Below are 101838 nucleotides of genomic sequence, written 5' to 3'. Positions count from 1 at the left end.
CTCCGGTGGTAGGAGTCAATCCTCCCTACTTAGGAAACTCCTTGGGAGATGCTTTATGACTGCCAAATCCGTTGAAGAGGCTCTGCTTTTAGGGAGATAAGGGGAGTCTTTGGGAAAAAGCCTCTTCACGGTGCTGTATTCTGGATCCTTCATTTCTGTTTCAACGGACAGAGGCTCTTTACTGTCTTGGGTACCCTCCCCAGGACAGCTCATCACCCCTGCAAACAGATGCCATCTTCACACAACACCGCTTTCCATCGCATACTTCTGCTCACAACACTTGAGTTGTGCTCTCTGACCCACTAAATCCAGTCCAAAACGCAACGGTTGGCCTTTTCTCTCCAAACACGCTGCGTCCACTTAAGTGATTCTCTCTACCCGAACTCCCTTGTTGTGCCCCTTATTCAATAATAAAAACAAGAGCTCACATTTAACAGACCACTACCATGTGCCAGGCACTCCTCTAAATGCTTTATACACATCAACGCTTCCTTTGGAGATAAGGAAATCGAGGCATCGAAAGGTGAAGTAACTTGCCTAAGCTCACAGGTGGGAAGGACAGGATCAGGATTGGAATCCAGGTTGCACGGCTCCAGGGTCTCATGTCTTCTCCACATAACTGCCTTGTCGGTACCGGTGGAACCAGCAAGAGGGAAACCGAGGCGCTGTTTTCCAGGCTCGATGCAAACCCCTTCTCTGTAGCCTTTCTCAGAAGTCACGTTACCTGACTGGTTATAGCCCTTTGCACGTGGTGGTACTTTGTAAACAGTTTAATTCTGTATAGAACCATTTTATCATTTGTCCTCATTGTAGTTTTTTCCCCTGACCTTTTTTTATTGTGGCCAAATACACACAACGTAATGCCAAATCTGGCGTCATGATGTTTTTCTCTCATTTTCTTCTGAGGGTTTTATAGCTGTAGCCCTTATGTTTTAAAAAGTCTTTCATTTTGAATTTATTTTTTGTATATGGTATAACAGTATGACTAATTTCATTCTTTTGCATATGGACACCCAATTTTCCCAGCACCATTTGTTGAAAACACTGTCCTTTTTGGCAGAGCATAAGGAAAATAGTCAATGATATTGTAATAGTGATGCAACAGGACAGATGGCAACTACACTTGGAGTGAACATAGCATAATGCATAAACTTGTCAAATCACTAAGTTGTAACACCTAAAACGAATGTAACACCGTGTCAACTATAATAAAAACATATAAAGTTTATTTTTGAGAGAGCGTGAACACAGGCGAGTGGGGGAGGAGCAGAGAGATAGGGAGAGAGAATCCCAAGCAGCCCCTCCCACCCCCCAATGAGAGGGAGACACAGAGTCCGAAGCAGACTCCAGGCTCTGAGCTGTCAGCACAGAGCCCTACGTGGGGCTCAAACCCACAAATCGGAGGATCATGACACAAGCTGAAACCAAGAGTCTGATAAACAAATGAGCCACCCAAGTTCCCCAACACTGTGTGCGCGTGCACACACGTGCACACACACACGTAATTTTTGTGTCATCTGCCCCCCCCCCCAAAAACTGTCCTTTTCCCAATGGTCTTAGCACTCCTGTAGAGTATCAGTTGACCATACATATGAGGGTTTATTTCCAGCTTCCTAATTTCTCCCCAACTTTTAATTGTGAAATACTTCAAACTCGAAGAAAAACCAAAATAGTACGTCAACACTTACATGCCCTTCACCTAGATTTAGTCATTATGAACATTTTGTCACATCTGCCTTCGTGCTACCACTCTTCACACTTTTTTGTTGAATCATTCTTAATTTCGAGATGTAACACTTCATCCCTAAATTCGTCATCATTTATCTCCTAATAAGGTTCTCTTAGTGAACTATGTCCCCAAGAAAACTAATGTTTAGGGGCATATGTGTGGCTCAGTCGGTTAAGTATCTGAATCTTGGTTTTTGGCTCAGATCATGATCTCATGGTTCATGAGTTCAAGCCCCTCCTTATGCTCCGGGCTGACAATGCAGAACCTGCTTAGGAGTCTCTCTCTCTGCCCCTCCCCCACTCATGCTTTCTCTCTCAAAATAAACTTAAAATTAAAAAAAAAAAAGTTTATGGGGTGCCTGGGTGGCTTGGTGGGTTAAGCGTCTGACTTCAACTCCGGTCACGATCTCACAATCTGAGTTCAAGCCCCCCGTCAGGTTCTGTGCTGACAGCTCAGAGCCTGGATCCTGCTTCAGATTCTGTGTCTCCCTCTCTCCTTCCCCCACTTACACTCTCACTCTGTCGTAAACAAACATTAAAATAAAAGTTTATTCAGGAATATAATCTACTCTACTTATTACAATGTGCCCAATTTAAAAAAAAAAAAAAAAAAGTCTTTTATGGATCTTAAATTTTCACTCCAGGACCCAACCAACCAAGGTTTCAATATTGGAGTCTCTCAAACCACACACAGAATTACCGTATGACCCAGCAATGCTCCTCTCAGGTTAATAACCAGAACTAAAAACAGTTTTTGTAAGCAAGCATTCAATGCAGCATCATTCACAATAGCCACCAAGTAGAAACAACCCAAGATAAATGGATATATAACAACATGTGGTATATATGCACGTGATGGAATATTGCTCAGCTGTAGAAGGAATGAAGTGCTGATACAAGCTGCAGTGTGGACAACCCCTGAACACATTAGGCTACATGACATCACCAAGTTTAAAAGCGCATAAATTACACGACACCACTTACATGAAATACCTAGAATAAATTCATAAAACAAGGTAGAATGGAGGTAACTGGGGCTGAGAAAGGGGAGAACGGGGAGTTACTTATTGCCTATGGTTATAGAACTTGTTTGGGATGACGAAAAGGTTCTGGAAATAGAGATGAGGGTTATACGTGCACTTAGTATCACTGAATTGCACGCTCAAAATCCACACACATTCAGTAGAAACCATACTTCCAATTTTGATCTTTTCCTGGGCTAGTGATACGCGGTCGGACTTTCTCGTGATGCTGGGCAGTGAGTGGCAGCCACGGCTTGTCAGTTCTGTGATCAGGAAGGTAAGCAACAGACACACTTAACCATTCCATTTCTCGCTGTCCATCTTCAATAAATGACACGAGCTCTTCAACACTTTATTATTATAAAATAGGTTTTGTGGGGGCACCTGGGTGGCTCAGTCAGTTAAGCATCTGACTTCGGCTCAGGTCATGATCTCACGGTTCATGAGTTCGAGCCCCACGTCAGGCTCAGAGCCAGGAACCTGCTGACAGCTCAGAGCCTGGAACCTGCTTCAGATTCTTTGTCTCCCTCTCTCCCTGCCCTTCCCTGCTCACACTCTCTCTCAAAAATAAACAAACATTAAAAAAATAAACAAAAAAGGTTAATATGAGGGACACTTGGGTGGCTCAGTTGGTTAAGCATACACACTCTTGACTGATTTCAGCTTAGGTCATGGTCTCATGGTTCATGGGATCGAGCCCCTTATAGGGCTCTGTGCTGACAATGTGGAGCCTGCTTGGGATTCTCTCTCTCTCTCTCTCTCTCTCTCTCTGCCCCTTCCTCATTCATGATGTACTTTCAAAATAAATATTAATTTTTTTTACATTTATTTATTTTTTGAGAGACATAGACAGAGCACAAGTTGGGGAGGGGCAGAGAGAGAAGGAGACACAGAATCCGAAGCAGGCTCCAGGCTCTGAGCACAGAGTCTGACGTGGGGCTCGAACTCACAAACCGTGAGATCATGACTCGAGCTGAAGTCAGACGCTTAGCCCATGGAGAGACCCAGGCACCCCTCTCTCAAAATAAATATTAAAAAAATATTTAAATATTTTATTTAAAATATTTATTTTAAATAAAACAGGTTTTGTGTGAGATGATTTTACTCAACTATAGGCTAATGTTAAGCATTCTGAGCACATTTAAAGTGGATTACGATCTCATGTCTGGTGCCTTAGGCAAATTAAATGCACTTTTGACATATTCTCAACTTATGATGGTTTATTGGGATATAACCACATAAGTCAAGATCTGTATATATATTTGACCACCACTTAAAAAAATTTATATATCTATCTCAAGTCCTACACTCCAGCAGAGGAAAGTGACAGAACTGTAACAGGGTTTCTCAACAGCAGCACTACTGACATTTTGAACCTGATGATTCTTTGTTGCACATGGCTGTCCTGTGCATTGCCGGACGGTCAGCAGCATCCTTGGCCTTGACTTGATGTCATCACAATCAAAGTATCTCCAGAAATTGCACAAAGTCCTCCGGGAGAGGGAGCCATACTCTCCCCCAGTGGTGAACCACTGGACTACACAAACTTTTTGCTGACTGACTGAATTTGCCTGAAGCTCTGCTAGGTCCCTCAGCAATGCCCACAGTAGTTTTTCCATTAAGAAGAGAATGTTAATGGCTTCTCCACATACCATATGGACAGTTTTCAAGTAAAGTGAATTTGTAAATGCAGTTTCCCACACTCTGCCCACAATAGAAGGACACAAAGTTCTGGAGGAGTCATTTCAACATGAAGCTTCCTTCTCCATGTTTTGAATAAGCCCAAGTACCACTGGTCTTGCATGGAATTGTGGCTAACCAAATAAAACATGTGTCTGACAATGTTTAACAAAATTCTTTAATAAAATTTATAAAAATGAATATTTAAGAATTCTCTCAGCTTGAATTGTTTTCCTTTTCCACTCCCAAAGAAAATACAAAATTATCAACACCCACACACATATATACTCAAAACTATAGTGACATTCTCTATACAGGACTACATTCGAGTTTAAATTGTTGAAAAATCAAGACAATTCCAAGATGTGATTGCAGGGATGATTTTTTTTTCTTCAAAAAACACCTGACAGACAGTAAAGCAATTTAGATAAGATTATTTTCCATGGTTGTCAAAAGGTTCTTGAAGTTCACATTTCAACTAAAAGAAGATCCAAATCAGAGTTCTCCCCACACTCCCCTTACTAACACATTTTAGGGCCATATTTTCTTCCTGCTCCTAAGGAAAATAAATTGGATTTCCTGATATTGTTTTCTATGCATGCTTGGAATTTCGGGCAGATGTTTCCAGATCAGCCAGCATATCCTGTGGACATCAACAACAGCAGGCACTTGGGGGGTTCTGGGCTGTCAGGAAGAAACTCTGGTAGCAGGATCCTGATTGGAGTCACATGTTAAGATTCTTCCATTCTTTCTCAGGACTAGAGGCAGAGCCACCTCAACCATCCTCAGCCTCAGTTTCCTAAATTGCCAGGCTCAACAACTTGTCTCCTGCCACCTTCAAACCCATTTTTCACATTGCTCTCCGCTGGGACAAACACCTTCTGTCTTTGGCTGCAGCACTCGAGGCACTACCGTAAGTGTTGGAATAGATCACTCTCTTGTTTGAGTGTTAGATGAACATTAGATGTGGAGTGGCACCTGAAAACTCACCACCCTTTCTGGTCAAGGCTTCCTGTTTAGAACCAGATCACCCCAGTAATGACATACACATAACAAACATTCTTATGCACAACGAGTAAGTGGATGGATACCTATTTCAAGTTATATACTCAGAAGATTAAAGGTCTTAAGAGTAAATAATACCCAGTCACACTATGGCCAGACTAAGACCACACTTATCCTGAAAGGGCCCCACAATTTCTGCATCAGAGAACCCCTGTCTGGGGCAATGTAGGTTCAGAAGGAGTAAGAGTGGATAGTAGAACAAGGGGTGCTGTGCAGTGATAGGAGGAAAAAAGTACACAAATTAAAAATAATTACACACACATACATACATACACACACAAAATAATAGGGCAGTTGACCCCTCCCTTCCCTTAAAAAATGAGACGAAAACCCTTAAGGAAATCTGCAAGTTGCTAGCAGAACCTTTTGAGGCTGAAGCTATTGTTCTGAAGTATTAACATATGGGGGTCTTTGGGACAGCATCACCACTTAAAGAGTGAGGAAAGAAAAAAAGATTCAAAAATTAGGGCGAAATCATTCGAACACACACAGATTAGATCTATAAAGTGGAAATCCCAACTATCCTAACTGCATCACCGAGCAGTCTCTCTTCCCCAGAAAGTCATCTCAAGTGAAGGGAGCTGAGAAACCATGAGCCCTGCATTTTCTGTCACACGATGTAGGGGCCCATCTCCTTCCCCATTTGTCTCGAGTCCCCTAGTCATCCTCACCACCTCCGTACATGTCTGCCAGCTTCTTGAAGCGATTGCCCCATTCATTCAGGTAGTCATAGTCCTGATCTCGGTCTGATTCCGAGGAGTTTAAGGAGCTCAGACTAGCAGCTTCAGAACCGCTTCCTTCATAGTCAAACACAAGCAGAGAGTCGTAAGGAGGAGCAGTGGGGTCACTGTCTGCTGCCTTCAGGTTCTAAAGAAGAAGGAAGACGATAGGATCTTTCAATGCAAGGAATCGCACACCTGTCATCTGAGGCAAGATGCCTCCTCTAGGTGCCTCGAGCAACGAGTCACACATGACCACGCAACCATCCTGCGACACCAATAAGGTAAATTTATACAAACAGTCAAGGAAGACAAATCTAATATATATTTCATGAAAAGAGAACATTACAGGTAAATTGCAGAATCTTTTCCTCTATACTAATGATAAGTTATGTGTAGGCAGGAGACAAACAAGCCCGTCAGGATGGACAGAGGCTGAAAACAGTCATATTGTAACATATAGAATAAACTCCTTACTTGGCAGTAACAGTTTGCTTGAATGAACATTTTTGGCTTCTACCCTACCCTTCCTACTTCTTCTTGACTGGAATACAGACCCAAGGCCTGGAAGTGTGGCAGCCATCTTGTGCTCATGAGGTAACAAGCACAAAAACAAGGTACCCTCTGTTATATCTGTTTAAGCTCCTGGAATTTAAAGCTGAATGCATTTCTGACATATACAAAGGGATGCTATTTTTCTGGCCCTTAGGTAGACTTATGATACACATTTAATATCACATCCCAACCAGGAGTGGGATGCAGGGGCAAAAAGACTCCTTAGTGAAACCAAACTGGATCTACTTTGAATTCCTTTAGCTTCATGTCTACTTTTACTAAATCCTTTCAAGTCATTCTTGGTTTTGCCATATGGACTTCGCAAATTCGCTAGGAACAATTTGAAGTGCTCTAAGTTCTGAAATTCAGATGAGACACAAATAAAAAATAGCAGTCAGGGATCAGACAAGGAGAAAACATAAAGCAAAGAATCTAAAGACTTTTTCCTGACTTTCAACACAACTGTTCCTGAGTTTAGAGATGAATGGCACCATGGCTTTTGATTTTGCTAACTTACTTCATCAATAAAGTTTCCAATTTCATCAGGATTGGCAGGGCGGGGCCGGTACTGGGGCATGCTCAGGAGGGTTGGTGCCACATCATTGCGAGTCACTTCAGGCCGAGCATCCAGGCCCCTGTGCAACTGGCTCAAGTCAAAGTCCTTTGGAGAAAAAGGTAAAAATAGACCCGAGTAAAAAGAAACAGTCACAAATAAGGGGATATATTTGGATTATAGATTCTGGTATCAGATAATACCCTGTCAACTGCATAATAGTTGCAAGCATTTGCCAGTGTAAACTAAAATGACAATTTTCAACCTAAGAGTTTTCACAATAGCCCTAGAAGGAAAGACATCAGGGGTGCCTGGGTGGCTCAGTCGGTTGAGCATCCGACTTCAGCTCAGGTCAGGATCTCGATGGTTTGTGAGTTCAAGTCTCACATCAGGCTCTGTGCTGACAGCTCAGAGCCTGGAACCTGCTTCGAATTCTGTGTCTCCCTCTCTCTCTGCTCCTACCCCACTCACACTCTGTCTCTTTCTCAAAAATAAACATTAAAAAAAAAAAAAAAAAGGAAAGACATCAAATGATCATGAGGAGCCCCTGTGGTAAGGATGTAGGCTGTTATACCTTATTAACTAAGTCCTAGCCAGTCCACAGATTCTTGTGAGCCTAGCTGCCATATACTCAATACCTGTGTCCTTCACAAAATTCATATGTTGAAACCTAATGCCCAAGGTGGTGGTATTTGAAGGTGGGACTTTTGGGAAGTGATTACGTCAGGAGGGTAGATGGAGCCGTCGGGAGGAGGACTGGTGCCCCAATAAAAGACACCCTAGAGATTCCTTTCTGCCGTGTGAGTACATTATGGCTGATTATGAAGGAGGAAGCAAGCCACCACCAAACACCACATCTGCTGGTGCCTTGATTTTAAACAACCCAGCCTCCAGAACTGTGAGAGATGAATTTCTGTGGTTTTTAAGCAATGTCTGTGGTATCTTGTTATAGCAGTCCACACAGACTAAGACAGTAGCTGAAACCAGCAGTTGTCCCACAAATGCCTGAAGGACATTTCTCTGTACCCCTTAATATGTTATGCAGAACAGGCATTGAAATTCTAATCAATGGCTATTCTTCCAGACCACATCGCTCAGCAAATGTGCTCATGCGTGGCGGGAGTCAAAAGCCGAACTCCGAGATGGGGCCCAAGGTTCCCTTTCTAGATAGAATACACTTTCAGAAACTCTCCAGAAAGGTGCCCGGCTGGCTCAGTCAGTAGGGCATGTGACTCTTGATCTCGGGTCCCTGAGTTTGAGCTTCACGTTGGGCATTAAGGTTACTTTAAAAAACAAAAACAAAACAAAACAAAAAAACTCCGGGGCAAGGTAAGATCATCTCCAAAATCAGGGAAAATAAAGAAGGCCTGAAGATTTAACATCTACAAAAAGAAAAGCAAAAGTTTAGCATACCTATAAACTCAAGGGACAGAATATCACAACAGATTAATTGCTTTATGTCTAAATAATTTGAAGTTCATGTCCTGAGAACAGCCATGAGGAGAACAGGCTTGAGTCAGACTACCTGGTTTGACTGCTTCCTACCTGTGTGACTTTGGGCAAGTTATTTAACTGCCCTTTGCATCTGTCCATTCATCTGGGTGCTGAACAGAACAACGGTATTTTAAATGCCTACCTTCTCCTAATCATTGCTTCTTCCAAATAGAGATCACCACATAGCTTTTTGCCACAGTTTTAAAAAGGTACCTGATCCTCTTCTCCACCTCCTTCTTCATCATAGTAATAAACATTGTCCCTGGTGTCATCTTCTGGGGGTAGTAAGGGCTCTTTGACCACCCCTCTCCTCCGAACAAACAGCAAAAGCAGCAGAATCAGGACTGGTGTGGGGAAGAGAGAACAAGGAGAGCCACAGGTCAGGAAGGCCATAAAAAGCAGCTATCACACAGCACCACTGCCTTGCCTACCAGACAGATGGCTGTCAGACAACCCACATGGCGATGCTCACATACCTGAAGTTAACGTATACAGTATAACATAGTGGACAATTACATGGGAATTCAAGCGTGTCTTCAACTGGACTATTTATCTTTTTTAATGTGTATTTAATTTTGGGAGAGATAGAGCATGAGTGGGGGAGGGGCAGAAAGAGAAGGAGACACAGAATCCGAAGCAGGCGCCAGGCTCTGAGTTGTCAGCACAGAGCTAGACTCAGGGCTCAAACTCACAAATTGGGAGATCATGACCTGAGACGAAATAGGATGCTTAATGGACTGAGCCACCCAGGGGCCCCTAACTGGACTTATTAAACCAGTCAGTCATTTCTCAGAATCTGAGTTAAAATGCTCCAGGCAGAGGAAATGGTAGTAAGGACAAAGGACCTGAGGCAGGAGCATGATTGGCATGATTAAGAAAAGTGAAGTCAGCACGGCCACAGCAGGGTGAGTGAGGGGGAAAGAAGCAAACAGAGGGGTGGCAGGGATATGTCGACTACTAGAAGGACTTTGGCTTTGATTCTGAGTTGGAACCATTAGAGGTTCGTGAACAGGGCTGAGTCACCCTAAATGTGATTGACAGGTGCACATTATTTTTAATCAGTTCTGAGGAATGGGACACAGACCATATAATCACCTGGTATATTCCCTTAAGATAAAAATCATGTGGGCAAGCTCTACGATCTGTTTAATTTCCAAAGTTTTCATCTGATCATGGGATGTTTCTAGGGTATATATGATTAACAGCTGTTAAAAACTTTTAAACTACTTATCGTGAATGAAAAAATGATGATTCAATGTGTTTTCTTCACAGATGCTTGTGCCCAAGTACCTCTAAAGGACACCCTACAGGGGGAGGGAGGAGGGAAAGGACATCCTACTGAAACAGTATTATTGGACTGAAACAGGAGGTTGCATAGACTTGGGGAAAAGATTTCTTAGAAGTACCCAAACTCCCTATTGTTTCTGAAATCAGCAAGTTTCCAAGACTTTATTCAGATAAGCAAACTTCCTTGATCACAATCCATAAACAGGAACAGTGAGCACTTGCTGGGTCGGCCTAGACGTGCCTTGGCACCGAGGACACGGCCCTGAAGACCATATAAGATGTCAACAGTCACCATCCACGTGGAGCGTAGAGCAAGTAAGAGCAAGGAGCAGGTTATCATCTCCAAGAAGATGTTACTGATCAAACGTTACTCAAATGTTATCCCTTTAGAAAAGTAACAACATATTTTTACTGCTTCAGGAAGTACCACCCTATACACTGTACCAAAACCTCAGTAACCCCAGTGGGATCCTCAAAAAGCCTGGCACAAAGCAAGCAATCGAATATTGAGGGATTACACGAACATCCACATGTCCCGGCATCTTTGTAGAATCACCTTTAGAAGGCTAAGTTCTACGCTTGCCCACAAGGAACAAGAAGCTAGAAGTGTGGATCCTGGCGTTGCTTCTGCTTTCGATGTTGTTCCACATTTAAGCTTTCTGCCATGTTGTCCTTGGCCTCTGTGTCTAATAAAATATACCCCAAACAAATTGAGGTAAGGCTATTACTAAAAAATCGGTATTTTAAGTGTAAACTCCAGTCTTGAACATTTTCCTCAAAATGAAAGTACTAGTTTGTAACTGCTGTCCCCAGAGCAGACTGGCCCGTTCAAATGTGATTGGAGTGGGAAGTAAGTGGGCAGGCAGGGCTTGTGCTGTCACACCTGTGCTGATGACACAGGAAGGTGAATTAACCTCATCCCACGGTGGCAATAAAGGCCACGTGAATTCTGAGGAACACAAGTCCAGAAAGCTCACTGAATTCTAAACAACACTCTCCTTCCTTCTGAGTTTTGAGACGACACAAGCAGCAAAGGGCAGGAGCAAATGAATCTGTTGAAGCAGCAAGCGGCAGGGGAAAGAACACCTGTGCTGAGTCGAACTTGAAACCCCAGAGGTGGCCCCACTGCTCCCTCTAAGAACTTTCTTCTACTCCAGCCACGTTGGTCTCCTCCCTGCCTCCCCTTCCTCTCTGTGCCTTCACTAGTGTGGGAACCGTCACGAATGCCCCTCTGTCCATCTGGATGCCACCAGTCCCTGTCCCGACCATCCTACATCTTCTACCAAACCTTCCTTGAGGCTCAATTAACAGCCCCCTCTTCTGAATGCAAAGGCATTCATGACCTGGACCGCCCTTTTCAGCCCCTAATTATACACGGTCTTTCCCCCACTCTGTCCTGATAGTCATTGATACTCACTATTCACCCTGCACTCCACCCCCACTCTCTGCCAAGTGTTAAATGGGCACATGGCCACTCAGTTAGGGTGGGACATTCTAGGTGTGGCTGTGTTTGAGCCATCGGAATGGGAGTGAAGGTGCACTTTCCAGATACATGCCTTCCACTTCCTCTCTCATCCCTTCTCCAGGACGGAAGGTGGGGGTGGTGAGCTGGTAGCTCCGACCATGCTGGTGAGAATAGTACCCTAAAGCCTTGCTGCTCCGGGTTGCTCTAAGAACCTCCAACATTTGCACCCCCGGGAGCTGGTGACAAAGGTGGAATGTGAGGTCCCACCCCAGATCAGAATTCTCATGCAGGCGATTTGTATGCACTGCCCTGAAGGATTCAAAGAACAACAAAATAGACGGACTGGGCTCCTGTTGATTTAATGGAACAGTGCTCCCTTCCAGTCCTGGCGAACTCAACTTTAAAATGCTCAGTAACAGATAAACCTCCCCCATTTTAGAAGCCAAAGACTGAAACGCTTGCCAGGCATACTTACTTAGTAAGGCGAGGATTCCTCCGAGAATGCCCAGAATGGCAGGAACTTGCAACCCCGCTTCAGCGTAAGGCATGGTCCTCTTGCAGTTGTTGACGACCCCTTCGCAGTCACAAACGTACACATCTAGGGTGGTCACCTGGTCCTTGTTCTGGTTATCCACGAGTTTGAGATTTATCTTGTAGTCGCCCAACTCTAAGGTTTTCTTTGGCTTCAAAATTAGAGATTCACGGGCTGGAGGCAGCAACAAAAATAAATGATGGGACCAGGAGAAAAAGAACAAACAAACAAAACAACCTCACTCTAGAATTATTAGGGTAAAGAAAATGGAGCTGCTTGGGTGGAAGATCACTGTGCAGTATGTTAGAGAGTCAGATACCAGGAAAGGAAAGGGACCTTTGGGGGAATGCCTCAAATGCAGATGGGGCAAACAAACAAGCATCAAACAAAAGAGGTGACATCTGAGAAGCTGAGAAGGGACTTTCAGAAGTGGGTGGGGGGCAGGAGCAGGGAAAAGCATGGGGTCAGAGTAAGTAAGACTCCAGTTCCCACCTTGGTCACTGTAGTCAATGGTCCAGTTGACACTTGCCCCGTGTGTTAGTTCTGCCGTGAAGGGAGATGTGTTGGGGGGAAGATCTGGATCAAAGATGTTGATGATATGAGGCTGTGGATTTTTCTGGCAGAAATCCATACTTCGAGGTTCTGGTATGGGGCCATTGTCATTCACATCAGAGAGGATAAGGAGAAGGGTTCCCGTTCCAGTAGCAAGTGGAGAACCTAAGAGAAAATATATAGGAAATACCACAGCTCAGGAACATTCATGAAGCTCTACTGCCTCGAATCAGACCAAAGGCCAATCCTGGCTTGGCTCTTCAGAGATTCATCACCAGGCCCCACCCTCCCCATCTCAGGGCATCTTCACTTCTGGTCAGGCAGCTCTCCAACACGCTATTCCTCACTTTAACAACAATTATTCAAGTTATTCCTCACACCAAGGACAGACTCCCTACTCTTTTGCACGTACCTTTATGCATCCATTAAACTTGAACCACTCCAAGAATTCCTCTTTGCTCCCCTACCAATTCTCCCTTTCCGAACTTCTCTGGCTTTAAGGTCATTATCAAAGGGTTGAGCTTTTGAAATTGCTACAAGTTGCAAGTTGATTTTCAAAGTACACTTGGGGAAAAAAAGACTTGGACACTTCCGTGTGCATTTCATTTACATTCTGACATATGTATTCTACCATTTTATGCTAGCATCTAGCATAACATGGTAGAAAGAGTAGACACTCAAGCATCATCATTAATATTAGTGGGTTTTTTTTTTTCTTAAGTAGGTTCCATGCCCACCATGGAGCCTAACGTGGGGCTCCAACTCACAACCCTGAGCTGAGACCAAGAGTTGGGCACTTAACCAAGTGAGCCACTTAGGTGCCCCAATATTAGTTTGTTATAGAAAAAAAAATGCAAAGGACTATTATCTCAAACCTATAATCATGCTTGGGTGGCAAGACGGTGATTATTTTTTCTTTTTACCCTTAAAAAAATTATGGCTTTAAAAAAAACCCCACATAGCATAAAATTTACCATGTTAACCATTTTAAAGTTCATTTTACATTTTAGGCTCAACAGTATAAGTATATTCACATTGATCTCCAGAACAGTGTCATCTTGCAAGACTGAAACTCTGTAGCCATTAAACAACTCCCTGCTTTCCTTCTCTCCCCAGCCCCCTCCCCGCCCCTTACCACCATTGTACTTTGTTTCTATGAATTTGACCTCTTTCACACCTTAAGTGAAACTATACAGTATTTATCTTTTTGTGACATGGCTTTTACTTAGCACAATGCCCCCAAGATTTATCCATGTTTTAATATTCCATTGTATACATATACCATATTTTATTTATGCATTCATCCATGGATGAATCCTTTTACCTTATGGGAGAGGAAAAAAAACAAAAACAAAAACCCAGAGGGGGGCCATTTAAAATTTTTTCTAATTAGGGGCACCTGGGTGGCTCAGTTGGTTAAGTATCCAACTTTGGCTCAGGTCATGATCTCACAGTTCGTGAGTTCAAGCCCCGCTTTGGGCTCTCTGTTGTCAGTGCAGAGCTCACTTCAGATCCTCTGTCCCCCTCTCTCTGTCCCTCCCCAGCTTGTGCGCTCTCTTGCGCTCTCTCGCGCGCTCTCTCTCTCTCTCTCAAAAATAAATGAACATGGGCTGCCTGGGTGGCTCAGTCAGTTAAGCGTCTGACTCTAGCTTAGGTCATGATCTCTCGGTTTGTGGGTTCCAGCTCCACGTCGGGCTCTGTGCTGACAGCTCAGAGCCTGGAGCCTGCTTCAGGCTGCAAATGGGACCCAGTCAAGGTCTAACTTGCCTTCCTCACTAACTCCCAAATTACAGCTCCAGGGACAGGCTTTAAATTCTAACAGGTTTATCTTTCCCCAGCACATTCACAATGTGATGGAGGCTGCATCATTCAACAGCCATCCGCCCAGCCCCATCATGGCCTTACTCGCTTTGCTGTGTTTTCTAGATTGTCAACTACTTCAGAAAGCTGGTAAGTTAGTGAGGGAAAGAGACTCATTCACAATGTCAGGAAGTGAGTAGGTTCTAACAATAATTCTATTTCTAAATATCTAGCCAGGGGAAATACTTGCACATAGAGGCATGTACAAGGATGTTTACGTATGAAAGTCTTGGAAATAATGACCAAGTAGAAACCATCCCAGTGTTCTTTAATGTGTGAATAATTAAATTAGGCTAGATCCAGGTAACAGTTTATTATTTTTTAATTTTTTTAATTTATTTTTGAGACAGAGAGAGAGAGAGCGAGAGCATGCGTGTACAGGAGAGGGGCAGAGAGAGAGAGAGAGAGAGAGAGAGAGAGAGAGAGAGAGAGAGAGAATCCCAAGCAGGGTCCACATTGTCAGGGCAGAGCTCATTGTGGGGCTCAAACTCACGAACCACGAGATCATGACCTGAGTCGAAATCAAGAGTTGGATGCTTAACATACTGAGCCACCCAGGCAGCCCTAGGTAACATTTCTTTATTACCAAGAGGTAAATCTATAAAGTGCCAAAGTAAATCTGTGTCTTAAAGACATATTGTAAATAATAATAAATTACATATCAAGTAAATGAAAAATTTAATAGAAATCAACATGTATAAAATAATGTTTTTACAATAAAACCAGGCTATAAACTAGATAGTGGCTTTATAATAAACTATAATTCATATGCAGAAAAATGAATTCAAACACACAGAAACAGCCCGGAGGGAGTCACATTTCACTAATAATGATGATGATAAAAATAATGATAGTCCTTATAGAGTAGTACTATGTAGCAGACACTCTTCTAGGCATGTTTACATGAATGAATTCATTAAAAATCTAGATGGGGTATTATCATTTTGTCAGAAAGAGGAACTGAGGGACATAGAAATAAGCTTGTAAGTCCAAAGTCACATAGGTATTATGTCCTAGGCTCTAGACCCAGGCAGTCTGGCTCCTGTGGGGAAGGAGTGGGTTCAGGTATAAAGAGGGAATGGTGAAAAGCACTTCTACTTGACCTGAATTATTTGTACCCTTGAAAATCATACGCTTTTTGTTTAAGGATAAAAGAGGAAGAATGAACTCTTGTCTCTAAAAGAAAGGTGGGGGGCAAAGAAGCAAACGAGCTGGGAGGGTGAGGTGGCCAAGGCCAAACCCTAAGGACATCCTTACCATTGTCGGTGGCGATAATGAGGGCCGTGTACGTGCTGTTCTTCACATGCTCAAAGTCCTCTCTGTCTAATTCAGCCCGAGTGAAAATGGCACCAGTGTCTGGATCAATCCTCAGCCAGTTGGCAGCATCCCTCCAAATCCGATACCTGAAAAGGCACAAGCTCTGGCTTAGAATACAAGAGTGAACGGCACATAGCTAAGAAGGCTAAGGTTCCTCTTTGTTCGTCGTTCACATCTACAGGAAAGTGTGACCATCCATGTCCCCTTCACCTGGATTCACCCATTGTTGAACCATTTGAGAAGAAGTTGAAGCCATCATGTTCTCTTACTCATAAATACTTTGGCGTATTATCCCCTCAGAACAGAGGCATTCTATTATATAATCACAATTGGATTTTTAATTTCAGGAAATGTAACATTTAATATATGGTACATATTTAAATTGTCAATTTCCCCAAAACTGTCCTCCGGAGCATCCCTGCCCTGATTCAGGATCCATCTACGCATGACATTTAGATGTCACGTTTCCTCAATTTGGAAACATTCCTTAGCCTTTCCTTTCTTTCTCAACACTGGTATTTTTGAGACGTGCAGGCCAATTGTTTTGGAGAAAGCTCCTCAATCTGGGCTGGTCTGATTATTCCCTTCTAAGTAAACTCAATTCATGTGAGGGAAAGGGAGGCAAGAGCACTGGATAAGTGATGACTGTCCTTCTCAGGAGGACATTAGGAGGCACATGACATCTGTTCTTTTCTTGGTTAACTTTGATCACTTGGATAAGGGATAGGGCACCTGATTTCTTCCCATTAAAGGTACTTTTTTCCTAAGGGGAAAAAAGACCATTAGTCTATGATCTGAGGGGAGAAAATGTGACAATATCCTGTTCACCAACTAACTTTCACCCAATAGATTTAGTATCTATGGGTAATTTTTGCCTGAAGCAAGGAGTACTATGAACTTTAAGGTTGTTTTTTTTTTAAGTTTATTTATTTATTTTGAGAGGGAGAAGCAGAATGTGCAGGGGAGGAGCAGAGAAAAAGGGAGAGACAGAATCCCAAGCAGGCTCTGGGCTTGATCCCACAAACCGTGACATCGTGACCTGAGCTGAAATCAAGAGTCGGACACAACCAACTGAACCACACAGGTGCCCCTCCTTATGTATTTTTAAAGCAGAGTCTTACAGGCCAGCTCCCCAAAGGGTACAGTACTCAAATGGTGGCAATATGCCACTCAAAACCCCCACCACGAACACTTGGAAACTCGTGTTGACACAGTGACTGGAGGATGCGCTGTAATACTGGCCTTTCATGGCAGGTGCCAGAGAAGCTCAAGTTCCTTCTGGCCTTACAAAGGAAGAGAAAAGTTTTATTCAAAATGCCAGAATGATTCGTTAAGCTATACCTACTTAGGAGTACCAGAAGCAGTCAATCAGAGAAAACAAAGGCATGAAAAAGAGAGATATACTGCCCAGCTATCTGCTAGGGTCATGGCAAGGCTCAGAAAAAGAAGCAAAAAAGCTAAGGATGCAAGAGCCCTGGATACCTCCAGGCATATCCCCACTTCCTTAGGAGTACAAAGCCATGAACTTAGCAAGTGGTCTTTGTTCCAGGAGTAAGGGCCTCTACACACAGACTTGGTCCCCGTACTTGCCCAAAGAGAAGCTTTAAATGACCCTTACGCTACTGCAAGCTAAGGCATCAACTGGCCTGGAAACCATACAGTCCAAGGCTTCATCATTCAACGAAAACCATACAAGAGGTCTTTGGTTTCCCACTATAGTTTTCAACCTTGATTAAAAACACTTCTTACTAGCCCTAAAAGTTTGGACCACCTAGAGGACTCCTTGGATTATGAGCAGTACATTGGATACATGTACAAATTCAACACATTTGAAGTATTTTAAGATTTTAAGTAATCTGTACACTTCACATAGGGCTTGACCTCGTGACCTCCAAGATGAAAAGTCATATGTTCTACTGACTGAGCCAACCAGGTGCCCTGAAATTAAGATTATTTTAAAGCAAATCTCAAATGTCAAAAGATTTTTCCTGTAAATATCTTAGCATATATCTTATATAGATAAGGTTTTAAAATTTTTTTTAATTTAATGTTTATTTTTGAGAGAGAGAGAGAGAGAACCAGTGGGAGAGGGGCAGAAAGGGATGGGGACAGAGGATCCAAAGCAAGTTCTGTACCAAGAGCAGAGAGATCCAATGCAGGAGTCTAACTCATGAACCATGAGATCATGACCTGAACTGAAGTCAGCCACTTACCCAACTGAGCCACCCAGGTGCCCCACATAAATAAGGAAATTAGAAAAAAATAAAACATAATCATAATGCCACCAACACATCTAATAAAAACAGTAATAATTACTTACTGTCATCTAATGCCACGTCCATGCTCAAATTTCTCTGACTGACTCAAAGGTATCTTTTATAGTTGGAGTGTTGAATCTATCTTCAAGTTGTAGTCTACATATTACAATTGGTTCATTTGCCTCTTAATACTCTTTTGATCTACAGCAGTCCTCCCTGCCCTTTTGCCACTTATTCCAGTGTCATTTGTCATATAGTTCCCACATTCTACATTTGGCCAGATTTGTGGCATTTGTTTCTTCATTCTCTGCATTTCTGCAAAATCAGATTCTAACACTTAACTAGGTTCTGCCTCAACTTTAGTTTACTCCAAAAAAAAAAAAAAAAAATTTTCCATAGTGACGTTGTGTGCATGCTACTGAATCATACATATCAAGTGGTACATTATGTTATATTGTCCTTACTTTTCTTTTTCTTTTTTAAGTAAATGTTAAGTACAATCAGAAGATTTGGGTGTTATCAGCCTGGTTCCTTCATTTAAAAATTCCCCATCACCCTTGACCTAATGACTCAGTGCTAGCAGCCTTTAAGATCTCTACCTGCACCTTTTATATAGCTCCTCCTATACAGGGCACATGTGTGGTCCAAAGGTATTCAGGAGCCCTTTCTTTCACTTAGGACAGAATCAGCACTTCCCAAACTAACCACTGAGGCTGAAATCACACTTAAACTCTGTTTGAACTTCAACTTGAACCAGTGAAAAGCACTGATGCTAAAACGCAAACACCCCACCAAACAAGAACACGCTCGATTACTATGCAAGACGCTATTCTGGATTTGTATGTTTTTCTCTAAATAGTTGAGAGCCTGGGGCACCTGGCTGGCTCAATTGAAAGACCATGTGACTCTTGATCTCCGAGTCATGAGTTCAAGATTGAGGGTAGAGATCACTTAAATAAACTTTAAAAGAAGATAGTTCAGGTGTCGTGACAGTTTCCCCTAAAGTACATGTTAACAGGTAGGAACCTCCCTCTCCAAGAAGAGGAAGTGGGCACATTGGCGGAGGCCCATTACTTCTTGGAAATCATGGTATTACTAACAAGACACATGTGTCCTCTTTGGATTTGTATTCTCATAGTTTTTTCCTAGTCACATCCAGCCCTCAAAAAATTAAGAACATTCTTTATCATACATGGTTGTGGGGTGTTGTTGTTGGTTGGCAGGTGTGGTTTCAACATCTGTGGGTGTGATTTAGATTATGGGGTGACTTCAAGTTTAAAAGGAGAAGAAATACTGAGCTACTTCTAACACAACATCATGTATGTAAATTAAAACCACATTCTTAGTACACTGCATGAACTTGCAAACAGGAAGCAAAAGTAAATCGGGAATGGCTGGCTATGGAGGGAACGGAACAAGTGTGGAGAATGAGAGTAAAATGGAATTAGAAAAAAACGGGGGGGGGGGACGACTTGCACAGACCGATGATGGTAAAATGCTATGAACAAAGTATTTTATACACACACATACACTCATACTCAATTGTTGCAAGTCTGTTAAAAAATCCTCACACTTACGTTATCCTCTGTTCCATAAACTGGTCCGGATCCTCAGCAGTGTAGGACGTGATTTCCAGGCCCACACCAAAGTCTTCAGGTATGTGCACTTCCTTTTGGAGAGGCACAAAGATGGGGGCTTCGTTCACATCCTCCACGTCCACGGTGACTGTGGCTGTGGAAGTGGAGAGAATGACCTCAAACGGGGACACATTCTCCACGGCCACATACAGAATGTATTGTCGCTTGGTCTCAAAATCCAAGCCCTAAGGAGCAAAAAAAAAAAAAAAGAAAAGAAAAGAAAAAGAAAAAGAAAAAAAAAAAGAGTTCAAAAATACATTTTATGTTACTTAAAAAAATAAATAAAATTAAGTCCTTAACTATTGCTTTTGGTTAGCAATATCCTAGGGGTTCTCAAATCTAGCTAATCTAGTTAATTAGGAAGAATTAACTTGAGAACTTTTGAAGAAAATGGAGGCCTGCACTCTAACCCAGTAAATAGCAGTCTCTGAGGGTGGGGCCCAGACATGCGTAGTTTTGAAAAGCTCCCAATGACTACCATGCAATCATAATAAAGATGAGAACCCTAGGAGAAGAATAAAAACAAACTACGGGACACGTCAAACAGCAAACCCCAGTGAACAAACACTAGCACATTAAGTCATTGATTATTCAAGGCCAGTAAGAATGTTCACATCCCATGTGACATGCCATCCATGTGACAGCAGATGGACAGAAGACCCTGCTTGTCCACCTCAATGACCTCAATTAAGTTTACTGTCAACATGCAGTTCAGATCAGTCAGCAACAAGGTCAAAGCCCAGCTGGGTCATATCCTAGCTGTGTGGTCCAGGCAACTTAACTTCTGGGTCTGTTTCTACATCTAAATATGTAGGAAAAGGAATACTTCATGGAGTTGCCGTAAGGAAAAAACTGGGAACTTTGATGAAGGACTTTGTGTATGGTGGGGACTCATTTTACTAGCTTCTTTCTTTTGTTGGTAGCATAGACAATGTTGACGTTGGATGGTTAGGGGGAGATAAGATTATGTAGTAAGTAATGCATAAAGTAATAATGCAGAATGGTCTGCTCACTTGCTCAAGAGGAAGTCAAAGCCTTGGGGCTGATTCAGGGATCCATTAACTCTGAGTAATCTCAACAAGTAAATCACCCAACTTCCTAAGTCTTCAGGTTTCCAAAACATTTCTCAAAAAGTCATTTGTCCCACTTCAAAAATAATCCAGCAAAATGGCAGAGACCAGTAAACTATTTTCCCTTTTATTTGCAAAATGGATATGGAGGGGAGGAGTAGATAAATGTTTAAGGGAGCAAGCCTTTTAAAACACACGGTATTTTCTTTCTCTTCAACCTCAAGGAGCTTCCTGAGTCTCACATGTGCTGGAATAGTCACTGCAAATCCCAAATGGTCCAACAAATCCTGGGAAAGCCTCCCAGCCTAACCCCACCAAAGCCATGCTACTTCTACTTCTGAGAAGACACCAGTGGACAGGGGAGTTTCCAAGAGGTCAGTTTCTGCATCTTGCCAGGCACCATACAAACCTTAGCTGTTTTCAAAATGCCATCGTTGGTTACTGGGTCTGTGGTGACAACAAATTGGTCATCCTTATTGTTCAATATGGTGTACACGGCCTGCCACGCTGGGGTATTTGGGACATCGGCGTCAGTCACTTTGAGTAAGGTGATTTCGACATTAGCTTCGTTCTCAGGCACCTGCCCCTGGTACTACAGAGCAAAGGAGAAAATGGACCACTTATGACATCCTGAGACCCAATAGATGCGCCAGGGCCTAGAGGGCTAAAGGAGTCCTTTCTGAGCCCAAGATTCAAGGAGAAGAGTCTTGGAGGAAATGCCCACTCCATCAGTAGAGCCTCTATTTCTTATTGGTGGAGCAGCCAATACTACTCAAGGAACATCATCCTTCATGACTACCTGAAGAAGCTTTTTAAGGACCTGGCTACCTGAGCCCCTCAGAGCACACTCTGACCCAGTTGATGACTATGGTCTTAATCAAATTCAAGACACTGTGGCTTATCCATTACTCTCCTCTCCCTATCATTCCCAGTGGTACCAATAATTTTCTTACAACAAAAGTCTGGTCAGTAGAGTCCTCTGCTTAAAACCTTTGATGACATTCCCTTGCACTCAGGATAAATTCTAACATTCTTACCTCAGTCTACAAGGTCGTGCAGGACCCAACCTCATTTAGTTCACTACACTGACTGGTTTTCAGTTCTTGCTATGCATCAAGTTTTTCAATGACTCAGAGCATGTTGCATATGCTGCTCCCTCTGCCTGGAGCACTCTTCCATTGTCCCCTGTCCCGCGTTGGCCAACCTCCTGTCAAATCTTACTATAAATGTTACTCACAATGCCTAGGTTAGGGTGGCAGACACTGCTAATTGAATACTAATATCCATTCACCCCTTCTTCGCGAAATATATTGTTGGAGGCAGCAAAGTGCCGAGACAATGTATTTTACTTCCAGTCATCCTCGAAGACTGCAGTTGCTAAGAGGTAAATGGAACTTGTATGGGTCTGCACAGAAATAAGAGGACTTCACTTAGCAGCAATGCCTTGTGCTCCCCGTGGCCTTGCTTCCTTCCTGAACGAAGCACAGACATAGCTGGAAGGCTAGCAGCCATTTGGGGCCATAAGGGGACACCGAGGATGGAAGCTATGCACCAAGGATGGTGGCAAAGTAAGGCAAAAGAGGTTTCATTGACAGCACAGATAATCTAGCTCTGGGCTTTCTGTGACACTAGAGAGTTTACCCTATTTATTTAGGACGTAAGAGTCAAGTCTCTGTTATTAACCACTGAGCTGATTTCTAATTAATGTATTAAGATTTAAGGTTCTGGGGTGCCTGGGTGGCTCAGTCAGTTAAGCATCCGACTTGGGCTCAGGTCATGATACTGTGGTTCATGAGTTCAAACCCCATGTCGGGCTTCTGTGCTGACAGCTCAGAGCCTGGAACCTGCTTTGGATTCTGTGTCTCCCTCTCTCTCTGCTCCTCCCCACTCGTACTCTCTCTCTCTCTCTCTCTCAAAAATAAATAAAGATTAAAAAAAGAAAAGAATAGAAAGAAAATATTTGTTCAATGAATAAACAAAACCTGGTAGGACTTGTGACCAAGATACCCAAAATGAAAACATGAATTCAACAGGTGCCCCCCCCCCCTTTTTTCTTTTTTAAAGTAATCTCTATACCCAACATGGGGATCAAACTCACAACACTCAGATCAAGAGTCACATGCTCTGTGGTGCCTGGGTGGCTGAGTCAGTTAAGCTTCCAACTTCGGCTCAGGTCATGATTTCACAGTGAAGTTCAAGCCCCACATGGGGCTCTGTGCTAACAGCTCAGGGCCTGGAGCCTGCTTTGGATTCTTTGTCTTCCTCTCTCTCTGCTCCCCACCAACGCCCCCCCCCCCCCCATGCTCTGTCATATCTCTCTCTCTCAAAAATAAATAAAAGCATCAAAAAAATATTTAAAAAATTATAAAAGAGTCACATTCTCCACTGACTGTGCCAGCCAGGCACCTCAGGTGCCATTTATAATTTCACAAACGTGTGCCAATAGGGCCCAGGCTGATGATGGCAGGGACAACTGCCACCCCAATCTGCTTGCTTTCTGAAGTTCAGTAGTCTAGGGAAAGCTGTCAAAGGCTTCACCCATGAGCACTGTGAAACAACAGAGGACATTTCTTTGAAAACCGAGGGGCTGCAAAATTACCGTGGTTGGTTCAAAGATGGGAGGGTTATCGTTGATGTCAGTGACCGTGATCACGGCTGTTGCGGTTGTACTTAAACCTTCGCCTTGCAGGTCAGCAGCCTGAACCACCAGGGTGTACATGGGGACACTCTGCAGAGATCAAACACATTGGAGTCAGGACCCAGAACCATATCAGGCCCAGCCCAGCCCAGAGCATCAAAACACTTTATCATTTGCTTGAATGCTAGCCTGCCTTCTAGGTATAAAATCTCTAGACAGATGTTTAGATGCAAAGCTCAGACCATAACATGCTACGTGGCAACTGGCCTCTGCCGAGTTTTGCACGGTCCACGTGATCTAGCTGATGTCTATTTGCCCTCAACCCCCTCTATATCCTCTTGACCCCTGACCTCCCGGTCCAGCCCGGTGGTGACCACACTGATGACTCCTGTGTCCCTATTGATGGTGAACATTGTGCTCTGAGGCAGCGGGGGCTCTTGGGAGAGGATGGTGTACGCGATGGCAGCATTGTAGGTATTCTCGTCGTCATCTGCATCTGTGGCCGTGACCTGCATCACAGAAGTTCCTGGAAGTGCCAAAGGAGAGGAAGATTCAGTTAAGCTGCACTTTGGATTTTGGTCAACATTGCTCAGCTCAATTCTGTCCAGAATGTTCCAGGAGGAGCCTAGGGTTGGTACCATGTCATGGCTCTCCATTTTCTAGTTTCCAAAATTCTTACCAGTGGGTGGGGGGGGGGGGGGGGGGGGGAGGTGACAGCATTCCACCAAATGAGCAGTGTTCCAAGGACTCAGCTTTTCCACAAGATACTTTGGATTGGGCTGGAGGGGAGGACTACGGGGAATAAGTAACCTTAAACTGAAACAGTGCCATTCTCTCAAACAGGGTGAATGAGGTAAAAACTAGGAAAAATCCCACAAATTTCCGACGTGGCTTATAAGTCACGGCTTCACCAGAGAGGATGGTCACTTGAGATCACTGCCTTCAAGGTAGAAGAGAATACTTACAGCACCTGTGACTGACAAAGGACTAGTGCTGATCACATCAAAAAAAATTCTTTAGGGATCACTAGGAAAAGGAAAAAAATAGCCCAAGGGGGAAAAAAAAGAGCAAAAGACGAAGAAAGAAGTCATAAGAAACCCAAAGGGCCGGCAAACACAGAAAATGCTTAGCCCATTAATAAAGCAGAGAAATGCAATTTAAAATTGTATGGAGATACCACCACACAGTCAACAGAGCTGAAAAGTCTAAAATTCCAGGATATATATGTTGCTGGTGGGAGTGTAAACTGGTTCAACCCCTTTGGAAAACAGTTTGTCAACAAGTAGTCACACTGAACAGGCACTTACAATACAACTGAGCCATCTACCATTACGGATTTATACCCTAGAGAAAGTCTTGCATGTTTCCATCAGGAGATATATGCAAAGAAATACTACATGACAATGAGAATGAATGGCCTTGGACTGCTATAGGCACCAACACAAAGAACCGTATGTACATAAAGCTAAACGAGAGAAGCATGTCACAGAAATACATGTAGAGTGTGGTTCCCTGTACATAAAGTTTGAAAACATGCAAAACAAACAAGAGCTTATATAGAGATAAATATACACACAGCGAAATAGACAAATGAAAGCAAAGGAATGATTACCACAAAAGTCAGGGCAGCGGTTACCTTTACAGGGGACAGAAAAGAATGTGGTCATGAATGGCATGCATCTGTTTCTTAATCAGGAAAGGTTCTTAAAATGCTCCTATTTTATAATACACATTTCTGTAGGAAGGATGTTTTATACACATGGTGCAAGCTTCTAAAGAAGTTCTATCGCTATGAAGGACCTGACCCCAAACACCAGCCCCAACACTCTTAAGTCCAAAGAATCTAAGTGTCTTTCTGGGAACTATGCGCCTTATGTATTGGCCATACCTGGAAGAGCACTTTCCATGACAGAACCTTCAAAAACCTGCTGGGTGAACTCCGGCTTGTTGTCATTCTGATCTGTCACCGTAATCACAATCTCCATTGGGTCTTCGACTGCATGCCCATTTGAAGACACAGCATGAGAGTACAGCTGAAACAGCCAAGTGAAGGTTACATGGGTCCCAACCAGGGGGAGGAAAGGGAAGGAGTCATGTGACCGGCCTCCATCCCCCTCCCACTCTCCAAGACCCAAGGAAGGACACCCTAGCAGAGAACTTTTCTCGGACATGTGCTGCTGCTTCAGTGGTGTCATGACAATGTTTGAGGTCATGATATGTAAAGATTCATGGGCTGGAGAACACAGCTACCAGGTCAGAGCTCCCATTTCCCATAGGAGGGGCTAGGGAGCCAGGCCTAGGAGAAAACAGTAGAACCCTAAAACACTCTGATTCGTTCCCAGCAGGCTAATGTTTGCTCTGACTGCTCCAGTCTAGTGTCTCCCCAGATTTTTCTACATTTGGCCTCAATGCATTACCCTTCAGCTCTCCAAGCTTACTCTGATACCAAGGTCTAAGAATGGCTTTTGCTCCCCAATGTCATCACTGGCCTCTTCCTCTGGGTCAGGGACTTTTGGCCCCAAGAGTAAGTTGCTACCTTGGGTCTTAACTCATGCATAAGGACTCTCCTCTCTTTATTCCTAACAAAGAAAATATTAATGCTCCCCTCCCCTTCCCCCCCCCCCCAATTTTTCCCCAGCTCTCCTGTCATCTCCCTTTATTAACAGGTACAGAGCTATCAAATTAAGCCTCACATGTCCAGAGCACCTCATCTAGGGATCCAACATGGGTCGACCAAAAAATTTTGGGAGGTTATGACCCCATTGTTAACAGGCTTCTGAGAGATACTCACAATGTACTTGGCAATTTGTTCTCTATCCAGAGGCTCCGTCACTTTCAGCCATCCTGTTTCTCTTTCAATAATAAACACACCAACAGGAGGTGTGTCAGCCCCTTGGCCAGTGATGCTGTAGAAAACCTTGATTTCTTTGTCCCTGTTAGATTTGATCTGAAGACCAAACAGAAAGAAACAGCATTATCCCTTTTTCTTCTTAGTCCTTCTCTGACAAATTGCTCCCAGAGAAGTAAAGAACTTCCTGCTCTCTACCTGAACCAGATTTTTAGGGAATGGGCCTTTCTCATTTTCTGGGCAGCTGATAGGAGGGATAACCCAGTCTCTCTTCTGTCTTCTAAGACCATGCTGGGAGTTGGGAAATGTGAGCACTTCTGTCTGGGTTTCGGAGAGAGTGTCCTAAAAGGAAAGGAGATGAAGAACAAAATCAGGTAATTCGGGAGAAATAATACAGGCCCAACAGTTCCACCTACCCAGCCAGCATCTCCAGCATTCTGAGGGCAGTCGATGATTTTAACTTAATAACAAAACACAACCCAATGAACCTCTCTGCCATATAATAAAGATGGCATTCTCTTTTGATCCTTCTCATGTCCAGAGTTCAAGTAATCAGTATGCATACACAACTATACATTTGAGAGTTTGATATTATTTTGCAAGTTATTTCAAGCCTATATATATTATACCTGTTGTTTTTAAAAGAACATTACACTCTGATGATGTAATATCAGAGCTTATTCAACAACTGGATATTCAAGTGTTTCAATTTTCTTTTATGTTTTTCCTTGGGGTATAGGCCTCCAAATTGGAGTTATCAGCCAAGATGAGGTAAGTTTTAGGAATTGGTGCTAAGAACTACTTTGTGATCAATACAAATTCTTTAACCTCATTGTGTTGTTTTATCTATTGAGTTTCCATTTGTTCTAACTAAAGCTGTTGGGATGGGAACCAAAAACGCCCTTTGAGACGCGTATTGAACAGTTTTCATGTGTGATAAAGATAGCTTTATGCACACACAGGGAAATAAGATAGTTGAAGATGGAAGGAAAGTTTCTTCCAAATTGTTTAAGTGCTTTAAAGTGATTAACCATAATACTGTAAAGGTTCCAGAGGACAATTCCATCTCCCACTCCCCACATACAAATGTGATTTAAGCACTATTTCCTGGCTTTTCAAATTTGTTTCAAAATGCACAAGACAGACATGAGATAAGAAATCCTTCCCAGTACTGCATTCCTGCATATTAGTTACTCACATACCCCATAACACACACACACTCTCTCTCTTTCCCTCCCTCCCTCCTTCTCTGCCCTGCCCCTGCTCACGCTGTCTCTCTCTCAAAGTAAATAAAACTTAAAAAAAAAAATGTTTCCCATTGAGTCTTCTCTTCCCCTCCCAAGACTCTCCCCACTAGAAACACAAAGAGTAAAATAAAATGATCAGAGGATTGATCTCCTGCTCATTCTCCCTCCAAGAAAAAGACAGTTAACAATTACTGAGTACTTACTGTATGTCTAGCACAGTTATATCGTTTCACATGTGTTAATTCAGGCACTCATTATTATCTGCATTTACAGATAAGGAATTTCAAGCACAGAGGGGTTAAGTAACTCTCCCATGTCTATTCAGGCAGTAAGTGGCAGGGCTATGATTCAGTCCCAGATAGTGTCCATGCTCTTACCCACTATTCTACGCTTCCCACAGAAAATACAGATATTCACACTGCGCCATCATTCTGGCTGATCCCTCCCCCCACCTACTCAAAAAAATTCCCAACGATTAGTTCAGTTAGACCAATGGTTCTCAACTAGAGGTGATTCTCCAACCCGGGGGGCATTGGCTGTCTGGAGACATTTTTGGTTATGACAGCTAGGGGCATGCTGCTGGTGGGCTACAGCCAGGGATGCTGCTAAACATCACAACAGAAAACCATCCAGCCCCAAATGTGAATGGTGCCAAGGCTAGGGAACCTGCATTAGCCAGAGGACTAAAACAATGGTGAACTTCCAAGAAACGCTCCAACGTACGTGATGGCGGCGGTGATGGCGCACTGCTGCCTTCAGCGTAACTGTGGTGGACAGCTTCCTGCGGCTGGAGTCCCAGGCGTGGACGAGAAAACTCATCTCTGGTTTATGAAGCTGCAGAGGCCGTCTGACGCTAACCACACCATCGCTGCCCACTTTGATTCGCGTGTCATCAGAAAAATAGGCTGTCCTTGGTCGACCGGTGCATCCTTCAAAACTCACTGCAGGGCACATGTCACAGCGATTAGGAAATGGGGCAGATTAAAGACATGAGTGTTCCTTCTCTAAAAAGCAAACGTGGTTCACCCACCAAAAGCCTGACTCACTCAAAACAAGCCATCGTCTGGAGACAGAACAGCAAAGATACCAAAGTAGTCAATATTATCATCATGTTCTTCACAATTACAGGAAGACTGTTCATTGTGGTCTGATTTTCTTTCTTTTTTTTCTAAAAATTTTTTTTTAACGTTTATTTATTTTTGAGACAGAGGGAGACAGAGCATGAATGCGGGAGGGTCAGAGAGAGGGAGACACAGAATCTGAAGCAGGCACAGGCTCCGAGCTGTCAGCACAGAGCCTGATGCGGGGCTCGAACTCACGGACTGCGAGATCATGACCTGAGCCGAAGTCGGCCGCCCAACCGACTGAGCCATCCAGGCGCCCCTGATTTTCTTTCTTATCTACTTGTAAACTACAAACAGTGACCTGTCTAGAAAGTAACTTCTTTTCAATAACAAAAGGGACCTCTCCTTCAGTTGGCTGTTGACAATATAAAAACAGACCGCTAAGATTACTGAGACAAAATGCTTGCTAAATCCAAAAGTTAGAGACTAGGGTACAGTGAGACATTGCAGAGTCTACATTTAAGTAGCAGGTGGGGTAAATGAGCCTGGGTGGCTCAGTTGGTTAAGCATCTGGTTAAGCATCTGACTCTTAACTTCAGCTCAGGTCATGCTCTCACAGTTCGTGGGATTGGGCCCTGAATTGGGCTCTGCACTGACAGCATGAAGGCTGCTTGGGATTCATTCGTTCTCATTCTCATTCTCTCATTCTCTCTCTCTCTCCACCCCCCTCAAAATAAATAAAATAAACATTTTAAATAAATACATAAATGTTGACATTTCAAAACCAGTGGCAGACAATGAGAGAGGGACATGGCATGATGATAACGAGTATGGACTCTGGGGGTGGCCCCCTGGGTGGCTCAGCTGGTCAAGCATCCCACTCTTAATTTTGACTCAGGTCGTGATCCCAGGGTCATGGCATCAAGCTCTGGGTCAGGCTCTGAGCTGTGCGTGGAGCCTGCTTGAGACTCTCCCTCCCTCTATCTCTATCCCTCTCCCTCTTTCACACTCACTCTCGCTAAAGAATATGGACTCTGGAACAGGCTACCTGGTTCAAGTCCCAGCTCTGCTTATTATTAGCTCTGTGACCTTGGGCAAATTAATCTCCCTGTGCCTCAGTCTACCCATCTGTAGAATGAAGGCAATAAAAGCAACTACCTACTAGGGTTGATTTAAGTTTGTTTTTTTAACGTTTGTTTATTTATTTATTTATTTATTTATGAGACAGAGAGAGACAGAGCATGAACGGGGGAGGGTCAGAGAGAGAGGGAGACACAGAATCCAAAGCAGGCTCCAGGCTCCAAGCACAGAGCCCAACGCGGGGCTCGAACTCACAGACCGCAAGATCACGACCTGAGCCGAAGTTGGACGCCCAACTGACTGAGCCACCCAGGTGCCCCTAGGGTTGACTTAAGTTACATCTCTATGTGCTTGGCACATAATAAGCACTATATTAATGTCTGTCCAATTAAGTTTTTGAAAACAAATGTGACTTTGGTTAATCATTTATTCAACCCTCATGAGTATCCCACAGAAGACATTGATAACTGTAAATAGTTGTTGAGTGCTAACTCTATTTTTATTACCTCAGGCATAGAGAGGTAATACCTGCTTTCAATCTGATGCAGAAGAGAAACTGATCATTGTCAGGGGAGATAATGAAAGTTGCACAGGAAAGTCTTCAACCTGATCATACAGGGCAGCAAGACAAATGCAAAAGACAGGGAAGGACTACTTGGGTGGGGGAATGTTATGACCAATGACTTCCAAACTCTACTTAAAACTTCATAGCTATTAAGGTATTAAAACTTAAAGACCACCAATACCCAAAGGTGGTGACGCTGGTGGTGAAAAATGTCCTAAAGGGCTCATTCTACAGGTTTCCACCAAGCTCTATGCCAGAAGCTGTGCTGAGCTCTAAGGACAAACTTGTAGACAAGACAGACAAGGCACTGCTCCTCACTGAGCTTACACTGTTGTGGAAAACATGGACAAATACAGAAATCAATCATCTCAGGAAGTGATAAATACTAGACAGAAAGGAATTAAAGAGAGCAATACAAGAGTGATCAGAGGAGAGGGGGATTCAGAAAGGTGTAACTATTACTGGATGATGAGAGCAAGCCTCTTGAGGTGGAGGTGGCTGAGCAGAGACCTGAAGGAGACAGTCTTGCCGAAACCTGTCTCAAGAGCCAGCTAGACACAGGGAACAGCTGATAAAGCAGCTCATTCTGGGAAATTCTCAAGGTGGCCTGTTTTCATCCCTTTCAAATACTCGCCCTTCATTTCTCTAGTGTAATTTTTACTTTGTCCAAATAGATCTTTTATAAAAACTCCTGCTCTTGAGCCTATTTTACAAGGCTAGACACCTCTACATTCATGAGGATCACGTCTCTGCCACAAAGTCCTAAGGCCACCCCTAATTCCTGGGCTGCAGTTTTCATTTTCTTCCACCAGGGGCCACCCTTGCAAATGTTTCTGAAGCCAATAGCCACACCCTTTCCAGAGAAAATAAGACCTGACTGGTGTGGGTGGGTGAACACCATGATCATTTCCATTTTGAAGATGAAGATATTCAGAAGATGAAGAAATCCAGGCTTGGAGAGCTTAAGAAAATTGTTTGACATCCTATACTTAGTGAAAGCAGAGCTGGGACTGGCCCTTACCCTGAGTTACTTAGTCTTATGACCGCGTTCCCTTGCCCTGAAGAGACTGTTAAGGCCCTGGTTTATTTTGCCCCCTAGCTAGAATCCAGGGATGACAGAAATCTGGGGCCACCTTGTACAAGTAACTGGGAGTCGCTATCCAGCCAAACAAAAAGATAGTTCACAGGAAGGGAACAGGGTCCTTCAAATAATCACCCACCCACCCCCCGTCCTCCAGGTTTATACAAAAAAAAATAATAATAATAAAAAAAAAAAAAAAAAATCACAGCCATGGTCCCACCTCTACCCTCGCCTTATAGGCTGGTTCTATATCTACTATCTGTGACCAGATAATAAACCCAGATTCCACCATGTTCTTGCTGAGTGGCCTTAAACAATATGCTTAACCCCCCTGGGCCTGTTTTCTCTACTGGGACATGAAGGATACCACCATCGATGGAGCCTACCTCTTCAGGGTTTTTGTGAATATTAACCAAGACAGCAAATGTGACCACATTTTGAAAGTGAAAGAGCAGTGCGAGCAGTAGATAATGATTATTTTTTCTGTGCATTTGGGTAGACAAGCTAGAAGTATTTGCTAGAAGCCAAGTATGTGCTACATGAACAGGGGAACCAAAAATGAGAAGAACAAAGGCAAAGTCCTTGAAGGATGGGCAGACACTGCCTTTTAAGTCTAAAATAGGATCTCCATCTCAAACTAGATGTTTTTCAAATAACCTCCCCCGAACCCATCCCTGCAGAAGTAATGGGGTGATCTGAGGGGGGGGGGGGAACCTGTCACAGAAACAAGGACAGGAGCTGCTCTGGTTTATGCATGGATTCAATTCCTTTCCCCAGCTGGCCCAAATCTGGGCAGTGAAAGTTGGGACAAGCAGGACTGGACTTGCCAAGGGCGGCAGCCTGAACATTTTTAAATGGTTCTGCAAATAACTTTGAGCCAGCTTAACCAGCTTGGGTCATCTTGTCTTAATGGTGGCTAAGCCCCACCCCTTGAGAAGTGACAAAGAAGTGTGCGCTGCTCCAACCTGAATTTCCAGGTGCTCATTAAGGCCCATTATCTTTCTGTGCAATCTGATCCTCTGGGCTGAGAAACCAGAAATTACAAGAAAGATGAGGGAATCTCCAGCTTCGGAAGGCTCCTTGCTTCAACCTTGACAAGGACCAGGCCATGTCTCAGAGCCACAGTGACCACTAATGGCAGCATGGGGGACTCAAACAAGAAAAAGAGAATCGGTCCGTGAGGACAGGGTATATTTGAACGTTTCCACGATAAAAAATTAAACAAAAATAAACATAAAGCCAGCAAGGGATTAAGTAAGTGTTCTTTAAGTCAGGATGACCTCCTTTCCTAAAACTGGTCATTTGGTCATTTGGTCTAGAAACCAAAATCCCAGTGACAAGAGCCAAGAACCCAGGTGGCCATCTCTAGGTGTGGACATCTTTTCACTGCAATAACATCATCCCCACCACCACCAAAAACCACAGCCTCGACTAATAGCTTCAACTACCTTTTATCTACTATTCTCTTAATATTTTTACACACTTGTAGAACACTAAGTGTCAGGCTCCATTCTAACCACTTTACAAATATTAACTCACTCCATTCCAGAACTCTGAGGGTGGTACTACCAGTGTTTCCTTTTCACATGTGGGGAACAAACCCAGGCAAGCTGTGAGGCCCAGAGCTGGGACTGGAACCCAGGCCGTCTGAGAGTTCTTGCTCCTAACCGCTCGGCCTCATGGTGTTCTCTACAAGCCAGACCCTTGCACTGTGCTCTTTGTGTTGTAATTCCTCCTCACCTTCTGCCACCCTTTGGGGTAGGGACCACTACCTCCGCTTTCTTTGTCCTCAATTATATGCTTGTGACTGGAGGGGCTGAGCTGTCTGGCTCCAAAGTGAGCATTCTTCACCACTGTTTCCATTTGCAAAATGGGGACATGCTTATCTAGCAATAATAAAAAGGAATATATATTAAGAAGAAAAAGTCTTTAAACATCCCCCAACAGTAGGCAACTCTACCCACCAGGAGCCTAATGGTAATTGTTGGATGGGAGGGGCAGATTCAAAGTGTGGTTGAAGTGGGGGCAGGGGGCGATTCTGATTTTTTTTTTAATGTTTATTCATTTTTGACAGGGAGAGAGACAGAGCATGAACAGGGGAAGGGCAGAGAGAGAGAGGGAGACACAGAATCTGAAACAGGCACAGGCTCCACGCTCTGAGCTGTCAGCACAGAGCCCGACACGGGGTTCGAGCTCACAGACTGCGAGATCACGACCTGAGCCGAAGTCGGATGCGCAACCGACCGAGCCACCCAGGAGCCCCGATTCTGGTTTTTTAAACATATTTTCCTTCTATATCTTTGTACATATTATATGGTGCATCAGAATTACAATGAATTCCTTTTAAAATGACGAAAAGAAAAGTGACTTTTAAAAAGCATTTTTAACACATTGTGACTTTTGCAGGCTATTTATCCTAAAAGTGCCCTATTTTCTAACTCACGTGGCACCAAGTAGTAGTTTTAATCAGAGGACCCTGGAAGAAGTGACTGAGGTTCAAATAAAAATTAAACCCAAGTTCATGAAAAGCTTCTGGTCCAGGGCAGGGCTATGAGCACTGAGCAACATTCTTTGCTTGGAATTGCCACTGTGGCTCAAACAGTCCTGCTTTAAGGATTCCGTTTCTTCTTCCATCCCCACCCAGCCCCACAGCTGGAATGTGAGTGGGTGGAACCAGACAGTCTCAGAAGCCTTCATGTATTTCTGGGAGATGTTGAGATGTAAGGACAGGGACCTACAATCAAAGCCAGCTAACCATAGTTGAGTTATTTGCTAACTAGTGGGATAACCCAATCTCTCAGCGGCAACTACTTGAAAGCAGTGTTTTCCCCACACTATACACAAAGGCATGCATTATGGATTGTTTCTCTCTCATTGGAACGCATTTCCCACAGCCAACATCATAGAACCCTGCATTTAGATGTATTTCAAGGACCATTTGAACTTGAGCACTCAGCCTGAGGAAGACAAAGTCACACACACAAGATCAAGAGCCTCCTGAGGCCCCTGGAGCTGCCGGGGAGGGGTCATGTTGCCATTGCATATCTCCAAACCAAGGACTCTGGTTTCTACCTTAAATATTGAAGATACAAGACAAAAAGTTTAACCTGATGGATGAAAGAAATCCTAGGGAGACAGACATATTACCACTTCACTAGGTAGGAGCCTCTTTTTGCTGGTTAGGCATGGTGTTTCTAACTCCAATCACAAAGCCGTAATTCTCCACGGACACCACAGCCTATAAAATTTCTTTCTAGGTTCCATTTTCTTTGATGCACTGGGTGATATTGGAACACTTTCCTTTGATGGGTGTCCATGAAATTACTCAACATTATGGGTTTACTAAGCACCCACGCTCAGCAAGAAAAAAAAAAATGCACGTTTAAAAAATGGGAAGAAGGGGCACCTGCGTGCCTCTGACGGTTGAGGGTCTGACTTCGGTTCAGGTCATGATCTCATGGTTTGTGGGTTCAAGCTCCATGTCAGGCTCTGTGCTGACAGCTCAGAGCCTGGAGCCCACTTTGGATTCTGTGTCTGGCTGTGTCTCCCTCAAAATTAAAGTAAATATTAAATAAATAAAAATAAAAATAAATAACGGGAAGGAAAGGACTATCAGGCCTCTATTTGCGATTCAAGTTGTACAAAGAAGACGATCTTCTTAGCCCCTAGACATCTCTGTATGTGTCCATTTGCTATAAAAGAACTAGCAACCCGATAGCCTTACTTGACATGCTGGCCATGGGTGGTAGGAATTTAGCAGCCTGGCTAATAAATGAGGAAACTGAAGTCTCAGTGGAGACACCTGGCTAAGCCACATAGCAGAAGAAGTGGTAGAACCTGTGGTCTGAGGCAGCTTCAGGACTTAACCACCTTAGTATCAGTAAGCTATGCGTCAACTAGTTCCTAGCTGAATGGAGAACAGCAAGTTCCCACAGGAGAACAGGACAGGTAGAGTAACAGTAATAACAGGAAAGTGTCCCCTGTCTCCATCTTCCCCTTATACACATATACTCCCTCTCTCTCCTTGAAGGAATGCTGTGCCTTGGAAATTCAGTCCCAGCACCACAGAAAAACATAGGGACAGTCAGACAGCCAAGTGAAAGAGGAAGTTTTAAATTTCAGATCCACGAATGTGCTGCTGTGGGTCACACCATTACAGAGCTAAAATAAGTCGAAGTTCCTCTCATCGGTTAGCTTACACCTCAAACATTTTTCTGGGGAAGATAAACAGCGTGGACTCCCGGTGCACCAGCATGACTTACAGCCTGTGCCCATAAAACCTGAGTGTCAATCCTCCAGGAGTGCTGTCGGCTGGGGTGCCTGCACCCGCCCAACCTCCCGTGCTAACAGGCAGCTCCCATGGAATCTCAGGGGTGGGAAGTGTACTTTCATGAAATCTACCACGTTCTTACTACCGGCCTCTCGACACGACCTTGCCTGGAACAAATTATAAGTAGTCTCAGATGTGGTGTGTGTACATGTACATACACACATGCAGACACGCGCACGCACACACACATATACGCACATACACACACATGCGTACACATACCGTGGAATATTACTCAGCCATCAAAAGAAATCTTGCCATTTGCAACGATGTGTATGGAGTTAGAGTGTATTATGCGAAGTAAGTCAGAGAAAGAAATACCGTGTGATTTAACTCATGTGGAATTTAAGAAATGAAACAGATGAACATAGGGGAAGGGAGAAAGAAAAAAGAGAGGAGGCAAACCACAAGAGACTGTCAATGATAGAGAAGTGAGGATTGATGGAGGGAGGTGGGTGAGGGGTGGGGATTAAGACGGGCACTTGTTTGGGGCGCCTGGGTGGCTCAGTCGGTTAAGCGTCTGACTTCAGCTCAGTTCATGATCTCACGGTCCGTGGGTTCGAGCCCCGCGTCAGGCTCTGTGCTGACAGCTCAGAGCCTGGAGCCCATTTCAGATTCTGTGTCTCCCTCTCTCTCTGCCCCTCCCCTGTTCATGCTCTGTCTCTCTCTGTCTCAAAAATAAATAAACGTTAAAAAAAAAATTAAAAAAAAAAAAAAAAAGAAGGGCACTTGTGGTGAGCACTGGGTGTTACACTTAAGTGATTAATCACTAAATTCTACTCCTAAAACCAGTATTACACTATATGTTAACTAACTACAATGTAAATAAAAACTTGAAACAAATACAAACTGTAAAACTAAGTAATAAATAAGTGGACTCTGTCTTTATTTATTTTTAAAGTGCAGGCTTAGGGGGGCGGGGGCACCTGGGTGGCTCAGTCGGTTAAGCCGCTGACTTCGGCTCAGGTCATGATCCCCCAGTCCATGGGTTCAAGCCCCATGTTGGGCTCTGTGCTGACAGCTCAGAACCTGAAGCCTGCTTCAGATTCTGTGTCTCCCTCTCTCTCCTCCCCTCCCCTGCTTGCATTCTGTCTCTGACAAATAAACAAACATTGAAAAAAATTTTTTTAATAAAGCGGTTTTTTTTTTAATGTTTATTTACCTATTTTTGAGAGAGAGAGAGAGAGAGAGAGAGCATGAACAGGGAAGGGGTAGAGAAAGAGGCAGAGAGAATCCCAAGCAGACTCCTTGCTGTCAGTGCAAAGCCTGATGCGGGGCTTAAACCCATGAACTGTGAGATCATGACCTGAGCAGAAGTCAGATGCTTAACCGACTGAGCCACCCAAGCACCCCTCTTATTTTTTATAAAATTTTGAAAGTTATTTATTTTGAGAGAGAGAGATAAAGGAAGAGACAGAGAGGATTCCAAGCTGCTCCACATGGCCAGTGAGGAGCCCAATGTGGGGCTCAAACTCACAAACTGAGAGATCATGACCTGAGCAAAAGTCAGATGCTTAACTGACTCAGCTGCCCAAGCGCCGACTGTGTCTTCATTTAACTAACACCCTAAAAACAGACGTCAACAATGATCCTGGCCTGGGTAGGAATTAAGGAGCAGGCTCCTTCACATCTGTTTCCATCAAAACATATTGAGGAATGGGGTGCCTGCCTGGTTCAGTCAGTCGAGTGTATGACTGTTATCTCAAAGTTGTAAGTTCACACTCCATACTGGGTATAGAGATTAAAAGTTAAATCTTAAAAATATAAAAACCATAAAACAGACTGAGGTGGAGAGCAGGGTATCATTGCACGGACAAAAAACAGTGAGGTTACAGATCAAGGAACAATTAGCCCAGGCCCCTCCTCTCCAAAGGGGAGCCGGCAAGGATAAAGGGGTGACCCAGCACCCCTGATTCCCCTGCTTTAAGGTTACTCATGCTGACTCGGTCACTCTGGTGGTGGATTTTTGCTTCCCAGTTGTGTTTCTTCATAGGCTAATGCCCTGTTCGTTCTCTGGAGAGCAAACACCAAGGATGCTGATCAGAATCAGCAGAATAAAAAAGTATCATCAATGGCACTTTTTTCTTTTTTTAAAACCAACTCCAACTGTGGAATCGGTAAAAACCAATTACACACAGTTTTATAGTTGTACATTGTGTGAAGGGGGTCAAACTGAGTCAGGTTCAAATCCCCACTTTGCTTCATATGTGCCACTGTAGGCAAGTTACTTTGACCCCCCCACCCCCACCCTTGAGCACCGGTTTTCCTGTTCTCTAAATGAAGTGTCCATCTATCTCCTTGGAGGGATTGTTTTAAGGATTCTTTGTTCAACAAGTATTTACTGAGCCCTTAATCTTTGCCTGGGAAATCTAAAGACTGGGAAATACACTCTAAAGACTGGGAAATACAGCAAGTAGACAAAGTAAGGCTCCTGCCCTCATGGGGCTTACATTCTGGTGGAGAACAGGTCATTAACAATTCAGTTAACAAATGTCATGAATGAAAAGTGTTGAGAGAGAAAAATAAGCAGGTAAGGGGGTTCCAAGGCTTCATGCAACAGCCAGGGTGGAGGGGACAATTTAATAAAGGGCATCTGGGAAGGCCTCCAGAAGGGGCATTTGAGAAGCTTCTCCCAGCTTCTGGCTGCATACCAAAGCAAGGTAGCGAGCCATCTGGCAGTGTGGGGGACAGTTCCAGGGCTACTCAAGCCCTGCACACCCACCAAACACCTACTGTTCTAGTACTGAAGACACAGCCATGAACACAACAGGGAAACAATCCCTGCCCTCCTGGGGCTGACTTTCCAGTGCAAAGAAAGTGACATTAGCATGTGGATCCCACACGGGCAGCAGTGGCTCCTGCTTCCTCCAGTCCAGAAGAGCCAGAGTGCCTCCCCATCCCCCTTGTCCTTTTGATATCAAGGCCAGAAAACAACTGCTTTAAATCCTTTGCCTTTCCAGGCCTCCACTGGACAGTTCAGAAACGAGCCAGCACCCACTGATAAAACCTCACACAGTTTAACCTCAATATTCCTGCCTTAGTGGGGCTGCAGTGGCTCAGCTTGAGAAGCCCGAGAAGCAGTGGCTCAGCTTCCATTTTCCAGGGCGGACACTACCAGGCAAAAAGGAATCCCATCTCAATTCATTTAAAAAAGGGAAGTGGGCAAACACTGAACTTCACTCTAACAGGAGCTGGCACCTTGCTTGTTGCAGAGGTGGAGCAGGGACTTCTTCCCTGACAGAGGGAGGGAAACTTGTTTGGTTTCCTCAAAAAGAACAAAGAGAATGGGGAGGCAGACCCTCTGGCTTCCACATTAAATTGGGAGCTTTACTGTCTCCTCTTCTGGCTGCATGTTAAGTACACAAACACCGACCGCCTGACTAAATACAGAGGCGATAATTGATCATTCCCACAGGCTGCAATCCAGGAAACATTCCTGTGGCCAGGTTGGGCAACTCCAGGAACTGTTTGCTTATTGATTAGAAAGAAAAGGCTCCCCCTCACACCACAGTTTCTGCCCACTTTTCCTTTCTTTTGGTTTGCCTGCGGCCAGGAAGGGCACTCTGTTCCAAATTCCAAGGCAGCTGAACCCCTCCTCCCTCCAGCTCCTGCGGAGGCCTCACAGGTAAAGGCAGCTCACAGGCCTGGGGTAGGGGACTAGATCCTGGCCGCTAATGCAACAGGAAGGGCTCAAGTATGCAATAAAGCACCTTGACCAAAATATCTCTAACATCATCTCCAACCAGGGTCTAACATGTTCTGCACATGGATTCTCTGGGATGCTTTTTAAAAATACCCAGGCCTGAGCATATTTTAAATCTGCCCCAGGTGCTTAGAGCACCCAGTGGGGTGGAGAATGGCTCTTCAAGGGCTCCCTTTGTGCAAGGCCAGAGGTAGAGTAAGTCCTTTATATTATCACAACCACTAAGGGAAGGATCACTCTCAATTTTATCAGTTAAGTGACTGATGTTAAGTGACTCTCCCAGGGTCACACACCAATGAACAGCAGGGCTGGAATTCTAATATAGGTCTAACTGAACCCCGAAATCCATAGTCTTAACCCTTACATACGCTATCTTCTCCACAGCCTGACTTCTTTTGGGACCCCCTCTTTTCTCCACCACTGTCTGGCAGTAAGATGAGCATACCCAGTGATTTCCCTTCCAATTTACCCTGGGCCAATGAATGCTAACACGATGGGAAAAACACACACCTCACATTTTCTGAGTCACTTTTTATGAGGGTGCTTTGTTACCCACACCAACTCCCTACCAAACCCTAGTTTTTTTGTTTTTAATTTCATAAAGCAGCACCGTGTATCCATCAAAGGAAAAATGTAAGAAAACATAGATGCATAGCAGCCAAAAAGCAGAAACTTAAGTGTCCCTCAACTGATAAATGAACAAAATGCAGTCTATCCATGTAAGAGATTATTATTCACCAATAAGAGGAAATTAATTGCTGATACATGCTAGACCATGCATGAATCTTTTTAAAAAAAAAAATTTTTTTTAATGTTTGTTTGTTTGTTTATTTATTTAAAGAGAAAGAGACAGAGCATGAGGTGGAGAGGGATGAGAGAGGGAGACACAGAGTCCAAAGCAGGCTCCAGGCTCTGAGCTGTCAGCACAGAGCCCGACGCAGGGCTCGAACTCACAGAACATGAGATCATGACCTGAGGTGAAGTTGGACGCTCAACCAACTGAGCCACCCAGGTGCCCCAGACCATGGATGAACCCTGAAAACATTTCCCTAAGTGAAAGAAGCCAATCATAAAAGATTGCTTTTTATGGTTCAATTTATATGAAATGTCCAGAATAGGTAAACCTACAGACAAAAAACCAATTAGTGGCTGTCTAAGACTGGTGGGGTTTGGGGTGGGGAGAGCTGAGGAGTGACAGCAATGGAGTGAGGGATTTCATTTTGGGATGATGAAAATGTTTTAAAATTGTCTGTGTTTGCACAACTGTAAATGTATTGAAAAGCCACTGACTCCGACACTTTATTTTTTCTTTGAATCCTACACTTTTAAGTTTATTTATTTACTTTTGAGAGAGAGAGGGAGAGAGGGAGAAAGAGAGAAAGACCAAGCAGGGAAGGGGCAGAAAGAGGAAGAGAGAATCCCAAGAAGACTCTGCTACAGCCCAACATGGGGCTCAATCCACAAACTGTGAGACCATGACCTGACCATGACCTGACCCAAAATCAAGAGTCTGACACTCAACTGACTGAGCCACCCAAGCGCCCATGAATCCTATACTTTAAATGGGTGAAATATCTGATGTGAGAAGCATATCTCAATATAAGCATTTAATTAACCAAAAATAAAAAATAAAAGAACAAGCCAAAAGCACAATGTCCTCAAGTTCCCATTCATGCAGAAAAGCCACTGTCTATGCCTGTAATTTGTTCCCTCAGATTTCTATAGCCCTCTCCTAATTCACTCATTTCCCCTGTCCTGCAATCCCTTGATAGCCTGTTTTTCTTTTTTTTCTTAAAGTTTATTTATTTTTGAGAGAGCACGAGCAGGGGAGGAGGGGCAGAGAGAGGGCAAGAAAGAGAGAATCTCAAGCAGGCTCTGCACTGTCAGCACGGAGCCTGATGCAGGGCTCGAATTCATGAACCGTGAGATCATGACCTGAGCCGAATCAAGAGTCCCACTGACTGAGCCACCCAAGATGCCCCTGATAGCCTGTTTTTCTAAAATTAGGGCATGGGGACACCTGGCTGGCTTAGTCATAAGAGCGTGTGACTCTCGATCTCAGGGTCATGAGTTGGAGCCCCACCTTGGGTGTAGAAATTACTTTAAAAAAAGGGGGGGGGGGTGCCTGGGTGGCTCAGTCGGTTAAGTGTCCAACTTCAACTCAGGTCATGATCTCATAGTCCATGAGTTTGAGCCCCACATGGGGCTCTGGGCTGACAGCTCAGAGCCTGGAGCCTGCTTCAGATTCTGTGTCTCCCCCTCTCTCTGCCCCTCCCCCACTCATGCTCTGTCTCTCTGTCTCAAAAATAAACAAACACATTAAAAAAAAAACCTTAAAAAAATAAAAATAAGATTAGGGTATGGACACTATAATACTCCTAAGAACCTTCTTTCCTAAGTTTCTTCTTTCTCTCCATTTACCCATTAAAAAACAAACTTAGGGATGCCTGGGTGACTTGGTTGGGCATCCAACTCTTGACTCTTGATTTGGGCTCAGGTCCTGATCTCACAGTGAGATTAAGTCTCGCTTAAGATTCTCTCTCTTGCTCTGCGCCGCCTGAGATTAAGTCTCGCTTAAGATTCTCTCTCTTGCTCTGCGCCGCCCCCAACTTACGTGAGTGTGCTCTCTTTCTCACAAAAAACAAAACAAAAACATTAACCCATGCAGTTATCAGGATAGATATAATATAACTAAACTACTCTGCAACAAAAGGAAACAACACACCGCTAAGGGCAATAGCACTGATGAACATTATGCTCAGTGGAAGAAAAGGACAAACACTGGAAAAGATTGCCAGCTCTGGAAGATCAGATTCAGTTAGTCTGGGGCATGGCCCAGGCTTGGTTATTTTATTTTATTTTATTTTATTTTATTTATTTATTTTTTTTTTTTACCAGTGCAGTAAAGAGTACCTTCTTATTTATGCAAAAATTCTAGAAAACTAGAGACAGAAAGCAGCAGCGGCAGGCTGAAGCTGGGGGTGGGGTGGGCATGAGGCTTGATTGCCAGTAGGCAGGAGGGGATTTGAGGAACGAAAGCATTCTAAAAGTGGATTGTGGGGATGCCACACAGCTGTGTACATTTATAAAAATTATCTCTCTGTATTCTTGCTGTGAGTAAATTGTGTGGTATGTAACTCACATCTGGATGAACCTGTAACAAAAATAAGTTACTTGGGTCTCCTCTGAGTCAAAGTCCCATGGTTCAGCAAAGATACAATCCATGCACCCCATAATGCCAAGGTTAGGGTGTTAAAGTGGGGAGGGAGAAGAGAGGCGATAAATAATTCCTAATTAACAGCAATTAGAAGAATAAATATCCAATATAAGGATACTCATTATGCGCAAGCTTTGTGCTGAGCACGTGAAAACCTGGACTCCCAAGCTGGTATAAAGCAGGTGGTGTTCTTTAAACCCTGGATGCTGATGAGCCAGAGGCCCAGAAAAGCCTAAGTCCTTTGCTCAAGGTCACAGAGCTAGTCGTTCTCTGAAGCAGAATTCACACCCAGGACCTGCCACCACAGGCTCTGACTTGAGGAAGGAGAGGGGCTCCAGGGAGAGGTAAGAGCAATGTGAAATGGAGGCAGACCCATCCTGGCCACAAAGATAGACCACCAAAGCCAGACCAATTCTCTATAAAGAACACAACCCAGATAGAAATATGCGCCAATCTGGGGGCAGCAGTTCCCAAGCCCTGGCTCACACAGAAATGTGCTGACGTTGGCTGCGGAAACACGGAAATCTGCTGCAGAGTTCGGAATTTGGAATCATTCAGTAAACTCAGGAACAAGGTCTGGAAACCTCTTTTGCGACACAAAGAAGGCTTGCACCTTTTCCAAGTGTGGGTTGTGCTGGAAAAGCTTGGGGCCTCCTGCCTCTGACATTTGCAACAAAACTCCTAAAACGGCTCCAAAGAACAGCTGGAAGCCAAGGCTGCAGAAGTGAGGCATTTCCCACAGAGTCTCTGGGTCACATGCATTTGCAGATGACTCCGAAACAAGTGCTCACTTGTCCAATAGAGCTTACAAGAGGAGGCTTTCTCTTCTTCAATAGATGCTAGCATCATTTTTCATTATCAAGAACAAATAAGCATTGATGCGAAAGTGAGTTGCTTCCAAGAGCGTTTGCTAAATCCACTCAGCTGGCTCTAAAGGTAAACCCTCAGACCCCACGTGTGTGCCCTTGCACAGGCTCCTGAGAAATGAACCCTGCAACCAATCCTACATCGCTCCAAGTACCAGGAAAAAGCAGAAATGTCTCAGATTAGGGTGCTCACTCCAAGAATTCCAAGTAGGATAAAAAAAAAAAAAATGACATGAAGACCAGGTCAAGGTTTGGAGACATGGACTGTGCCATATGCTGGGGCAGAGCCACAGGCCACGTGGCCACTGTTGCAAGATGCAACTGTATGTTTGCTGCCACCACAGTATCTGTGGCCCCTGTCCCAGCAGCAGCTCCCCAACTTCTCATTTTCCTGGTTTCAACTCTGACAAGACTCCACGGTCCTTTTACCCAGACTCTTACCATTTTCCCATGGGATCAAAACTGGAATATTGCACCATGCGAAATGAACTACGTACAACGTTATCCATGAAGGCAGTTTGTAGTAGCAAAATATGGGAGACAATTCAAGCATCTATCAAGAGAAGGTCAGGGGGCGCCTGAGTAGCTCAGTCGGTTAAGTGTCCTACTTCAGTTCAGGTCATGATCTCACAGTTCGTGAGTTCAAGCCCTGCGTCCGACTCTGGGCTGACATAGCCTGGAACCTGCTTCGGTTTCTATGTCTCCCTCTCTCTCTGCCCCTCCCTCGCTCGCTCTCTCTCAAAAATAAGCAAACACTTAAAAAAATGGGAAAAAAAAGACAGGTCAGTTATAAACTATGGAATTTCTTTAGTTTCAAAAAAAATACTATTGTGGCTACAAAACAAACGAGAAAGCTCTTTATGCACTACCATGGAACGAAACTTAAGACATACTGTCAAGTGGTAAAAGGCACAAAGCAGTACACAGGATAATATATATTCATACTTGCTTATGTTTGCATATACAAATTTGGAAGAAACCATTAAGCAAGATTACAGGGTGGGGGTAGGGCTGTTATTGGACCAAAAAAAGGACAGTGTGGGATTCAACTTTTCGTTGTGTATGCTGTTTGTACCGGTCACATTTTCAGCCATGTGAACATATTGCTCATTCCTAGGTTAGAAAAAAGAAAAAAAAGAATCGTAGGGGACCACATATAAGGTGTTTTCTGTTCATTCTACAGGAGAAGAATTTATATTTTTGCAAATGCTCAGAAGACTTGTCCCCAGGGGACCAGGACCCCTCTGAGAATCTCAGCAACCCAGGATGCAGGAGATCATAGGGAGGGGGTCCACATGGGTGGCATGAAGGAAGGGGATGATCCACACATGACCAGACAAGGAAGGGGTGCTGCTGGGGAGGACTCTAGTCTGCCGGTCTAGTAAGAAAAATGCTGGATGCCGAGTTAGGTGACCAGATTCTCTCAGGGGTTTGCCAGGAAGATGAGTAGTCAAGTCCTTCCATTATTCCTGGGTTAGTTTTCTCATCAATGACACACACCATCTGAACTGTATCAGCAAAGATGTGGGCTCAGGGGTCTTCTTGGACATCATGGCAAGTGGAACCAGTACACCTTTTTTGGACGGCATTCTGACCACATTTAGAGATTTTCCATTCTTACCACCTCTTGTCCAGCAAAGCCCACGTCTACAACCTCATCCCACAGCCAGACTCACACAGGTAAACGAGGATACGTATTTAAGGAGAGTCACTGCAGGTGTGGGGAAGTGGCAAAAGACAGAAACGGCATCGACCGAAGACTGGTTAAATAAAAAATAAGCATCCACTCAACAGAAAATAGTGCAGAAATTACAAAGAATGAAATGGTTGTGAAAAAGAATCACGTAGGGGCGTCTGGGTGGCTCAGTCGGTTAGGTGTCCGACTTCGGCTCGGGTCATGATCTCACGGTGTGTGGTGAGTTCGAGCCCCACATCAGTCTCTGTGCTGACAGCTAGGAGCCTGGAGACTGCTTTGGATTCTGTGACTCCCCACCCCCACCCCTCCCCCACTTGTGCTCTGTTTCTCTTTCTCAAAAATAAACATTAAAAAAAAAAAGATTCATTCTTTCTCTCTCTCTCTCTCCCCACACCCCACCCCTTCTCTGCTCACTCCCAGGCACCCTCTGTAAAATAAAATTAAAAAAAAAAAAATCAAGTAAATCTATGTGTAATAATATGGAGGAACTTGTCTTTAAATAAAATCAAAAAGCAAAATGGGATGAAGAACACACTTAGAATATCTTCAGAAAGAGGGGCACCTGGCTGGCTCAGTCGGTAGAGCAGGTGACCCTTGATCTCGGAGTTGAGTTTGAGCCCCACGTTGGGTGTAGAGATTGCTTAAATGAATAAATTAATCTTTAAAAAAACAACATTCAGAAAGATACAAGAGACTGGTAACTTGGGTTGTCTCTAGAGGCAAAGTGCTGATGGGAAAAGTGGGAGGGAGACTTGCTTTTATATCCTTTTGTACCATTTGAACTGGTTCATGTTTGCTTTCTATCTTCACATAAACTGACAGTTTTTTCTTTAATGACAGAGTTAAACTGAAGGAGGGATAGTGTTTAGCCAACTAATTTCAATAGGAAAGCCCTGCATTCAGGCTTCCAAAAACCCCTAACGCAGACGTCAGTTGCATTATCAGAAACAAGACACTCAGGATATGAGAGGCTATCTGGTCCTGTTCTATCCAATTCCATCTGTGGCTTGAGAAGTACATTCTCAGGGTCACAGTCTAATGAGCTAAAGGATGAATGCTTTTTTCTTTCCAAAAGTCATGCTTTAAGAGGGACACTGACCCCTGGAACTAGTCCAGAGGCAGAGGGGCAAGAATGGCACACTGCCCTCTACAGAATGAGGGACAGGCTGGGAGAAGAGACAGACTGTACAGGGCTGACGCCTAGAAACATTGGTAACGATGGCACCAGAGGGCAAGATAAAGGTCGGGGGGAGGGGGAAATCGAAATAGTGAGACCACTTGGGAAGGAAAGGAAATGTCTTATGCTAAGATCTACCCTCAAACGGAACTGTGCTGCCAGGCCTCCCCAACACCCCTCACTCGCTGGAGCACAGATGGCTTCAGCAGGTGTAGCCCCCATGCAGCTGAGCTGCATAAACTTGTAGGTGCATAAACTTGGGAGTCCAGATAGATCTGGATTCTAATCTCAACTATGCCTCTAACCAGCTGTATGATCAACATCAACCCTTAAGTCTCAGTTTCGTCCATTTTAGAAAGAATGGTCCCTACACACCATGGAAATCTGTTGGTAAGATAAGAATTCTCATCAAGCACTCAGCCAGAGCATCCCATGTGGCAGACCCTGTAAACTGTGCTGCAGTTACTGTCACATTATAGACATTCGGAACTGGAAACTTGTGCAATTGCCTCTGAGGCCACCCTGCAGGAGAGGCAGGGCCACGAAGGTGGTACAGGCTCTATGGCCCTCCAGTAGACTAAAATCCCATCAGTACCTCCCTCTGGACTCACCCATACCCCTCAGGACTTGCCACTCCTACTTTTGGGTGTGGTGGCCCCTTGCCTATGGGCAAGATCTAAATGTGAGGAAGTCAATGCTTTCCCACTTCTTCAGATCAAAGTGAAGGCAACACAGGGAACAGTGTCCTCCCTTCTCAGGCCACCTGGAAATAACTCCATGCCTGTGAAACGAAGTTTCCCATTACTCTTTTCCTTTTCTGTGTCCCTCCTGAGAACTTATTAGCAGTGAGAACCTCTGAACCAATTCAAGGTCTATGGGGAAGTCCATGGAATTACCAGTAAAGATGTAGACACTAGTAGGAAGCTCCATGGCCTTTGAGAATTTCCTGAAGGGGCCAGAGATTCCCAAAGCAGAGCTCTGGCCTAAGGACACACTGAGCGTGTGACTGCTGGGAGGGAGAATGAGAGAACGAAGGGGCTCAAATGATGCCACAAAGATTGGTTGTTTCCAATGCCACCCCAACCTTCGAGCACCAGCAAGCAGAGAAGTAACTCCAAACCTCCTGCTGGCGTGTTTTGAGGGCTATGAATAATAAAAAACAAAGCACAGGTAAGGGGTTGGGGCAGGGAAATGAAAACGGGAAGCGAAGAACATGGTGACAGTTAAGCACTCGACACTTATTTCCCCAGACCCACCCAACTCATCTCTTGATGCTCAGATCATTGCAGTAGCCTCCTGAAGGTCTTCCTAACCCTGCCCCAGGTCCCCTGAGCCTGGTACAACCAGTCAGATCAGGATCTGCCTGTGATCCACTCAAAGTCCTCCAAGGATCTCCATTTCTTCCCAAATAAATGCCCAACTCCCTATTGTCAGGCCCCAGCTACTTCTCTGACCTGTCACCAACCACCCCAACCTCACTCACTGTTGAAAACCAACATGCTAGAAATGCTCCTAAGTCATCCATATTTGTTGTTCCCTTTACCCAGAGGACCATGCTCTTCATGGCCCCTTCTCGCCTTTCCTCCACTCAAAGGTCAAGATGAATGTTACCTTCGATGCAGTTCCTGAACGTTCTAGTTAAAACGGCACCCCACTGTCTCTAGTATTCCCTCCTCATGCTTCTTCTGTTTTTTCTTTATGGCATTTGCCACCTCATTATAGATTTACCAGACCTATTTACTTATTATTTACCTACTATCCCTAAGTTCCAGGAGAGCAGAAGTTTTGCCGGTCCCTGAAATGTTGTGTTTATTACTATATATCCACAGCAGACTCAACACTGCCAAGCATTTAATAGGTACTCAATAAACATTTGTCAAGTGAATAAATGGTGCCTTTGTCTTCCCTAAACATTGGTAAGATATTATGGGCCAGACGGCCCCAAAGTCAATTCAAGAGCAAATAAACCCTGAACAAGTAGACCAACAGAGGTGAACATACTTTCCAGAGACCATGGTGGAGCCTGGAAATGGCCAGGAATTGAAGGCTCCAAATCCCCAGTTTTAGACACTGACTAAGGGACTTGGGGTCAGCCCCAACAGAAGGGGGACAAGGATACTCATGAGTCAGGAGTACCCATCTTACCTTCATGAGTCTTTTCAAACAGGCTATGTTATAATGATCTCACAGCTATGATTACTAGTTAAGTGTTCAAGTATTAACCATCACAAGCACCTTGCAGATTCTTAATTAATCCTCACAATCCTAGGAGGTAGGTACTGTGGTCCCATTTTACAGGTGAAGAAACCAAGACTGATAGAAGTGAAGTGACTTCCCCATGGTCACACAGCTAGCAAACATGCAGAGATGAAAACTGAACTCAGGCCAGCCTGACCCCAAAGCCTTTATAGTGTCCACTTTGCCCTACCTCTCTCATCTGTTCTGTCAACTCTCTTCCCTGATTCTATCATTTCACTCTTCCTGCACAAGATCACCAAATGGGAGTGTCAGGTTCCAGACAGGAGAGGTTTTTTTTTTCTCAGAGAAGCCACTGGGGCATTTCATTAAAGTTGGCACTCCAGGTAGAAAGCTAAGTGCTGATGGGGCAGCCAGTGTGTTGACATCTGACAAGGCCCATTTAGAGGAGATCTTTGGAGATTTTCAACAGCACAAGAACTAGCTCTAAGAGCTTTAAGTAAAGTTGGCTCAACACTTTGGCTGATACTGGACCTCACTGACCCTAGTGAACCCGGAGTGGCGACCTGACCATCCCCAAAGGCCTTACTTGCTTAGATAAGGGTGCAACTTTTGGGTGTTAATTCCCAGAGAACTTCCTGCCTTCTGACAAAGGAGGCATGCCAGAGGAGCCAGGGAGAGAAGGAAAACCTTCTGCCCATCAGTCAAATGGGAAAACAGTGCACTAACCAAACTCCATACAACAAGGCAAAGACCTGCCAACGATCCCAGTTTTAAATATTTTCCCCTCTTAGTCTCAATGTTCCATTTCTGCTGACTGAGCAGGAGTTCAGACCAGTCAGGATGCAATGTTCTCCTTTAATACACCCTTTTAAGCCATTAGCTTAGGCTCATCTGGAGAGCCTGCCTGCCTTTGCATTACACAATACATCAAACTTATCTTGGGTGTTCATTTTCTTCAGCAGGTAGGTGGCTGTGGTTTCCCAGAATCCCTTCAGGGTTCTTCAGGGAGTGGGGCTGCGCGGAATCACCTACATTTCAAGGTTGTTTCCTGAAAGCTCAGATAAAGCTCTACTACTCCAAACAGGAACTGTTTCACTAATAACGTATTTTCTAGCCCTTGGCATTTTTAAAAATCAAGACATAATTCACATAACATAAAATCCACCAATTCAAAGTGCATAATTTCAGTGATTTTTAAGTTATTCCCTATGTTGTGCAGCCATCACCACAATCCAATTCCAGAGAATTTCCATCACCCCAAAAAGAAAACCATACCCATCAGCAGCCCAATTCCTCTCCTTCCCTCTCCCCCCTCCCCCCCAGCAGTCACTCATCTGTTTCCTGTCCATATGGATTGGCTTATTCTGGACATTTCACATAAATGGAATTACACATTATGTGGCCTTTTGAGTCTGGCTTCTTTTGCTTAGCCTGTTTTCAAAGATACCCATGTTGTACCATGTATCAGCACCCTGTTCTTTTTAATGATTGAATCTCATCCCATTATATGGGCAGACCATATTTTGCTTACCCATTCATCAACTGATGAACACTTGGGTTGTTGGTTTTGTTTGTTCGGTTTTTGGCTAATAGAAATAACGCTGTGAACATTCACGTACAAGTGTTTATGTAGACATATGTTTTCAAGTCTCTTGGGTATATACCCAGGACTGGAATTGCTGGCCCACATAGCAATTACGCTCAACTTTTTGAGGAAATGCCAGACCGTTTTCCACATCTTTACATTCCCACCAGTAGCATATGAACAAACTCCTCCACATCCTTGCCAACAGTTGTCATTTTCTGTTTCTTTGGTTTTCAAAGATCTTATTTATTTAATGTTTATTTAGTTATTTATTTTGGAGAGAGAGCAAGAGAGCATGAACAGGGGAGGGACAGAGAGAGAGGGAGACAGAGAATCCGAAGCAGGCTCCGCACTGTCAGCATAGAGCCCAATGTGGGGATTCCACAAAACAGGAGATCATGGCCTAAGCCGAAGTCAGACACTTAACTGAATGAGACACCCAAGTGCTCCTGAAGACTTGATTTTTATTTACTTATTTCTTTTCTGAAGACTTTATTTTTTAAGTAACTTCTACACCCACTGTGGGGCTTGAACTTACAAACCCGAGATCAACACTCACACGCTCTACCCAGTGAGTCAGCCACTTGCCCCTCTGTTTTTCATATGACAGCCATCGCAGCGAGTGGGTGCGAAGTGCTATCTTATTGTGGCTTTGCTAATCATCTTTCAAGGAAACATGTCACCGCCCCTAGAAAATCACCACTTCAGACAGAGTTGCTTTGAAGGCAGCCCCGGCTGAAGCCTTTTGGTGGTGGTGATTACAACAACTACTATTTCTCCCACTGACCTTTTCTACGCACATACTATTATTGCCACTAACACTTTGTATAGCGCGTACTATGGGGCAGGCTCACGATATCAGACATCTGATCTTCACAGTAACTATAAGAAATGCTAGTATTATCTCCACTTCCCGGATGGGAAAACTGAGGTGCAGAGGAGTTGAGTAACTTGCTCAATGTCCCACAGCTTATAAGTTACTGACATGAAACTGGAATCTGAGCACAGGCTGTGTGGCCCCAGCGCTCTTGACCACTGTGCTTTCACAGATGGTTTCTGAGCACACGGAGTTTGTGGAGAAACCCTGGAGGTGGCACAGGAAGGTGACATACCTGAACACCACACTCTATAAGGCTTATCAACACCAATATCACATGTGTGACAGGGCTATCCACAGGAGGTGGGACCGCCTAGTAGTAATTAATCACACACACACAGACCTCCAGTTCAAGTTAACTCGTTTGTCCTCCGCCAGGCCTCAGTTTCCTCATCTGAGAGATGGGTCTAATGGCAACCTCTTAATCTGAGGACTGCGGAGACGATTAAATGAGAAAGTGCAGACAGAAAAAGACTCTAGCGGACCTACAAGTCCGTCACACTTGCATTTTACACACAGGTTGTTTTGCTAAAAATGGTGCGTAAATTGGGGCGCCTGGGTGGCTCAGTTGGTTATGAGCATCAGACTTCAGCTCAAGTCATGACCTCGTGGTTTGTGAGTTCGAGCCCAGGATCAGTCTCACTGCTGTCAGTGCTGAGCTGCTCTGGAACTTCTGTCTGCCCCCCGCTCTCCGCCCCTTCCCGGCTCGCTCACACACGCACACTCAAAAATAAACACTAAAGAAAAAAAGGACATGAAAAAATACTGCATAAATCAAAACGTGTTAAGTTTTCCTGTAAAAGTAGATGTGAAGGATTCCTATTCTTTAAAAGCTGCAAACAAGGGGCGCCTGGGTGACTCAGTCGCTTAAGCAGTTAAGTGTCCGACTTCAGCTCAGGTCATCATCTCACAGTTCATGAGTTTGAGCTTCCTGACAGCACAGAGCCCACTTCAGATCCTCTGTCCTCCCCCCCACCCCGCCCCTCCCGGTTGTACTCTTTCTGTCTCTCAAAATAAATAAATAAACTTAAAAAAAAAAAAAGGTTGCAAACAAAATGAGACTTCACTATGTAAAACATTTATAGACAAGTTCAAGTCTGAGTGAGTCAAATCCGCATGTGAGTACATGGTAGGGTGGCTAACACTGAACTCAGTGCACATCAGGCATAATACTAAGCACTTTTTGTGTTTGTAGAGAACATAATTATCCAAAATAGCAAAATTACAGGAACTGTCCTTGTTACCTGCTACTACATTAAAAGAAATCCAAAATAGCTGTCTTTGGGGACTTTATGACTTTCACTGCTAAATTTCCTCTCTTTGGGGAGTCTGTGGAATATAGATAAAAAGTGGAAATGGGGTATTCAGCTCACGCTGAACACCCAAGCATCGTAAGTCAGTGTTCTGGAAAATGCTTTACACCAGAGTTTATACTGTCTTGACCTTGAGGTCTAACTTCAGGGCCTATTAAATCATAACCTTTTATTCCTTTTGAAAGCAACATGCTGACTCCACCAGCTCTGTTTACTTCCCGAAGCTTCAGATCTAGAAGTCCCAGCTATGCTTTATTACAGGGGAAGGAAAGAGAAGAAGTCTTTTAAAATTACAAACTTGAATTCCATGTGCAGCTGATATGTACATGGATACAGCTTACATGAAACTCACGTGCTTACAAACACAAAAACAGAAACTTCCATCGCCTCCTTGCAACCAACAGATGCTCTAAATTCTATCCCCAAAACGGGAGAATAGAAGGAGGCCAGCGGCTCTGATCGGAAGGGAAGAATGCCACCACTTCTCATGTCCCCTACCGTCTACACGGTGATCAGAGAAGCCAACATTTTATAAATGGCTTGCAAGATTCTATAATCAATAAAAGACATTCCTGGGAGAGTTGGGGATATTTTAACATGGAATGGCTGTCAGAGGAGACTGTAAATTTTCTTTGTTGGGACAATGGTGATTTTTAGTTGTGATTCAAAAGGAGAATGCCTTTGCTCCTAAGCTACAGGCTAAAATATGTAGAGGTGATACATCCGCAACATGCTTTCAAATGGCTCACAGAGCAAACATAAATACACGGACGGTAAATCTGACGGTGTTGATTGTAAAATGAAAAGTATTCAAGTGTTCACGGGACTATTTCTTAACTTTATGTAAGTTCTAAGTTTTTCGTAATGAGAAGTTGTAGGAATGGGGGAAGAACTAACCAAACTAACCAACCACGCGCTTACTGAGGAGGCAGTGAGGACTGACATTCAGCTCAGCTTGGAGGCACGGACAGCTGCACCAATGGCTGATCCACTGAACAAGTCCCCTGTCAGCGGGTGAGCGGCCTCCTCCCGGAACCATGGGGTGATATGAGGTGGGGTGGGGTGGGGTGGGGTGGGGCGGGGCGGGGTGGGGCGGGGCAGGGTGGGGTGGGGAGGGCTTCCCCCATGCCCACAACCCTCCCCCCACCAGCTGCTGCTCAGGACCACAGGATCTGTTTGAGCACTTGATGCCAGGCATCCACACTTTGATTGCAAAGGGTCCATGCTAGACTGGACATTTTAATAACATCCACTCCTGAATATTGGTAACTCCTGGCCATTTGCCAAAACCCTTTCTTCTTAGGTATGTCCCAGAGTCTCTGCTCTTGGCCAGCTCTGCTAGCGTAACTTGCTTCCCCCGAATGAGAACAGGAAGAGCCCTGTGGCATTGAGCATTCAGGAGAACTTGAGTTTAAACCCTAGCTGTGCCATCTCCTAGCTGCATAAGCCTGGGCCAGTCACTTTGCTTCTCTAAGACTCAGTTTTACTTCACTGCAAGAATCAGATAATACAGTCAGTTCTATTATACTTCTTTCGAAAATGCAAATGTGTTCCAACATGAATGACTTATTAGGGAAAAATTTGAGCATAACTCCAATTTCAAGTTTGCTCATGTGTGTAATTTTGTCTGTGAGAAACATAGGTGAATACACAGCAGTATACTCTGAAGGGTAGGAATGCACAAAACACACAGACCTTCCAGCCACGCCCATCTGCATCTGGTGTTACCACTTTCCATCCGACTTCCGATTATCCTCCTTCCACAAGAACTCACAAGATGCAGCCCCATCACACCTACTCCCACAGGCAAAACTTTTTTTTAATGTATCACAATGAAGTATTTGAGTGCTGTGCCCCTAGCCATTTCCCTTTAAGTCCTGTGGTTTTTCTTGGGTGATTTTGCAGTGTGGTGATTTTTAGGAAGGCCTCTGTCCTGTTACAATGTAGTAGTAACAGTAGTTGCTACCTCACAGAGTGTGGGAAGATACATGCAAGGTACGTACATGCAGGGAGGCTGGCTCCGTGGGTGGAGCATGCGGCTCTCGAACTTGAGGTTGAGTTCGAGCCCCACGTTGGGTGTAGAGATTACTTAAATACATAAATAAACTTTCAAAAAGGGAAAAACTTAAAAAAAAAAAAGACACATGGAGGGAGAGGTGAGTCCAGTGCTGGGCACACTCTAAGTACTCAATAAACGTTGGCTAACATCGATCTCTCGCTCTGAATGCAGAGCCTGGCGCACAGAAGATGCTCTGAGAACGCTTATTGAACTTTCCCTGAAAGGTCTATGGTTTATTAACCTCAGTGGACTAATTAAAGAGACTTATCCTTCTCTCCCAAGAGGTTGGGAGGAGTAGTAACTGTCAAGCCATAAATTAGAGAGGAGGCATCACAGAACTAATGGAGCCCTTCCCTTCCATGCCTGGCCAGAGGACAAGAGTCATGAAGACAATGATCCTGTCTGCAAGGAGTCCAGGACATAAACTCTTGGCCATCATGTGGCAGTATGAGGTCGACTGTGAAACAAGTATCCTAGAGTCCTACAGGAAGCCCCACAGTATAGTATTAAGTGGTTAAGAGCCCATGTGAGAGGTCAAATGACTAAGTTCAAACCCTGGCTCCATCACTTAGCAACCACCTCCTCCCACGGTACTTTCCTTATCTGTAGAGCAAAGATCACAATGGTCCCTGTTTCCTCAAGGGGTGAGATGATTCAACAGGTTAATCCATGTAAAGCCCTTAGCGCAGGGTCAGACACAAGAGAAGTTCAGTGAACATTAGCTGCTATTTCAGGCCTGGAAGAGAAAACCACATGTTACCTGCAACAGAGCTGGAGCGGGAAACCGCATATGTCTACAGCAATCAGGGGAGGGTGGATCTAGCTGGAACCGAGAGACAGGATACAGGGGTAGGAGCTCATTTTCATCAACCGTCCACTCCAAATCCTCTGACACAGAGCCTCCACTTAGCTACCTATATTCATTGAATAAACTTCATGTTCTGGTTTCCTAAACAAACAGAAAGAACCGCCTCCAGTTGAGGGCAAAGGTGGTTCCCTGATTTACCAGAAGGATAAATCAGCTGAATGGAATGGTTCTATCATTTCATCAGGGTGGAAGCTGACACGGAGGTATTTACCTGTCTTTCAGAAAAGACTATCTTTACACAGCCATAAAAAAGCATGAAATCTTGGGGCACCTGGCTGGCTCAGTGGGAAGAGAGTGACTCCTGATCTTGAGGTTGTGAGTTCGAGGTTCATGTTGGGTATAGAGATTACTCAATTAAAAAAAAAAAAATCTTGCCATTTGCAACAACATGGAATTTAAATATCTGTATATAAATAAATATAAATATAAATATAAATATAAATATAAATATAAATATAAATATAAATATAAATATAAATATAAATATAAATATAAATATAAATGAAGGGACCATCTAACCCAGAGACAGGATCTGGCCTCTGCCTACCCCTTCAATGCAGTCTCCTACCTGTTACCACACCACATCCACCAGGCCCTTGCCACAAGGGCCTCTTCTTCCCCCCATACACTGTGCTCTTTGCTGTCTTGGGCTCTGGGTCTTGGCTTTTCTCTGCTTCTGACAGTTCTTTTTCTGGCATCCTCCCCTCCATCACTACACATAACACACACTCCCTCCTAAAACTTGCCTGACCCACTCTTCCCTACATGAGTCCCCTCCTCACTCCATTTACTCTCTACCCCATTTCTCTGCTTTATTCCCTTCATAGAATGTGCCACTCCCTGAAATCCTATTCATTTACATGTTAATGTCTATTCAGACACTAGAACGGAAGTTCCCTGAAGGCACGGGCCTGGCACGTTGCCCTTTCTGCAGTACCCTGGTGCCAGCAAAAGGCAGGACCGAAAAATATAGATTGACTGATGTCTGCTTGACAGAACATGAGTCATTCATCCATCCATAAACATTCCTTGAGTGCCTACTCAATGCCAAATTCTATGTATGGGGCTGGGGTCAGGGTAGGATAGAAAAGAGATCCAAGTCCTTACCTGTGGGATCCTTCCAGTCCCAGGGGGAGAATGGAGGCAGAAGGGACCTGGCCAGGGTTGGCATCCATGGGAAAGAGGCCTGAGTCCAGAAGGTGACATTTTGAGCATGTGAGGCAGAGCTCCCTGGAGCTCACACCAGGTGGTGGTGAGCAAGACTCTCAGGATGGCAGGTAGGAAGCTAAGCTTGACCATCTAGGCCAGAGAAAGGGGTGGAACAAGTGTCCTCCAGGAGCCCCTCCAACTACTGATTCTCAGACAAAGGTGAAGAAAACATAATAGTGGCGAAGACAGTCCTAAAATTTGTGTGGAACCACAAAAGAACCCAAATAGCCGAAGCAATCTTGAAAATGAAGAATAAAACTGGAGGTATCACAATGCCAGATTTTGAGATATACAGAAAGCAACAGTAATCAAAAAAGTACCAGCACAAAAACAGACATATAGCTCAATGGAACAGAATAGAGAGTCGGTTAAGCGTCTGACATCAGCTCAGGTCATGATCTCACAGTTGTTGAGTTCAACCCTCATGTTGGGCTCTGTGCTGACAGCTCAGAGCCTGGATCCTGCTTTGGATTCTGTGTCTCCCTCTCTCTCTTCCCTTTCCCCATTCATGCTTTGTCTCTCTGTGTCTCTCAAAAATGAATAAATGTTAAAAAAAACTTAAAAAAAAAAAAGAATATACAATGAGAAAAAGACAGTCTCTTCAACCAATGGCATTGGGAAAACTGAACTACTTTCTTACGCCATCTACAAAAATAAACTCAACACGGATTAAAGACCTGAAACCACAAAATTCCTGAAAGACAACACAGGCAGTAATCTCTTTGACATCATTTGTAGAAACACTTTTCTAGGTATGTCTCCTTTGGCAAGGTAAACAAAACTATTGAGACAACACCAAAATAAAAAGCTTTTACACAGAAGCACCTGGGTGGCTCAGTCGTTTGAGCATCTGACTTCGGCTCAGGTCATCATCTCGTGGTTTGTGAGTTTAAGCTCCGCATCGGGCTCTGCACCAACAGTGCAGAACCTGCTTGGGATTTTCTCTCTCTTTCTCTCTCTGCCCCTCCCCTACTCATTGCATTCTCTCACTCTCCAAAATAAACATTAAAAAAATAATAACATCCAAAATATTTAAAGAACTTCTATAACTGAACACCAAAAAACCCCAATTATCTAATTTAAAAAAGGGGAGAAGATACAAACAGGTATCTCTCCAAAAAAGACATACAGATGGCCAACAGATACATGAAACGTGCTCAACATTACTCATCATTAGCGGAATGCAAATCAAAACCACAATGAGGGGCACCTGGCTGGCTCAGTTGGTGGAACATACAACTCTTGATCTTGAGATTGTGAGTTTGAGCCCCATGTTGGGTATAGAGATTACTTAAAAAGAAAATCTTTAGGGTCTCCTGGTGGCTCAGTCAGTTAAGCATCCAACTCGGTTTTGGCTCAGGTCATGATCTCGTGGTTCGTGGGTTCGAGCCCCACGGTGGGCTCTGTGCTGACAGCTTGGAGCCTGGAGCCTCCTAGGGATTCTGTGTCTCCCTCTCTCTCTGCCCCTCCCCTGTTTGTGCATGCGCACTCTCCGTCAAAAATAAATATTAAATAAAATAAACTTTCAAAATGTTTATTCACACTCTCTGTAATTAAATTAAATCTTAAAAAAAAAACCCACAATGAGCTATCACCTCACATCTGTCAGAATGGGTAAAATCAGAAACCTAAGAAACAATAAGTGTTAGCAAGGATGCGGAGAAAAAGGAACCCTTGGGCACTGTTGGTGGGGATGCAAACTGATGCAGCCACTGTGGAAAACAGTATGGAGGTCCTTCAAAACATTAAAACTGTAATTGCCATATGATCCAGTAATTCCACTATTGGGTATTTCAAAGATTACAAAAACGCTACTTTGAAAAGATATATGCACTTCTATGTTTATTGGGTTATTTCCAATAGCCAAGATACAATACAAATTTACATAGCAATCCAAGTGTCCATCCATAGGTGAATGGATGAAGAAATGTGGTATGTATACATACGGAATATTACTCAGCCATAAAAAAGGAGAATGAAATCTTGCTATTTACAATATGGATGGAACTAAAGGGTGTAATTCTAAGTGAAATAAGTCAGACAAACACCATATGATTTCACTCATACTGGAATTTAAGAAACCAAACAAATGAACAAGAAAAAAGACAAACAAAAAAAGACTCTTAAATACAGAGAACAAACTGATAGTTGCCAGAGGGAGGGATGGTGAGGGCAAGATGGGTGACACAGGTGAAGGGAATTAAGAGTATACTTATCATGAGGCACCTGGGTAGCTCAGTCAGTTAGGCGTCCAGCTTTGGCTTAGGTCATGATCCTTGGTTCATGGGCTCAAGCCCAGTGTCAGGCTCTGTGCTGACAGTATGGAGCCTGCTTGGGATTCTCTCCCTCCCTCTCCCTCTCCCTCTCCCTCTCTCTCTCTCTCCCTCCCCCCACTCACACTTTCCCTCTCTCAAAACTTAAAAAAAGTTTTAAAAAATAATTTTAAAAGAGAGTATACTTATCGTAATGAGCACTGAATAGTGTATAGAATTGTTAAATCATTATGTTGTACACTGGGAACTAATATAATGCTGTATGTTAATTACACTTGAATTTAAAAAATAATAAAAACAGGGGCACCTGGGTGGCTCAGTCGGTTGAGAGTCCAAATTCAGTTCAGGTCATGATCTCATAGTTGATGAGTTCAAGCCCCGTGTCGGGCTCTGTGCTGACAGAGCAAAGCCTGAAGCCTGCCTCTGATTCTGTGTCTTCCTCCCTCTGTCCCTCCCCCACTCATGCTGTGTCTCTGTCTCAAAAATAAATAAACATTAAAAAAATGTTTTTTAATAAAAAACAAGTAATAAAAATAAAAAATAAAATAGCAGCCAAGACAGGACATGGAACTGACTGGGAGGAAAGGTCTCCAAGATGGACTAAGACTCGAAAAAAGCCAGGTGCACAACAGTACTCCTTGCCAACAGGGGCGCCTGGGTGGCTCAGTCAGTTAAGCATTGGACTTTGGCTCAGGTCATAATCTTACAGTTTGTGAGTTTGAGCCCCATGTCAGGCTTTCTGCTGTCAGCACAGGGCTCACTTCAGATCCTCTGCCTTCTCTCTCTGCCCCTTCTCTGCTTACACACACACACACACACACACACACACAAACACACACACACACACACACACACACACACACACACTCTCTCTCTCTCTCTCTCTTTCTCTCTCTCAAAAATTAAAAGACAAAACAAAACACAAAAAAGGGGGGGGAAAAAGGAAGCAGCAAACAGATGTTAAGTATCTATAAATATGTTAAGTAGGTATAACATAGCAAGATCATGGTTTTCAACTGTACATATGTACATACATCTCTATAAAACATTTACATAGCTTCTGTAATTTTTGATATAGATCATATATGTAATAAACACAGAAATAAGAGCTATGTATAGGAATTCATGCAAATACCTGAAGACCTACTATGTGCCGGGTGGTGTTCTGGGCCCTAGAGGTATGGATAAAACAAACTAAGTCCCACCCTCAAGGGGCTCACATTCTAAGAAAAGGAGACAAGGAAATAACATACAATATAAAGTTGACAGTATTGAGGGCCATGAGAAACAACACAGGGTAGTGGGGTACAGTGACAGGGTACAGGCATGCACCATTATACAAGACAGACTCTGATGGGGGTGAAATTGGAGCAGGGACCTGAAAGGAGTGAAGGTGAGAGCCATGAAAAACCTGGCGGTGGGTGTCCCAGGCTCAAGGAACAGCAGACACAATCGCCCTCTGGCAGCAGAGTGCTAGAGAAACATGCAAGAGTAAAATCTCCACCGTTACATTATTATTGCTATAGTATGCATTTAAATTATATTACTGCCTAAGAGATATAATAATAGGGATCTTACTTCTAGGAGGATACACACTAAAATATTTCCCATTCTAATATCTAAGCAGGGATAGTATGCACAATTTAAATCTTTTCTCTCTTCTTAGTTGTCCACATCTTTTATTATTTTCCCGACAACAAACAAGTATCAGTTGTATAATAAAGACAATTACAAATGGGAAGTCTGAGGTATAAGGAGTGTTGCTAGAAGTGCAGGAGAACAAGCTCTCCAGAGCATCTGAGTTCCCCACGAAGGGACTGATTTATGCTTAATACACAAAACACCAACCAAACAAGGGATCTTATTTCCCTCTTTACTTTGGTAGGAAACTCAAAGCCAAATGTGTAGCCTTTTAGCAGGGATACAGCCTTTAGAGCAAGCATGTGGCTACTCAACCCTCCTCCTATCTTCATCTTTTATCCTGAATTTTCCTCTGTTCATTTCCTAATCCCTATCTGAGACAGGAGATATTATGTTATCTAGGTAACCCATGCCTTCAAATTCTTCAAGAAAGTGAAGAAATAGACCAACAGAAAGAGGAGGTTCTTAATGAAGTCTTAAAGGAAAGAACATTGTTTCAAGAAGTCTTGGCACCATGGGAAAAAGAATCCCCATCATCTGGGGGATCCCAACTTCCCCATTATTGGAATATCATTGTCTAAAATGTGGAAGGGGGGTGGTTCAGACAGTGGAGCCTGCGACTCTTGATCTCAGGGTCGTGAGTTTGACCCCCAGAATATTTGTAAAAATTACTTAAAAATAAATAAATAAAGGGGCATTTGAGTGGCTCAGTTGGTTGTGTCTGACTCTTGGTTTCAGCTCAGGTCATGATTTCATGCTTCATGAGATCTAGCCCTGCGTCAGGCTCTGTGCTGACAGCAAGGAGGCTGTTGGGATTCTCTCTCTCCCTCGCTCTAAATAAATAAACTTTTAAATTTTAAATAAGTAATACACTTTTAAAAAATAAATAAAATGGGGTGCCTGGGTGGCTCAGTCGGTTGAGCGACCAACTTTGGCTCAGGTCATGATCTCACGGTTTGTGGGTTCAAGCCCTGTGTTGGGCTCTGTGCTGACAGCTCAGAGCCTGGAGCCTGCTTCAGATTCTGTGTCTCCCTCTCTCTCTGCCCCTTCCCCACTCATGCTCTGTCTCTGTCTCAGAAATAAATAAACATTAAAAAAAATTTTTTTAAATAAATAAATAAATAAGGGGGCGCCTGAGTGGCTCAGTCAGTTAAGCGTCCAACTTCAGCTCAGGTCATAAACTGGTGGTTCATGAGTTCGAGCCCCACGTCAGGCTCTGTGCTGACAGCTCAGAGCCTGGAGCCTGCTTCGGATTCTGTGTCTCCCTCTCTCTCTGTTTCTCTCTCTCTCTCTCTCTCAAAAAACAAAACAACATTAAAAAAAAATTTTTTTAATAATAAATAAAATAAAATTTGGAAGGGATGATCCAGTTCATCGTATCCTACCATGAAGAGGTCAAAAATGGCCTTAAGACCTTCTAAGCAACAGATCTACATGTCATGGTGAACCACAATCTAAATGAACCTCTCTGGGGGCACCTGGGTGGCCCAGTTGGTTAAGTGTCTGACATTGGCTTAGGTCATGATCTCATGGTTCATGGGTTTGAGCCCCACGCCAGGCTCTGTGCTGACAGCTCAGAGCTTGGAGCCCGCTTCGGATTCTGTATCTCCTTCTCTCTCTGCTCCTCCCCTGCTGGTACTCTCTTTCTCTCAAAAATAAACATTAAAAAAATTTTTTTTAAATAAATAAATAAATGAACCTCTCTGGGCCTCTATTTCCTCATGTGAAATCGGGTGGAGAACCTACTACTCCCACAGAGTGATTGGGAGAGTTCTATGTTGCTATACAAATGCTCAGCACAATGCCTGGCGTATGTTAAGAGCTTTATCACTGTAATAATAAAAATAGGGGCACCTGGCTGTCTCAGTTGGTTGAGCATCTGACTTTCACTCAGGTCATGATCTCGTGGTTCGTGGGTTCGAGCCCCACGATGGGCTCTGAGCTGACAGCTGGGAGCCTGGAGCCTGCTTCGGATTCTGTGTCTCCCTCTCTCTCTCTCTGCCCCTCCCTTGCCTCACACTCTGTCTCTCAAAAATAAATAAAATAATAATAAAAATAGTGATTATGTTTTACAGTTATCAGCAATAGCAATAACTACTACTATTTCAGAAGGCCCAATGCATGCCTGACATTCTTTATTGTTCATCTCATTTAATCTCCCCAATAACCTTATAAATAGGTACAACTAATCCCATTTTGCAGAGGAAGAAAACAGAAAGACAGGACATCCTTGAAAACAAGTCCTTTTAGGAATGTCCCAGGACTGGACTCCTGAGACCTTGGACAGCCTGAGTTAGTTACCTCAGTGAAGGGCAGCTGTGCATCCTAGCACTTAGATCCAATTGTAAGTCCTCACCCTGCCACAAAGTAGCCAAGGGGACCTCCTAGAGCCTCATTCTCATCTCTAAAATGGAAATGATCATCATGGGGTTGGTGTGCAAACTAAATGAGCTTACAAATGTAAAGCCAGTGCCTCTCAGTGACTGAAAGATTCTTGGGGCACCTGGGCAGCTCAGTAGTTTAAGCATCTGACTTCATGCCCAGGTTATGTTCTCATGGTTCAGGAGTTTGAGTTTCACATTGGGTGACCTCAAGACCTGCTTCAGTTCTCTCTCTCTCTCTCTCTGCCCCTCACTCGTGTATGCCCTCTCTCTCTCTCCCTCTCAAAAAACAATGAAATGAAATGAAATGAAATGAAATGAAATGAAATGAAATGAAATGAAATGAAATGAAATGAAATAAAATAAAATAAAATAAAATAAAATAAAATAAGTAGTAATAACTGAAAGGTTCTTAGAAATGGCCTTCAATTATTTGACTTATACTAAGGATGATTAGTTGAGAACAAGTCACGAAATAGAAGGAGAAACCAGATCCAACTATAATAGTGAACTTCCCCATGAGAGAAAAATAAATCTTTTAACAAATGTTAAGTGTTTGAAAGCCATGACATGTCCAGAAAAAAAAAGAAGAAAAAAAAGAAAAAAAAAATATATATATATATATATATTTCTTTTTTCAAGGAGATAAATCAGGGGTGCCAGGGTGGCTTAGTTGGTTAAGTGTCCAACTTCAGCTCAGTCATGATCTCACGGTGCTGACAGCCCAGAGCCTGGACCCTGCTTCAGATTCTGTGTCTCCCTCGCTCTACCCCTCACCCACTAATGCTTTTGTGTGTGTGTGTGTGTGTGTGTGTGTGTGTGTGTGTGTGTGTCTGTGTGTCTCTCAAAAGTGAATAAACACTGGGGGAAAAAAAGGGGGGGGGAGATAAATCACCTGTCTCAGAGCAATCTTTTTAATAACCCATGAGTCCTCAGGTTCATGATTAGTAGCCCTCTAAAATCTCAAAAGCGCATTTGGAATCACATTTCCAAAATGCCTTACACATTCGCTGATTCTGTTATCAGACTCCAGGTGGATTACTCATAACCGAATCCCACCCCGTCCCCCCACCCAGAAAAGTAGAAAAGCAACTGTAGTCCCTGTTCACAGGGAGGAAAGTCCCTAAAATTCTTACTTGGCCCAACCTTACAACTGAAACTGCAGCTGCCTTATCTCCATGTTGAATCTGTTTTCTGCTCAGCTTGAGTTTCATGCTGGCTTCTCCAGGACAGCGGCAGGGCTTGGTGATGCATTTTAATGTTGACTGGGCAACTCCTAACACCTCAGTCCAAAACCAAGTAAGTTCAAATCATCTACTCGTCTTGAATCATCCACGTTGCCCTTCCTGTACTAACAGCCTGGATCACTGAGGATCCTGGAGATGGCAGATGCCCAAAGACTACCTGAATGGAAGATGAATAATGGAGGAAAGAAGGACGGAGAGAAGGAGAGAAGGAGAGAAGGAGAGAGGAAGGAGAGAGGCAGGGAGGGAGGGGAGGGAAGAGGGAGGGGAGAGAGGAGGGAGGGGAGGGAGGAGGGAGGGGAGGGAAGAGGGAGAGGAGGGAGGAGGGAAGAAAGGACCAAAGAGAGGAAAAGCCCATTGGCCATCTAAGCTCTCCTTTCCAAACACAATAGAATTCTTCCTCCACCTCAATTTTTGTCATTAGTCTGCATGATTTGCCTATTTTGTTCATATCTGCTTCTCCAAGAAAACATGCAAGTTCACAGTCCTCAATGTAATTTCTCTTCACCTCTGACTTGATAGACACTGGGGTGGGTTCCCACTCTGCTCTGCTGCACAGAGCCAAGCCTTAAACGTCTCTTTTCAGGGGAGTTGGATGTCTCAAAGTCTGATGAAAGCTGTGGACCCACCGAACCCATCAAAGGCTTCTAAGTGCACTTGTGCACACAAACCCACTTGGTTTATATTCAGGTGGGTTCATGGATTCCCCACCCCAACTAAGCCCAATCAAGAATCACCAGAAGAGAGTACATATGTTTTTAAATGCGCCAGTTCCCCTCCGATCTCCAGACTCTGGATGTCTCACGGGGAGGTTCCTCCAAGTCTGCGCTTTAAGCTGTAGCCCAGGTTTGGGAACCAAAGCTGTGCACCAGCTTCCTTTGAAGTGCAATCCCAGAACCTCCATCTAAGCACAGAGTGGGGTTTAGTTAAAAATGTAGATTCCCAAACCCCTCCCAGATTTATAAATGGGGATCTCTGAGGTGTAGGGCCCAGTAGTCTGCATTTTTAATTAGTTACACTGGTGGTTTTGAAGCACAATAAAGACTAAGCTATTTCCCAGAATTACAGCTGAAGAGCTGTAAACAATTGCTAATTAACTAATCACCATTTCAAATGGCAGAATATTCAGGGTGTCCACCTTCCGAGGAGTGGGGACAGGAGCCTGAGACATCCCCCCCCCATGAATATTGACTTCCCTCCTTCACTTCCAGGTCCTTCCTTTCCTCACCCTCCCAGCCACTTCCTCAACTGTCTCCATACCCTCCACCCTCAGGATTGCCAGTAGTTTCCCTCTCTAAACTCATCATCTGTGTAATGGGAATGGGAATGGGAATGGGAATGGGAATGGGAATGGCCTAGGACACCAAGGACGTGGTGGTGGCAATGATGAGATTACAGATGCAACCCCTACCCCCCACACACACACCCTGCTTTACACGGGTCTTTTTCCCCCAACTTCCTAATAACATTGTACTTACTCAGTTAGTTGTCCCTCCCACTTCTAGAATGGAAATTCTGCAGAGGGGGTGGTGATTTTCACCAGCAGCCCTGACCTCCCAGGAGTGTCTGGTAAAGGGCAGGCTCAGTAGGTTAAAGAGTGACTTAAAGTTCTGAGCTAAGCGTCTGGCTGACGCTAAACACTCTAAAAAGTAAGTAGCCATCACCCTAATTTCCCTCCAATGTAAAAAGCAGAGAAAATGAATACTTTAAATTAAGCTGCTTTTTACACCTGACTTATCTTTAGGAAACAAATAGCCATGAGTGGAGGGGCAGATAAAACTTTTTAAATTTCCTATGATAGTAAAACCTTGGATTGCGATAACTTGTTCTGCAAGATGAGCAAACATTTCTCATAAATGTTAACTTGAGAAAGGAGCGACATCTTGCAATAGGAGTAGTACGTGAGGCCCAACGTCACAAGATCACAACTGAACCAATGGTTCTTGAAATTCGTATGGTACTTGAGTGCTTTGGATTACAAGCATGTTTCCAGAATGAATTATGCTCGCAAACCAAGGTTCTACTGTACTGATTAAAAGAATGGCCAGAGGAATCCCATCCAAGCTCAGCTAGAAGTGGTTTTTTGTTGTTTTTCAGAAGAGGAAGAGCAAAATGTGATTAAAAAAATAAGAGGTCTAGGAATCTGACTTCCTCCTCTACATTATAATACACTTCCCCCTAAGTCCTCAACAGATGGAAACAGGTCACCCCAAGCTCCAGGGACCCTAGACCCATAGCCTAATTCTCCCCAGTAAATAGCCTCTCCTCAAACACTACTCAATTGAGTGCCAACTACATTTTAGGTGCTGGGCCGGGGACCTTCACAGGCACCCGACCTGATGGGAAGAGAGAATTCAGGGGATCCCAAACCTGAGAAGGGGCTGGTAAAGGGCTGGAGGGTAGATGTCCTGACCAAGGCCTGAGAGCAGAAGGTCAGGAAGCCTTCCTGGAAGAAGCACCAACTGAGCTAGCCCTGAGAGATGAGTTAGCCTGGCAGAAAGCACAGGAAGTGCTGCTGGTGGAGGATATAGAGTCTGGCTAGCCTGGGGATGGACCACCAGCAGCATTAGAAATGTGAATGCATGGGCCTTACTCTGGACCAGGGTCTTAAACTTGAGCAATCAGGGGCCAGGACCCAAGCTCTTAACCTCCAGCATGATACTCGCCCATTGAAGAGCCTTTCTCGTCAAACAAGTACTTATGAATCTTCCACTGCCTAGAATGGAGAAGGGAAGAGATAAGGCAAAGAGACAAGAACTGGTGTGGGGGGGCGGGGGTGGAATCTGGACTAAAGCAGGGAAAGAAGGGGCACCTGGCTGGCTTAGTCAGTAGAGGATGCAACTTTTGACCTCAGGGCTCTGAGTTCCAGCCCCACGTTAGGCATGGAGCCTACTTTATAAAAAAGAAATTGTGAAGTCAACAGGAGAGAGGAGCCAGGAGTTAAAGACAAAGTCCTTAAAAGGCCCTTGACCCTGGGTCATCCCCCTCTGCCCTTCTATCACCCCCTCCACTTTGGTCACTCAAATCCATGCACATTGGCCTTCTTGCTCTTCCATTCCACCTCAAGCCCTCTGCCCTGCTGTTCCCTTAGTCTAGAACACCCTTCCCCACATAGCCTATTCTGTCACCTCTCTTGGATCTATGCTTAAATGACCTTCTTCAGTGAGGCCTTCTCAAACAAACCCACTGCTTCTCAGCAATTCTTCACTCAGATTCACCTTTCCTCAACATCGGTCACCATCCCAAGCCCCTAAATGTTTTACGTGTTTATTATGTTTACAGCCTGTTCCCATCAACATACTAGAACACAAGCTCCACCTGGGTGAGGTGTACATGTCTGGTTTTCTGCTGTATCCCAGTCCTAGAACAGTGCTTGACACAGAATAGCTCTTAATCACTATTTACCAAATGAATGAACAAATGAATGAATGAGTAATGAACAAATGAATAGATAGGATGGGTGGTGCCATTTGCTGAGATGGGCACCTGGAAGCAAGGCAGGGGACAGAGGTGGATTTTAGATAAGCATTCAGGTGGCTGTGGGACAGCTGGGTGAATGCCCTAGATATGATGCCCCAGGCCAGACCATGCCCGCCTCTGAGGGCCTGTGGTTCATGCTATGGCCTATTCCAGATTACTCCAGCAGAGCCTGGGACTGACTCAGCCCACTAGCCCCAGGGCAGGCAACCTGCTGCTCCTGTTCTCCCAGCTTGCCCGGTCTCTGCCAACAGGGCCCCACCCAGTCAGCCAGCAGCAGCCACATTACTGTCCTTCTATGGTCCTGTTAGGCCCCATCAGCCCCAGAGGCCAGCTGGAAGGGCCAAAGGGGCGGGGGGGGGGGGGGGGGGGGGGTGCGAGGGACTTTCCTCTTAGCCCCACACCATCCTGCTGTGACTCCGGAGCTGGGAGCTCAGTTTCACTTCAGCTTCCTGAGACACCATCCAAACATCCCCTTTGTCATGTTCCTACCCCCAGAATCCCCACGGGTGGTCTCCTCCACACCCACTGGCTAATGGCATCCTCCTCTCAGCCAACAACAGACTCCTCCCCACCTTCCTGCTCACATGCTACCCAATACCACAGGCCAGGCTCCACCTGACTCCCCCTGGAAGAAGCTTCTCCAGCTGCTCCAGCCCACACAGGTCTTACCCCACCTGGATTCTGAATGCGCCCATTGTCTGAAAACCTGGCATCTCAGCGTTTTCCAAAGCTCCGACCCGTCACCAAACCCCACAAGACAGGAGAAACTTTGTGACTGACACAGAGCACACAGTAGGCACTCAAACACTGTACTGAGGGGAACTCAATCAGCTTCTAGGATATTAAAAACACCTTCCTAGGTTAAAGAGAATGAGGGGGAAAAGTTCAACCACTGATGTGCAAAACTGCCCAGGACATATTATAAAGGAGGGGCAGGAGATGGTTACATTTTGCAGAACAATTCATACTTCCATTTACAGAAAACTCCAATTTAGCAAAAGAAAACCACAAATATGGACACACATGTTCTAAAAATGCTTAGAAAAAAGTCTGGGAGGATACATACCAAACCATTAACAGCAGCCACCTGAGAAGGGGAGAGACTTTGAGGATGTTTAAACTTTCTATTATATTCAGGTTTTCTTTGTAGAATTTAAGCTTTATAATGGAGAATATCAAACATGTCCAAAAGTAGAGGAAACTGTGTAATGAGCCCCACATATCCATCACGCAGTACCGACCATATTGAACTTGTGATTTCATTGATGAAATCACAACCCGTCTCCCTACCCATCCCAGGCGCCTCCTTCCATCTGTAAACATGTCAGTGTCAACCTTCAGAGGATTAAGACCAGTCCCCCACTTAAAAAATAACCCTAATCCGGGGCGCCCGGGTGGCTCAGTCGGTTGAGTGACCGACTTCGGCTCAGGTCATGATCTCACGGTTTGTGAGTCTGAGTCCCGCATGCATCGGGCTGTGTGCTGACAGCTCAGAGCCTGGGGCCTGCTTCAGATTCTGTGTCCCCCTCTCTCTCCACCCTACCCCTGCTGGTGCTCTGTCTCTCTCTGTCTTTCAAAAATGAATAAAGATAAAAAAAAATTTTTTTTTTAATAATCCTAATCCACTACTACTATTAAATTTTTTTAAAAACAAAGTATGTTCCCTCTGATCCTGCTTGGGAGGGAGATCAAGTAAGCTGAGGCATTCACACAGTTAAATAGTTTAAAACCTCCACCCCCAAGTGATTAAGAACAAACTTTAAGTGTTAGTTTAGAAAAGAAAAATATAATAATTAAAGGAGACTATGAAGCTCTAAAATGGTGGCTTGCAAACTTTTGTCTCTTGCCACACTTCACCATTCAGATTTAAAAGGAGCTTGGGGGCGCCTGGACAGCTGAGTCAGTCAAGCGTCCAACTCTAGATTTTGGCTCGGGTCATGATCCCAGGGTTGCCACACTTTGGGCTCTGTCCTGAGGGTAGAACATGCTTAAGACTCTCTCCCTCCCTCCCTCTCTCTCCCTCTCTCTCCCTCTCTCTCTCTCTCTCTCTCTCTCTCTCTCTCTCTCTGCTCCTACCCCCCACTAGTGTGCATGAGCTCTCTGACAAAAACAAAAAAAAAAATTTTAAATACTAATAATGAGGGGTACCTGGATGGTTCAGTTGGTTTAACGTCCCACTCTTGGTTTCAGCTCAGGTCATGATCTCATGGTTCGTGGGTTGGAGCCCTCCATGGGGCTCTGTGCTGAGGGCTCAGAGCCTGCTTGGGATTCTCTCTCTCCCCCTCCCCTGCTCACTCACTGTATCAAAATAAATAAACTTTTTAAAAAATAAAAAAAGAAGGGGGGTGGAGCTCAAGGGCACCAGTACCACCCCTTTCATTCTGGGTTTTCAAAGGGGCAGGCCATCTTGAAGCCCCATTTACCCCAAGGGCCAAAACTGGGCAAGGACTTTGAAGGCTGTATTGGGTGGACCTTAAGCCTCCTTTCTAAGCCAAAGTGAAGAATCTGGAATACAGATATTCCCAGAAATGGAGCTGCTGAGCACAGGGATGGTAAAAAACCAGGCGAGGCAGAGAGATGTGCCTCTAGGTGTGGGATCCTGGGTTGGTCAATAATCTCTAGAAGCTTCCATCTTATTCTGAAAATTGAACTGTCATACTACCTCAAAGGTTAGTGCCAGAATTAAAAAATGAGATCCTATATGAACAGTTGAGTACTCAATCAATAAACGGGTGCAATGATTATTATGGTGCAGTTTAACAATATTCTTATTCTAACATCTACCAGTTGTGTGCCTCTGGCCCACTCACCTAACCTCAGTGAAAGAGCCAATTCATGTATAAACTAAGAAACCAGATTTATTTTGAGAGAGGGAGAGAGCAGGAGCAGGGGAGCGGCAGAGAGAGGGAGAGAGAGAATCCCAAGTAGACTCCACACTCAGTGTGGAGCCTTAAGTGGGGCTTGATCTCACAAGAGCCAGACACTTAACCAACTGAGCCACCCAGGCACCACAGAAACTAGATGATTCTTGGGGTGCCTGGCTGCTCAGTTTGTAGAGTATGCAACTCTTGATCTTGGGGTTGTGAGTTTGAGCCCCATGTTGGGTATAGAGATTACTTAAAAATTAAAAAAAAAAAAAAGAAAAAGAAAAACAAAATCATTCTTAAGGCCCCTTCTAATTTTGCTCCCAAATAACGGATCTTTTAAAAACATGCTCTTTGAATTTAATATTGAACAATTCTGAATCTTTCTCTGGAGGGAGGGTCTGAGGGCTACGGAGACCTTGTAGTTCACGGTCTGGAACAGGGCTACAGATGCAGGGTGATGCTGGGGTTAACCACAGATGTCTTCAGGGGCACAACTGGAAAAGGAGCTATCAGTACACAGAACATAGAACATACGTTTCCAATGCTTCAAACCAATCTCAGAAGTCTCCCTCCTGGCTGCATTTCTGCCCCACTGCCGTTCAGCCCATTCTCCATGGGGCCACTGGAGGATAGCCTTTACAAGTATTTCAAAGCAGATTAATTGGTTCTCCGCTTTCTCAAAAGGCCAGCAGTAGAGACCATGGTAGTTAGTCATCCATAAAACTTCCCACTCAGGGAGGCTTAACGATCCTGGGCACAGGGTAAAAACAGTATTACTGAACTACTGATAGGCACCGTGGGAGACTGGGCAAGAACCCCTGGCAAGACTAAAGTCCTCAGTTTCGATGAGAGAATCTGCCCTTGGCTCAATACTAAGAACAACCCTATTTCATGCATTATCAGGAAATCCTGAAAACCCAGTACTTCTCCCATGACAGGACTGGCGTGGGGAGGAATCTGTCTCCTATGATCCATGACCATCCCAAGGGCCACAAATACCTCCATATCACAAGCATCCTGCACACAGCATCTAGAATGCTCTTAACAGGGGTGCCTGGCTGGCTCAGCCAGTAGAGCATGCTACTCTTGATCTCAGAGTCCTGAGTTTGAGCTCCACATTGGGCATAGAGGTTACAAACAAATAAATAAATGGAAGGCTCTTGACATTACTTGTAAAAGACCAGAAACAGTCAATATCCATCAAGAGAAGACAGGGGCGCCTTGGTGGTTCAATCAGTTAAGTGTCACGGGTTTGAGCTCTACCTTGGGCCTCCTGCTGACAAGCCTGGAGGCTGCTTGGGATTTTCTCTCCCACTTTCAAAATAAATAAACTTAAAAAAAAAAATGAGGACAATCTTTAAGAAATATCAAGTAAAGAAAACAAAGTACAGAACAATGTATATATAATATGCTATCTTCATGTTAACGGTGGGGGGAGGGGGGGCAGCAATAAGTATCTAAACATACTTAATTCAAGAAACACTGGGGAATTATATTAAATAGTAACAGCAGGTATGAAAGGGACCCGAGCAGTTGGAGTTCACAGAACAGCACCAGCCAGGTAAAGGTATCACATGGAGGTGGTGGCATAAGCTTTGGTTTAGCAGCCCAGGGTTCAAATCACTGCCATTTCCTAGCTCTGTGGTCTTGGACAAGCCACTAACTCTGGGTCTGTTTCCCCCTCTGTAAAATGGAGACAATATTACTGTCAGGTTCATAGGATTGTTGAACCGATAGGTTTGACTACAAATTAGCATAAAGTGGCTTCATGACAGTGTACCTGGTTGGCAGTGGTTGACATATGGACAAACTATGTGAACTTGAATGGGTGTTGGGTAGAGCGCATCTTAGATTTGGGGAGGGCAAGGAGCAAAGACACAGGGGATGGAGCCCTTCCTCATCCGTAATCCTCCTCTCTGGCTCCTTTGGTCTCTAATATTTAACCATTTTTTTCACCCCCTTGACACAAATCTAAAGCAGAAACATCTCATAATAAAAACTCAATACTTAAGGGGCACCTGGGTGGTTCAGTCAGTTAAGCCTCCGACTTTGGCTCAGGTCATGACCTCACGGTTCATGGATTCAGGCCCCACGTTGGGCTCTGTACCGACAGCTCAGAGCCTAGAGCCTGCTTTGGATTCTGTGTCTCCCTCTCTCTCTGCCCCTCCCCTGTTCATGCTCTGTCTCTGTCTCTGAGAAATAAATAAACATTGAAAAAAATTAAAAACAAAACAAACAAACAAAAAAAACACCTCAATACTTAAAAGCATTTGTTATGTGCCAGGCACTGAAAGCACTTTAGACATGCTAACTCACTGAATCCTCTCTCAACCCTGTAAGGCAGGAACTACAATTTATCCCCTTTTTAAAGGGGAGAGGACTAGGCACAGAAAGGTTAAGTAAATTGCGCAAGGTCACATGGCAAGTAAGAGTCGGAATTTGAACTCAGACAATTCTGCTCCTCCTACTGCCCTCCCCAATTCATCTTTACTCGCTGAGGGAGCTCAAGGAGACTCTTTCCTTCACTTTACAGGATAAAAAAGAAATAAATCAGCGCTAAAGATTAAAGGCACAACGTTGACATCAAATCTGTTGAAATTGGGAGTGCAACCTCACACCTGGTAAAGTTTCCTGAGCTGAGCCACCTCCCAGGTATTTCATTCCCGAAGTTTTTAAGTACTCCCATGGTTTGGGTGAGAGGATTAGCAGAAAGGAGGAAGGAAAAAAGAGAGAGAGAAATTACAACTAAAGTCCAAAGAAAAATCAGCACAATTTACATGAAAAGTTTCCAATTCAAAGATTTTAATGACAAGCTCTGAAACATCCATCTGCAAGGCATACAAGAGCATTTCTTTACCAACGCAGACTTAAATCAGAAGGTACAGGAAGTACACCCACAAATTCTAATTTCTCCAGAAGTTTAGTCATTATAAGCCCAGGAGCGGAGGTGCTAATGAAATCGGCCACGTGAACTCCACCAAGCAGCTGCTGAGCCCTGTCATTTCTGCAAACTCCAGGCTTCTGGCAAAGAGGAAAGAGATCTTAGGGCCAGTATCCTGGGACTTATGACTAAGAGCAGTCACCTAAAGTACCTGTTACTGTGAATATGAGGTCAGAGTGGATTCAACCTGATCCTGATAACCTCACCAGGGGAGGCCTCTCAGCTGGTGATTCAGCGCTCCACCCCACCTGTCAATAAGAGCTCAGGCTATTGTCCCATGGCTGACTCAAGGGATGACGTTTCCTACAAAAAAGGCACAACTTTTCCCACAAACAACTTGGTCATCTTGTTCCCTTTTCAAACACTCCCACACAACTGTGATGAAGAATTTGAGGAGGAGGAAGTTTGCAGTCTTTGAAAGTCCTCATACTTCATTCCGACCAAAGAGGTCCTGGGACACCAGGATACATGTAACTCAACCCCCCACCCCCCAACACACCAAAATATGCCCAAGAATCATGATGCTTACAGGACAATCCCATCCCTCCTCCATGAGGAGGTTAAGAAAACCAGACTTAAAGCCATATGCCTCTTGGGCAACACGCCAAGGGGCGGGTGGCTTGGAAAGCACATTAGATCCTGGTTTGAATCTGATACCTTTTAAAGGAGACGTTAGCTCTCAGGATTATTCCTCTAAAAAAAAATACCTGCCCAAAGAATAGCCTTTTTTCCTCCTCTGAGGTGTAGCCAGCCTACAATGTATTAATTTCAGGTGTGCAACATAGTGATCCACGTTTATACACATTACAAAGAGATCACCAGATAAATCCAGCTACCATCTGCCACCACAAAAAGGTGTTCGCTACTGTTAACTGTATTCCCTATGCTATACAGTGTATCCCGTGTCTTAATAATTGGGAGTTTGTACCTTATAAAGAGAATAATCTCTATTTTATTTTTAAGAGAATAGTCTTTAAATGGCACCAATTTGGGCTTAAAAGAATGTGGCAAGTCCAATTCCTTCAAAGACACAGTCCAATTCTAACATCTATTGAGCACCTCACCTCCTCAGGTCTTTAAGTAAATACGGTTCTTAGTGATGATTCCCCCAAATGCCTCCACTCCACCACACACAGTTCTTTCTATCCCCTTTCCTGCTGTATTTTTCTCCTTCTGCAGATCACCACATTGCCTTCTCCCGCCTCCTCTGATTAGAAGGGAAGGGGCAAGGGGGCAAGGATTTTTGTCTGTTCTGTCCCGTTATAGCCTCGGTGCCTAGAAAGCACAGTACTAGTGTCGGCAGGTGGTCCACACAAATGTGTTCAGTGATCAGACAGAGGATGCTCATCTAGAAGGATTTCCCTCCCCCTGAGACCTTGAGAGCAGGAGTTACCCGTCCCCTTCACTTGGTCAATCGCAGACCATCTGGTTGGCTGTCTTTTCCTGCCGTGAGGGGCACGGGCTTTGCTGTGCTCTGGAGTCCAAAAGCCACCAGCACATACCTCCAGGCTCTCCAGTTTCCTGTCGGCATGAGCTGCACTATCTTACAGCCTCTCAGAGCCACGACAGTCACTTCTCACTGGTTGTTGTGAGGTCTGAAGGGGAGAGACAGCATATGGAAGCAATGCTGTTTACGGGAATGCAGGTTGAAACAATAATGATTCTTTCTGAGAGACAGAGAGCATGCGTGTGCGTGCAAGTGGTGGAAGGGCATAGAGAGAGAAAGAGAGAGAATCCCAAGCGAGCTCCATGCTGACAGCGCAGAGCCAAATTCGTGGCCAGGTGAGATCCAGGAGATCGTGACCTGAGCCGAAATCAAGAGTCAGTCACTTAACTGACCGAGTGAGCCACCTAGGTGCTCCAATAATGATTTTTTTGGTAAGTATGTCTCAACTATTGCATGGGACATACTAATAAAAAATTAATCACTGTGTATCTGAAATTCCAATATAAATAAGTGTCTGTATTTTTATTTGCTAAATCTGGCAACTTTGCCCATTAGGTAGTTACCTTCCTGAAGGCAGGGTAATGTATCTTACATAAATTGCCGTATAGTACCTTCTCAATACTCATCAATCAGATGGACTTTGGAGTTGTGAGATTTCTCTCTTGGCCATGAGCTGCTAATTAAGTCGGCTTTAAATTTTTGTCTTGGGAGTTTTTTGCATCTCACAGCAAATTCCTTCCAGGCTTCTGTGCATTGCCAACATCTGGAAGAATGGATACCAGGTCTTGAACAATTAATGGCCTTGAAGGATGCTGCAGATACCCAGGAAGGTGTTGGGTGCATCTGGGAGTCTTGCTCAAGGAAGGTGTTACCCAGACAATAGGAAACCCAACAGATGGCCCTGGCTGGCTCAGGTATCTGTTTAGATTTTGATCTGGTGCTTCCTTACACCAAGAAGTGTGGGCAGAAATGGTTCCTCTGACCTTTAGACTAGACTGCAAGCTGTTTTGTGACAAGACAATTAGGTAAGGTTACACCAGAGGTGTGCAGGGCTCCGAGAAGCTGGAGAGGGCCAAGCTGAGACACATGCCCTGTGAACGTCCCCTCCTCCTCATGTCCTTCTATGGCTCACACTGACAAAGTTCTAGCTTTTCTTAAATACAAAAACCACCCTGGGATATCTCCTAAATACAAAAAATATATAGGTCTATACATACACACACACACACACTCTGAAGCCTCATTTATTCATTCAACAAATACCTGTTGAGCACCTATTATATGCCAGGCACTGCTCTAGACACAATACAGCCAGTAAAATATACAAGATGAAATTCCCTGGCCTCCTGGGTGGCTCAGTTGGTTAGTGTCCACCTTCAGCTCAGGTCATGATCTCAGTTGGTGAGTTCGAGCCCCATGTCAAGCTCTGTGCTGACAGCTTGGAGCCTGGAGCCTGCTTCAGAATCTGTGTCTCCCTCTCTCTCTCTGCCCTTCCCCCACTAATATTCTGTCTTTCTCTCTCTAAAAACTAATAAACATTAAAAAAAATTTTTTTAAGAAAATGGACAGGAGAAATAAGTGGAATACATAGCATGCTAGATGGTGAAAAGTGCTACAGAGGAAAATAAAGCAAAAAAGGAAGGGGAGTGCAAGGAGTAACTACCTTAAATAGAGGCTCAAGAAAGGCTTCACTGAGAGGGTGACATGTAAGCAAAAACATGGACCTAAATGAGTGAGACATGAGAGACACCTGGATGGCTCAATCAGTAGAGTATGTGACTCTTGATCTTGGGGTCGTGAGTTCAAGCCCTACGTTAGGCATACAACTTACTTAAAAATAAAGTAAGTGAGTGAGCCATGCAGATATCAGAAAAGTATCATTGACAGCAGCAATAGCCAGTGCAAAGGCCCAGGGGTACAAGTGTGTCTGGTGTGTTTCTAGGTAGAGTCAGGAAGAATTGATAGCAAGAAGTAAGGGGTAGGGGAAGTGTTTGGGGGTGGGGGGCAGATCACGGAGGCCTTACATGTCATAGAAAGGACTGTGACTTACATTCTCTGTGAAATGAGGAACCACTGGCCAACTCTGATTTTTAAGTTAATTTTTCTTAAGTATATTTGACAGACATTTTATTGATTTCAGGCATGCAATACACTATTCACTATTTGTATTAACTTAAATTTTCTTTCTTTCTTCCTTTCAGTAGGCTTCATGCCCAGCACAGAGCCCAACAAAGGGCTTGAACTCATAATCCTGAGATCAAGACCTGAGCTGAGATCAAGAGTTGAACACTTAACTGACAGAGCTACCCAGGAACTCCTCAAATTTTAAAAACCATCACTGGTGGCTGCTGGATGGAGAAAAGACTGCTGGGGAAGGGGTAGAGGAGAATGACCTAAGATGCTCTACAACAGCCTTCACAACTCTCCTGGGAACAGAGAAGGTGTAGAAGTATGTCTGAATGCCAAACCACAGAAACAGGTGTTCTCCATAGCCTTCAACTTGCCCAGGTACCATAAATCTGAAAGGATTTCGGCTTGTTACACGTTTTCCTAATTACAAGGCCCACTAATTATTATCTAGGCCTTGGCCAATTATCCCACGGGGCCTGTGCTGGCCACCGTTTATGATTTTGCTCATGGTGAACAGGTTCAACCTTTCCAGACAGGCCCCATTAGATTTCAGCAGTAATGCCTGAGCTCACAGGGATCCAGGCCCAGATCTCTCCTGCACCTTGAAAAAGTCCCAGTTTGGTGGGGGAGGGAACACTTGGGTGGCTCAGTTGGTTAAGCATTCTGACTTCAGCTCATGTTGTGATCTTGGGATTAGTGGATTTGAGCCCCACATCGGGCTCTGTGCTGACAGCTCAGAGCCTGGAGCCTGCTTCAGATTCTGTGTCTCCCTCTCTCTCTGCCCCTCTCCCAGTCACACTGTTTTTTTTCTCTCTCTCTCTCAAAAATAAACACTAAAAAAATATTTTTTTAAGTCCCAGTTGGAACCTCATTATACTACAGTTTCCCTCCCAAGCTCTAATTCTGAATGCCAATAGAATTGCATTTTCAGGGACCCAGAAAGTTGAAGACAGAGAGTAAAAGAAGTGAGGTTCATGGATGCCTGGGTGGCTCAGTTAAGGGTCTGACTTTAGCTCAGGTCATGATCTCATCGTTCGTGGGTTCGAGCCCCGCATCGGGCTCTGTGCTAATAGCTCAGAGCCTGGATCCTGCTTCAGATTCTGTGTCTCCCTCTCTCTCTGCTCCTTCCCTGCTCACACTCTGTCTCTCACAGATTAGATAGATAGATAGATAGATAGATAGATAGAAAGAAAAAGAAAGAAAGAAAGAAGTGCGGTTCAGCTAGCATTTATTTGGAAGTGAAGGTAACAGGCAAACAGGCTGGAAGTTACCCACACATATAAGACAAAAGAGGCCCTTCAAAAGCAAAAGAGGATGAATTCCAGCATCACAGTTAAAATCAGTGAGACACAAGAGGTATAAAGACATCTTTTCCAAGGAGAAGGCGGGAATTCCTTTCCCTCAGAAAGGGGACTCAGCTTCCACTGGAGATGCAATTTGGCAACAAGACAGATGAGGGGCACAATGAGGGCTCAAGTCTTAGAAGATTCAAGGGCAGGACTGGAGCCCCAGCTCTGCCACTTCCTGGGTCGGGGTGGGAAAGAGACTTTTTCACTGTTGGCAATACATATATATATATATATATATATATATATATATATATATATATTTTTTTTTTTTTTTTTTTTTTTTTTTTTTTTTTTTTACTATATATTTTTAACCAAGTGAAAGATTTCTACTAAAAGAAAAGGAAGGAATGAAAGGAAAAAAAAAGAATAGAAAGAGAAAACCCGTGGCCCCTGGCTGGCTCCGTTGGTGGAGCATGCGACTCTTGATCTCACAGTCATGCACCCAAGCCCCACATTGGGCATAGAGATTTCTTAAACAGCAAAGTAAACCCTCTATTACCTGCAGACTAAAGTCCAAGGCCCTGCGATAGCCTGGTTGTGGTCTACACCTAGGTACTCTCTTCCTGGGACCATCTCCTGCAAGCACAGCTCCAGCCTGACTCCTTCATGCTCCGCCATGCCTTTGGGCACCCCGTTTCCCATACCTGGAGAGTGAGTCTGTTCACCTCTGGCTGGCTGGAGCCTTATCACTCACCAAAGCCCAGCAGGTAAAACTGAGCGTTCACTGAATCCTCTGAACATTTTCCCACCGCAGAGACCTTCTCAGAATGTACTGAAATTACCCCTGCAAGGGTCTCAGAGATTTCTGGAATCTCCCTGAGATCGAAGGCTGGGTCTTAAGTCAGTGCCCCAAGCAATGGGTGTATGGTGGGGAGGCAGCTACTTCTCTGGGTCCCCCATTCCCACCCCATGTGCCCCACCCCATACCCACAGAGCACTCCTTTGCCAGCATGGCAGAAGGACCAGCCTTATCCCTTCCAGATCAAGGGTGCCCTTGGATCCCTGGCCTCAGGCTGAACGAGATGTTCATAGCCCGCTGGCACCAGGTATTTACTCATCAAACATTGTGACCTAGCTACTGGAGTCGTCCAGGACAACAAATCTGGTGGCAGCAGACACCTGGGGAGCTTTAAAAACTACCATGTCCAGATCTCCACTCTCAGAAACTGTAGTTCAGTGATGTGCAGGAGGGCAAACGTGCGTCTTTGAAGTGTTCCAGGTGATCCCACACGAAGCCATGCAGGCAACCCACACTCTCAGGAGCTAGGGCGGAGCATTTTTGGCAATGGGAAAACACACAGTATCCTACAGCATGTGTATTATAAAATAATTTAAATTTTTTAAAGAGTTTAAGTAATCTTCACACCCAACGTGGGGCTCAAACTTACAACCCAAAAGGGCACCTTTGTCGAACGAGCATTTGACTCTCGGTTTCAGCTCAGGTTGTGATCTCCTGATGGTGAGAGTGCTTGCTTGTATTCTCTCTCTCTCTCCTGTCTGTCTCTCTCTCTCTCTCTCTTCCTCTTTCTCTCTCTCTCTCTCAAAATAAATAAATAAACAAACAAAAACCCACTTACAACCCCGAGATCAAAAGTCTACCTCCGTACTCTACTGATTGAGCCAGCCAGGCATCCCATGAAATAATTTTAAAAACCAGGCAGAAGCTGACAAGTTCAGGGTCATCTTGTTTTCCCACCCCCAGCTACTCCTTGCCCCACCCCTCCCACTCCATTTGCAAACAATATTCACAAGCAGGTCCACAGGCAGCCCCACCGTGGAGTCTGCTGGCAGAGGCAAACAAGAAGACTGTCACCAAATTCCCTCTCCTAGCAAAGGGCACTTTGGTCTGTCACTGTTTGCAGAGCAGTGTTTGCTTTAACACAGAAGCGGGGAGAGTGAGAAAACTGGTTTGGCTGGTTTATGGGGTGGGAAGGAGCACAGGGAAAAGTTCTGAACCACAGGTAAAACACATGGGAGAGACGCAAGCAGAAGGCACCAAATACTTCGGGGCTTTAATATTTAATATTCATTGAGCACTTGGTACTGTTAGGCCCACTTTACAGATGAGGAAACTAAGGCTTAGAGGATAAGGTCTTTGGCCGACCTCCCCTCAGGTAGCAAGGGACATTCCCTGGGTTTCAATCTAGGCAGAGTGACTCAAGAACCTTCTAAATGATGGAAATACGCCACCAGAGCCTTGGCAGGGGGGGTGGAGGATTAGATGAAGAGGAAGGAAGAGGAAGGAAGGCGAAGAGGAAATGTGCAAAAACAAGGTGGCTAAAGCCCTCTGGACAGCAGCAAGCATGAGCTCAAGTGTATGAAAGATAAAGTTCAAGTAGCAAGAGAGAGAGGCAGAGAAAGGACGAAAGGCCACCACAGGAATTTCTTTCAATTGACCAAAGATGAAAAACACTTAAAAATGGCTGCCTTTCCCCTTCCAGATTCAGGTTTGAGGGCTCCCGCCTCTGCCCTCTGGCATTCAGAAGGAAGCACTCAGCATGCTGTAATCCTGGGACACACTTATGGGGTAGCCCAGCTTCTAGAAGCACAGACTGGGTGTGCAGTGTTCACGTGCATCTTAGAAGGTTCTAACTGACAACTCTTCTGGTCCATTTAGATCTAGGGCGGGCCTGAGGCCAAAGAATTTGAGAGGGGGAAAAAATAAGCCAATATATGAGGGGTAATAAACATTCATTCATTTCTTCAAAATAATATTTGAGTGCCTACTCTGTGCTAAGAATATGAGGCACCATTTAATATTTCCTGTTTCTTTACATCATCTCTCTTCTTTATGTTCAGCCCAGATCTGCTTTATTAATTACTGTAACCCCAGAGTCTAGCCCAGTGCTGGCACTCTTACTTGTTGGCTAGCCAAATTAAAACAAACATGCCTTTTAATCCTCACAACAAACCGCTAAGTACTACTACCCTCCCCCCCCCCATTTCACAGGTGGGGAAACCGAGACCCAATCAAATAAAGTGTTTTACCCAATGTCACACAGCTAGGAGCTGAAAGGCAAACCTGGACCTTTGATGTGCTTACTCACAAACTCTCCTGACCAGCCATACAGACTTCATTCCCCTCCTTGAAGGCCTAAAGCCCTAAAAAGAGATGGGAGTTGAGGCAGAGTAGAAACTCAAAGTCTGAATTGTGACAGGTGCCTCTCGGGGATTTTAGGATTTTGGCAGCTCCTGGGAGATGTGAGAGGTGATTGCTTCAGCGTCTGGCTTATCTGGGGTTACACTTGGAAGGGAATGTGTAACAGACACCAAGGTGAGCATTTCGGAAGAAAAGTCTCACCCAATAAAAAGCTCCAGAGAGCAAACAGGGATTTCCATAACCATCTGGCAGAGGCAGGACAGGTCCAGCAGGCAGGCCCCAGGGGGAGCAGCAGCCAGACTTCCTTACATAGCCTTGCAGGGCCCAGGACCTGGGAGGACCCAGATCTCCTTCCCCGGTGAGCTTGACATTAACCCTTGTCACAGATGTGAGTAATCATGAAGTGAGTGAGTTTGAGGGACAGGGGAGTGGGTGTCTGATGATGTAAGGAGATTCTCAAAGCAGGTTTCTGTATTTGTTTTTTTTTAAGCCCAGTTTAATTAGGAGGCCTGCACCCTGTTTCTACCACCTTTCAGCACATCTTTCAGAAAGGGGGAAATGGATGTATTTAATCCACACAAGTGGGTGCTTGAGAGCTAGGTCAATCCATCAAGGAGCCAGAGCTCAAACCCAAAACAGAAGCCCTGTACACCTGAAACCAGGTGGTGAAGCAAAGCAAGAAGCCATTGGTTTCCAAGCCTGTCTGCTTTTTGCAGCTCACCCCTCAATCAACTTAAAGCTGAAGGCAATATGAAATAGCCGGGGTTTCTCAAACCAGTTTATGCCAGAAAAAAGAAAAATTCTCAAACTCTAGAGAACCGGTTTAAAGTTGTTTGTTTTTTAAATCATTCTCCATTCTAGAACCTGGAGAGTTACCAAAGACATAGATTCAAGGCCGAGGCCGTGGGGTCGTCCATCTCACAGAGCACAACAATCGCCCCAGCAAACCACTCCAGGGTCCCCTGAGTTCGGTCAAACCCTATTCCTGACACCCTATGGTGTCATGACACCCTATGGCAAACGGTGGACAAAAAGTAACAGGTTCTTTATTTTCAAACTCCCGTGAAGCGAATATTTAAACCTGGTGCTAATGTCACATCCTTCCACTTCGCTGGAGGGTCCAAAGAGAGTGAGGCCACCACCCTAAATCCTAACTGCCTTTTAAGTCACAAAGCCAGTCTTCTAAGGTCACATGTGTGATTTTACCAGAAGGGCACTTCCGTCCTGGGGTAATTCCACACTGGACTCGGAGGAAGGTCTAAACGGTGAAATGTCAGAAAATCTGCTGATGGGATGGCTCTTGGACATAAAGGACACTGAACCCAGCCACACAGGCGGCTTTCAGAAGCTGCCTCTCCCACCAAGCTCACCACCACAGGCCTCCCTCCACTTCCCACCTGTTGTGACCCATCTCCATCACCACCTCCTCCTGTTCTCAGGGTCCTGCTATATCAACACCTCTGCTCTCTCAGGCACACAGGGAAGACAACGTTTACTGCACAATGGACACTAATTCTCCAAACACCTCTTTTTTTGAAATTATTGAGAGGGGGAGAGAACAGGACAAAGACCAGCTGTGGATCTCTGAACAGATTACTAAATTGCTTTACGTTTCAATTTCCTCCCCTGCAAAATAGAAATAACAGTGCCTACCCTCATAAGACTCTTGGGAATAGATATACATATTTTTTAATGTTTATTTTTGAGAGCAAGAGTGCAAGTGGGGGAGGGGCAGAGAGGGAGAGCAGGCTCCACACTGACAGCACAGAGCTGGATGGGAGGCTCAAACCCACAAACTAGGCAATCATGACCTGAGCCAAAGTCAGACGCTTAACCGACTGAACCACCTAGGTGCCCCAGTTCTTGGGAATATTAAGTGGGATAAAATTGAGCACTTGCTCCAGAGTCTGGTTCAAAAGGAATAGGCTGCTATTAATAATAATGGTAATATGTATATTATTATGCAATAATATACTTGGTCGGACCAAGAGCTTGTCTGGGGAAGAGGGGTGCAGGAGTGATAAAAGCAGACTAACTCACATCTGGACTTACCAAAAGCCTTGGTACGGGAAAACAAAGTGACCGGCGCTTGTCTTGGAACACCCCCATATACACAGGCACACCCCCAATTTCTAACTCCTGCCCCAATCTTCAAGGCCGGGTCAACTTTGCCTCCTCCAAGAAGCCAGCAGCCCTCACTGCCAACTGATACTCATCAAAACATCCCACACCACCCACATTCTTTGGCACCTGAATGCCCATGTCCCACAGTGCCCTCTAAGCGGGTCCTGGGGCATTCTCCATAATCTGCTGGAACGTGAAATACCAACAGCAGGCTGGAGTGTCTCCATATCTCTTCAGTTCATTCCCGAGTTACCCAGCACAGGGCTGGGCAAGCTGTCAACCATCGACTAATGGTGGACCCACTGCAAAATCAGACACTTCCTTTCTCACTTCATAGAAAGCTCCACACAACACAGGCAGGCCTCAGAAAACCAAGTATGTTTAATCAATGGAGCTGCAGTTTCTCTGTTTGGGTGGGGGGGGGGGGGGGGCGGGAGGGAATGCCGCCCACTATTGGAACAACTTCCAAAATTCAAACAATTTTCACACAACAGCGTGATTGCTCAAGTTTTCATGTGGCCAAAGACTGGAAGAATAAACGCAGTGAATTTCCTCATGGGAATTGTGGGTGATTTCTCATTTTAAAAAGTGTCTCTTTTATACTTATGATACTTGCCCAATCAACTGAAATCAAGAGGAAGAAATCGTTTGGTAGGAAATAAGCATCTGGGAATCAATGAAACCAGAAGAGAAACCAAGCTTCCCTTGCTCTCTCATTTCTGGGCAACAGTGAAATAAAGCTAACTCTAGAATCCTGATTATCACAGTGATAAGGCCCAGAAGTACATTGTGTGTGTTTTCATTCCTGAGTCACAGCTACTGGTTTTTTTTTTTTTTTTTAAACCATTATTCATTGGGGGAATAGTAACTGTATCAAAATGTTTTCATCTCTTTGAGCAAATGCCACAACCCTTGGCACCTCAGTCATCCCAGAGATGGTGCAGAATGGGGCCTGGGAATCGGTCCTAGTTCAAATTCCTGCTTGGCAGACCTGGGGCAAGTGGACTCCACCCTCTGAGCCTCCGTTTGCTCATCTGCAAAACGGGAATTACTGCTGCCCCTCATCCCACACATCAGGTTTTAGCAGCCTGAAATGACAGACTCTCAAGTGGTCAGGACAATTTGAGACACATTAAAGGCCTCTAAAAAAATGCCCCCCCCCAACATAATTACCAATACCATAGCTCTCTCAACCACAGTAAAAGTTTAGATCGTTACATCTGTGTAAATTCCAAAGGGGTGCCATTTGAGCCAGGAAAAAAGGGTTTGCGCAGTCCAGCCCAGAGCCGTGGGAGCAATTTCTCGGACCCTTCCCACTCCCACCGCACCCAGCTCAGAACCCCAGCAGTACGTCCTCACCTCTGCCCAGGACTCGGCCTCTCTCCAAATGTCGACGGGGCACGGTGAACGTGTAGCTGTCGGCGCCAAAGCCAGGACGGCAGGGCTCGGGCTCCTGGCAGAGCCCTGATGTGACCTGGAGTAGGGGAAAGGTATGGAACCAGGGTGATCGGGGGAGGGGGATTCCCCCCGGGGAGGAGGGGTCGCCTCCTGCCCACACCGAAACCAACCGCGCCGCCCCTCCCTTGCTCCCAGCGTCGGCCTGTGGGAGGGATCCACCCTCACCCCCAACCCCCAGGGCAGGCAGCCACGCCAAACTCTTTCATTCCGAAACTTGCTGCCGCCAAGCTCCCGGGTACTCCAGGGAGAGGGGGGCTGCTGGGTCAACCTCCTCCCGACCAACCACTCCTTTCTTTGCATTCTCCTTTTTAGTTTCAATAGAGGCAACTTTACTGTTCCCCACTTCACTTTCCTTATGCTGGGAACACCCCCACTCCTAAGTCTAGTTCCTCACACCGAGGGGCGCCCCAACACCTTTTGAGCCCTTTATTAACCCACGGCGCCCCATACCTGTTTACGAGCCTTTCTTTACAGGCAAGTGCTTTTATTTCTGTTGATTTCCCTTTCCTTACCTCAGGGGTCATCTCCACTACTCCTGGCTCCCCCGACTTGCCGCGGGACTCCCCTTTTCTGTACCCCGGCCCCCACCCTGCCCCACGCCCCCCAATGCCCGCCCCCAGCCTCTACCGCCGCCAGCTCGGAGTCCCCAGAGCCCGCAGCGAGGCTCGCCCCCCACCTCTAGTATTTGCGCGAGGGAGTGGGCAAAGCCACGCGCTCTCCACCCGCACCCGCTCCCACTCCCACTCCCACCTCCGTGGAGCCCAGAGCGCGGCGCAGCTTCCAGGCCATTCCTGGACCTAAACTTTCTTGGAAGAAGAGGGGACGAGAGGAGAGAGAGGAACGGGGCCGGGCGCGTGATGGTGGGGCCGGAAGGCGTCCCCCGCAAAACCAAGGGACGCGACGTACCTGTAGCAGCAGCAGGAGCGCGGAGACGCTACGGGACGGAGGGCCCATGGCGGGCCGGGCAGAGGTCGGGTCGGGCTGGGTCCCGCGGAGCTTGGCCGGGCTAGAGTACGGCAGGACTTCCGCGAACCCACAGGTGCTCTGCGGTTCCCGACGCCACTGAGCCGGGCAGCGTCGCGGCCGCCAGGTGAGCCTGGAAGGCGCCGCCCCCCGCAGCGCTGATTGGCTGAGGGTACACCTGCGAACCGCAGCCAATGAGCGGCGCGGCTGGGTCTCGGCTTTCCCCGCGGGCTGGGGGCGGTGGGCCCGCCCCTGACCCCGCCTCGCAGCCTCCAGCCGACCGGGTGACCGGCTGGCCAGCGATGGATTGCTAGTCCGGGTAGGGAATAGGGGCTCCAGGATTCCTGTTTCCACCAAGTTCCCTCCCAGCCGCGCGGTGGCTCACTAACACCTGGGGGCAGAAAGGACTCCTCTCTTTATCGGGGCCTGTCTTCTTAACTGCAGATCTCCACAGGTTCGTGAGTGTACAAATCAATCCACTGGGCAGGACCTACCTTTCAAGTCTCAGTTTCTCGACCCTCCAAATGGGAATAATAATCACAAAATCCTCCCTATGTTGTTGTGAGGTTGCCAACCAATTAATAAGACCAATGTTTTGGGGCGCCTGGCTGGCTCCCTCGGTAGAACATCTTGATCTCAAGGTCGTGCCCTCAAATCCCACATTGGGCATGGAGCCTACTTAAAAATAAATAAATAAATAAATGAAAATAAATAAATAAGGGGCAACTGGGTGGCTCTGTCGGCTCTTGGTTTGGGCTCAGGTCATGATCTCACAGTTTTGTGAGTTCCAGCCCCGCATGGGGTTCTGCCCTGACAGTGCTGAGCCTGCTTGGGATTCTCTCTCTCTCTCTGCCCCTCCCCAAGTCGTGCTGTCTCTGTCTCTCTAGCAAATAAATAAATAAATAAACAAACAAATAAATAAGACCAATGTTTCCTGCACCATAAAAGCTCTATACAGATGTGAAGGATAAAGATAACAATAGCAACAATAGGTGCAGAGCATTGAAAGGTACTGAGCCAGGCTCTATGCCAAGCATTTAACATTGACCCTCTCACTTAATATCATCTCCAAAACAGCCCAAGAGCTTTTATTATTCTCATTTGCTAAGCAACTGAGGCATAAACATTTGGAGGCAAGGAGGTGAGGGAGGTGCTCTGATTCCAGGACCCTTCTTTCTATCAGCTTCACCGCGTGTAGACCCCAGATTGTCTTGGAGCTAGAGCTGGAGTTTTCAATCTGTCCTTTTTTTTTTTTTTTTTAATGTTTATTTTGAGAGAGGTAAAGAAAGAGAGAGTGTGAGTGGTTGGAGGGGCAGAGAGAGAGGGAGAGAGAATCCTAAGCAGGCTCTGAGCTGTCAGCACATAGCCCTATGTGCTCTCACAAAGCTGGAGATCCTGACCTGAGCCAAAATCAAGAGTCGCACGCCTAACCAAGTGAGCCACTCAGGTGCCCCCCAATCTGTCTTTTAATGTTGACCTGGAAGAGACCCTTTAAAGATCATCCAAGCCTGTTATTTGCAAATAACTTTCTTTTTTTTTTTAATGTTTATTTATTTTTGAGAAAGAGAGAGACAAGAGTGTGAGCCGGGGAGGGGCAGAGAGACAGAGAGAGATCCAGAATCCAAAGCAGGCTCCAGGCTCAGAGCTGTCAGCACAAAGCCCAAGGCAGGGCTCTGGCTCATGAACTTCAAGATCATAACTTGAGCTGTAGTTGGACACTTAAGCAACTGAGCCACCCAGACACCTCTGCAAATAACTTTCAATGTCCCATAGCAAGTTAACATCAAAGCCGAGACTAGAACCTGAGATCTCCAGATCCCTAGATTGGGGCTCTTAACACCACGCTCTTGCCACCACTGCCTTCTCTAGAGAATTCTGTCCTTAGTGAAATAATTTTAGGGTAAAAAAGAGAACAGACATGCAAACGTTGGGTCAGATAGCTTCCCTGTCCGACTGCCAGAGGCCAGCCGTGTCAGTGTGCTTTGGCTACCCTGACAAGGACACTATGTTTCCCTTCACCCTCCTAAGCACGGTCAGAACTACAAAACAGTGTGGAGTCAGCCGCTCACCAGCTGTAGGACTTTGGGCAACTCGATGCTCTCATCTGTATAAATGGGTCGATGGAAGCCATGCAGGAAAATCACTAGGGAATACTTGGCACCAGGTAGCAACTGCTTGGTAAATGTTTGGTGTGGTGGTTGTTCTTTAGGAGGGATCACCCCGTGTCCCCCTTCCTCACTGGGGAGGCCCCGTTTAGAATACCTCATGCAGACCTAAAGGTGAGTCTGAGCTCGCCGAGGCTACTTTCTCAGCCCAGAGGAGAGGTATTGTTGCCAACCAAGGCGATCTTTGGAATCAGCCCAGCTCCCCTCCCCCACCCGGCCCCTCAGTTGTAATGGGTTTCCTCACCTGTCCCCACAGTTTTAATGGGTTTCTGAGCACCGGCCCAGCCCATTTGGATTTCTGCATCTTGGCTCTCTCTGCCTCTTAACCCACCAGGAGGCTCATAGGGAAAAGGCTCCAGTATTTCCTTTCCCACTGCGGCTCCTGCCCGACTGTGCATTACACAAGATAATGGAAATACGGAAAGAGGCGTTTCCCCCACGGGGTGGCTTGTCCGTTTCTTTTTTTTTCTCCCAGTTATGTAAAAATACATATTTTATACCATTGCTCAGCCCAGGGAGCCTTTAGGGCTTTGCTTTTCTCCACCCAGCAGGCCCTGGCCTTGTAACTCTGAAGCGACTCTCATCGACTCTCCCATTACACTCTGATAATTCAATAAAAAGGATTTTAGAAAACAATTAGGGGCAGTGAAGACAGGTCAGCATGATGCTCTCTTCAGACTTCTCAGCAAGTCCTTCAAGCTCCAGGGAACGGTCGTGAAGCACTGCCCGCTCTCAGCTTACTGGAGTGAGGAGGGGACACATGGGGGTTGGAAGTGGAGCACTGAGTGACTGTGGCCCTCAGTGAATTGCCTGTTTCCTCTTCCATCAGAAAAGCATGGCCTTTGATCTTAGGCTGATGGAGGCCTCAAATTCCCCCTCGGCCACTAACTGCATAGCCTTGTCACTTGAACTTTTCTAGTCTCAGCTTCCTCATCCATAAAATGGGGATGCTGGTAGCACTTAATTCACAAGATTCTTGTAAGTGCTCTATAAAGTTAGCTATCAGCACTCTTGGCTCACTACATTCCCTTCCCAGTGCTAGGCAAAACTGTGAGCCCCTGTGCAGCCTCCCCACCCCAGCATTAAAATCTCTTATGCTATCTCTGGCCAAGCTTGGAAAAACTCTTTCAAACAGGCTGGTTAGTCTTTTCAACCCTCCCAGGGATCATTTGCATTTTAAAGAGGGCTCTAGGGTGTGCTCCTTTCAAAAGAATGAGAACTTTGGAGCTGTAAACTCCGCCCAGGGTTCTTAAACTGGTGTCTGTGGATGGGCTTCTGGGAGGGCCATGTACTCTCTGAAATTGTATCCAACCTTGTCAGTGCAGGTGGTAAGGTCCACTGCGTTCATTAGCTTCTCAACTGAGGGGAAGAAAAATCAAAATCTTGGAGTTAGATCTCTCTGAAGGCCGGTCCGCTGTTAATGGTAGAATTTCGAGTATCTACAGTGAAAAGAAATGTTGACCAGAGGCCTTGCTGGAGCCGCTCCAGGTGGATGACAGACCCTACCACCGGTGTTCACTGGGCATCCATCACTGGGACAGCAATAAGATTTCCTTATTGCAGGGTGTGACTCGGATGAACTTTCATTTCCTGGGTGTCCTCGCCACTGATCGGCCAGGAGGCTAATGATTAATTCCTCAGGCACTCTGGTTGCTTTCATCTCCTGGCAAAGCGGTGTAATACTGGTACTCAGACTGAGAGGGGCACCCCCTCCCCAAACCTCTCTGACAGGAGCTTAACTCCCCGCTGGCTGGAGAGGAATCCCGGGGAAATTGAAATTGCTAGAAATTCCAGCCAGATCAAGCACCCAGCACTGTGGAGAAAGGAGGCTCTGTCTTAGGGGCTCCTGGAACCTCTGCTGGGCCAGGCTGCCTGCCAGCACACATGGGAGGGGACTGGATATCCATCTTCAGCCTCCTGTTAAAATAATGGTAACTGATAGGGGTGCGGCCCTTGCCCTTTGCTGCTCAACCACTCACGTCTGCAAAAAACATTTTTATTTCAAACACAAAATAAAGAAGGTAGTGTACTGCGTACCATGTAGAGTGTAATGAAATACCACGTATCTATCATCTAGGTCCAATCATTATTTTTTGCAATTTTCATAATTTCCTAATTTGTAAACTTTATAGTTGTACCAAGTCTTGTTGCACCTTTCACCCCTCTTTAAAAAAAAAAAAGACTGTTTTACAGCAGTTTTAATAATTAAAAAATTTTTTTAATATTTGTTGATTTTTGAGAGAGAGAATGAACACAAGAGGGGGAGGATCAGAGAGAGAAGGGGACAGAGTATCAGAAGGGGCTCCATGCTGACAGCAGAGAGCCCAAAGTGGGGCTTGAACTCATGAACCGTGAGAACATAACCTGAGCTAAAGTTGGAGGCTTAACTAACTGAGCCACCCAGGTGCTCCAACAGCAGTTTTACGTTTACAGCAGATTTGAGAGCAAAGTACAGAGATTTCCCAAATACCCCTTGACACATCATAGCATCCCCTAACACACCCCACCGGAGTGGTACATTTGTTACAGGTGATGAGCCTACATTGACACTTACAATCACCCAAACTTTACATTACAATTCTATGTGTTTGAACAAATGTATAACGACATGTATCCACCATTATAGAGTCACACTGATGAGCCTACATTGACACTTACAATCACCCAAACTTTACATTACAATTCTATGTGTTTGAACAAATGTATAACGACATGTATCCACCATTATAGAGTCACACAGTCACTTCACTGCCCTAAAAATCCGCTGTGCTCAAAACAAAACAAAACAAAACAAAATAAAATCCTCTGTGCTCTGCCTGCCTGTTCATCCCTGCCTCACTGCTAACTCCTGTCAACCACTGATCTCTTCACTGTCTCCATAGTTTTGCCTTTTCCAGAATGTCATGTAAGTGTTTGGGGGCACAAGTCAACCCCCCCCCATATGCCCTTTTGGCATATCAATTATTTTAAATTATTTAAGAAATAGCCAGTGCAAAAAAGACACTTGGACCCTCCTTTGTCTGCCTGAAAGTAGGAAATAAATCTCCCATGTGAAAGGTACCCTCCCTGTACCAGGAGGTAAATAGACATCCATCCGTATGGTGAGACACAGAGAAGTGAGAGCCAGGGAAGCTTATATAAATAAACCTTGTTAGTTGTACTCATTTACTACCTCAGCCCAAATTCTGTTTAGAATTCCTTATTAATTGGAGCTCCCAGGGCGCCTGGGTGGCTGAGTTGGTTCAGCGTCTGACTTCGGCTCAGGTCATGATCTCACGGTCCGTGGATTCGAGCCCCGCGACGGGCTCTGTGCTGACAGCTCAGAGCCTGGAGCCCGTTTCAGATTCTGTGTCTCCCTCTCTCTCTGCCCCTCCCCTGTTCATGCTCTGTCTCTCTCTGTCTCAAAAATAAATAAACGTTAAAAAAAAAAAAATTGGAGCTCCCAACCTAAATTTTCTTTATCCTGTCAATTCCTCACAGATTATATTTCTTCATGTAAAATGTATGAAAGCTCTGTGGGGGATGCCCAGCTGGCTCAGTCAGAAGAGCATGTGACTCTTGATCTCTGGGAGTTCAAGCCCCACACTGGGTGTAAAGATTGCTTAAAATAAATAAATAAAATTTAAAAAGGGGTGCCTGAGTGGCTCAGTAGGTTAAACGTTCGTCTTTGGCTCAGGTCAGGATCTCACGGTTTACAAGTTTGAGCCCTGCATTGAGTTCTCTGCTGTCAGCACACAGCCTGCTTCTGATCTTCGGTCACCCTCTCTCTCTGCCCACCCCCCCACCCCTCTTGTGCTCTCTCCCTCAAACAAACAAACAAATAAACCAATAAACATTAAAAAAAAAAAAAAAACTTAGAAAAAAAAAGCTCTGTAGAAAACAGTATGGAGTTTCCTCAAAAAATTGAAAATAGAATCGGGGCTCCTGGGTGGCTCAGTTGGTTAAGCATCTGACTCTTGATTTCACTTCAAGTCATGATTTCCTGGTCTCCCGATTGTGAGATCAAGCTCCACATCAGACTCAGAGCTGAGCATGGAGTCTGCTTGGGATTTTCTCTCTCCCTCTCTCTCTCTGCCCCTTCCCTGCTCTCTCTCTCTAAGTAAATAAATAAACATTTTAAAAAACAAAAATAAAAATAGAATCACCATGTGATGTAGTAATTCCACTACAGGGTATTTACCCAAAGGAAATGAAAACATTAATTCAAAAAGATATATGCTCTACAATAACCAAATTATGGAAGTGTTCCAAGTGTCCACTGAGAGATGGATAAAGAAGATGTGGTATATATGCACAACAGAATATTACCCAGCCATTAAAATGAATGAAATCTTTTCATTTGCAACAACATGTATCTGGAGGGCATAATGCTAAATGGAATAAGTCAGAGAAAGACAAATACCTTATAATTTCACTCACATGTGGAATTTAAGAAACAACACAAACAAACAAAGAAAAAAAAGACACAAACAAAAAACCAGACTCTGAACTACAGAGAACAAACTAGTGGTTGCCAGAGGGGAGGTGGGGGGGACGGATTAAGAGTACACTCGTTATGATCAGCACTGAGTAATGTGTAGAATTGTTGAATCACTAATTGTACACCTGAAACTAACATAATACGGTATGTTAATTATATTGGAATTAAAATTTTAAAATGCATAAAAGCTGCATGCCTTGATCATTTCTTTGGGTCTCAATTTTATGATTCGGCCTCCACGTGCATGTAATTAAGCTTTTTTTCCTTCTGTTAATCAGACTCATGTCAATTTTATTCTTAAGTCACCTAGAAGAATTTTGAAGAATAAAGAAAAATTTTCCCTCCCCAACTGTTGGAATCATAAGGTTTGTAGACTTTTCAGTTGGCTTTATGTATGTATGTATGTATGTATGTATGTATGTATTTATGTATTTATTTATGACTTCTTTTATTAATATAATTTAAGATTTCTCCATGGCTTTTTGTGGCTTCTTGTTTGCTTGGTTTTTTTTTGGGGGGGGGGGCACTGAATAATATTCTACCGTCTGGATGTACCATCATCTAACTATCCACTCACCCCTGAAGGGCATTTTAGTTGCTTCCAAGTGTTGGCAATTATGAATAAGGCTGCTATAACCATTCGTGTTCAGGTTTTTGTGTACATTTAAGTTTTCAAGCCCTTTGGGTAAATAAATACCAAGGAGCATAGTTGCTGGAATGGGTGGTAAGAGTATGTTTAGTTTTGTAAGAAGTTGTCAAGCTGGCTTGCATGCCACCAGCAGCGAGGGCTCCTATTGCTCCAGGGTGTCACCAGCATGTGGTGGGGTCATTTGGCCATTTTAACAGAAGTGTACCTCTGCATTTTATTTTATTTTATTTTTTAAGTTTATTTATTTATTTTGAGAGAGAGAGAGAGCACGAGAGGAGGAAGGCAGAAAGAGGGGGGAAGAGAGAGCATCCCAAGCTGGCTCCTGTGCTGTCAGCGTGGAGCCCAATGGGGGGCTCGAACTCATGAACTATGACATCATGACCTGAGCTGAAACCAAGAGTCGTACACTTAACCGACAGAGCCACCCAGGCACCCCTACCTCTGCATTAAGTTTTTTTATTTTTGCAGAATATTTTTTTAAATCCCAGATAACATGTCACTTCTCCTATAAATATTTCAGTCTACATCTCTGAGACATTTTTAAAGAATGACTATCATCCCATTATGTAATGATGCCTAATAAAATTCACAATAATTCCTCAATATCATCCAATGGCTAGGCCATATTTTTAAAGATATCTTTTTTACAGAGGGCACCGGAGTGGCTCAGTTGGTTAAGTGTTGGACTTCAGCTCAGGTCATGATCTCGGGGTCCGTGAGTTCAAGCCCCACTGAACTGTGCTGACAGCACAGAGCCTGGAGCCTTTTTCAGACTCTGTGTTTCCCTCTCTCTCTCTCTCTCTCTGCCCCTCCCTGGCTTGCACTCTGTCTCTCTCTCTCAAAAATAAGTAAACATTAAAAATAAATGTCTTTTTTACAATTAGTTCATTTGAATCAGGATCCTGGCAAAAGTCACAGTTCACATTGGGCTGTTATGTCCCTTAAGTCTCCATAACAGTCTCCCCACCCCTTTTTGTTTAGCTTTTTGAAATATAAGTGTACATATTTAAAGTATACAATTTGATGATGAGTTTTGGCATATGCTGTGAAACCATCAACACAATCAAGATAAAGATAATGAACAGATCCTCTTTTCTCTAATTTGATATAATCCCATTCTATTTTGATTTTTTTTTTTTTAAGACACTGGATTATTTGTCCTGTTGGAGGTCTTATGTTTTGTATTTGGTCAAATGCATCCTCACCATGTCATGTAACATGTACCTCTATCCTAGATGTGACACAAACTAGTCCTCAGATCCAGAGGCTTGATTTGATTCAGGTTCATTTTTTTTTTAGGCAAAATATTTCATACGTGATACTATTTCCTGCAACATCATATCTGGAAGCAAGAAATTTATCAGCTCTATTAGAATACTAAGATTCAGTTAGTGTCACCAGATCCCCCATTATCAAGTTCTCCAGCAGCCTTTTTACCTTGTGGTTTTAGCACTTTAGATGACGGCTGCTCAGATCCATAACATTAGGGCAAACAACAAACATTTATGAAGCACTCCCATGTGCCAGGTACTCTGCTCAGCACTGGGGACACAGAAATAAATATGTTTCCTGCCCTCGGGGTGCCTGGCTGGCTCAGTTGGTAGAGCATGCAACTCTTGATCTTGGGGTTGTGAGATGAAGCCCCATGTGTGGTGTAGAGTTCACTTAAAAAAATTAAGGCGTCTTCTTCCTGATTGGTCTTTGGTGCATTCTGTCTCAGAGCTGCTGACAGCAAGAGGTCTTGAGGTAATGCCAAAACTGGGCATCCCGCCCCCAACTTCAAAGCCACGGCTGTTATGCCAGATGGCCAGTTCAAAGACATCAGTCCGTCTGACTACAAAGGAAAATACATTTTGTTCTTCTTTTACCCTCTTGACTTCACCTTTGTGTGCCCCAAGGAGACTATTGCTTTCAGTGACAGGGCAGGAGAATGTAAGAAACTTGATTGCCAAGTGATTGGTGCCTCTGTGGATTCTCATTTCTGTCACCTAAAGGGGAGCCATGCACCCAAGAAACAAGGAGGACTGGGACCCACAAACATTCCCTTGGTATCAGACCCCAAGGTACCATCACTCAAGACTATGGAGTCTTAAAGGCTAACGAAGGCATCTCGTTTAGGGGCCTCTTTATCATTGACGATGAAGGTATTCTTCGGCAGATCACCGTGAATGACCTTCCCATCGCCCTTTCTGTGGATGAGACTCTGAGAGTGGTTCAAGCCGTCCAGTTTACTGACAAGCATGAGGAAGTACGCCCAGCTGGCTGAAAGCTTGGCAGTGATAGCATCAAGCCTGATGTCCAGAAAAGCAAAAAACATTTCTCTAAGCAGAAGTGAGCACTGGCTCATTTTAGGGCCGGGCTGCAGTGGGGGGCCATGAAAACAGAATCTCTTTTGTATTATTGTCATGCTTAAAACACAAGACTTCAGACTCAGTGCAGATGTGGTACGAGACAGGACAGGCCTTTCCTTCAGGGGTTGAGGGGGCCCGCCTTTCTTCCTCTGGAGAGAATGGCCTGAGCTGTGCTACGAGGGTAGGCCAACTGATCTGTATGGTAGTGGGGCATCCCTTTGGATCTTTTGCCATTTCTATTAAACTTGAACTGAGACGATAATATAATAATAATTTTTTTTTTAAATGTGTCCTGCCCTAAGAAGCTCAGAGGCAATGAGGGATGCAGACAGGTAAACATTATCCATTTATTTATTAAATATTTATTGAATGCTAACTAGGTACCAGGCATTGTGCTAAATGTCCGTAATTGCAATATGTGGTATCATCAAGAAGATAGCTTGACAAGATTTGTCCAGGGTTACACAGTACAAGTGATAGAACTAGAATCTGAACCCAGGGCCACTGGCCTCCAAAGCCTCTTAATCTCCATGCTACGCTGCTAGGGTCAGGGCAGGCTTTATTTATAGGTACCATTTTAACTGAGAGGCAAACCTTGCTTAATTGAGCAACGATTGATCTGTCAAGTTGACCTGAAATTCCGGACCCCAGGGCAGCCGGGAGAAGGTGGTAAGGGCATGGCTGGAGCTGGTGATTGTTCAGCCAGGCTGGGGCTTCAGTGCATCAAGGGGTGGGGTGGGGTAATGATGAGAGCTAAAACCAGAGGGGTGGGCCCTGGTGGGGGTGGGGGGGGTCATGTGGTTCTCCAACCTGCCTACAGAGCAGAATGTATTATACCCATTTTCCAGAAGAGGTGACTGAGGCCCAGAGAGATGAACAACCAGGTCATAGCAGAGTAGGCTTGAGGCTGGTGATCGGGCTCCAACACCAGTATGACAAAATGGTTCCCAGCATGGAACTGGCATGGATAGGTGCTCACTGCCTGAGCCTGAATCCTGCTCCTCCACCGGCTAGTTATAAGCCTTTGAAGGAGTCAAACTCTCTTTGGGTCTTAATTTTCTCATCTGCACAAACGGGGATAACAGCAGCACCTACCTGGTTGGGTGGTCATGAGAATTGGGTGAAATAACCTAGGTAAATGTGGCAGACAGGAAGTACTAAAGGAACATTAACTATTACAATTTCCACATTTCACGATGCTCAGGGTTTCCCTCAGTGCAGTCTGTGGGCAGCGGGCTCCCTCCAGCCTCTCACGCTCTCCCAGGCCTGCTGAAAGCGGGGGAGCTCCATAGCTGGCTGTGTGCCCTCTCTTTGCACCAATGTCTTTTTACCCGGTAACTCAGGAATGACAGATAAGCTGCTGCAGAACTGCTGTCCAGGCGGGCCCCACAGACCTGTCTCCCACCTTCCAGCAGAAAAGGCCCCTTGCCTCCTCTCAGAGCCAAGGACACTACCCAGAGGGGATGGAGAGAGAAAGCCCCTCCTACTCTTACCTTCACCTTTGACAAGGCCACCCTCCAGGCTCTGCCAAGGAAATCTTGTCTCTAAAATGACTCAGCTGGCCTGGAAGGATTCTTTAGTTTCCTTCTGCCTCTAAAAACCATGACTTTGGGGCGCCTGGGTGGCTCAGTCGGTTAAGCATCCAACTTCAGCTTTGGCTCAGGTCATGATCTCCAGGTTTGTGACTTCAAGCCCTGCATTGGGCTCTTTGCTGTCACCTCGAACCACCGTTTCAGATCCTCTGTCCTCCTCTCTCTCTCTGTCCCTCCCCCCTCGCACTCTCTCAAAAATAAACACTAAAAAAAATAAAAATGAAAATAATAAAAACAATGACTTTGAGCTTCTTGAGATAGGAAATTGGGTCATGGGCCAGGTTCACGTTTCCTTCTTTTGAGGCCAGGGGTTCTCAAGTGAGTGACATTTATGGAATGCTGATGTTGCCTTTTGCTTTCAGTTTTTAGATTTAACCTCCAGACAAAGCACAGAAGACTTAATTATAGTCACAGAACAAAATATAAGTATTATGAATAATATATAACTATTAAAAATTGGGTTGGCATGCCTGGGTGGCTCAGTCAGTTGGGCGTCTGACTTCGGTGCAGGTCATGATCTCCATGTCAGGCTCTGTGCTGATAGATCAGAGCCCGGAGCTGCTTTGCATTCTGTGTCTCCCTCTTTCTCTGCCCCTCCCCTGCTTCTTGCACTCTCTCTCTCTCAAAAATAAACATTAAAATTTTTTTTCAAAATTGGATAAAAAAATTGGGAGTTGTTTGAGAGGGAAGCTGGGACGGTTGGGAGGACACCAAATCCTCATCTTCCCACAGATATTTCTATGAAGAGGGAAATTTGGGGTGAGTGGCGAGTGCACAATTACCCATTATATTATGTTTTGTAACATATATATATTTCTTCTTCTTTTTTTAAATATTTATTCTTCTAAAAAAACTCAAATATTATCTCTTTAAAAGGTAAAGAAAATATAAGGGGCACCCAACTGGCTCCGTTGATAGAGCATGTGACTCTCGATCTTGGGGTCATAAGTTCATCTGGGGCATCTGGTGGCTCAGTCGGTTAAGCATCTGACTTCAGCTCAAGTCATGATCTCACGGTTTGTGCTGACAGCTCAGAGCCTGGAGCCTGCTTCAGATTCTGTTCCCTCTCTCTCTCTGCCCCTTCCCTGCTTGCGTTCTGTCTCTCTCTCTCTCTCTCAAAAATAAATAAACATTAAAAAAATTTACAAAAAAATTATAAAAGTAAAAAAATAAAATAAAATCTGAGCCGGGGGGGGGGGGGGGACGTGCCTGGGTGGCTCAGTTAAGCAACTGACTCTTGGTTTCAGCTCAGGTTATGATCTCATGATTCGTGAGTCTGAGCCTCACGTGGGGCTCTACACTGACAGCACAGAGCCTGCTTGGGGTTCTCCGTCTCCCTCTCCCTCTGCCCCTCCCTCCCTCTCTCTCAAAAATAAACATTAAAAAAAATAAGCAAAATAAAGACAAAAAAGATTTTAAAAATCAATAAGGAAGGGCAAAAGAAAATGTAAGATATAATGAATAAAAGAAACAGATATAGGGGCGCCTGGGTGGCTCAGTCGGTTAAGCGTCCGACTTCGGCTCAGGTCACGATCTCGCGGTCCGTGAGTTCGAGCCCCGCGTCGGGCTCTGTGCTGACTGCTCAGAGCCTGGAGCCTGTTTCAGATTCTGTCTCCCTCTCTCTCTGACCCTCCCCCGTTCATGCTCTGTCTCTCTCTGTCTCAAAAATAAATAAATGATAAAAAAAAAATTAAAAAAAAAAAAAAAGAAAGAAACAGATATAGCAAAAATAAAAAATTATTTGGTCTCTGTCTCCACAAGCTCAAACTTGTTCTGACTTGCCGAGTGTCTAACCCTTTCTAGATATATCTAAAATGGATTGAAGGGGGGCGGTGGGGTGTCAGGCATGAAAAGGATGAAGGTCTGATACACACTACTGACATGGATGAACCTTGGAAACATGGTGCTCAGACAAAGAAGCCACATAGTTTATGGTTCCATTTTTATGAAATGTCCAGGATAGGCCAACCTATTAGAGAATAGGTTAGGGGTTGCCTAGGGCTAGGCAGGACTGGGGGGTTGGAGGGAAAATTGCGAGCGACTGCTAACAGGTACCGGACTTCTTTTAGAGAGGGAAGTATATGTTCTAAACTTAGATTGCGGTGATGACGGCACAACCTTGTGAATACACTAAAAGCCACTGAACTGGATGCTTGAAATGGGTGAATTGTGTGGTTTATGAATTTTATCAGAAGAGAGCTTTCTTTTTTAAGTGGGGAGGAGAATCTTGCTAAGAGTAAGCTTAGCCGAGGGGTGAATTTTGTAGCCCTATACCTCCTACATTTTCTGTTTTACAAATGGAAAAATCCAGAAACCTGTCATCCATGTACATGTATAATGGTAACAACAACAACAACAAAAATGGCCCTCATTTATGTAATACTCATTGTGTTCCAGGTACTAGTACCAGGCACTTTTCATATTATTGACTCATGCACATCTCTGAGGAAGATACTATGCTGTCCCCTCTTGAGGACGCCAAGAGGTGAGGTGATTTTCCAAGACTAGTAAGTGGCAGAGCTGTGGCAAACCCACCACGTGCCTGGTCCTGGGCTCAGCACCAGCAACACAGAAGTCCATCTGAAGGCCATCACCCCTCCACTGTCCATGAAGAATGACTCAACCAACCTTCAGTGCTAGAGACCAATCATCCCTATTTGCCAGGGATAGTGGATGTTCCTGGAGTATAGGACCCTTGGTGTTAAAACCAGGAAAGTCCAGGGGCATCTGGGTAGCTCAGCTGGTTGAGTGCCTGACTGTTTTGTTTTTTTTTTTAATTTTTTTTAATGTTTATTTATTTTTGAGACAATGCAAGAGACAGAGTGCAAGCAGCGGAGGGGCAGACAGAAGGAGACACGGAATCTGAAGCGGGCTCCAGGTTCTGAGCTGTCAGCCCAGAGCCCGACACATGGCTCGAACTCATGAACCCGTGAGATCATGACCTGAGCGAAAGTCGGACGCCTAACTGACTGAGTCACACAGGCGCCCCTCTTTTTTTTTTGTTTAATGTTTATTAACTTTTGAGAAAAAGAGCACTCACATGCAAGCAGGGGAGGGGCAGAGAAAGAGGATCTAAAGAGGGCTCAAATTCACAAACCATGAGATCCTGACCTGAGCCAAAGTCGGATGCTTAACCAACTGAGCCACCCAGGCACCTAGAGTGCCCAACTCTTGATTTGGGCTCAGGTCATAATCCCAGGGTTGTGGAATTGAGTCCTGCGTCAGGCTCTGTGCTGAGCATGGGACCTGCTTAAGATTCTCTCTCCCTCTGCCCCATGTGTCCTCTCTCTCTCTCTTTCTCTCTCTCTCTCAAAAAAAGTAAAACCAGGAAAGCCCAGGGTAAACCAGGCTCAGTTAGTCACCTTACCACAGTCAGTGAGCATGCTGACTGTCCCCTCTTGTCTTTGTGCGTGTTTGCCTGTGTATATGGACACACGTGTGCTTGTCTACTCATGGGCTCATGAAAGAAAGGGATCCATCTTGGTCCTCTCAGGGTCAGCAGTTCTCAGTGACAGTCCATGTTTTATAGGAAGGGAAAGTGAAGCTGAGAAAGACTGTGGCAAGTGGACGGAGCCTCCTGCAGGGGTGGAGACCAGCACAGAGATAAAACCTGGGCAAAGAGCAATGTCTCCATGGCAGGAAGGAACTCCAGAGTCCAGACGGAAGATGAGAGGCCTGTAATTTTCCGGAGTGACTCTCCAACTTTTCAGGCTGCATTCATTCCTCACTCACTCATCCATCCATTCATTTGGTAAACACACATCAGGCACTTAGCATGTGCCAAGAGTTTTGCTGGTGAAGGGGGTGGCTTCCTGCCCTCAAGGAGCTTTCCATTTGGGGGAATAAACGGACAACATAACCAGGCGTTTACAACCCAGGGCAATAAGAATGACATTAGTAATATTTAACAACTGGCAAACCCAGGTACCACTCAAAATAATAAACACCAGCCCTTAACACCAGAACAGGGACCCCAGGCCCTTTACCCTTTTGATTACTGGGTGGTAGGGAGGTTTGGGGGCCATGGGGGCAGGCAGCAGGTGTGGGGAGTCCTTGAGGGCCTCAGGGAAGCAGTTGATTATGAACTAATATGAAAAAATGTCAATATAGTATCTTAGCAACTAGAATAGCCGTATCAGTGACCCTATTTGGAGCGTGTGACTCTTGATCTTGGGGTCGGGAGTTTGGGCCTCATGGTGGGTGTACAGATTACAACAAACAAACAAACAAACAAACTTTAAAAATAATAATAATAAAAATTAAAAAGTAACTTTCTGGGGTGCCTGGCTGGGTCAGTCAGTAGAACATGAAACTCTTGATCTCAGGGTTGTGAGTTTGAGGCCCATGTTAGGTGTAGAGATTACTTAAGGTTACTTAAAAAAAAAAAACAAAAAAAACCTTAAAAAAAAAAAAAAGTAACTCTTCCTCTCTGGTTCCCCAGCTACTCTGTTCCTCTCCCCAAAGGCAAGTACTGTTACCATTTTTAATGTATCCTTCAGGAATAAACTACCTAATTCTACCTGTTCTATAAAGTAACCTGTGTTTTACTCAACAGCAGTTCGTGAGCACCCTATCACATCAATAAATAGAGATTTCCAATAGCATTTTAATGACTGTATACTTTTCCACTGTTAGATGCCTATAATTTTTTTTTTAATATTTATTTTGAGAGAGAGAGCAAGCATGTGCACGTGTGTGAGCAGGGGAGGGACAGAGAGAGAGAGAGAGAGAGAGAGAGAGAGAGAGAGAGAGAGAATCCCAAGTAGGCTCTGTGCCATCAGCTCAGA

At 44.7% G+C, this 101838-nt stretch overlaps 1 protein-coding gene and 1 pseudogene across 2 annotated transcripts; one reads left to right on the top strand and one right to left on the bottom strand.

Annotated features, from left to right (window-relative positions):
- Positions 1–3843: 3843 nt before the first annotated feature.
- CDH1 (cadherin 1) lies at positions 3844–85927 on the bottom strand. Of its 2 annotated transcripts, XM_042969443.1 has the most exons (16): positions 85758–85927; positions 84753–84867; positions 28251–28468; positions 26479–26622; positions 26224–26379; positions 25321–25465; positions 23783–23958; positions 23394–23522; positions 21204–21386; positions 19665–19909; positions 15770–15915; positions 12593–12817; positions 12044–12274; positions 9030–9160; positions 7287–7430; positions 3844–6362 (listed from the first exon to the last, which is right to left on the bottom strand). In XM_042969443.1, exons 1-16 carry the CDS (start codon positions 85803–85805, stop codon positions 6153–6155), a joined length of 2646 nt encoding a protein of 881 aa, XP_042825377.1. In that variant the 5' UTR covers positions 85806–85927; the 3' UTR covers positions 3844–6152. The 2 variants fall into 2 exon arrangements, with proteins under 2 accessions (XP_042825377.1, XP_042825378.1); XM_042969444.1 differs by lacking the exons at positions 84753–84867; positions 85758–85927 and adding an exon at positions 53202–53295.
- Positions 85928–93176: 7249 nt separating this feature from the next.
- On the top strand, positions 93177–95443 carry LOC102949228 (annotated as a pseudogene).
- Positions 95444–101838: the final 6395 nt, after the last annotated feature.

Source organism: Panthera tigris, chromosome E2, assembly GCF_018350195.1.
Source record: "Panthera tigris isolate Pti1 chromosome E2, P.tigris_Pti1_mat1.1, whole genome shotgun sequence".
NCBI classification, from domain to species: Eukaryota; Metazoa; Chordata; class Mammalia; order Carnivora; family Felidae; genus Panthera; species Panthera tigris.
The sequence above is the reverse complement of the archived record's forward strand: the minus strand, read 5'-3'. Positions and strand labels throughout refer to the sequence as shown.

Coding starts and splice junctions, on each gene's coding strand:
- CDH1 (XM_042969443.1), bottom strand. CDS start 85,805: ATGGGCCCTCCGTCCCGTAGCGTCTCCGCGCTCCTGCTGCTGCTACAG. Junction 26,380..26,478: donor TCCCTAAAAATCTGGTTCAG/GTAGAGAGCAGG, acceptor TTTGGTCTTCAG/ATCAAATCTAACAGGGACAA. Junction 9,161..12,043: donor AGGAATCCTCGCCTTACTAA/GTAAGTATGCCT, acceptor TCCCCACACCAG/TCCTGATTCTGCTGCTTTTG.